This window comes from Mixophyes fleayi, chromosome 4 (assembly GCF_038048845.1).
Source record: "Mixophyes fleayi isolate aMixFle1 chromosome 4, aMixFle1.hap1, whole genome shotgun sequence".
Classification (NCBI taxonomy): Eukaryota; Metazoa; Chordata; class Amphibia; order Anura; family Limnodynastidae; genus Mixophyes; species Mixophyes fleayi.
In genome coordinates, this window is record NC_134405.1 from 256,270,503 (window position 1) to 256,376,264 (window position 105,762).

The 105,762-nt window shown below is 43.0% G+C and overlaps 1 protein-coding gene across 1 annotated transcript; it reads left to right on the forward strand.

Annotated features, from left to right (window-relative positions):
• Nucleotides 1-11,126: 11,126 nt before the first annotated feature.
• On the forward strand, nucleotides 11,127-99,343 carry LARS1 (leucyl-tRNA synthetase 1). Its single transcript, XM_075209675.1, has 32 exons — nucleotides 11,127-11,243; nucleotides 14,423-14,541; nucleotides 14,743-14,830; nucleotides 15,453-15,533; nucleotides 15,617-15,757; nucleotides 19,088-19,249; nucleotides 20,422-20,534; nucleotides 21,401-21,464; nucleotides 29,594-29,661; nucleotides 38,166-38,391; nucleotides 40,291-40,378; nucleotides 40,484-40,560; nucleotides 48,710-48,763; nucleotides 53,892-54,032; nucleotides 54,137-54,214; nucleotides 61,639-61,724; nucleotides 63,291-63,356; nucleotides 63,622-63,704; nucleotides 63,854-63,992; nucleotides 64,121-64,333; nucleotides 65,135-65,192; nucleotides 65,367-65,430; nucleotides 68,948-69,131; nucleotides 69,666-69,756; nucleotides 80,782-80,922; nucleotides 84,143-84,283; nucleotides 85,093-85,203; nucleotides 85,683-85,793; nucleotides 86,976-87,080; nucleotides 87,812-87,907; nucleotides 91,092-91,224; nucleotides 98,804-99,343. The coding sequence occupies exons 1-32, from the start codon at nucleotides 11,238-11,240 to the stop codon at nucleotides 99,007-99,009; spliced, it is 3,534 nt and encodes a 1,177-aa protein (XP_075065776.1). The 5' UTR covers nucleotides 11,127-11,237; the 3' UTR covers nucleotides 99,010-99,343.
• Nucleotides 99,344-105,762: the final 6,419 nt, after the last annotated feature.

Sequence of the window (105,762 nt, forward strand, 5' to 3'; positions counted from 1 at the left end):
GGACAGGCAACTCGGGCTGAACCGCATGGACAGGCAACTCGGGCTGAACCGCATGGACAGGCAACTCGGGCTGAACCGCATGGACAGGCAACTCGGGCTGAACCGCATGGACAGGCAACTCGGGCTGAACCGCATGGACCGGCAACTCGGGCTGAACCGCATGGACCGGCAACTCGGGCTGAACCGCATGGACCGGCAACTCGGGCTGAACCGCATGGACCGGCAACTCGGGCTGAACCGCATGGACCGGCAACTCGGGCTGAACCGCATGGACCGGCAACTCGGGCTGAACCAAATGAACCGGCAACTCTGGAGCGGACTGTAAGGGCAGCGCCCCCTCTGGAGAAGACTGTAAGGGCAGCGCCCCCTCTGAAGAAGACTGCAAGGGCAGCGCCCCCTCTGGAGAAGACTGTAAGGGCAGCGCCCCCTCTGGAGAAGACTGTAAGGGCAGCGCCCCCTCTGGAGAAGACTGTAAGGGCTGCGCCCTCCCTTGAGCAGACGGTAAGGGCAGCGCCCCCTCTGGAGATGACGGTAAGGGCAGCGCCCCCTCTGGAGAGGACTGTAAGGGCAGCGCCCCCTTTGGAGAAGTCTTTAAGGGCAGCGCCCCCTCTGGAGCAAACTTTAAGGGCAGCGCCCCCTCTGGAGCAAACTTTAAGGGCAGCGCCCCATCTGGAGCAAACTTTAAGGGCAGCGCCCCCTCTGGAGAAGACGGTAAGGGCAGCGACCCCTCTGGAGAAGACGGTAAGGGCAGCGCCCCCTCTGGAGGAGACGGTAAGGGCAGCGCCCCCTCTGGAGAAGACGGTAAGGGCAGCGCCCCCTCTGGAGAAGACTGTAAGGGCAGCGCCCCCTCTGGAGAAGTCTGTAAGGGCAGCGCCCCCTCTGGAGCAGACTGTAATGGTAGCGCCCCCTCTGAAGCAGACTTTAAGGGCAGCACCCCTTCTGGAGCAGACTGTAGCTCAGGAACAGAGACAGCGGCTGAAGACTCGGACCTGGAGACAGCAACTGAAGACTCGGAACTGGAGACAGAGGCTGAAGACTCGGAACTGGAGACAGAGGCTGAAGACTCGGAACTGGAGACAGAGGCTGAAGACTCGGAACTGGAGACAGAGGCTGAAGACTCGGAACTGGAGACAGAGGCTGAAGACTCGGAACTGGAGACAGAGGCTGAAGACTCGGAACTGGAGACAGAGGCTGAAGACTCGGAACTGGAGACAGAGGCTGAAGACTCGGAACTGGAGACAGAGGCTGAAGACTTGGAACTGGAGACAGAGGCTGAAGACTCGGAACTGGACACAGTGGCAGGAGACTTAGAACCGGACACAGTGGCAGGAGACTCAGGACCGGACACAGTGGCAGCAGGCTCAGGACCGGACACAGTGGCAGCAGGCTCCAAGCTGGAGGCAGATGATGTGACCTCAGAGCTGGAAGCAGATGATGGAACCTCAGCACAGGAGACAGAGGCTGGCACTTAGGCACAGGAGACTGAGGCTGGCACCTCCGGACAGGCGGCTGGAGCTGGCAGATTGGGTCTCTTCCCAGAGAACAGAAATGGTGGAGCATAAACAATTTTGGAATGCGGAGAGGAAATAACAGGAGATGGTTCAGTAAGCTGACGTGGTCTACGGACAGGACAGTCCTGCAAGAAATGTGCATTGCTGGCACAGTAGAGACACAACTTGTATGTTATCCTGCGCCGCCGTTCCTCTTCGGTCAGATGGGGGCGTGGACCACCTGTGTACTGGGAATTTGTTACCCCATAGTTCATAGAAAACAGCAAATTTGTAGAAGTACTTTTAAGAGGTGCTGTTTGCACAGGTTCATCAGCAGAGAAGGTGGATTGAGACAGCTCAGCAGCTTCTGAATTAAGAGAGACAGAATCTGACAGTCTCCTGAGTGGGTCCACAAGTAAAGAGGAAAAACTAGCAAGCTGAGAACGTAGCAATATAATGTCCATCTGTAAAGTTTGTAGCAGTGGCAATTCCATGATCGGTGAAACAGACATGTTGCAAAAAACAAATGAAAACTTGATTGCAGAAAAAAGGTCCCAGAATAAAACAAAACTTTCGCCTGACTCCAAAGCTGTCTTGTGGGCTGGTTATACTGTCACAGTTACAAACAGGAGTACAGCTAGGAGTCACGAATATGGTGAAAACACTCTTTTTATTTGCAGAAAAGTATAAATAGCAGGTAATCGAGAGCAGTAGTAAATACTAGGTGCAAGCTGATGCAGGAAATAATACGAATGTTCAGAAACCAGCAGGTAAACAGCTAATGCAGGAAAGCAGGAGGTATGAACAGTTTCCAAGCAGGCATGAACCAGAGGAGCAAGGCAGGAGGAAGAATCCACAGGTTGCAACAAGGATATGACATCACAGGATGGGACAATAACCAGCCATGTGTGCTGGGAGTTGACAGGTATATAAAGGGAAAACCACACCCAGGTGCATGGGATAATTGGTGAACATGAAGGTTAACCCCTAATGCACACAATAAGGCACAATAGCAGCACCTCTGGTGAATGGAGGTACTGCCAATACAAATACAATAATAAGGACAAAAAGGCAGGAACTGCCATGCAAAGCAGCATGTAATGCATAAGCTGTAGGCAGATCGTGACATCCTTCTTCGGACAAGCTTTTTTCCAGATGCCCCAATCTGAAAGGGTATTGATCAGAGAAAATTAATTCTCAGCAGACCAATCCCTGTACCTTTTGCAGAATATGAGTCTGTCCCTGATGTTTTTCCTAGAGAGAAGTGGCTTCTTTACCAGCCTTCTTGACACCAGGCCATCCTCCAAAGGTCTTTGCCTCACTGTGCGTGCAGATGCACTCACACTTGCCTGCTGCCATTCCTGAGCAAGCTCTGCAGTGGTGGTGCCCCGATCCCGCAGCTGAATCAACTTTAGGAGATGGTCCTGGCGCTTGCTGGACGTTCTTGGGCGCCCTGAAGCCTTCTTCACAACTATTGAACCTCTCTCTTTGAAATTCTTGATGATCCGATAAATGGTTGATTTAGGTGCAATCTTACTAGCAGTAATATCCTTGCCTGTGAAACCCTTTTTCTGCAAAGTAATGATGACTGCATGTGTTTCTTTGCAGATAATGATGGTCAACAGAGGAAGAACAATGATTTCAAGACCACCCTCCTTTTAAAGCTTCCAGTCTGTTATTCTAACTCAATCAGCATGACAGAGTGATCTCCAGCCTTGTCATCGTCAACACTCTCACCTGTGTTAACGAGAGAATCACTGACCTGATGTCAGCTGGTCCTTTTGTGGCAGGGCTGAAATACAGAGGATATGTTGTTTTTGGGATAAAGTTCATTGTCATGGCAAAAAGGGACTTTAAAATTAATTGCAATTCATCTCTTCATGACATTCTGGAAGATATGCAAATTGCCATCATAAAAACTGAGGAAGCAGACTTTGTGAAAAATAATATTTGTGTCATTCTCAAAACTTTTGCCCATGACTATACTATGTCCAGCACAGATAATCAGCATACAGTCAAGTCCATAAATATTGGGACATCGACACTATTCTCATATTTTTGGCTCTATACACCACCACAATATATTTGAAATGAAACTAACAAGATTTGCTTTAACTGCAGACTTTCAGCTTTAATTTGAGGGTATTTACATCCAAATCAGGTGAACAGTGTAGGAATTACAATGGTTTCTATATGTGCCTCCCACTTTTTAAGGGACCAAAAGTAATGGGACAAACTAAACAATCCTACATCAAACTTTCACGTATTAATACTTTATTGCAAATCCTTTGCAGTCAATTACAGCCTGAAGTCTGGAACGCATAGACATCACCAGACGCTGGGTTTCATCCCTGGTAATGCTCTGCCAGGCCTCTACTGCAAATGTATTCAGTTCCTGCTTGTTCTTGGGGCATTTTCCCTTCAGTTTTGTCTTCATCAAGTGAAATGCATGCTCAATCAGATTCAGGTCAGGTGATTGACATGGCCATTGCATAACATTCCACTTGTTAGCCTTAAAAAACTCTTTGGTTGCTTTTGCAGTATGCTTCGGGTCATTGTCCATCTCCACTGTGAAACGCCGTCCAATGAGTTCTGAAGCATTTGACTGAATATGAGCAGATAATATTGCCCGAAACACTTCAGAATTCATCCTGCTGCTTTTGTCAGCAGTCACATCATCAGTAAATACAAGGGAACCAGTTCCATTGGCAGCCATATATGCCCATGCCATGACACTACCACCAGCATGCTTCACTAATGAGGTGGTATGTTTTGGATCATGAGCAGTTCCTTTCCTTCTCCATACTCTTCTCTTCCCATCATTCTGGTACAAGTTGATCTTTGTCTCATCTGTCAATAGGATGTTGTTCCAGAACTGTAATGGCTTTTTTAGATGTTGTTTGCCAAACTCTAATCTGGTCTTCCTGTTTTTGTGGCTCACAAATGGTTTACATTTTGTGGTTAACCCTCTATATTCACTCTTGTGAAGTCTTCTCTTGATTGTTGACTTTGACACATATACACCTACCTCCTGGAGAGTGTTCTTGATTTGGCCAACTGTTGTAAAGGGGTTTTTCTTCACCAGGGAAAAAATTCTTCTTGTTATCCACCACAGCTGTTTTAAGTGGTCTTCCGGGTCTTTTGGTGTTGCTGAGCTCCCCAGTGCGTTCATCTGATTTGGATGTAAAAACCCTCAAATTAAAGCTGAAAGTCTGCAGTTAAAGCACATCTTGTTAGTTTCATTTCAAATACAGTATGGTGGTGTATAGAGCCCAAAATATGAGAATTGTGTAGATGTCCCAATATTTATGGACTTGACTGTACATACCCATACAAAACAATTATGGTCTGACAATGCTCTTGCTGAAACAAACAAGTAGTACACAGATGTCCAGATGTGGTTGTTTGACGACATTAAACATGCTAGAATTTACCACCCAGCTGTTAGATCTTTCCAGGTCATAACTTAAATATAGCTATTAAAACTGAATGGAAAAGTCTGCTCGTTCAAGGCCACTATAAAGCTACATTTAACATTTTACTAACCTTAGTTTCCTAGGGCTCCTCTGGTTTTTCTCACAGCCTCAAATGAAAATAGGGTGATTGTGACAGAAAGGTCCAATCACATGTTATTAGGTCTACAAAATTGCTCACAAGAAAACAAGAAATAAATTAAACAACAAAAAAACAATATATTTGGTGAAACAGTCCCTGTAGACAGTTCATCTTGGGCAACAATCAGATGTTGCACCCAGTGTTCGCATTAGTGTGCATGAAAGAGTTTATGCATACACGTTCCACAACAACCTATGCAGTCATGGGGTGACTTGCTTCACAATGCTAGCATAATATGCATTTATTTTCCAAGCATTGGTTATGTGCTTGAACAAAAAGTATAAAATGGGAGCCATAATTATTGGTTTTATCAATAATGAAATATAAATTAGAAATTGATGAGAATGAAGCATCAACACCTAATTAGGAGCACAGTTAGCTTTGGTGATGCCATGTCCTGGATCGGATTTGCAATCCTGTAGGTGAAAGTCCGATTCCCACATGTAGCTTAGCTTAGTTCTGAGAAAGCAGCTCGACAATTTCATGTGCTGGTCAGAAAGTGAACTTGTCAATCCAATTAAACATAAGGCTAAGGGTGAGTATTTCAATATGAAGGCTCAAGGAAGACAAGGCCCAAGTTTCACTGCTCCTTGATAGCTTGGAATTTGTTTCTGCTTTCCTCTGATTGTCAGATATGCTTTGGAGATGCTGAGAAAACAGTATACTAGCACTTGGTGTCCCAACTAGAAAAAGGTTTAGCACCATTTGCATACAGTCTTACATAGGTAGAGTTACTTTTCTTTCAATAATGATTTTATTAAAGATTTTCCTTTTGGTTACATGGTATACATACAAAACAGAAAAACATACATTGTGAATTGCAAGGGAGAAAATGAGGAAGGTCAAGGGGAGGGGACGGAGGGGAGGCAATACACATCAATATAAGGCAAGAGCATACAACAGTACCACTCTCCACATGCTACAGAAAATACAAGTTTTTTAAGAAACAGCATAGAAATTAGCCCTTTGGTTCTACTGGGGGGAGTTACACGGGGCAGAACTGAGGATTTAGCTATATATCGATTCCATTCAAACCAAACAATGTGGGGACAGGAGGCAGAGGAAGAGTAAGGGACACCGAGCGTTTCCATGTCACAGCTTAACTGAACCTTAGAAATTATCTTGCCTATGGAAGGCAGCGTGGCTGATTTCCAAGCTTGGGCAATCACCGCCCGGGTGGCGTAGAGTTACTTTTGAACTATTTTTGGTAGATATATCGGACTTCCGCATTGAAAATCTAAACATTTGAAATTTCACTGTTCTCTTTTGCTGTTATCATTGTGGCATTTCAACAGAAAGAAGTGACTAAGCATAATTCTTACTTCTCAACAGTCCTTCATTGGCCTAAATTCCTCATTCAATATTATTGTCCAGCACTCAAAGGTGATATCAGTCCTCACAGGTGTGCCTGTGTCCAAGTCTACCTCCGCCACAATTACATAAACCCACCTTTACTGTGCTCAGCCTACACATGCTTGTCCCTTATCACCTACTCGTAAGGAGTCATAGGTGTAAGAGACAACAAACTCTGCATACAGACTAATGCATAGTTTATTTAGTAGGGAAATTCAGAATTTACACAAATAAAACAATTACACAGCCAACTTTACATGAGCCCCTTAATATCTAAACGGTAAGCAGTCAAGCAATATTATATTAGAATAGCGCACGATAATGTGAATCTGTGTCACATGTGCTCCTTTCAGTGCCCCCACGTCCCGGCCGTCGTCATGACGACCGGGACGTCACTTCCGCATTCCGCCGCTGTGGCCTGAAAGCGTCCCGACCGTTGCCTTGGCAATGGCCGGGACGTTCTCAGACCACAGCGCCGCGTCCCGGCATCTAGGGCAGCCGGGCGCGTGCGCAAACTACGTTAAGATTATTGCCCAGCTGGGCTGATTATTCCCTCTGCTGCACAGGACATTTTCTATTGGCCCACATCAGTATATAAGGCAGGAAGGGGCAAGCCCTACCTGTCGGTTATAGTCCCTGCTTCTGTATACTTTTCCTGCTGTGCTGTTATTGCTGCATTTATAAATTTACTCTCGTCTGTTGCCGACCCCTTGTCTGGATTCTGACTTTGACTATTTGCCTGTGACCTCGACCCCTGCTTGTATTAGACGCTGCTGATTTTTTTGTGACCTTGTACCTTTTGCCTGGACTTGAACACTGCCCTCAGCTGCACTTTCAGACAGGTCTAACCAGTTAAAGAAAAATACTGGTACTTCAGTGCTTAACTTCGATTTCCACCCCTTCATGCTGACTGACTATGACTGCTTTAAGGAATCATTGAGACTACTTTATTGCAAGATTATGCTTGCAACATGAACAAACCACCCAAATAATCGTGCAAGTACAGGATCATTGATCCCAGAGCTTTGGTGCTGACTTGCCAGTTTTCTTTCAGAGCAGTTTTCTCATATTGCAATCTGTTTGAGCAAATACTTGAATGAGCCCTAACGGTCAAACCCATTCCCTTGTGTGTTAGTGATAAGGCTTTTTATATCTATTGGGCAGTGTATATATCCCACAGTATCAACCCCTGAAGAAAACTAGCAGGATCGCTAGTTTGATCAATCCTTCCAGTTCTAAACTTTTGTAGTTATACACAAACACTGATACCATTCCTTGTAAGGAAGTCATCCGACCCATATTTAAATCCTCTTAGTCATACTTGTAGCCTACTTTTGAAAAAAGCAATTCAGGTAGGTTGTGCAATTAACACCCAGGAGATGCACCGCTGAAGAGGGCGTGTCCTGGCCCACCAAAGGGGCATGTCTAGCTCCACCCATGGACATATCTAGAGTCCAGCAACACCAGTTGGAACCTGCAGTACTTTTAGCAGCATGCCACTAGAGGGGGATTGTGTATGGCTAGCATGCAGTCAAAGGCTGTATAATGTAGCAGGGCTGCAAGGAAGATTATTTTTATTTTACTGAAAAAGTTAAGGTAACGCCAGAGATAACCAAACAACGCAGCAGAGAATTACCGCTGTACTGTTTGATAAATGATAAGGTCTCCCATGCAGAAACATGGGGGCTCAATCGTTTTTGATTAACTGGGTGAATAAATAGAACAAAACAAAAACAAAAAAACAACAAAAAAAGTCCTATTGCCGAGATAAACATTGATAAATAGGCCCTAAATTCTATGAACAATCTCCTCTGTCAAACATTAACAAATACATTTTGTACTTCTATTAATTAATAAAAATATAAAAAAAACAACAAAACATTATTTGTAATACAAGTCTTGTGCTGATTCACTTGAGAATCCTTATTCTTCTTGCTGATCCATGATACATGTACTTCCGATGCTCGCGGCTCCCTGAGCAAAATTCAGTGTTAAAGATTCCCGTACTAACAATAATAATGTGCATTATTACCATTGTAACGGTGATAGCGCGCAGGCTGCCTTTCGGCAGTAACGCGGCCACTTGAATTCCCTCACAAAGTGTAGTTGTTTTAATGGGTCTATATGTCACCTCACAACAAAATCAGACTTCATCATAATACGACAAATATTGCAGCTCTACATGTCACTTTGCTACAGAGAGCAGCAATTTCAGGGCTTTGTGTGGCATCTTAATTCAGGGTTTATGTGCTTCAACCTTACCTCGCTAGAGAAAGTATAAATTGCAGTACTTCGGTGCATCAAACTCGCCTCCAGTGATAAGAAAGTAAGGGACCAATACCGAATACACTATCATGGCATATGGCATATACAGTCATGAAGGCTTCTTCAGCTTGAGCTTATGGCATTCCAACACTGTAAATGCTATTTGGTATAGGTAACTGAGGCTATGTGTAAGGTCTGGTCATCAAACAACCCATAGACCCACTGTCCAAAGTACATTTCCCATGAAGAGCAGTGAATGAATGTGCTGCAGCGATCAGACTGCACCTGCAAAGGCCTGTCATGGCAAGGCACCCGGGAGGGAGGTCAAAGAGGAAGAAGTCGGGACTGCCTGGGAAAAGTGGGATTGATAAAGCTGCACAGTGGAAATAATAGTGGAAAATCAATCTAGAACTCGACTGTACATTATCATGTGGAAATTACTATAATAATACTCTGGTTAATTTTGGGAGACAACGAAGATCCAAGAAGATAGCCTACCTCTGCGAGAGTCCAGAAAGTCTCCTGTACATTCTGGTAAAATAGGCTATTATGGTTTTAGTGAATATGATATCACCACCTTCATTGGTATAGAATGTCCTATCTGTAGGGCTGTAAGAGGAATAGGGGTTTGGGGCTTTGGATTGTGGTAGGGGTATGCAAGTAAAATCTTTAACTATGGGGTAGTGTTGCTTTAAAATCACTTGACGTGAGGGAAGAGTTTAGCGTGAGAGGTATTGAATTATTCAAAAGCTGTCACTATAATTCTGACTGTTTATTACTTTTATGTTAATCTCTGCTTTTGTTTTACCAGTGTAATACAATATGTCAGAAATTTACAACTATGCCCTCATGTTTTAGACAGGTGACCAAAACTGTATTCTATATTCATTCATACCTCCTAACCGTCTGGATTTAAGGGCTCTGTTCTGCCCTCCCGATGTGGACACTGTGTCCCGTGAGTGGAAAAGTTGGGAAGTATTGTCTATTTACTGCTGCTCTGCATGGCTGTGCATGACACCCGATGACGCAGATATCCACATCATTGGTGGGGCCGTTGCCAGGGGCGTGCAGGTCAGGTGGGCATCAATAAAGACTCTGGCTTCCCGCCCAGCCGGGGAAAAATGAGACATGTTAGCCAGGACCCGGGCAGGAGGTGGGTGGTCCCGGCTCCATAGAAAGTGAAAGGGGAGTGCGTGGCAGATGCCATGAGGCACAAGAGTTAAGCACCCCTGTAAGAGGGATACAGCTCCCCAATGGTAACAATCTGTAACATAAGGGATGTGTAACAACTATAAAATAATTATTTCCAGCTACCATAAGAGAGATGATGGGAGGTCCCCTGATAGAGGGGGAAGCACACTGTACAGCAGCAGTAGCAGCCTCCTTGGAAAGTACCCCCATCAACTTGAGGGGGGGGGGGGGCACTGTGTGGTGACGGCGTGGCTGAAAGTTGGAAAAGAGGGTCCCTGAGTTAGGGGATGGTGAGCACTAGTTAGGTGCAAGAACCTCAGGACCATGCCTAAGGTCTGCATGTATACATGAGTAGCTCTGACGGATGCTGTGAAGTACCTGTCCCTACAACGGGTGTGTGAATTATCAAAGTATTTTTATTACTGCAAGTGTCTGTTGGAGGAGTGGAAGTGGTCATACAACCTTTACATGCAACCAGTATGCTCTTTGTGCTGGAGGAGATAAATAAACTTGTTTCTATTTTAACTGACATGACCTGGCGCCTAATATTTCATTTGCACTGCACCACAGCATTAAAAGCTGCTCACATTTGACTGTGTTAAACACCTGTGTATTCCTGGGGGTGCTCCTCTGTTATTGGTTACCCATACCCATCAGCTAGCCGGAGCACAAAGTACTGACTAATTGCAATATGGGCTCCACAGTGACCCTTCACATATTACACTACTTAGTAAGATGCATGATTTAACATTAAGTAATTAACAGAACACAATAAGGGGCAGCGATTATTGTAACAGGAATTGAATGATTCAATAACTGTCACATTAAACCACATCCTTATTTAGGGTGCTACTAATTACTTTGATGGTAATTATTGTCTCTAATTAGGCAGCGTAATAAAACGTCTACATCTCCGAGTAAAACTTTCTCACCAATAATTATATTAGCCCTTACAGAAGCTGACTTTACATATCTTATAGAAATATCTACTTTCCTTAGTAGTTTCTACTGGAACCAATTACCATTCTCTCTAAGGCCTGCTCGCTATGGATCATGGGATTGTACCTCTCCGATAGGAGAAGTCAGCTAATACGTTACTTGTCAATAAAACTGATGCAATCTCCGGTTAGTTGCATGCCGGGAGTTGTGGTTCTTAGGCACCCTCTGTTGTGTACTATTCTGTAAGGTAAAAACTACGATAACCGGTATGCTCTGCATAGAAAACTGTGGCTTCCTCTTGGTAGCCGGCAACGTGTGTTTGTCATATAGTGGAGCTTAGCCTTCAAGTGTGCGAGCTGTTTGTGCCTTGACGAATTCTTTATCATGACGGTCAGTGCAATAAGCGAGGGTTTCTGTGTCACGTTATAGGGTATTGCGAGCCGGAGATAATAGAGCGGAGTGCATGGTCCAGCTGTTAGTTTCTCAGTTGTCATTTTACTGCACTACACTGTTTTCACTTGTTCTAATTCTATTACAAGAGCTTTGGGATAGGGTTAGAGTGACTTGGCTGCTGCAGCTCATCTAACATCATGAGGACGTATACTTCAAAATCACAAGTGTAATTTTTTTTTCTGCCGCACAGTAGTGACAGACACCAGATTCCTGTTCCCTAATGCTGTCAAATCATTCATAGTAATGCACTCATTACTGTTGGAGTTTTCTATTGCTGTTCTATATTCAACCTCCAGTAGAAATGTCCATATTAATACTAATAGGTTAATACTATAACGCAAATTGTTAATGCTTCAATTAAACATAAAGGGTGTATTAAATTGTATATGTTCAAGTATTGTATGTTCTTACAGGTGACAGTGATTGTAAAACACAGTGATTTTATTTGCATCTATTAAAAGTCCAATGTAATAATATCACAACCATATGCATACTTAAATGTGCTCACACATGTAACAGAGCCAGTAAAGTGATGATTTGGGAATACAGAGTGTTAACAGTTGGTAAAGATGTGCACAGACAAAACAAGTCATGACTTTGGCCTCGTACCCATCATGCTAGTAAAATACATAGAACATATATAACATGGGTAAGAAGGGTTGGGGGCATAATGTTGGACAAGTGGAAATAGGTGGGCCCTGGACTAGGAGTGCGATGGGAGGACCAAGTAAGTCTCGAACACATGTGAAACATACATAATGAGGTGCAGAGCACATGCAGCGCGTGGCTTGCCACATAATTCATGTTTCACATGTAGTCGAGATTCGTGTGTCGGTTGGGGGTTGATGGCACATGTACAGCCCAAGGTCCCAGATCATTTTAATGCTACTTCACAATAGTTTTATTTTTATTTAAACATGAAGGCAGCAGGATTGCGAAACACAGTACCAGCACTACAGTATTTTTTTTTTTAAATATTACAGTTGGAGACAGCAGTCATTCTTGCTGTAATACACAGTGGTTGAAGTGGGCTGGTAGACAGTGGTATGCCGTACTGCCACATATACTGCCTTCATTGTAAAACTATCAAAGTATAAAACTATCAAACATTCTATCAGACTATGTCAATCGCTTCCTATTTGTAAATTTCCACTTCAACCACTGGTAATACACATATAATATAATATAGACATATCCATTTAGCCACAGTTCCTGCAGAATGTAGATGTATCCCTGCACATTGCTGAAGGACGTGTTTTGAGAAGATTATGCTACATATTCTTTTCACTTTTGCATATTTTTGTTAAAGGGTTCTGACAACAAGAGAATGTATTCTCAAATTGGTACAATATTAATGCTTTTAAGCAGATTCTGTTCTCTTGGTTTCTGTGATATATTCTATTATAGAATATATTTTCAAAATTGGTACATAAAATAAACAAGACTTTCTATAAATATTTAGATGGACAAAAGGCATCAGGAGTAAAAGCATAACATATTTAGCTGTAACCTGAAATTAAACTCTTGAAATATTTTTATTTTTATTTTTAAACATCTTTTTAAAGTGAACCTCTAAAGTGGGTTAGAATTTTGAATATGTAACATTAATACTATAGCCTTAGTAAATTCTTAAATGTATTGTACATTAAAACAAAGTTGTTATAAAACTGGGCTGCTTACTCTTTCATAAATACCTTAGGCATAATTTAAATAACATTTGCGCCCCAAAATGACCATGAATGTAAAATGTATTATTTAGTGGTACCCTTACATTCTACTGCAGCTCTGTAGAAAGTAAACTATTGCCTCACAGCGCTGGGGTCATGAGTTCAATTCCCGACCATGGCCTTATCTGTGTGGAGTTTGTATGTTCTCCCTGTGTTTGCGTGGGTTTCCTCCGGGTGCTCCGGTTTCCTCCCACACTCCAAAAACATACTGGTAGGTTAATTGGCTGCTATCAAAAATTTACCCTAGTGTCTGTCTGTCTGTGTGTGAGTGTGTGCCTATATTAGGGAATTTAGACTGTGAGCTCCAATGGGGCAGGGACTGATGTGAATGGGTTCTCTGTACAGCGCTGCGGAATTAGTGGCGCTATATAAATGATTATGATGATGATAGATGAAAGGATAGATGAGTTATTAACTGTTAATTTATGGTTGCTTTTATAAGTTGCAATAGATAAAGACTGAAAGTTAAAAGAAAACTTGGTTTACATTTTGGGAGGGCAAAAATATCTGTCGGGAGGTGAAAGTGTAAACCTGCCTATCAGGTCTGACAGGCCATATAAAAAAAAAATGATATTTCATACGTTGCAGTAGATTGATTTGTCCGATACTTTCCCACAGATGTCTCTGTGTTGGTCAGTCCTGTTCTACAATTCTCTTCTACTCTCTGCTACTAGTTCTTTCATTTAGAGTGCAGACTGACAGCTCTGTAGTATCAAAATGGTTTGATGTTTAACGGCAAGAGAATCATCCATCCCATTATGCATCAGTGGTGGTGGTGGCTGCATGAGTATCGGTCAAACATTGGATTTTAAGTTGACAGGGGTATTTGGTTTTCTCCTATAATTGAGGCATTGGGAGTTCTATTTAAAAACACACAATCGCACCTAAACATTTACATTTTTTGCAAAAATTTGTTGCTATCAATTTATAGACAGCATTGTCCACTTTCAAAGTAATCCTCATGGTAGCAAACAGACTATTCAAAACTAATTAATTAAAAATGATATAAATGGTATATTATTTACACGTGTGAGTAATGTGTCTATATATATATATATATATTTATTTGTCCTTTGCTGCACCTTATGTACCATTCTTTGGTAGGTCCACCTCATGTTACTTATTGTGCAACTATTGAAATTTACAGTGAACCTGGCTGCAACGGCTTATTTGTAAGTGGTAAGTTATCTTGCAATATGCCATTCCTTAAAGAGCAAAAAATATTGAGAGATTTGGACAAGTTTCTTAATAGCCAGAAAGTGTTTTACTTCAGTGTTTTGTTATTGCTTTCTCAGTGAAACAATGAGTGTCCTAACATTGACATGTAGTATTTTTATCTAGGTTTGAATTATGTATAATATAATCATGTATCATGTGCTTCTGTTAAAGGAACGGAAGGGAACAGCTAAGGTTGACTTTCTTAAGAAAATTGAAAAGGAAATCCAAGTAAAATGGGAGGGTCAAAAGGTTTTCGAAGTCAATGCTGCAGATCATCAGAAGCAGAACAGGTTGAATATGCTTTATTACATCTTATTTCAAACTAATATTTATAAACACACCCAGTATTGTTCCCTGTTTCTACAATTTTTACCCCTTTTACATTTACTGTCCATAAGATTACATATCGGTAACTGTCTAGTATCAGATGGCTTTTGCTTCTGTAGTTCAAAGGATGATGTATAACCAGATGTGTCTTCTTACCATCATAGCAAAGGCAAGTACCTGGTGACCTTTCCCTATCCGTACATGAATGGTCGTCTTCACCTGGGTCACACATTCTCCCTCTCTAAATGTGAGGTAAGGAATCCAGCTTTCCCTACAATAAAACAGTACATGGCATGTCTTGTTACACACAAATTAACCTCAGGGGAGGATAGATTTCCCTTAGAACATTTGTCAAACTTACAGAAACTCCCTCTGTACAATTTGAATAGTCTTTATCTCTTGATAATCTTGTTATGATAGTTGCTTATATAAAGTTAATGAAATGCAGTGTTCTCCCCAGAAATTTTTGCCAGCTGGGTGGCATTAAGAAGCAGGTGGGTAGGGGCAGTGTAATACCTCGCAGTAATATTGCAAAATTGTTGGAGGTTATTGCCCACACCTGCCAGAACTGGTCAGACTGGTGGTCAGTGGTCATTATAACACACACTGCTGGCTGTAGTGCTCACATAGTGCCTGTTCTAAAAACATGCTACGTAGACTAATTATATTGGTATACAGGCCTTTGTCTCTTCCAGCTTGAACATCATGTACGACATCAAGTACAATATCTTGTATCTCTATTTTAAATGTATAGTAGAAGTGTCAGTTAATGGCAAAATGGTAATGTCACTGTTAATATAACTTACTGAGGTTTTGGCTGAATTTGTCATTCTGTACATTGTGAGATTTTAAAAACTAAAATATTTTATTTTAGTTTTCTGTAGGATTCCAGAGACTGAAAGGCAAGATCTGCTTGTTTCCCTTTGGTCTTCATTGTACTGGCATGCCCATCAAAGTAAGTTCCAGCCATGACATATGTGTTTGCAGTTCATTCTTCTTACTTTGGACTGGTCTCCTAACCTGAATCTGTTGTGTCAGGCATGTGCAGATAAACTGAAGAGGGAGATGGAGTTGTACGGCTGCCCACCTCAGTTCCCGGAAGAGGAGGAGGATGATGAAGACATTCCTGCAAAGAAAGAGGATGAGCTGATTATCAAGGATAAAGCCAAGGGGAAGAAGGTAAAATACAAAACTAAAAACTAATACTTCAGTGAATTGTAAGTTAAAAACTCACATCAATTTTACTATTTCAAAATTATTTCCAGTTTGTTTTCCATTTATGTTGTGTGTGTGTATGTGTGTGTGTGTGTGTGTATATGTGTGTATATATATATATATATATATATATATATATATATATATATATATATATATATATATAAATTCACCTTTTTATTTGAAAGAAAACATACAGCTTTACCAGGCTATATTGCAACTAAACAGTACTATTTGAGATTTGTAATATTTGTTTCTCTTTCATCCTTCTGGGGGACACTGCTACCATGGGGTTGTAGTTGGAGAGTGTGGGAGTTGACACTTGACTAGTTAATTTGGAGTTGGGTTTATGTACTTCTGACTAGTGTAGATTAGTAAGGTTTTATTTTTCCTTTCATTCTTATTTTACTTAATAATATCGCGGTTGAGAGCCGGCAGGCTCTCACAGTGTGGAGATGGAAGTGTGACAGGCGGCTTCATAAGCCATTGTCACACTTGGTGGTACCTGATGACCGGCGCTAACTTTGGGTATAGAGTGCTGCGATTCAGAGCGATGGTGCTGCATTTTTATGGCCACTACCAAGTTCCTCCCTCAGATGGGGGGGGGGGGTGTAGGTAATTCCATACATTGATTGAAATAATTGATGAACAGCAGCAAGACCCAATGGTGACCTTATATAATATAAGCGACACACATTTGGGGCTAAGAGACTGCTGAAGTACAGAGGGGATGAGCTGGATACTAGAGCTATATACCCCACCCTCCCCCACAGAAGAGGCTATGATGATATGTCCTAGGGTGCCAAGATCCATCCCAAGCTGCAAGATAATCCTGCAGCTTTACTCTCATCCTCCTCTCCTCGTGCCTACGGGAGTGGGGGGGCTTCTGCAGTTGTTCAGGGAACAGTGGATAGGATCCTCCCCAGATCGATGGATTCAGGGGATTATGAAAAGACTCTACATGATCAGTCTAGTGCAGTGGATCCCAAACTTTTTCAGTTCAAGGCACCCTTAGGGTCTCCATCATTTTTTCAAGGCACCCCTAAGCCAAAATAATTACCAAGTAGTCCCTCGCCTTGCTTACCACTGGCCCTGGCCGAGGCACCCCTGTGAGATTGCCAAGGCACCCCAGGGAGCCTAGGCACACAGTTTGGGAACCACTGGTCTAGTGGGTCAGGCCCTTTCGTCTTCTTTCCCACCTCCTTCCTGTTGGATCCCAAAAGAAGTCAGGCGATGTTGGACTGCGTTGCTTCTCTTCTTTCTGTGGGGTCTTCCAGATCTGGACCTCATGGAATCGAGGTACAACAGTCAGGTTCCCAAGTTCTGCTCAAGGGGCAGGGATCCGCTGGTGGTGGACATAGATGTCTTGACAATGCACTGGGAATTCAGGTTGGGTTACTTATTTCCCCCAATCTCAGTTCTTCCACGCGTTCTGAGGCAGGGAGGACTGCCAGTAACACTGGTGACGCCTAAATGGCCGTGCAGGGTCTGGTTCACAGACATTCTGTCCGTGGTGGTCGTTCAGGGGTTTCGGTTACCTCTTTGCGACGACCTCCTTCAGGGACCTTTTCGATATCAAGACCTGCCTCGGATGGCTTTAACGGCATGGCTGTTGAAGCCAGCCTCTGTCGGTCAAAAGGGTTCTTTTCCAGAGTGGTGAACACTTTTTTGCGGGCTAGGAAACCTGTTTCTGCTTGTATTTATCACAGGATTTGGCGAACCCACATACGGTGGTATGAGAGTAGAGACCGCCATACTGCGACTTTTAATCTGCTTCGTCTTATGGATTTTCTACAACATGGTCTTGAAATGGGCCTCCGTTTGGGTTCCCTAAAGGTTCAGGTGTCGGCCTTATCAGTCTATTTTCAGTTACGGTTGGCGGACATGTCAGACATACGGACTTTTCTACAGGGGGTGTTGCACATTGTCTCCCAATGTACCACCCACTGCTCCATGGGATCTTAATTTGGTACTTCAATGCTTAAGTCTCCTCCTTTTGAGCCTTTACAGTCAACAGACCTTAAGTTCTTGACGTGGAAGGTGGTTTTTCTATTAGCAATTGCTTCAGCTTGCAGAGTGTCAAAACTTAGGCCTCTCTCATGCAGGGAACCATACCTTATTTTTCATGATGACAGGGCGGTCCTCCGCACTGTTCCGTCCTTTCAACCCAAGGTAGTATCGGGGTTTCACTTAAACCAAGAAATTGTAGTTCCAGTTTTTCAAAAGCCTTCTACTCCTTTTGTAGATAACCAGACTGAGCTTTTGGATGTGGTCAGGGCATTAGACATATATGTTCATCGGACCGCACACATTAGACGTTCAGATTCTCTTTTTGTATTGTATGATCCCCATAAACGGGCTTGGCCTGCTTTCAAACAGAGCTTTTCGAGATGGCATATATCAACAATTAAGTATGCTTACATCAATGAGAATCAACCTGTGCCCAGTCGCATGATTACCCATGACACCAGGTCAGTGGGAGCTTCTTTTTTCTCCCCTTCCTTGGGGCTTTAGAATTACACTGAGTAGCTACAGGGGGGTTGCAGAGGGGAGGGATCTGTCAGTAGGTTACACGTAACAATTTAACTAGTTAACTACAACTCCATGGTAGCAGTGTCCCCCAGAAGGAATCGGAGAAAAGGATTTATCGTGACTTCCTTTGGCAATGTGTTTTGTAATGTAAACCCCAGTTTCTCAAAGCCTTGAGAGAGAGTGTACGATTCGCCCAAACTGAATCAGAAACTGATTGTCATTTTAACCCCTATCCTTCCCTCATTCCCAGACTAGCAGAAAGCTAGGTGGTCAGAGGTTAATGGCTAACTTTTATCCTTCAGATGCACTTTGAAGTGTACCTGTCATGCAGTCTAGCATAAACAGTACAGCCTCATAGTAATCTACCATTGTTTAAAATTGAAATGTCTCTTTTAGGCAGTGTTAAAAAAACAACAAAAAACATGAAAATATATTCTTCAACATTATTTGTATTTTGTATGTAAATCTGGCCATTTTATGATGTCACTAGTTAACATCAATTGGCATTGATTTAACAGGTGTTAAACTAAAAAAAAATAATAATAAAAAAAAATAAAATCTTTACACCACTGCCACTCGCATCATGGTGGGGGACACACTAGTAAATATGCTTTTTATGTCTATTATCTCATTGTAGTGGCACAACAGAACTGTTTCACTTTGTACTTTTGGTGATATGGGTTGTTTTTGATACACTCTGACAAAAGAAAGTTTGTTGCCCATAATTCTCTGAATTATAGCTTTTATTTTACTGTTTTACAGAGTAAAGCAGCTGCAAAGACTGGTTCATCAAAATACCAATGGGGTATTATGAAGTCTCTAGGCCTCTCAGATGAAGAGATAGTAAGCTTTTCAGAGGCTGAACACTGGCTTGGTTACTTTCCTCCTATGGCGATAGAAGACCTTAAGAGTATGGGGTTAAAGGTAAGTTAAGTACTATTTAATGTAGTGCTCCTAAATCCCTTGAATGAAAGCAGCATAGAAAAATAATAAAGGTGTTCACACTGCAGCCACAAATATAGGCTTACCTGGTACAGGCTTTGATGGGAATGAATGAGAGTACCTCCTCTTCTATGATTTATTAGAAGATAATGTCCTGTCTGAATTACCTTGTATGACCTGTATTTATACCCACTGCATTCTATTCAAGTCTATGGTAATATAACCTTTGGCCAGTAAGCAGCCCATCATTGAAATCTAATCCACTTTGCCACAGATTTATTTTACACTTGGGTCATTTATTGACAGACACGATTGTGGATTTGTCAGCCCCTCCATCACCTTAGCTGTATTGTAACTCGCTGCCTTGTCTGGCCAGATTCCCTCCTAACCTCCAATCTTTCAAGAGCTGCCTCTTCACACTTGTCTGCCTCTTCTACTTGTTTCCTACTACCCCCAATCGTCTTCAGTTGTTTCTTCACCCCTCTAAAATGTTAGCCCTGATGAGCAGCACCCTCTCTACCGCCTTGTGGTCTTCTAAAGGATTAATGATGATGTAAGTTGTCTTCTGCTATTCTTTTGTTCTTTCTCCAGTATTTGTTTGTATTATATTCTGTTTGTGTATTGCTGACTGTCCAGCGCTGTGGAATCTGTGGTGCCTCATATATTGATGATTGTGATTGTCTGTCTGATTTAAGACAGGAAATAGACATCTGCAGGATGGTGGATATTACTTGTGAATATTAATTGTTAAAACGTCAGACCTGTAGAAGACCACGTCATGTCTGTGTTAGAGACCTTACACTTACTAAAAATGTGCAGCCTCTTGAGCAGATCAAACCATATGGATTTCTATGTGACCCAGTTTATAGTTATAGTATTTTGGAACCTTCTATGCTAGGTATCACTGTTTTATAGGGGTCTGTAAAAAGACTGTCCAAAGTAATTTTAAATGTGCATCTGCTTGGCTTGATCATTTGCATATACTGTAGCCATATGCTCTTTGCACAAACAGCTGTTCCTAAACAACAGGAGCTTCACTTACTGATACAATGGGACTTATTGTGGTAATGTCCCATGTAATGTTTTACCATTAGTGATCATCCCCACCTGTTTTAAGGGTTGTTACACTCAACATAAACTTTGTTCATTTCCAGGTCGATTGGCGTCGTTCCTTCATCACCACTGATGTTAACCCATACTATGACTCTTTTGTAAAATGGCAATTCTTAACCTTGAGGGAAAGGAGCAAAATCAAATTTGGCAAGAGGTAAGATTCTGATTATTGTTATTAAATTGAGGTTTCTGAATCTCTTCAATACAATAATTTTTAGTGTATACCTTGCTTTTTCAGATGACTTAGTCTCTGACAGGATTTATAAGTTGACTAATAGAATTTTAGTAACGTACAGACACTTTCTACACAAAATAGCTTTAAAAAGATATATTTTTTTTATTTCTTTTTTTATTGAAAGTGTACTAAAAGCAAAAGTGTATTTAAAAAAAAAAATGAGAAGAAAATACTTTATGGTTCTTGCATTAATTCACTTTTCCAAAACCAGCAAATATTATGGAATGCACAAAATGTGTAGGAGTAATATGAGTAGCACATGTTTAAAACTAGGCAAACTAATGCATTAAATGAAGATACCCATGTGTTTACTGAAGCCAGGGTGGGAGAGATCTGAGCATGAGAACCCCTTAGCCCCCCCCCCACTGTCTCTGGACGTATTCTGGTGATCACCAGACAATAGTTACAAAGTGGGCACATCCCTGGACTTAATGATTTCTGTAGTTTAGGGGTTACTGTCTGCTGTTCATACAGACAATAAATTCTCAGGGGCCGCATAGTTTGAAAGGTCCAGATAATAGCTTGATATGCAATACTCCATGTTTGTCCTGGCCTGCACATAGCAAGAGCATAAAACTATGTCTAGCATATGCATCAGCACCAACGTTTCTGAGCTTTGATTGGTTTCTAAATTCATTGTGATTAGCAGTCTTTGTGCTTTGTTCAGGCAGGTGTAATGATATTGTAAAATGTTTTGTTGTTTTACTTTGTGGGTGTTCTTGAGAAAAGTTGTTGCGTTTTAGGAAATTGTCATTTTTTTAATTGCCAACTTGTGTTGTTTTCAGGTACACCATTTATTCACCACGAGATGGTCAGCCATGCATGGATCATGATCGACAGACTGGAGAGGTGATTTTCGCCTAATTTTTAGTTTAATGTTATTGCACTATTGCAGTAGTGATTATTGTCTTTACTAATCCTCAAAACACAGTCTAGCTTCAACAAGCTCTTCACTGTGCCTCAGACCTCTCTAAAAAGTTTGTATTTATGTTTAGCAGACACAGAATTGCTCCTGTAAAAATGTTAACTAGAACCTCCACATTCATCATCATCATCATCATCCATCATCATTATTATTTATATAGCGCCAGCAGATTCTGTAGTGTTTTACAATTGGAGACAAACACAATAACATAAGATACTGGGTAATGCAGACAGAGGTAAGCATGCCCTGCTCCCATGCTTACAATCAAAGGGAACATAAAGTAATGTATAGTTTGTGTAAAATTTGTGTTCTACTTGCTGCAAGCAGATCAGAAAGGTTGGTAGCCCATACCATGCTTCTCAAACTTCCCACGCACATGATGATCTTGTCACGTAACTGAGATAAATTGCCCCAAAATCAGTATTTGTTTCTGATGCATCGATCCTAGAGGAAATTGTAGGCTGTGTGGCTACCTATCAGTTTACAGAACTGATTGATCATTACCTGGTTCAATTGTTCAGCTTGACCTCTACAGTCAGATCTATTCTATGTGGTTGTTGGCAGATCCCCTTGTTTTGGTTATCGGGCCAAACACCAAGATTTTAACATTTCTGGTTGCTCATCATGTGCCATGCAAAATGCCAACACAACACTTTAGATAATGACTACTGGGTAGCTTGCAGACTGACTGGCTGGGTTCATGACAGCCTAGTGGAAGATAAGTGTTTATCTGTGGATTACAGGAACACAGCAGGATATTTACTAATGGTGATGTTTATTTGCTCAGGCACAGCAACATACAAATCTAGCCCTGGTGCGTCGCGCCACTTTGACACATACAGTAAATTATTTTGAGCAGCTGTGTAGGTGCCAGTGTGGCCTGCACAGGTGTCAAAATGTGCTTTTCAGAAACCTTGAGTGGGGTTACTGACAAGAAGTCTACTGTGTATAAAAAAAAATACTCTAAGGCACCAAGTTTTTTTTTAAAGGGGCAGACGGTGACAAAATAAAGATAATTAATTTAAAATTATCCAATTTTCTTGATGTAAGTAAATATATTAGTTTACCTTGTTGATCTAATAATGCTTACAAATTATGAAATGTCTTTTAAAGTGTGCTCAACTCCTATTTGTATAAGAGGTGAGAACCACGCAATTACAGATGCTAACTCAACAAATTGACTAGGCACACCTGTGTATGTTACTATAAATATTCATGTATGCTTGGTAGCTATGAAGTTCTTTTAGTTGTTCCTGTATAGAAATCTTGCAGCACTTGCTTAAATTATTTTTCTCTAACATCCTTTGGGGTATAGAATAGGGGCTGGGCGATCTGGCACTTTAAAAAAAAACAAAAAACCCTAGCTCCTCCCTCTCTATGCTCCTCTTCCTGTTTAGCCAGTTTAGTTTAAGTTCCCGGTGTGTGGGCTGTACTGCAGCCCTATTTATTTTATTTTCAGTTATTTTTCATTTATTTGTAAACTGGAGGCTTCTGCCTCCGATTATGTGACACCCTCTGGCTTAGAGTGGCAGCCGCGCTTGTCAGTTTCTGCTATTATGTGTAAAGTGTCAGCAGTTGCTCACAGTGCGCAGTACAAATGGCTGTGCGCCGTCTGTAGAGGGGGACGTAGGTACCGTGGAGGCGCCTCCAATACCAGTCCCCACTCTCCCATCGTGGTTTAAACCCTCCATGGAGCCTGGCACAGTTGTCGCAGGCTGTGCCTGTATTCCACTGCTGTTAAGAACGTAACAAGCTGCAGCCACTGCGTGAGGAGGGATAGCAGCCGGTAAATGCACGCTCACCCAGCACAGTTCTTGGTGAGGGGTTGGGGTAGAAAATTGCAGTGTGTCCCCTAAATAAGTGGTCTCTTACTAGAGGCAGCCTTTGAGTTATGCTTGTGGGACTAGGCCAGGCTATGGTCACTAAGATAGTGAGTCCTGCTAGGCATTGATTCGTGGAGGGGGTTGTCCTGCTGGAAGCCTACCAATCCAGTGCGGGAGAGAGTTTTTCCTCTATTGCACTTTTTCCTTGGTGGTCTCTTGCTTCTTTTTGTGCGGACACCAGAATAGGCAACCATTTTACAGCTCCAGCCTCTCTCTTTTTCTGTCCTGTACGATAATGGGTTGGGGGTGGTTGTTTCCCAAGGTTTTGTCATTTAGACTATGGGGCTGTTTGGCTGTATTGCAGGCTCACTTTCTGTTTTAGATTTGTGTGCTGCTTGTCTTATATACTGTGTTTTTGTTTTTTGTTTTTCCACTGTTTATTTGACTGTTTCATCTGTGTTTTGTCCCATCTGTTAACATATAGGATAGGGGAAAATCCATGTGGGTTATGGCTGGGGTAACTAAAATGTTGAAGTTCACCTGTGTTGCTTGTATTGTTAAATTAATGTTGAGTTACCATCTGGACAGTCAGACTCGCAGGCTTTGTGCGCAGCCTGTCAGTCTGAAGATCGCATGCCGTGTGCACCAGTAGGTGTTGGTTCTGAATCGGCGGAGCCCATTTGGGCTCGATCTCTTTCCAATACTGTGGCTGAACGTGCGCAGTTGGTGCGGTCTCAGTCTGTGGGCGGTCCTTCTTCTAATTCCCTTTCTTCCGTTGCGTGTGAAGTGGATTCTGATTAACTAAATCAAGGTCCGGCAGGTCCTGTGGAGGCGAATTCTGTAGAACCGGCCTAGGTATGGGGGCTTGCGTCCTCGGTACAAGGTTTGTTTTCGTTCTCCTCCTCTTTAAAGTGGATGTTGCAGTCTGCTACACAGTCTCCCTCACGTAAGTGCAAGCGGGTGGAGGCACCCCTGCAGAGAAAGAGTCAGATTCTGACTGTTCTGCCCAGAAGGAGGGTGAATTAGCGGTGGATTCTGACATGGATGCTTCTTCTGTGGTGGAGGAGGTTCATTGTGATCGTCGGAGTGTGGAGGAATTAATATAGGTGTGCGTCAGGTACTAGATATTCCTGAAGAGGCTGTTCCTGACGCTGCAGAGCCTTCTCTTTTTGTGCGACGGACAAAGAAATCTTTGTCTTTCCCTGCTTCTTCCCAATTGGAAGATTTGTTGGCTGAGCCTTGGGCTTTCCCAGATCAGAAGTTCCAGGTGTCTCGTCGGCTGCAGTCATGTTATTCATTTCCTCCTGAGGTTCTTGCTAAATGGGAAGCACCTCCATGTGAGGATACTCCAGTTGCAAGGATGGCCGAGGTGACTACTGTCCCTCTTTCCAACGCAGCCATTCTTAAATATGGTACAGACCGTAAACTCGAGGCTGTCCTTAAGTCTATTTTCATGGTTTCTGGTGTCTCTCTGCTGCCCGCCTTGGCATCAGTGTGGGTCAGCAAGGCTGTAGAACGCTGGTCAGAACAGCTGTTTGAAGGTTTGTTGGCAGGGAGACCGTCCTGTGAACTGCTTCCGTTAGTGGAGCAAATTCAGAGGGTGACATATTTTTTTTTAGGAGAGTTGGCTCTGGACGCGGGTCTGATTGGGGCACATATATCTGCCTCTGCGGTTTCTGCTTGTACAGAAAGTTCTAGCCAAAATGGTATTGACTTTGGAGGTGGTCCAGTTTGCTCCGTTTCACGCAAGGGAGTCCTATTTGGAACTTCTGTAGAAGTGGAACAAATCCCATCTGAATCTGTCGGGCCAGGTATTCAGCCTGTCTCCGCAGGTGCGTCACTCGCTCTTTGGTGGTTGCAGAAGCCAAATCTCTGCATGGGTCGTCCATTCTGCGTCTGGGATTGGACCTTGATCACAACGAAAGCCAGCCTTCGGGGTTGGGGGGCTGTCTGTCTTCACGCTCGCTTTCAGGGTCTTTGGACTAAAGCTTCCAATCAATGTATTGGAACTGCAGGTAGTGTTCCGTGCTCTTATAAGCGCACAACATTTGCTGCAGGGAAGGCCGGTAAAGATTCAGTCGGAGAATACCACAACGGTGGCACCAAGAGTCCCTTGGCTCACGTTCCAGCGGCCATCATTATTCCTGGAATAGAAAATTGAGATGCCGATTTCCTAAGCAGGCAGACTTTGCATCCGGGCGAATGGTCCCTTCATTTGGAGGTGTTTCACCAGTTGATGGACAGGTGGACTCAGCCGGTTGTCAACATGATGGCGTCTCGGTTGAACCACAAGGTCCACCGCTTCTGCTCTCACACAAGAGATCTTCTGGCTGTCTCAGTAGACGCCATGTCTGTTCCTTGGAGGTAATGCTTAGTGTACCTTTTCCCATCAGTAGTCATGCTTCCACGGGTGTTTAAAATAGGTAAAGAGAGAGGGTTTTCCTGTGCTTCTAGTAGCGCTGGATTGGCCTCGGAAGACCTGGTTCACCAACGTGCTCTCCATGGCAACAGGGTCAGTCGTGGTGTCTGCCACTACTCCCAGACCTATTAACTTGAGGAACCTTTTGTCGTCTAGGTTTGGAACGTCTGGCTTTAATGGTGTGGCTGTTGAAGTCATGATCTTGCCAGCTAAGGGTTTTTCCGAACGTGTGGTGCAAACCATGCTTTGGGCTCGTAAACCGGGTTCAGCAAAAATTTATCATCGAGCCTGGAAGGCATATATTGCCTGGTGTGAAAAGAAGGGGTATCCTACCTCTTTTTGTTTAATCAGGTTACTGATGTTCTTGCAGGATGGGCTGGATGTGGGTTTGCACCTTAGTTCTCTTAAAGATCAAGTGTCAGCCCTTTCAGTCTTTCAGAGAAGACTCACTGTCATGCCTGATGTGCACACTTGCAGCACCCCCTGAATGAATGTGCAGCCTCTATATGTTCTTCCGGTAGCACCATGGGATTTAAATTTGGTGTTGAATGTTTGACAGCATCTGCTTTTTGAATCCTTGAATAAGGTGTGTAAAAGGATTTCTACGTTGATTATGGGATTTTATTCTCCTTAATAATCTGCCAAATGTATGGATGACCATTTAATACCGTTATATATGACTATTACCGTCAACCAACTCCTGGCAATGGTACTTCTAAATTAGCCTAAAAAAAAATATAATTCTTATATTCCCTTAAATCCACAGGACCAATATTCATATAATAGCTTATGCTCATATCTTCAATAAAGACTATGCACAAAATATAGTTTCATTTAAAACTTGTTGTAGTGGTAACATTCTAATTGTAAAATGTATGTATATATTATAAAACAGTATACAGTGTAACAATATTTGACACCAAGTATAGATTTTGGTGCCATATATCACATTTATTGCCTGTTCTATAAATATACAAGTCATTGTGTGTGTGTTTTGACTAACTATTGTCTAAAGGTGTGTGTGTGTGTGTGTGTATAGGAGGGGGAAGGGAGCACACAGGCACACTCCATTTATCCCACACATCTCATTCAAAGTCCAACAACCATTATAACACATGGTATTTCAACCACATTATCTCAGAGATTCAGCGTTACAAACTACCCTTTAAACCAACAGTGTAACAAAATGTTATATTTAACAATCTGACCACTTCCTGAACAATCCAATCGCTTTATATGCATTTACACTAAACTGCATAAAACAAACTATTTCCATACAAAACTCCATTACAACATAAAACCAACACAGAACTACACAGGTCTATGTATAACACAAATGCTTACATTTAAACCAACCATCTATCCTAAACACAGCAGGAATTCAAGAATTATACAGCATTACAGGAGTCAACTCACTGTCAGCCATCTTAATACATGTGCTCGTAATAGCCTAATTTACTGCCAATGCAGTCTTACATATCAACAGGGCCCAGCTCTTATTAGACTACATAATCGCATGCAAATCAGACTAGCACCATGCCTTTACTTATGTTATATCTACACAGCATTGCAACATTACTACAAGGCATGCAGTTAACACTATCTATACCAAACCGAGGTCTAACCTTTTAAAACCAACACAATCTCGAAATAACTCTTGCACTAAACTCGCACAAATCCATTCACATTAATCAACTGTACCTTCAAATAAACTTCCATGTTACTAACGCCAAATGATCATTCATTCTCATGTACTCTACACATATGCGTCCAGATTCGACCATATTCCATTACAACATTTATAACATTTATGTATCCAGACTCGCTCACCTTTCATTCCATTCAAAAACTCCATCATTCCTACTAGCCAGGGCCTGTGAAGGCTGTCGGCAACTTACTTTCCTGCATGTCCACCTAGGAGCTATGGCTGCATGCCTGGTCAGGCTAGGGACATAGCATGAAGAGAGAGCTTCTTCTTTGTGTAAATATGTAAACCCCCTCTTGTGGGTGGAGACTACCTTCCACAGGAACCACTCACAGCATTCATATGCTAATTACTGACCAACTAATCAAACTTGTTCCTCAAGTATTCACAAGCCACATGTTTCCAGTGGGGGAAGGAAGAGCTTTGTGCAAAGCCAGTGTGCTCATTCAATTGTGGCTGAATTTATTATATGTTATGTTCATATATAAAATAATAGATTATTTATATACTCTTCATCACTGTGGAATTCATATTTCTGACCTGGAAGACGGTCTTCCTTTTGCCCATATCTACGACAAGAAGAGTTTCAGAGCTTGTTGCTTTATCTTGCAAGTCTCCTCTTCTTGTTTTTCATAAGGATAGGGCAGTTCTTCGAACCAAGCCATCTTTCCTCTCTAAAGTGGTATCTAGATTTGATTTAAATCAAGACATATTCATTACTGCCCTGACTTTGTCTAGGTCTTCGGAGGACGAAACTTCTATTCGCTCTCTCGATGTCCGAGCCTTGCGCATTTATGTGTGTAGGACTCTGCATGTGCGCAAGACTGAGGATCTTTTGTATCTCTATGATGCACACGAGAGGCTCGTCCGCTTCTAAGGTGCCTATTACAAGGTGGATTACGGCTGTAATGCATCAGGATTATAGTGAGGCTGGGTAGCCTGTTCCAGATAATCTTCGGCGCACTCTACAAGATCTGTGAGTACTTCCTGGGTGGCCCACCATGGTGCCTCAAGTGAACATCTGTGTCGGGCGGCCACGTGGTCTTCTGTACACACATTCACTCGGTTTTACAAGTTTAATGTGTTTGCATCTAAAAATGTGAACAGGTTAAACATTTATAGTAGAACAAAAACCTCCATAAAACAAAGAAAAATCACACTTCTGCATATTTGATAAAGAAAAGGAGGAATGCAAAAAGGGTGAGAGAAGAGATAATGGAGACCTGGCTTGGGATCCCCGGCGACCAGTGGACTATTATAGAGGGACTGAAATTAGTATCGGTCAATAATCAAATCAATCTACTGAGAGACTTAATAGAAAGAGTGCCGATACATCCTGAGAATGAGAGCATTGGAAGAGCTGGAATCAGAGGGACTATTATAAATAAACCAATCGCACCATATTTGGGAAAATATTGGGGACTTATTCAAATACGCAGACATTTTTTCCATGGATACCCGAAACCAAATCTTATTTAAAATATGCTGTCTAAAAGGGGGATCTGGGTTTTTCCAGGTCTAAGCCACCAAGCATCTGGCAGCATTAAGGATATGCACTGATAATTTCTTAGATTTTTTGTCAAGAACATCTAGTGGAGAACCTAGGAGTAAAGACCAGGAACAAATCTGAACTTGGGTAATGTCACTGATTAGAGAAGCCACATCATCCCAAATTTTTTTTGGCCAGGACCACCAGATGAAACTGAATATTTTTAATGTTCAAGTCTCTAGTAACATGGCCCATGGTATGAACTACATGACAAGTTGATACTGATCAAACCGATATTTTAATATGTCACCTTAAATGTTAAGTTTAAAGGGGGTGGTGAGAGCATCTGGATCTATTATGGATATAATTTATTGAATTGCATCTGACATTAACTGTATATGAAGTGCTAGCATTTGTTGCTATTGGCTTAGGTGTAACACTATGACCTTCTACGTCTGGTTAAAGATGTCTTCTGGAAATTGCATTGTATACATGAACGCATTACATGTATGTGTAGATCTCACTTGTTCATGCAAAAAAAAAATCTATCCTCCTTTTCGGATGTTAGATAAAATTTTATAATGTCTGTATTGGTCTTGTCATTATGTCGTGTTTAGGGTGTCGGACCTCAAGAATACACTCTTATCAAAATGAAGGTCCTTGATCCTTTTCCTGCAAAGTTGAGGTAAGTCTTAAAAAAAAAAAAAAAAAAGTGTTTTTTTTTTAATTATTATTTTTGCCAAAGTAGAATTCTACTTAAAAAGTAAAATAAAAATTAGGCTGTGACAATATATCTGTCAAATTAAGCAATAGATATTTGGTGGCAAATAAGTTTTTGAATGGAAATTAAATGTGTCCACACAGCAGTATCTGTCATGCACTAATAGCTAATTATGTTCTCAGTTGGCATGTCTCATAAGAACTTTTCTTTCAGTATTGTTGCATAATATCATAGCTGCCCAAAACTAGAATATTTGTTGACATTAACAAAGTACACAAAGAAGAGAATTAATGTAGGAAAGTCTGTACAGTTTTGAAAATTGTGACCAACAGAGTTAAGAGCTAAACTTATTGTCTAATCACTGCATTGTAATGTGAAGTGCTTTGTTGCTTCTAGAAAAAATATTGTGTTTTCTATTCTGTTAGCTCATGTAAGCAATAGCACGGTAAATTAATGTACTGGAATGATTTGTGGTCTAAACTACATACATTCATAGGTCTTGCTGCTTCAACCGAGCAGCCAGATTTTGTTCCAATTTGGCCAAAACAAATTGGGCCGAACACCCAGGTCACATGGGGCACAATTGGTGCAGTTGGATGATGACTATACAAAAGATGAAATAGCAGTCATTATTTGACCATATTCCCTTTCATCCATGGAGTGCACTGTATATGCTAGGGTATTGGGTATAGAGTGCATTGACAGGATCTTGGGCACTTTTAATATGAACTTCAAAACTCAAAGTCCTTCCTACATTCCGGAAGCCTTCCGGGAACTTTAGTTTTTGTAAAGTGGCCGCATATGGTACGACCACCTACCTACTACCAGGGTGGCGTTTCCTCCAGGGGGTACTAGACCAGGTAGTGACTGGGTTCCTGGTGCCATTGGACACTGGGAAAAGCACCAGACCTTACACATGAGGTACAACAGTGAGGTAAGTGACTCCCTTTTCTCCTGGAGCTGGCATTTATCTGTGGTCAGCCACCAGCACTAGAGGAGTAGATGCAGTGTTTCTTGTGTTATATGGGGTAGCCCGCAGTAGGAAGCGGAGGCTGTCCTTATGGGTGGCTGTTGTCCTTATGGATGGCAGCCATCCTTTTGGTGCAAGGTACTGGTGAGTTGCTTGCTTAAACAGCACCTCCTATTTGGTGAATTTCCCTAACTAGTCTAAGTACAAAAGGAAGAGAGACAGCAGCCGGAAGCCTCTTCTCCTCTCCTTCTACCCTATCCAGCTGCAGTGAGGTTTGGGTGTTTTGTCTGGGTTTTTCTGTGTCTCCTCTTGTCTGTTTTGCAGTTTCACATCCACCTTTTGATTTATGCACAGTATCTGTTTTCTCTATATTCCCTCGCCTCTGTCATGTTTGGAAAGGGGAGTACGTCCAGGGCTAATCCTGGAGCCTCAGCTAAGGTGTTTGCTTCAAGAGCCGTACTAAATTTCCTTGAGTCCAATCTAAGCTGGATGCCTTATGTACAGCTTTTTGACGCCCCTCACAAGTTGTCACAAGTTTTAAGGCACTGAGCAGAGATCCTCCCACAAGAGCCAAGCCTTTGAACGGCTATTTTCAGGACCCTCCCATGCAGCATTCGACAGCTTAGTCTGAGCAAGGTTAGTGGAGGGTCTAGTGCAGGCTGCCTCTTCCATGGAAAGGATATGATGGATTCGGCCACCTCCTTCAGACTCTGAAAGCACTAGCTTCCGGAAGCCCTTTGCTCATGGGATGGATCAGACTCTGAACTGTCCTTCCAGGAGGACAGTTCAGTGTATGTATGTGTATATATATATATATATATATGTATATATGTATGTGTGTGTGTGTCACAAACACGCTCTAATCTGCCGTGACTTTGGCCTGTTCGCTGTATGAGGTTACACACGATTCCAGCCCGCAGTCTCTTTACCTATCACAGGTTATTTACCTACTGAATCGCCCCCAAACAGCACTCACACACTTCAGGTTTGCCACCACCTATTGAATACGGGCAATAGGACCCCAATATACTGTCCCACACAAGGCTTCTAGCTGCTCACAGACTATTAAGACCCACACCAGCAAGCAAAGGGTTAACTCTTCACACCTCCAGACTGTTACACAAATGTAAATACAAGCACGCACAGCTTTTTAATTAAATGAATCAACAAATCACACACTGGCATTCAAAGGGTTAACTTGGTCGAGCTATATTCTTCTTAACAGGCTAATGGATTCATTAGAGTATCGAGGACGCCACATATTAAATTATTGATTTAATATACAAAAGTACAGGGCATTCAGATATAAAGAAAAACAATGAATAAGCAATAGAACTACATACACAAGCAAAGCAGTTTAAAATAAAAGGGGTTACATTCAGAGTAGCACTTCATGTAAGTGCTACTCTGAATGTAACCCCTTTTATTTTAAACTGCTTTGCTTGTGTATGTAGTTCTATTGCTTATTCATTGTTTTTCTTTTCTGGCCAAGGGAAATTGGCTTGGAAGATGGACTGCTTATCAATGTGAATTGATTTCCCAAAAAGTCTAACAACGTGTCCTTTCACAACACAGGTTTTTAACCAAAATGAAATGGGACGGCATTCACAGGGGCAGTGTGAATGTTAATGTGGGGGGTGAAAATGTCCCCCGGGTGTCCCCTAGGGATTGTTCAAAATGATTCCTAAAGTTTTGAACTTTGGGAGCTTCTCTCCGTTATATCCCAGAGACATAACCCCCCCCCCCCCCTCTTCAATAAACCGCACATTTAAATACATGATGGAATTATGACAATGTGACATACCTTTTCCAAAGATATGTGATTATAGCTGTTCCCAAATACCGCCAGTACCTGTCATTCACAACCCTGGTGTGATTTCTGCTCCTTGGTATGGAGTGGCACCCAGATTTCCTAAAATATGAACTATGAAAACATTTTTCCTTTTTGAAGCCCATATTTTTCTTTCATCCGGTCTGGGGGGACACTGCTTACCATGGGTTGTGGAGGGAGCATGGGGAGTTGGCACCTAACTAGTTAACTTTTAGTACTGCCGACAGACCCCTCCCCTCTACAATCACCCTGCCCCCTCTTGTTCAGTTTTTTTTAGGTGCTAAGTATTAGTACTTAGTGTAATTTTATTCTTTTATTTCATTCTTTCAGTTTTTAATCCTTTTTTTTATTTTTTATTACAGGTGTCAGTGCTGGAGTGTGTTCTACTATAGAGAACACACTCACAGCAGTAGCAGCGCAGGCACTCCCCTGTCAGTTGGGAGCCAGCGGCTCTCACTGACAGGGACAGGAGGAACGGGTGTCTGAATTGGGAGTGACAAGCGGTCTCACGGACCGCTGTCACTCCTGGAGCCTCCCCGATAACCGGCGCTGCCACTGCAGGCATAGAGCGCCGGTTATCGGATGTTTCATATGGCGGTGGCCATCTTGGATTTCGGAAGGGGCCACAGAGTCGCTGTAGACAAAAAGGGGGCTATACCTTGATACCCCTCATGCATAGGAGGGGGGATCGGGTATCTTCCGCTGCGGAGACCTCCCATGGAGGTCTCCACTACTCTGCCACAGAATACTTTTTATTTTTCTATTTGGCCACAGAGTCGCAGCAGAAGCAGCATTACTGAAGGGGGGGTAGTTAACACATAGAGCTCCCCCTCCTTCCAAAGAGAGAGAGGGTTTATCCCAGTCTTCTGGAGCCAAGGAGAAGCCCGGGAAGAGAGAACAGATCTGAGAGAGCAGGCACCAGGATACTGCTGTTGGACTTCTCCCCTGTTTGGCCTATGGGCTGAGTATCTGATTTATTTAAACACATTTTCTGTATTGCTGTGTACAAGTGGGCTAGTAGTTTCTATTATAGTTCTCCTACCTGCTTAAGTATTATTTTGTGTTTTTAATAGATTACAAATACAACTTTTATATTTAGATTAGTTGATTCTTGTAGTTTACTCTTTTCTCTCCACACATTTATATCTCTCTCTCTACTCAGAATTTTTTTTTCAATTTAAGTCTGTGTGTTTGGTGTGCCTTCCTTTATTAAGAAATGTCAGATAAGGGAAAGGGCCCTATGGCAAAATATTTCACATGTTCAAAATGTCATGTAAAATGACCTTGTGGGCAGAAGGACCCGTCTGCGCTCTGCTCTGTTTGTGAAGTGGGGGTCCCCCCTGCGCAAACCCAACAGGTTTCAGCCCCTCCATCGGAGGAACCGGCCTGGGTGGCCTCCCTGACACAGTCGGTTTCCTCTTCAGCACAGATGGTTTTTCAATCCAATCAATTGTGGTCTAATGTGGCAACTTCGGTGGCTAATAATCCTAGTACACCGTTGGGCCTCCCTGCTTCCTCTGGTTCTAGCGGTACGTCTATACCAGGACCTTCCTCATTACAGACGGACCAAGCCACTGTCCCTACAGAGCCGCCATGGTCCGCAGCATTTATAAAGGGTTTGGATAAACTGAACCAGTTGCTTGAATCCCCAAATATTCCGCCTGCTAGAAGAAAGCGGCCCAGATCTGATAATACCCTTATGGTCCTTTCAGATTCTGAGGAGTTTTCAGAGGAAGAGGGAGAAGTTAATTCTGATCCTGACCAGGTTCTTCCTTTGGGACAGGAAGAAAGCTCTAAAAGCCAGTTTATTAATGATTTGGTTTTAGCAGTGAGACAAGCGTTGGACCTCCCAGAACCGGAGGATCCTACTCCTAGAGACAGAAACCTTTTTAAGAAGGCCAAAAGAAAGGCTATCCGTTTTCCCCCTTCCGTAGGACTTAAGGATTTTGCAGAAGGAGCCTGGAAACAGCCTGATAAGAGGTTCACTGTTCCCAAAAGGTTCTCTTCCCTGTACCCATTGCAGGAAGAGGATGAGGTTCGCTGGGAGAGTGGATATTCCAATAGCCCGATTGGCCAAACACACTTTACTCCCAGCCCCAGGTTCTGCATCTCTGCAGGATCTCAATGACCGCAGAGTGGAATCCCAGCTGAAATCTATATTTGCGGCTGCGGGTTCTTCCTTTAGGCCCACATTTGCTTCAGCTTGGGTTGCTAGAGCCATGGAAGCATGGGCAGACCAGCTGGCAGAGGCATTACAGGACTCTGATTTACTTCCCCTGGCTTTGCATTTGAAGGAGGCATCGGGGTACCTTTATGAGGCGGTCCAGAACACAGCGGCTGTATCCTCTTCTATTCAGGCTCCCTCTATCTCAGCTAGAAGAACGTTATGGCTGAAATCCTGGGAAGGAGATGTGGAATCAAAAAAGTCAGTGGAAACCATTCCTTTTTCAGCAGCAGGTTTGTTCTTCCCGGAATTGGATACCCTGATCTCTCGGGCAACCGGAAGTAAAAGCACTTCCTTGCCGGTATTCCCTAGCAGGAGCCGGAAACCTTGGGTCAGCTCTTTTCGTCAGCCCTTTCGGGGAACCTCCTTACCTAGAGGACAGTCCTTTAGAGGCAGACAGCCCAATTCTGGAGGCTCCTCTGCCAGGGGGAGATCCTCGTTTGCAGCTAGGCGCCAGGCCTCCAAGACTCAGGAGAAGCCTGCGTCCTGACGACCACTCTGTTCCGGAGGGGGCGCCAGTGGGGGGACGTCTGTCTTTGTTTCAGGAACAGTGGGCAGCGTCCTCCCAAGATCCCTGGATTCGAGGTATCATATCAGAGGGGTACAGGATAGACTTGCTGGGACCAGCCCCACATCGTTTCTTCCTAACTCCGCTACCCCGAGATCCATCAAGAAGACAGGCGATACAGGATTGTGTCGCCTCTCTTCTTTCTCAAAGAGTTATCTGCAGGGTCCCAGATTACCAGAAAGGTCAGGGGTTTTATTCAAACCTGTTTCTGGTCAAGAAGCCGGACGGCTCCTTTCGTCCCATCTTAAACTTAAAGGGCCTCAATGTACACTTAAGGGTGGACAAATTTCGGATGGAATCCCTAAGGTCGGTGATAAACGGCTTAGAGAAGGGTCAGTTTATGGCGTCCATAGACATAAAAGACTAATACCTCCACATTCCCATATGGATCCACCATCAGTCTCTCCTAAGATTCTCGGTGGGATCCTTCTACTATCAGTTTCGGGCCCTCCCCTTCGGCCTCTCAACAGCTCAGAGGGTTTTCACAAAGATCATGTCAGTTATGCCAGCATGTCTTCACCTTCAAGGAATTCAGGTCGTGCCTTATTTGGTCGACCTGCTCATCAAATCCTCCACAGAAATTTGCTTACGTCATCACTTATCCCTCACCTTGGCGGTTCTCGAGGGCCATGGATGGCTAATAGATTTAAAGAAATCCCAGATGGTTCCGTGTCAGCGCATGGTTTTCCTGGGACTCATCATGGACACCAGCAAACAGAGAGTGTTTCTCCCAGTAGAGAAGATCAGCTCTATTCAGACTGTAACTACTCAGGTTTTGTCTTCTCCCAGCCCCTCAATGCACTTGTGCATGCGGCTGCTGGGAAAGATGGTGGCCTCATTCGAGACCATCCCCTTCGGTCGAGCCCATTCTCGATGTTTTCGGTGGGATCTATTAACGAAATGGTCAGGATCCCACCTACGTTTGGATCTCCAGAGGATCTCTCTATCTCCAGAGAAGAGAAAATCGCTTCAGTGGTGGCTGATTCAGAATCACATGACAGTGGGCAGATCTTTCGCTCCATGGCCATGGATCATAGCCATGACGGACGCCAGCCTGAAAGGTTGGGGGGCGGTAATCCTGCACCTCCGGCTCCAGCGACTTTGGTCGGTTCAGGAATCAACCCTATCAATAAACGTGCTGGAGTTGAAGGCTAATCTCTTGGCGCTCCGGGGGGCCCAATCCCTCCTCCAGGGCCACCCAGTCAGAATTCAGTCTGACAATGCCACGGCCGTGGCATATGTCAACAGGCAAGGAGGAACCAGGAGTGCAGCGGCAATGAATATTGCACCTCAAATTTTAATTAAAATTTAAAGCAGCAATGTAGGGACCACGCAGGTTAACTGCTTAAACGGTTAACCTGCCTGGTCCCGACGTTGCCACTTTAAATTTTAATTCTTTCAGGTCGCACTGACTTCAGACAGTGCTGCCGGAGAGCTGCCCAGTCGGAAGGAGTCGTTTTGAAGAGAAGTCTGTCAATATTCATGTAGTTTTTTCATTACATCATTATTTTTTTGCAGGTCTTCTCGCTGTTGGATTTTCCATCATCGTCCAGCCGTACCCAACCCCATTCAATAGTCTATTTGGCTATTGTAATGAAATTTACACCAAATGTCAGCAGCAACCCTTGCATTCCACACATGCAAAAAAAAAGCAAACCATAGATTTCCATAAATTAAGTTTTGTGTAATAATGTGAAATGACACATGGAAAAAGTATTGAACACCTGAAGAAAGGGAGGTACAAAAAAAGCATGGAAAGCCAAGACACCAGCTGAAATCTGTCAGTAATTAGAAAGCAATCCTGCCAGCTGGTTCAGCCACAACTGATGGCCTATAAAAAGGTGTCTCATTACAAAGGTGTCACACAAGAAACATCTCATGATGGGTAAAAGCAAAGACCTTCGCTACCTTATTCTTGCAAAATATACTGATGGCATTGGTTACAAAGGGACCTCTAAACTGCTGAATGTTCCAGTGAGCACTGTTGGGGCCAATTTGGAAGTGGAAAGAACATCATTTCAACAATAACCAGCCATGACCAGGTGCCAAGGACACACTCCATTGGTTTCAGAGAATGACTGGGCCAATCTAGCAGCTTTATTTTCAATCACCTGACTTGAATTCAATTGAAAATCTATGGAAAGAACTAAAGATCAGAGTTCAAGCCCACGGAACCTTCAATATTTGAAGACTCTTTGCATTGAAGAGTGGGGCAAAATCGCACCTGAGCAATGCATGCGTCTAGTTTCTCCATACAGGAGGCGTCTTAATGCTGTCATTACCAACAAAGACTTTTGTACAAAGTATTAAATACATTTCTGGAAGCTTGTTCAATACTTTTTCCCCTGTGTCATTTCACATTATTACACAAAACTTAATTTATGGAAATCTATGGTTTGATTTTTTTTGCATGTGTACATTGCAAGGGTTGTTGCTGACACTTGGTGTCAATTTCATTACAATAGCCACATTAATTATATATATATTTACTGAGAAACATGTTGATGTGTTCAATACTTATTTCACCGCTGTATGTGTGTGTGTGTATATATATAGGTTTATATATACAGCGGCCATTTAAAAAAAAAACAAAAAAAAAAACCATCTAAATTTCTCTGCAGGCTTCCAGGTAAAGAGGTTTAGGAGTATGAGTTTTTGTAGGTAATTTTTAAGGTGCCCAAGCTCCTGCAACTACATTCTGTACCCTGTTGTATCCAGTGACACCTATTGGACTCAGAGAAAAGGATTTAACTTAAGCACCTTTCCAGTTTATCTGACCATTGTCGATTAGATATTTACCAGGATTGGGAAACGTGCGTGTGTATAGATAGGTACCTCTTTATATATATAATTTTTTTATTTGTTTTTTCCCCAGTGGTCTGAAAGGGAGGAATGTTTTTCTAGTAGCTGCCACTCTTCGCCCAGAGACCATGTTTGGACAGACAAACTGCTGGCTCCGACCTGACATGCCTTACATTGCATTTGAGACCACCAATGGTGATATATTTGTCTGCACTCAAAGAGCAGCCAGGAACATGTCATACCAAGGTTTCACCAAAGACAATGGCGTTGTTCCAGTTGTTAAGGAACTGATGGGAGAGGTTAGCATTATACTATATATAGTAATAAGTTTAATTGAACAAAAAAAAAATAATCAACAAGGGTTACACCTCATAGTTTTGCAATCAAAGAATGCAGTGACAATTGCAATTGGCCACGTTACTGTAAAAAGTAATGCAGCCGGCACACTATTACCGATATTACGGTAATAGTGCGCATAATCACCGTTAATGCGGTAATTTCAACACTGACTTTTTCCTTATGGCTCCCTGAGCTGCGAGTAGAAATTTGTGTTAAAATGACCATGTTAATGGTAATGCACTTAGCGCGGCACTATTCTGGGGGAATTGAATTCCCCATAAGAATATTGAGATGAATTGTATTTCTGATTCCCTCCTCATCTTCCTTCGCATTACAGTTGGAGTCCTTTTTCCAGGACTAACGCGCAGCTGTCAAATTAATTTTAGTTACCAACCTGTCCACATTCAAAACTCCAGGTTGTTCCACTGGGACTAAACACTTGGCTAAGGAGCGCACTTCATCTTATATATGGGAAAATTGTAGTTTGTGCTTTGATGCATTTATTTTTCATGATTCTTTGATTTTTATTCCATCATAATAATAATGTTGACCATCTGTGTCTAAATCCGTATTAAATGGCTGTCTGTATATAAATGGCAGCTCAGATTTCATTGAAGCCTGCACTTCTGTTTATAAATGACATGAAAAGATGTGGTGCCCATTCTCCTACTAGCGATGTGGTCTAGAGTTCCAGCAATCTATTTTTTTATTTTTTTTTTCTGTGGCCAGCCGATTTATATAAGGGATAATGCACTCACTACTGATAATGACCTATGTGTAAGGCTGCAAGAAATTCATATAAAAAGCACAAGGCTGTAAGCCAAGTGTTTTTTTATACAGGTCAGATGAGTTCAAATTGGCTCTTTAATATTCATGATACGAGTAAGCAGTGCATTATTCTTTCTATTACACAAAATTTGCGGTTTATATTATTTACAAAAGTTTTCACATATATTAACAGAACGTGTGTATTCTGTGCTTTGAATTCAATATGAATGTTATGTCCCGCATGTTGGTTTTCTCCCATTATTGTTGCCAAAGATGCCCACCCTAGCCTGGGGGTGAGCCATGTCAGGGCATGGGGGAGTTTATCCAGCTCTCTTTTGTATCTCCATATTAATATATCATATAATTGATAATTGTGTTCTAATGCTCACTGGCACACCACAAGTGAACTATTGCTGCAAAGAGCTCAGGGTTCCCCAGATTCTTGAAAAATAGAATAACAAAAAGTCCCCATAGGGCCCGTCAAGCCCCCCCCCCTCTTGAATAATAACACCCAATATCCGTGACACTGATAAATTTTGGATAATTGACACAATTATACAAAAATGTATGAATGTCACACAATATGCTTGTGGTGACAAACCTACAGAAAAGGTACTTTCACCTTAATTTTTGTGGCTTTGGGAAGAATGTTTTCACCATTTTCCCTGCATAAAGCCCATAAATGAAAAATATATCAATACCAATATGCAACGTACAGAACACTCTATACAGTATGTCATTTTAGACATATTGTGGCTGATTTAGAGTTTGGAGCAAATCCAGCTGCTGGTGGCAAAATTTGCATACTGCATTGCAAGGGGAAAACTTAATAATGCACAACCTGATTCAGAGTTGCAGGGAAAACTCAATCTTCTCCAACTCTAAAATGAAGTGTAACATTTATAGCTGGCCAATATATGTGTGTTAAACATAACCAATATGCTAAATTACATTTATACTGGTTGTAAAACCTGCACTATAGGCAGCATTAATCACCTAATAAACCTGTGGAACTTATCTTTGTAATGGAGAAACAGTTGTGAAAATTGTTTGCGCCACTATTACAGTTGTTTTAATTCTTACCATTTTAGGACCTTTTAGGTGCTGCTTTGTCTGCCCCACTGACTTCCTACAAAGTGATCTATGCCCTTCCCATGTTCACCATTAAAGAAGATAAAGGTAGATTACTCAGGTTTCATTTTATCAGGTCCAATGTTCTTTCTTTTAATGTGTTGTTCAATTCAAGCTGCTGTTGTTTAAAATTATTATTGCTTTGTTTCCCAGGCACAGGGGTGGTAACCAGCGTCCCTTCTGATGCTCCAGATGATATAGCAGCCTTAAGAGACTTGAGGAAAAAACAAGTTAGTTTATTTTGTATTTCTGAAGAGAATACATCTCTGATTATTCAGTAACTATTATGCAATAAATAATATTATTTTCTCTTTCATCCGGTCTGGGGGACACTGCTTACCATGGGTTGTGGAGGGGAGCTTGGGAGTTGGCACCTAACTAGTTAAACTTAAGTACTGCTGACAGACCCCTCCCCTCTACAATCCCCCTGCCTCTTCCTGTTCAATCCAGTTTTTTTTAGGTGCCCTTGGAGTTGGGCACTGTTTTTTAGTGCTTAGTTTAAATTTAAAGTTTTATTTTATTCTTTGAACTTTTTTTCACAGATGGCAGCGCTGGAGTGTGTTCTACTATAGAGAACACACTCACAGCAGAGCAGCGCAGGCATTCCCCTGTCAGATGAGAGCCAGCGGCTCTCACTGACAGGGACAGAAGAAACGAGTGCCTGAATTGGGAGTGACAAGCGGTCTCACGGACCGCTGTCACTCCTGGAGCCTCCCCGATAACCGGCGCTGCCACTGCAGGCATAGAGCGCCGGTTATCGGACATTTCACACAGCGGCGGCCATCTTGGATTTCGGCACAGGAGTGCTGCGGTGGGCTGGAAAAGAAGGGGGCTATACCTGGATCCCCCATCATGCATAGGAGGGGGCATCAGGTATTATCTGCTGCGGAGACCTCCCCTGGAGGTCTCCACTACTCTGCCTTTAAATGCCTCTTATTTTTTATATGGAAATCGCTAACAGAGGAAGAATTACTGAAGGGGGGGAGCTAGGAAATAGAGTTCCCCCTCCTTCCAGAGAGAGAGAGATGGTCTAACCCGGTCTTCTGGCGCCAAGGAGAAGCCCGGGAAGAGAGAACTGATCTGAGGGAGCAGGCACCAGGATACTGCTGTTGGACTTCTCCCTTGTTGGGCCTATGGGCTAAGTATCAGATTTATTTAAACACATATTCTGTATTGATGTATACAAGTGAGCTAGTAGGAGTTATATTATAGTTCTCCTACTTGCTTAGGTATTATTTTGTGTTTAAAATTTTACAAGTACAACTTTTATATCTAGATTAGTTGATTACTTATAGTTTACACTTTTCTCTCCACACATTTATATCTCTCTCTCTGCTCAGCTAAATTTATCAATTTAAGTCTGTGTATTTGGTGTGCCTTCCTTTATTAAAAATGTCAGATAAGGGAAAGGGCCCTATTGCAAAATATTTTACATGTTTTAAATGTAATGTAAAATTACCTTGTGGGCAGAAGGACCCGTTGGCGCTCTGCTCTATCTGCGAGGCAGGGGTCCCCCCTGCGCAAACCCAGCATGTTTCAGCCCCACTGACGGAGGAACCGGCCTGAGTGATCTCACTGACACGGTCGGTTTCCTCTTTAGCACAGATGGTTTTTCAATCTAATCAATTGCTATCTACTGTGGCTACTTCGGTGGCTAATAATTCTAGTACTCAGTTGGGCCTCCCTGTTACCACAGGTTCTATTGGAACGTCTATACCAGGACCTTCCTCTTCTCATACAGACCTAGCCCTGTTCCCAGAGAAGCGACATGGTCTACAGCATTTATAAAGGGTTTGGATAAACTAAACCAGTTACTTTAATCCCCAAACATTCCGCCTGCTAAAAGAAGGAGGCCTAAGTCTGATAATACCCTTATGGTCTTTTCAGACTCTGAGGAGTTTTTCAGAGGAAGAGGGGGAAATTATTTCTGATCCTGACCAGGTTCAACCTTTGGGACAGGAAGAAAGCTCTAAAAGCCAATTTATTAATGATTTGGTTTTAGCAGTGAAACAAGCGTTGGACCTCCCAGAACTGGAGGATACTACTCCTAGAGACAGAAGTCTCTTTAAGAAGGCCAAAAGAAAGGCTATCCGTTTTCCCCCTTCCGTAGGACTTTAGGATTTTGTAGAAGGAGCCTGGAAACAGCCTGATAAGAGGTTCTCTGTTCCCAAAAGGTTCTCTTCCCTGTACTCATTGCAGGAGGAAGATGTCGTTCGCTGGAAGAGTATTCCAAAAGTGGATATTCCAATAACCCGATTGGCCAAGCACACTTTACTCCCAGCTCCAGGTTCTGCATCTCTGCAGGATGTCAATGACCGCAGAGTGGAATCCCAGCTGAAATCTATATTTACGGCTGCGGGTTTTTCCTTTAGGCCCACATTTGCTTCGGCTTGGGTGGCTGGAGCCATGGAAGCATGGGCAGACCAGCTGGCAGAGGCCTTGCAGGCCTCTGACTTACTTCCCCTGGCTTTGCATTTGAAGGAGGGATCGGGGTACCTTTATGAGGCGGCCCAGAATACAGCGGCTGTATCCTCTTCTATTCAGGCTGCATCTATTTCAGCAAGAAGAACGTTATGGCTGAAATCCTGGGAAGGAGATGCGGAATCAAAAAAAGTCAGTGGAAACCATTCCTCTTTCTGCAGCAGGTTTGTTCGGTCTGGAATTGGATACCCTGATCTCCCAGGCAACGGGGGGCAAAAGTACTTCCTTGCCGGTATTCCCTAGCAGGAGCCGAAACCCGCGGGTCAGCTCCTTACGTCAGCCTTTTCGGGGGACCTCCTTACTAGAGGACAGTCCTTTAGAGGCAGACAGCCCAATTCTCGAGGCCAGGGGAAGATCCTCGTTTGCAGCTAGACGCCAGGCCTCCAAGACCCAGGAGAAGCCTGCATCCTGATGACCACCCTGTACCACAGGGGGCGCCAGTGGGGGATGTCTGTCTCTGTTTTGGGATCAGTGGGCAGCGTCTTCCCAAGATCCTTGGATCCGGAGAATTATTTCAGAAGGGTACAGGATAGACCTGTTGGGCCCGGCTCCACACCGTTACTTCCAGACCCCGCTACCCCGGGATCCATTAAGAAGACAGGCTATACAGGATTGTGTCGCCTCTCTTCTTCTTCAGAAGGTTATCTACAGAGTTCCAGATTGCCAGAAAGGTCGGGGTTTCTATTCCAACCTGTTCCTAGTCAGGAAGCCGGACGGCTCCTTTCGTCCCATCCTAAACTTAAAGGGCCTCAATGTTCACTTAAGGGTCAACAGATTTCGGATGGAATCTCTAAGGTCAGTAATAAACGGCCTAGAGAAGGATCAGTATATGGCGTCTATAGATATAAAGGACGCATACCTCCACGTTCCCATTTGGATCCACCATCAGTCCCTTCTCAGATTCTCGGTGGGACCATTCCACTACCAGTTTCGGGCCCTCCCCTTCGGCCTCTCAACAGCGCCAAGGGTCTTCACGAAGATTATGTCAATAATGGCAGCATGTCTTCACCTGCAGGGAGTTCAGGTCGTTCCTTATTTGGACGACATACTCATCAAGGCTTCATCAGAGAATTGCCTACGTCATCACTTATCCCTCACCCGGGTGGTTCTCGAGGGCCACGGTTTGCTGATAAATTCAAAGAAATCCCAGATGGTTCCGTGTCAGCGCATGGTTTTCCTGGGACTCATCATGGACACCAGCAAACAGAGAGTGTTTCTCCCAGTAGAGAAGATCAGCTCTATTCAGACTGTAACTACTCAGGTTTTGTCTTCCCCAAGCCCCTCAATGCATTTATGCATGAGGCTTCTGGGAAAGATGGTGGCCTCCTTCGAGACCATCCCCTTCGGTCGAGCCCATTCTCGATGTTTCCAGTGGGATCTATTGTCAAAGTGGTCAGGATCACACCTACACCTGGAACTTCAGAAGATCTCCCTATCTCCGAGGGCGAGAGAATCTCTTCAGTGGTGGCTGTTTTGAGGAACACCTAAAAGTGGGGAGATCCTTCGCTCCATGGTCGTGGATCATAGCCATGACGGACGCCAGCCTGAAAGGTTGGGGGGCGGTAATCCTGCACCTCCGACTCCAAGGACGTTGGTCGGTTCAGGAATCAGCCCTATCAATAAATCTATTTGAATTGAAGGCCATTCTCTTGGCCCTCAGGGGAGCTCAGTCCCTTCTTCTGGGCCACCCGGTCAGAATTCAGTCCGACAATGCCAAGGCCGTTGCATATGTCAACAGGCAAGCAGGAACCAGGAGTGCAGCTGCCATGTATATTGCAGCTCAGATATTTGTTTGGGCAGAGCAATATGTTCCGGCAATATCAGCAGTCTTCATTCCAGGAATATAAACCTGGGAGGCGGACTATCTAAGTCGAATCCAGGTGACGCCGGGGGAGTGGTCACTCCACCCGGAGGTCTTTCAGTCCCTGGTTCAGAAGTGGGGTCTTCTGGACATAGATCTCACTGCCTCCAGGCACAACAGGAAAGTTCCAAGGTTTTGCGCTAGGGCAAGAGATCCCCTAGCGCTGGCAGTAGATGTCATGACTATGTCATGGGAGTTCAGGATGGGATACCTGTTTCCTCCAATTCCCATGCTTCCTCGCGTCCTCAAACGAGTAAGGCAGGGCGGTCTGCCAGTAATACTAGTAGCTCCCTCTTGGCCGCGCCGAGTGTGGTACACAGACATATTGTCTATGGCGAAAGGACCAGGGGTCCACCTTCCGTATCGAGACCTTCTTCTGCAGAGTCCATTCCAGCACCAGAATTTACCTCAGCTCAGTTTAACGGCATGGCTGTTGAAGCCAGCCTCTGGAGGTCTAGAGGTTTTTCTTCCAGTGTAGTTAACACTATGATGTTAACTAGGAAACCTGTTTCATCTCGCATCTATCACAGGATTTGGAAGGCCTACATTAGGTGGTGCGAAAACAGGACATGTAATTCGTCCGCTTTTCGTATTCCTCACTTGTTAACCTTTCTTCAGGAGGGCCTGGAAGCAGGTCTCAGATTAGGTTCCCTAAGGGTACAGGTATCGGCACTTTCAGTATTTTTTCATATGAAATTAGCTGTTTTGCCAGATATTAGAACTTTTCTTCAGGGAGTCTTGCACATACAGCCTCCTTATGTACCTCCTACAGCTCCATGGGATCTCAACATGGTACTGGATATGCTCAAGGGGCCTCCATTTGAGCCTTTGAGCGAGACAGATTTTAAGTGGTTGACCTGGAAGGTCCTCTTTCTTTTGGCTATCGCATCAGCTCGTAGGGTTTCTGAATTAGGAGCCTTGTCCTGTCGAGAACCTTATTTGGTTTTTCACGAGGACAGAGCGGTGTTAAGGACCCTTCCTTCTTTTGTCCCTAAAAGTAGTGTCGGCTTTCCATCTTAACCAGGAAATTGTAGTTCCGTTTTTTTTCATCTTCTTCTCATTCAGATAAACAATCTATGGATAAGTTAGATGTTGTTAGGGCTCTCCGCATTTATGTCTAATGAACTTCCCAGATTAGACGCACTGACTCTCTGTTTGTCCTTTATAACGCTAATAAGAGAGGCTGGCCAGCCTCAAAACAATCCATCGCAAGATGGATTACGTCTACCATCAGACAAGCATATATAAAGGCTAGCCGTCCTGTGCCGGAGAGACTTACAGCCCATTCCACCAGATCGGTAGGGCAGCAAGGAATGGAGTTTCTGCAGACCAGCTTTGCAGGGCAGCCACCTGGTCCTCTGTCCACACCTTTACAAAATTTTATCAGTTTAATGTTTTTGCATCAGCTGATGCAGATTTCGCTCGTAATGCTTTACGAGAGGGATTTTCAGAGTAGTCCCACCCTTAGGGGGCTGCTTTAGAACGTCCCCATGGTAAGCAGTGTCCCCCAGACCGGATAAAAGAGAGAAGAGGATTTATGTACTTACGTTAAATCCGTTTCTCTGATTCCGTCTGGGAGACACTGCGATCCCTCCCTTCTGTTTCTCTTCTGTGTGCTCTTGTTTGACTGCCCTTTTTATCCTTGGGCTTTTTAAAACTAACTGGATTGAACAGGAAGAGGCAGGGGGATTGTAGAGGGGAGGGGTCTGTCAGCAGTACTAAAGTTTAACTAGTTAGGTGCCAACTCCCAAGCTCCCTTCCACAACCCATGGTAAGCAGTGTCCCCCAGACGGAATCAGAGAAACGGATTTAACGTAAGTACATAAATCCTCTTATTATTATCATTTATTTGTTAGGCGCCACAAGGTTTCTGCAGCGCCTTACATAGTACAAAAAGTAGACCATACAGGGTAAAACATTACAGAACAATAAACAAGAGGTACCAATACTTCAGAAACTCCGGGCAGACATATGGAGTGAGGGCGGAGCAGAAGAGTAGGTATGGAGACAGGAGGGGAGAGGGGCCCTGCTCATGCGAGCTTACATCCTAAGGGAGGGTGGACAAAACAGGCACGGAGGGAGGCAGTGATGCAAGGGAGAAGAAGAGACCAGGGGAGAGGGGGGAGAACAAGCAGAGTGGATGAGGGGTTAGGTGGATGGTTGGTAGGCTTTCAGGAACGGGTGAGTTTTGAGTTGGAAGGAGCACAGATTGGGAGCGAGACGGATGGAGCGAGGGAGGTCATTCCAGTGCAGGGGGGCAGCTCGGGAGAAGTCTTTGACTCTCGAGTGAGAAGAGGTAATTAGAGTGGAGGAGAGGCGACGGTCATTAGCCAAGCGCAGGGAGCGGGCAGGAGTATGAATGGTAAGGAGGTTAGAGATGTAGGGGGCAGTAGACTGGGAGAGAGCTTTGTAAGTGGTAGTGAGAAGTTTAAAGAGTATTCTGTAGGGGATAGGGAGCCAGTGTAAGGCCTGGTAGAGAGGGGAGGCAGAGGAGGAGCGGCGTGAGAGAAAGATGAGTCTAGCAGCCGCATTAAGCACAGATCGGAGGGGGGCGAGATGAGAGAGGGGGAGGCCAGAGAGGAGAAGGTTGCAGTAGTCAAGGCGGGAGCTAAGTGTATGGATGATGGTTTTGGTGGCGTCTTGTGAGAGGAAGGGTCGGATGCTGGCGATGTTACGCAGTTGGAAGCGACAGGCTTGTGCAAGGGATTGGACGTGGGGGGCAAAAGAGAGAGAGGAGTCAAGGATGACACCCAGGCAACGGAGTTGGGTGACAGAGGAGATGGTTGTGTTGTTAACGATAGAGAGGTTGTGGTGGGAGGGGAGTCTGGAGGGAGGAAAGACAATGAGTTCAGTCTTAGAGATGTTAATTTTGAGAAAGCGTGAGGACATCCAGGAGGAGATGGCAGAGAGACAGTCAGATACACGAGACAGGAGGGAGGAAGAGAGATCTGGAGAGGAGATGTAGAGTTGAATGTCGTCAGCATAAAGGTAATACTGAAGACCAAAGGAGGAGATGAGTGCACCAAGGGAGGAAGTGTAGAGCGAAAAGAGAAGGGGGCCGAGGACGGAGCCCTGGGGGACACCTACTTGAAGGGGGGAGGGTGCAGAGGAAGAGCCGGATGTGGAGACAGAGAAGGTGCGATTGGCGAGGTAAGAGCAGAACCAGGCGTGGACGGAACCAGAGAGGCCGAGAGAGAGAAGAGTTTGCAGAAGGAGGGGGGTGGTCCACGGTGTCAAAGGCCGCAGAGGGGTCAAGGAGGATAAGTAAAGAGAAGTGACACCTGGATTTGGCTGATAGGAGGTCATTGGTGACTTTGGCCAGGGCAGTTTCAGTGGAGTGGAGGGGGCGGTAACCAGATTGGAGAGGGTCAAGGAGGGAATTGTCCGAGAGGTATCTGGTAAGACGACAGCAGACTAACCGCTCTAGTAGTTTGGAGGCGTAGGGGAGAAGAGAGATGGGGCGATAATTGGCGACGGAGGTGGGGTCGAGGTTAGGTTTTTTTAGAATAGGAGAGATAAGAGCGTGTTTGAATGAGGAGGGTACTACGCTAGAGGAGAGTGATAGGTTAAAGAGGTGTGCCAGGTAGGAGCAGGCAGTGGGAGAGAGAGCGCGAAGGAGGTTAGAGGGGATGGGATCAAGAGGACAAGTGGAGGGAGGAGAGGAAAGAATATACCGACAATTATAGTTTTTGTGTAACTTTTGAACATATGGTTTGTAGTATTCTAATTATTTCCCATAATGCATATTGTTTCTTTGCTTACAACAACGTTTGAGTGGCTACAGATCACACTATGCTTTGTGCTTCTCATTATTACCTTAGGTCAGAGTTGTACATGACAATACTTATGTGGCATTATGCCGATTGGTGTACTCCATGTGAAAAATGTACTAATCATCTAATTAATTTGTTCATTTCACAAACGCAAAAATAATTTGAAGGTTTTTTTCTTTACTCAATACATTTTTGTTTTGTTTTTAGGAGAAATGTAAGCAGTAGTACCATATGTTCAATACTATTTTTTTTTTCCCTCTGCAGGCACTTAGAGCCAAATATGGGATAAAAGATGAAATGGTTTTGCCTTTTGAGCCTGTGAGTATATATATTTATATATATTGAATTGTTTATAAATTATATTCACTTCTGTATAATATATGTACACAAACATGATATTCATATTATGAGTTTGACAAGATATGGTTTGACCTTTTTTCCCACACCTTTTCTTTATTATAGGAGTGTATTGAAATGGCCACATAAACGTTTAAGATAATGGCATGTCACTGAGATGTCAGTAATTAAAGAGTGTAGAGCTTTATAAAGTTTGTTGGTCATTATCGCAGTTAATGTGAAGTTAGGACCTGGGCAAGGTGGACCTCTTTCTAATACTTTTTAAAATTTTGTTTTTGAGTTTCTGTAGTAATAATAATAATAATAGTAAAAAAATTAATATAAAAAGGCATGCCATTAATATCATTGTGTAGGAAGTAAGCGCATTTGTCTTTCCTGTCTTTCGGGGACACTGCTGCAATTTAGGGTATAGTAGATGGATCTGAAGTAAAGGCGATTTAACACTCAAACATTTTGAGTGGCTATCTCCTTTCCCTACTATGCTCCTCCCATCTGGAGCCATAATCGGACTCGGCAGACTTTGTAAAGTGCCTTCTGGAGCAGGGTGTTTTTTGTTTTTTTGTCTCTAACCTTTTTTGTTTTATTTTTTTGCTATTTTTTTGTTGTTACTTTAGTTTTTTTACTTTTATCACTGAGTAGGGACGCCTCCTCAGGGGTCAAATGCCTGTCAGACGCTTTCTTCTTGGGTCCCAGATAGAGAGCTAAGCTTAACGGCTACTCTCTCTCTCTGCAGCCTGCGAGCTCCTTTCACTGTCTCGGTGATAGCTAAGGAGCAGTGTATGTTATTTGCAGCCGCCACGCCTATCCCACAGAGCTCCAGTGGCTGTCGGGCATCCCCTAGCAACGAGTGGATGCCCTTCGGAGAATTCCTTCATGAGTCACACTCGTTGCTAGAGGATGCCTGCGGAACTCCTCCATGGAGAGTACCACTCCGGCAGCCATGCAGGTGCTGCAGTACTCCACAGACCCGTCTTCCAATGGAGTGTGCAGGGGGAAGCAATGAGTCTACACAGATTTCCATGAGGGAGAGTCTGATGTCGGCGGGGACAAGTTAACAATGGGTCTTCTAAAACTTGGGGAGGGGGACATTTCCTGGCATTTAGCCAGACCAGGCAACAGAATTCTTGCAAGGGCATTGTCCTTCTCAGTTTGGTGATTCTCTTCAGTGGGGACAGCCATTTTCAGCCGCAGCATCGCTGCAGTAGTTCCCTGCTCTGGGTACTCCTCATCTGGTGTCATTGTTTTAGACTGTACCTAGTTGGCTACTTAATATATATTATTCATGTAGTCCTTCTTGCTGTGCTCTTTAGCTTTAGTGTATTTTATGTGCTCTGTACCCTGTCTTTTTCACCAATATCTGGGTTAACAGACTTTTGTATAGTGTTTAATTAATACCTTATTATACTTTTTTTATAGATTTATAATAGGTGAGGTCTTATTTTCTTACACAAATACACACCAGGATATAATGTATTATACCTCACAATTTCTGAAAAAGCGCTTTCGAAAACCAAAGGCTTGGAAAGACTGTGCAACACTATACTTGTGCCAAATGTAATCCGGTTGCTTTGTGTGCAAGATGTGAGGCGGAATTCCATGATAAGATGTTGCTTGCACCTGCATCGGCGGCCATGGAGCAACCACATTGAGCAAAGTCATTAACGTCATCCATAGACTAACTTTGCTCAGGTAATGTCTCGGAGCTTAGGTGACCCTTCTTACTTTACCCGCACCACACATTGTGCCTTCAGACTTCTCCACAATCACTAGTGGGGCTTCACCCTCCAGTGGAAAGTCGACTTCCTCCAGAAGCAGTTCCCATAGATGCTGGGTCTCTGGCAGATGCGGGGCTTCCAAGTCCTCAAACAAGCCTTTCACATGATGACTGTTGTGATTCCAGGATCAGTAGAGCGCTTTGACTTCAGATACCTGTGTTCAAGGGATTGTGACTCTGGGCTATGTTATAGACCTCGTAAGCAGATGCTTCACCACAGTTCTGCTCTCATGTATACTGAAGAGGCTGGTTGTCCAGGGGGCTTTCTGGAAGTTTCTTATCTCAGGTGTAATATCTAATTCTCAGGACCCGTCTTTGGCGTTTGGACCAGATAGAGCTTGTTGTAAAACCACCAAACCTTTCCAGTCAGCTCATTTTCACCCAATCTGAAATCTCAAAACTCTCAACTAGCAGGTTCGAGTTCTGGGGTTTGGGATGTCATTGTGATTCGTGAAAGTGAGCATGGAGCAGTGGGTGTTGCTGGCATTTTTAGGCCTGAAGAAATTTTGGGCCTAAGGATGTGCATCTCCATATGGGAAGGTCATCTGTGTCTCATTTGCTGTGCAGTCCGGTAGTTCTAGGATTTAGCTTTTGGTCTTGCCTCCACCCGAGAGACTTCACCAAAATTATGGCTGTCATGGCTGGTATTCTGTGAACTCAGGGCATCACTTTTGTGCCTTATTTGGATGATCCGTTAGAATTGCCTTCTGAATGTGTCCTCGTCTAGCACATTCAACTGACTAGTCAGCTTCTGGAATCTCATGGTTTGATTCTGAATCTATCCAAGTCGTACTTGATTCCTGCTCAATGGATGCGGTTCCTGGGCCTAGACTACGACACGGTGTGTCCAGAAGGCCTTCCACACGGAGGACAAAAGGTTCTTTCGCTTCAATACAAGACCAGGTCCCTTCTGGACAAAAAGAAAGTCTCCTTTCTCATGTGCACGAAACTGCTCTGAACCATAGTGTCTGTGGTGACTCTCTTCAACACCCATGCCGTTAAAGCCAGCCAAGGTAGTTCATGATGATAAAATGACCCATGTCTGAGAAGGTCTGCCCTGAGTGGGAAGGCCCACCCTGGTCCCTCCGCCATTTGCAGAATGTTGGCGAACCAAACCCGTCTGGGCCAGTTTGGTGCCACGAGGATCATGAGAAGACCTCCCATCTTTACGCATCTGAGCAGGCAATGAATCATCTGAATCAGTGGGAAGAGGAACCCCAAGCGAAACTCCCATCTCATGGTCATGACGTCTATTGCAACTGCCAATGGATCCCTGGTTCTTGCGCAAAACCTGGATACCTGGCTATTGTGCCGAGATGCCATTAGATCCGGAAGGCCCCATCTCTGGACCAGCTCCTGAAAGACCTGAGGATATAGGGACCATTATTCTGGGAGAATTGCATGCCTGCTGAGATAATCTGCCTCCCAGTTATGCATTCCGGGAATGAATACTGCCGAGATCACTGGGATGAAGGCCTTTACCCTGGACAAGATCTAAGTCGCCACTAGCATGGGCCTACGCTTTCTGTTCCTCGATGTATGCCATGGCCGTGGCATTGTTCGATTGTAAACGGACCATGAGCCCCCTGAAGAGCTAGATACAAGGCCTTCGGTTCTAGGACATTGGTCTAGCAGGGAGGCATCACTTCCTATCAAAGTCCTTGCAGGCGAAGATTTAACACCATCGCCTCCCAGCCGTGTAGACTGGCATCCGTTGTTACCAGGTTATATGACCACGGAACTAAGGGCCTGAACCATCGTTAAATGGCTCTGAATCAGCCACCAATGACGGGAAGTAAGATTATCTGTGGATAGATTGATTCATTGGGTGTTGAGATTGACCTGAGAACCCGACTATTGCCTTTAAAAGGTCCCACTGGAAGGTGCAAAATGAAACAGTCTGTAAGGGAGTGTTTCAAAGATCGATACCATGAGCTCCAGGCGCTTCATGCCTAAGAGCATAGAAGGCCGGGAAAGAGTGAGAATTCTTCTTACCGAAGTCTGCAGAGAGCAAGCCATTAGCTCCGGAAGGAAAACCTTCTGAAGTCTGGTGTCTTTGGCAGGGAATCAATTGGGACTTTTGATTTCTTATCCACCCATGTTGCTCCAAAATCTGGATTGTGAGGGTCAGGTGTCGACCCTGAAGTTGACTCGGCGACGCCTTGATAAGCAGATCGTCTGAGTAAGGGACAATGTTCACTCCCAGACCTCGCAGTGTGTGGTGATTACTGCCGCTATCTTTGTGAATACTCTTGCAGTGGTGGAAAGACCGAAAGTAAACGCCCTGAATTAGTATTGGGAGCTTCCCACCATAAAACAAAGGAGAGACTGGTGCCCCTCCCAAATGGGGATATGGAGATATGTGTCCTGGATATTTATGGATGCCAGAAACTTTAGAGGTTCCAACACGTTGATCACTGAGCGGACCAATTCCATAAGGAATTTATCCACCCAAAGATAGGGATTGATTCACGATTGGCCAAAAGGAACCGTCTGTTTTGGGAACTAAGAAAATATTTGAGTAGAACCCCCAGGCTTTCTGTGTCACAGGGACTTTGTAGGTAGCTCCTGCAGAAAGAGGAGAAGTGACCAAGAACTGATGAGGAGCAGGTCCTATCAGATCTATGATGTAGCCTCGACCTAATCCCCAAGACACAGCTGACTCTTGAGGACGCTGCCTGCTGCTCTTTGAACAACTGTAGGTGACCCCTACCAGTGCAGCCACGAGGAAAGGGGGTTCCCGTCATGCTGTCGGTTTTTCTGGTGGTTTGGTTGCCGAACATCTCATGGAATGAACCTCTGCCCTTTTATGGTGTGACTCTGTGTAGTAAGGGATCTGGCTTTTGGTAGCAGACTGGCATTTGGCTGCCAAATTCACCCGAAAGGGCTGGCGAAAGGATTTAACCTTGGTGTTCGTGGTCTTTGACCAGAAGAAAGGTGCTCTTGCCTCCCTTTGCCTGGCTTATCATGTTATCCAGATCTGGACCGAAAAGAAGCAATCTAGAGTGGGGAAGCGCCTCTAGGGACTTCTTAGATACCACATCCGCATTCCAGGAACAAATCCAGATGGTCCTCCCAAGTTCCAATCACAGCTGTGGACAGAGAGGATGACATGGATGCAGCATTTTGAGCAGGTCCATAAAGGTAACCAGACGCTTCCTTCAAATGTAATTGTTATAAGGTCCCCAGCTAAATGTAACTCGGTCTTTCATTTCTGACCGTAAACTGTAAATTAATTGCTGTTCTGCTTTTTCTGATATCTGTTTGTAGAATATACTTGGGTTTTTTATACCCCTCTCTTGTTCCTCTCTCCAGATACCCATCATTGAAATCCCTGGCTATGGAAACCTCTCTGCTCCCTTGGTCTGTGATGAACTGAAAATACAAAGTCAGAATGACAAAGAAAAGCTGATAGAAGCGAAGGAAAAAGTTTACCTGAAAGGATTTTATGAGGGAGTATGTATACTTTAATTTATATTTTTATCCCTCTACATAGGGGTACCTCAGTCACCAGGCTTGAATGACTATATGGTATTTGGTTTCATTTTGTTTTTTTCCAGGTTATGTTAGTTCCAGGATATGAAGGCCAGAAGGTGCAAGATGTCAAAAAACCTATCCAGAAGATGATGGTTGATAATGTAAGTTTATTTTTGAAAGATCATCTTGTTTTCTTCCCAGGTTGCTGTGAGTTGTACATTTTGTTCTTTAAAATGCCATCCAAGACTGCAGTGAGACACTTCATGAGGATGTGTTTGCTTCATTCAGGACTCATTCACACCTGCACTTTTCATGTATTAAAGAACTGTCATATTAAAGCAATAATTCAATGTTCATACCAACAGAACCAAGAAAATGAAGGATATATAAAAAGTTTTATTTGCAAAAATAGATGCATTCACCGTAATGTATGTGGGGGGGCAGACAGACAAGGGACAGGTGTGAGTGAGAGAAAGAGGGAGGGTGCAAATTAGGTGCAAATTAAGGTGCCAAAAAACAAAAACCACAGTTTGCAATAGGAAACCACTCCAGGATAACTCAGCTTGGTGCCATATCAGTGTAAAAGTTGTTACTGTGGTATGAGCGAGGATAATGCTCAAATGGGTGTAAACTCCGTTCCGATTACTGGCCGATAAATATATTTTAACAACTATGTATATTTTTTTTAGAAATCTTGTTAAAGTCAGTGTTCAAATTTTGAGTATTTAAGTTGATACACATTGGAATCATTAAATACAATTATATGAAGAGAAATGGGGTTATATAAATGGATATTATATATTTATAGAAGATAAAATGAACCCAGCTGCAGGGTGATTGTATGAATTTTATATTTGTATATAACTTTCTGTAGAAGACTGCATTAGCATAGGGGCAGTATCCTAGCAAGCAAATATACTAAAAACAAGTTTCTTCTAACTAGATTTAAGTTCACTTTTTTATTTTTGAAGGGTTACAGTTATAAAATACACACAGGGTGTATTTTACAAAAAAGAACCCTTTTTTTTATACTAATCATTTTGCTGATAGTGTTTCTCTGTCATCCACTAGGGTATAGTGGACCATTGGGCATAGAGCCTCCATTCAGACATGAAATTTTTAAATAAGTTAACAATTATAAATGTTCATTCTAACAATTATGCAGGATGGGGAGATATAGCCCTCTTATACCTCCCCCATCCTACAGGTAACTCAGTTTTCTTTAGAATGCCCTCAGGACAGGGTGCCTGTGCTGGGTTGCTTCAGCAGCCTGTTTCTTTTAGTTCGTATTTGAGTTTACCACTGTGGGGGTCACATAGAGCAGACAGTCTCGCTGGACACTCTGCAAACCAGAGCGGCTGAGGAAGTGACATGAATAGTACTACCTGCCGCAACCAACACTCTACGTGAAATGTCTCCTGGGGCACCACCTTCACTGCCGAAGTAGGTAATGATCAGATGCCCTGCGCAGATGGTGCGTCATGACAATATAAGTCCTGGCACTGGGGTTGTTTAAAGAAACATTCGGTTTCCACTGGGGCCTGCTAGGCAAGGGAGCTGCGGGAGATCCTGGGGCTCAGCTTGAGAAGCCAGGTCAGGTATGGGATAGCCTCTGCAAAGGAACTTGTGGGCAGCTTGTTCTCTGACTATCAAGAAGAGAAAACGCTTACAATAAAACGGAGTAACGTGTAAAATTTTACAGTATATATATACATGTCACATAGATTGTGCAACTAGACTAGGCATGATTAGTAGTAGCAAATGGAGTCTGTACATGATTTGTTTCTCTGTTTGTTTTCATTCATTTCTGGGTCTGTCCTACATGGCTTGGGTAGAAGAATAACGGAGTTCCCTGCAGGGTGGAAAGGTATACGATTGAGGAGCATTTAATTGTTAAAGTGCAGATGTCCTAAAGCAGGCTCTATGCCGCATGGTCCAATGTACCACGTGGATTCAGACAAAAGGATTTAATGCAATAATAAAAGTCCCGTTAACTAGCACTTAACCTCCTGCAGAGTCTCCATCTTTAGGGTTAGGACGTAGGCAGTCTTTATTTCCAAGATGTCCTCCAGCAGAGAGCACTGGTATTCGGAGCTATGGCCGCCATCTTTAATGCAATGTACCAAATACCCTCTGCAGCAAAGGAGAAGGGTATCAAGGTACATAAAAAAATTAAGCTGCAGGACGCAGTGTTATCAGTTTCTGAAAGTGGATCACATTGTTTGCGGACTTATTATTGTTTGCGGTACTGCTATATTTGTAACAGTAGACAGGGGCCTCATATACTTGTCAGTTGGAGGGGGGGGTGCTGAGCTATAGAATAAGAGCCCGCCCCTCCCCCCCCCCCCCACCTCAGACAGCAACATGGCACCTTCCTCGGGCACAAAGACTGCCCGGGAAAAAACTGCTGTCACTCCCCAGAGAACACTGGAGCTCAACTTCTGACTGGCTCCTCTCCTGCCAAGCTGTACTAGTCTTGTGGAAGGCTAGGTACCAGATTTATTAATTCATATTCCTATTTCATTGTTGTATACTGATTATTATAACTGACAGACGTATATTATTTAGTGTTTTTTTGTGCTAGTAGCATATTATATAGAATTCTACTCACAGAGAAATAACTTGTTGGGATATCAAAAAATTGCATTATATAAATATCACACATAAGGGTTATTGCGAGATACTACTTTTGACTACCAGTCATAGATTAGTTGGTATCTTGTGTGACTTTGTGCACCTGCAGTTTCTGTTCGATGGCACGATTCCCATTCAGAAAATGTCTGAACAAGTGAAGAATTTTGCTCTGGGTATCTTTCCCTTATCAAAGTGTACAATTGAGTTCCCTAGTGCACAACAGGATCTGGGGGTGCTTTATATACTCTGCGACGTGGGCAGTGCAGGCCCAAAACAAGCGCACCACCACTAGTGGAGGAATCGGTGGGGCTAGCTTTGCTAGCACAGTCGGTTGCGACACTAGTCCAGTTGCTAGCCTGGTGGAGATACCAACTGTTCCTGCGGTTCTCCCCTCCACCCCAGTAGCAGTCGACCCTTCCACAGCAGTCTGGTTACCGGTGACTGCTGATGTTGCAGATTTTGGACAGGCTGGTCTAACATCCTCCCTTGCTCTCCCAGGTCCTCCATTAGGGGAACCTGCTTGGTCCACATCCTTAGTCAGAGGCCTAGGCTGGTTAAACCGGCTATTTGACCTGCCAAATCTTCCACTGTAGAAGAATAAACATCAAAGGTGCACTCTAACCCTCTCCTTTCGCTCTCTGATGCTGAGGGTTTGTCGGAAGAGGAAGGTGAACTTTATTGATGATTCAGATTCCCCGCAGGTAACTGACCTGGACAAAACAAACGGACATCAAAGTATTGAGGAATTGATACTGGCAGTGCATCATGCCCTGGACCTTTTAAACTTAGAGACCTAAAGGAAATTGCGAAACTGGCCTGGAAACAGCTGGGATGCAAGTTCGTTATTCCACGGAGGTGGAGGACCTGGCTTGTTGGGAACAGGAACCAAAAGTTGATACATCTGTGGCACGCCTGGCTTGCCACACTGCACTCCCAGTGCCAGGATCAGCCACCCTTGAGGATGGTAACGACCACAAAGTAGAGGGATTTTTGAAAACCATCTACATAAGGACGGGCAACTTGCTTAGTCATGCTGTCATCTGCATGGGCTGCTAGAGCCATGGAAACATGGGCTGACCAGCTGGTAGATTGATTACAGGACTCTGAGATCTGCTTCCCCTTGCCCTGCACCGAAAGGAGGTGTCTGAATACCTGTATATTCTGCCCTAAATGCAAGATTTTGAAACAAAATCAGAGAAAAAATAAGCCTGCGCTTGATATATCCCATATTATATATGGTACCAGCTGTGTGGCAATAAGCTTATGCTCGATATATCCCATATTGTATTGCTATGACAATAAGGCAGTATTTTGCAACAGAACCAGACGGAAAAAAAAGATGCACACAGATATGCACTGTTAAAGATAAGGGCTGACAACTGACTTTTTTTGCTTTCTACACATATATGGGCATTTATATTGCCACGCAGCTTGTACCATATATAATATGGGATATACTGAACACAGGCTTATTGCCACACAGCTGGTACCATATATAATATGGGAGATACAGAGCGCGGGCTTATTATTTTTCTATGGTTTTGTTTCAAAATATTGCCTTATTATCATAGCAGCTGTCTATCAAGCCTATAAAGGCACATTTAGGTGTGGCTTACAAGCCAACCCTTGCTAGATGTAAATCCCTGTACCTGTAAGGTGAGTGCATCTGATTTTTAACTGCATTTTAATGGTGTTTAAAGCGTATAGGTCAGTGTATAACTGCATATAGTGAGGTGCGCATGGAATTTCTCAGATCGGTTGTTAATGGGTTAGAGACAGAAGAATTCCTAGCTTCTATAGATATTTGAGACACCTACCTTCATGTCCCCCATATGCTAGGGGCAACAGCCCCTTCTCCGATTTACGGTAATACCTTCCCACTATCAATTCGGGTGCTCCCCTTTCCCCTCTTTAGGGAGCCAAGGATGTTTACAAAAATAATGGCTGTCTTCATTCAATGGGTGGGAGAATAGTGCCCTACCTGGACGACCTTCTCATCAAAGCCACATCAGATCAGCTACTATGTCAGCACCTGGCCTCTTACATCAGGATACTGGAACTTCTTGGCTGGATTATAAATCTGCAGAAATCTCAGTTCCCCTCCAGAGGATGGTTTTCTTGGGGCTCATCATGGACACCAAAGTACAGAAAGTATACTTTCCAGCATGAGTTCTGGCCAGCGGAAGACTATCCATACTCTTTTTGCATGCGGCTCTTAGAGAAAATGGTGTCCACCTTCGAAATACTCTCTTACGGACGATTCCATTCCCGTTGCTGCGTTTGGACTCTCAACCAATCCAGTTATCACCCGAGGCACTGGTGATCCCTCCAGTGGTGGATTGTCCAGAGCAACCTGTCAGTCTGCTGTGGTCCTTCATCTCTGCTTTCAGGGCCTTTGGTTGGACCAGGAGATCTCCCTTACGATCAGCATTTTGAAATTGAAGGTCCTTCAAGGGGCCTGGTCCGTCTTTAGTCTGACAGTGCCATAGCTGTGGCTTATGTCAACAGGCAGGGCAGGAGCTCCAGGGCGATGTGGGTGGCTGCTCAGTTCTGCTCCTTGGCAGTGCTATTTGTCCCTTTAGTTTTGGCAGAGGTCATCCCAGGTGTCCAAAACTGGGAGGCAGACGCAGGAATGCCAGGGGAGTTGTCACTCCATCTGGAGGTCTTTCCATCGCTGGTCCTGAGGTGGGGTCTCCCAGACCTGGACCTTACGGTGTTGAAGCACAGTCTGCAGGTTCCCAGGTTCTGGTCACAGGCAAGGGACCTGCTGGCAGTAGCCATCAATGTCATTACCATGCATTAGGACTTTTGGTTGCTACCCCTCTTCCCTTCTGCTGCTCCCCCATGTCTTCCATCTGGTCAGATAGGAAGGACTTCCAGTAATACTGCTGGCTCCCGCTTAGCTGCATAGTGAATGGTACGCAGACATACTGTTCTTGCCTGGCCAGGGATATAGTCTGCCCCTTCGAGTCGACCTGCTCCTCTAAGGACCCTTTTGATACAAAGACCTGATTTGGTTGGCTTTAACGGTATGATTGACTGCAGCCTCTGGCGGTCTAAAGGGTTCTCTTCCAGGGTTGTGAACACTTTGCTGCGGGCTCGTAAACCAGTTTCAGTTTGCATTTACCACCGCATCTGGTGCACCTACATTAGGTAGTGTGAGCGTCGGGCCTGCCACATGGCTTCCTTTCACCTTCCCCGCTTTTCTCGCTTATCTCCAAGATGGCCTAGATGCGGGCCTCCATCTGGGTTCTCTAAAAGTTCTGGTCTCTGCCCTTTCTGCGTTTTTTTTTACCTTTGCATGGTGGATATGCCAGACATATGAACATGTATGCAGGAAGTCCTGCATGTCTAGACACCATATGTCCCGTCCACTGCACCTTGGGATCTGAACTTAGCGTTCATTATGCTTTGGGGTCCACCCTTTGAACCCGGAATTTCGCTTCTTGACTTAGAAGGTGCCATTCTTGCTGGCTATTGCATTGACTTGCAGAGTGTTGGAGCTTGGAGCCCTTTCATGTCGGGAGCCATATATTCTTTTTTGCGAAGTCTGGGCGGTACTTCTTACTGTCCCTTCTTTTCAACCAAAAGTGGTTTCGGGATTTCACATAAATCATGAAATCGTGGTTCCAGCATTCAAAGAGGTGGCAGCATCTTCAGGACCACTAACCCAACGGAGTCCCTGGATGTGGTCAGGGCTCTCCATATTTATGTCCGGCAGACATCCTAAATCCAGCGCATGGATTCTCTATTTGTTTTGTTTGATCCCCATTCACTGGGATGGCTTCAAAACAGAAAATTGCCAGATGGCTTACATCTACCTTAAAGCAGGCTTATATCTGTGCCAAACGACCTGTGCCAGATCTCATTGTTGCCCACTCCACCCGCTTGGTTGGGGCTTCATGGTCTGAACGAAATAAGGCCTTCGCGGACCAGCTTTGCAGGGCAGCCACCTGGTCCTTGGTCCATACTTTCACCAAATTTTATCAATTCAATGTTTTTGCTTCCACGGATGCCAGTTTTGGCCAAAGCACTTTACCTGCTGGGCTGTCAGAGAGGTCACTCCCTTAGGGGGGCTGCTTCAAAATGTCCCCATGGTAGCAGTATTTCCCAGATAGGATGAAAGAGAAAAGAGGATTTTTATACTTACTATAAATCGGTTTCTCTGATTCCATCTGGGGACTCCCTTCTGCTGTTTTGGTCTTTGGTTGTTGATTCCCCTTCCTTGTGGCTTTAGAGTTAAACTGCGGAGCTGCAAGTGGTTGCAGAGGGGAGGGGTCTGTCAGCATGTTGCATTAAAGAAGTTAACTAGTTAAGTGCCAACTCCACGCTTCCCTCATACAACCCCACCAGTGTTCTCCTCAGAAAAGTTTGCCAACCGGGTGGAGGCAGTGTAATATTTTGCAATAATAATATTGAATAATTGTTGGAGGTTATTGCCAACACTTATAATATTTATAAAGACTGCGGAGGTTATTGCCCACTTGCTGGCTGCACTGGACACACTTTATTGTTTTTTAAAAAAAAAAAAAAAAACAATTCATGCCTGGCAGCTGAACCTCTGCCTGACTGGACTGGCCAAACTGGTGGTCAGTGGTCAAATACATTATGCCGGCCGCAGTGCTCATACAGTGCTTATTATAATAGAATAAACAATGGTCTGTCCTATTTATAATAGGACTCCTTCGGATTCCAAGAGCCGTGTGGCATATAAAAACAGTTGGGTGGAGCACTTGGAAAATAGGTCCTGGTCCTGGGGAGATCACTGCCCATGGTAGCAGTGTCCCCACGATGGAATCAGAGAAACGGATTTATCGTAAATATAAAAATCCTATTTTCTTCATGAATTGAATAATAATTTGAGCCTCAGATTCTGAATTCGTTATTTTGCAACTGATAAATGCTCCATTGCATTGGCTTGATGCAGTCATATATCCATCTCCTCTTGCAGGGTGAAGCTATGATTTACATGGAGCCAGAGAAGCAGGTTACTTCCCGTTCAGCTGATGAATGTGTAGTAGCCCTGTGTGACCAGTGGTGAGTATATGACAAGATCTTTTTATGGGGATTCTGTAATCCTCCTATATTATATTTTACACTTTTCATTATAGCTTAGTTTTTTAATATCTAACTGCACATAGAACATCATGGTAACAAATGGGTATTTTAAAAAAAAAAATCTATTTTTATTAAAATATTGATACGATATTTTAGAATTTATTTTTTTTTGTACATCTTTAAATGACATTAAAAAGTCGCAGAATAGCTTTTATGTTAAGATATATTTTAGAATTACGAATATTATGTGTATATAACAAAGGATGGATACAATAAATTAAGGTATTTAACAAATAATGTAATTATTAACATTATACATGAATGAAAAATGAAGGGAGGGAAGGAGGTGGTAGCAATTTGTTCATATTTAGCAATATCTAACATAACTTTTTTTTAACATTTGTAGGGGCATATTCAATTGACGGCGGGATCGCCGAAAATCCCGCGCTCGAAAAATATTACCGTTAATACGGTAGTCCTGCGCATAAATACCGTTAATACTGCTGAAGCTGCGAGCTGAAATCCAGCGAGATATTATCATATTAACGGTAATATCTTTAGAGCGCTGGATTTTCGGCGATCCCGCCGTCAATTGAATACCCCCCGTAGTGTTAATATTTAACCAAGGAAGCCATACATTATTAAAAGCTTTAGAGAAATTATTAGGAAACGTGGTGCATATATACATACCAGACTCTATTAATAATAGCAGGGAGAGAAAGTGGATCAAGAGATTTCCATATAGCAGCTAACTGAGATGTTGCTGCACTGCAGATATGACAAAAATACATTTATTACAGTAATTAATTACTAGAATCGGGAGTGGGAGAAAGAAATGTCAGTAGTTACCACTTGTTATTTTTTTTTTAAATTCCTTCCAAAATTGACAAATTTAGGAAAAGTCCACAACAATTTCTTCAACATTAATCAGATGTAGTTGGGGAAATGAATGTTCGAGAGGACAAGATATAATTTGTAATAATACTTCCTGATTTTAGTGAAAATAGTGGTTTTAGTTATTTTTTTTATGCATAAAAACCCATTCTCCATTCAAAAGTGTAATCCCTCATCTCTTGTTGCCTTTATGTCTCAAAGGGGTATTTTTTTTCATTGTGAATAAAGCTAGGAATTTTGCATAAATCTATTAAATGAGACCCCTAGAAGTTGAGTGCAGCATACAAAGAGATTCAATTAATAGGTATTTCTTGTTGCAATTTATTGCCACTGTTAAATGATGTTGTAAACGATACCATATTCAGTAATTAATTTATTTATACAAATGAAAATATTCCTGATATTTCTCCCACATATCCAAACTTATAAACTAAATATATGGGCTATTTATACTTTAACAATGTTATTATCAGTTTGCTAAGCCAGTTCTACATGATCCTGCAGAGGTCTTTTCTTGTGCTTTTTGGTGTACAAGTTACACAAAAATAAAGCTGTTCTGTTAAATCAATATTTGTAATTAAACTAAGGACTCCTGTTTTACAATCCTCTGTCTTAAGCCCTCAACCAACCCCTCCTCCATATTTTGTTTAGGTACCTGGATTATGGTGAAGAGAACTGGAAGAAGCAAACTACAGAATGCTTAAAGAACCTGGAGACGTAAGCTGCATTTTAATAAGGTTAAACTGTACATGTCTCCACACAACATGCATTTTTTGGGGGCTGAACCAGTGTTCATGATAATGCAGCCTATCGTTTCACTAGAAACTGTGTCAAGTGGTACTCGTATCTGATGACGTGATGTCACCAGTTCCTGCAACATTAATTGGTTAAATATAGTGGTTCAAATCCTAAAATCTTTCCACTGGTACTCTTTGAAGTGCAACTGGTTTTAAAGACTAATATGGATTCTCATTTCTTAAAGGTTCTGTGAAGAGACCAGGAGAAACTTCGAAGCAACCTTGGGGTGGCTAAAAGAACATGCCTGCTCTAGGACATATGGATTGGGTATTTGTCACCCCTTTCTTAATCCGTATTTAGTAATGTATCCTTCTAGTTTGAGCCATTATATTATCTATGCGTTTTAGTAAAGCCACTGTCATGTGTTTTACTACTTGTAGAAACTTGTTTGTTTGTTTTTTTGTTTCTTATTTTAGGTTCTCGTTTACCTTGGGATGAACAATGGCTGATTGAGTCCCTTTCTGACTCCACAATATACATGGCCTACTACACTGTCTGCCATTTACTGCAAGGAAATGATCTTTGGGGACAAACAGACTCTCCCATAGATATCAGGTAAAGTAGTTTTGGTTGCTTTTTCGTTCTCTTATCCTGGTGTGGTTAACCAATGACGACTCACCCTTTTAGATGTTTTCTAAAAGATTTAGTTACATTACTGCTGACTTTTCCCATTTTATCCTCAGGCCAGAACAAATGACCAAGGAGGTATGGGATTACATATTTTTCAAGAGTGCTCCACTGCCTAAAACCACAATCCCCAAGGACAAACTGGTCAAGTTAAAGAATGAGTTTGAGTTTTGGTATCCAGTAGATCTGAGAGTGTCTGGAAAAGATCTTGTCCCAAATCACTTGTCTTATTACCTATACAATCATGTGGCTATGTGGCCTGAAGATAGGTGAGTTTGCTGGACAGTAACTTATTAAAGCATGTGTCTGGAAAAAAGTTAATTGTTGTAGAAATAAGATATGATTATAGTAGGGCAGAGAGTTGGTTGACACTAGGATAATTTGATTGTTTCGCCCACAGTCATAAGAGTCTGAACATTTCATCTTATTAATATTGGTGGCCACTGCCTGAGGGCGATTCCAAGAGTAATCCATGGGCGAAATTATGTTGAAAATGGTAAAATATCATAGCATCCTAGACTGCCTGCTCTTAATATACAGATGTCTGAGAACCAGTGCACTGAATCACTTGTCAAGTTTACTGACCACGCTATATACAGTGTTGGGTGAATTAGCAGTGCTAAAGCTGCATGTTCTTCATATTGTAGTTACTCCTACAATTCCATAGTGCACAGTTTGTCCCAGCCAAAGGTGATCCTTCAGTAACAAGGCATTCAATGGAAATTTATGGTTACAAAGTTTCTATTCCTTTGTTCAAAGCAGGGTAGTCAAAAACCACTGCTATCCCTTAATATTTTAAGGGCTTACATTCATATTGATTAAAAGACAGCAGGACTGAAATGCCTGCTTCATCAGGTTATAATAATGCCTTTGAACACAATAAAAGTTAGGAATGTACAATTGTTTTTTTTAGCAATTGGAATCTACCACGGCACTCCTCATTTTTCAATGCACCTAATAGCATAATAACATGTATAAGGATTGACACTGTATCTAGCAATGCAAATTATTTGTATGTAAACATTAATGTTAACCCTCTTTAATCTTCCCTCATTTTGTGATTAATTTAGTGGCAAATGGCCAGTAGCTGTCAGGGCAAATGGACACCTGCTGCTGAATTCAGAAAAGGTACTAGGATATATTTGTGTCAGTCATGTTTTATTTCATTTATGTTGCAGTTTAAAAATCTTTAATATTTTTTTATTTTTACATTTCTAGATTTGCTTAATTAGAGAAAATGTATGTTCTTAATTGGTTTTGGCAGTACTTTTAATCAATTTAGTCTCTTATATATTTTCTCAGATGTCTAAGTCCACCGGGAACTTTCTTACACTGAGTCAGGCAGTTGACAAATTCTCTGCAGACGGTAAGTACATTATATTCTCTTTGGTAAAAGTATGTACATTTTATGTGTAGTGAATGTGTTTGAATACATCAAATAAAAACTTTTTTTTTTTTTTTAAACTTTATTAAATATTTTTCTCTGAGACCAAATGGGAGACAAGCTCTCAGTGAGTTAAGTACCAGTCTCAAGAAATAGGGATTTTTGCCCAAAAAAAAGGGCCTTCCTATATCTACTTAGCACCGTTTTCTGGGGGAGCTTCGTTTTCATGTAGGAACAGGATGTAGGAAAGAAGGAAAAATCTCAAACAAGAACCGAGCAAAACAAGATTTCTCTTTCGTCCTATCTGGGGAACACTGCTACCATGAGTTTTGGCACTCACTTATTTGTTTAGCCTACAGACAGCCTTCTCCCCACTGCAACCCCCTGCATCCTCAGTGTGTAGCAGCATTTTTTCACAGACTTAAAGAAATTTTATTTTATTTTCATTTATTTTATTTTATATTTCTGTACTTTACATTAGGTGCAGGTGCTGTGCTGCTGCTTACCGGGGCTGTGTTGGAAACAGGTCACACACATAATGTATCCTAAGGTTACTTACTCAAAGTATATGCTGGGACTCAACATATATATGTATAAATATGTATGTATGTATGTATATATGAATACAATATTCTCCCCAGCACCTATTTCCTGGATGCTCCACCTGGCTGTTTTTACTTGCCACCCGGCTTTTGGAGCCTAACAGAGTCCTGTTACAATAGAATAAACCATTGTTTCTTCTATTAGAACAGGCACTATGTGAGCACTACAGGCCTCCTAGTTTAGGGTGCTGTGGTGTTACACTTGTGCCTTCAGGGGACCTGGTAGCCTCTGGAAACCTTGCTTTCGATGAAAGTCATGTTGCTAGCTCTGCAGGGGGCACAGCAAGTTTTTCAGGGTGCTCAGGTACAACTCCAGGCCGACAATGCCAAGGCCGTGGCATATGTAAATCGTCAGGGAGGTTCCAGAAGTGTGGGAGGCCTGCAAGTGGCAGCTCAGATTCTGACTTGGGCGGAAAAGTTTGTTTCGCCCATTATGGCAGTGTTCATTCCCTGGGTGGAAAACTGGGAGGCCGACTACCTAAGCAGTCACGCAATGCTGCCTGGCGAGTGGTCACTCTATTCGGAGGTTTTTCAGTGGCTGGACCGAGGTGGGGTCTGCCTGACATCGACCTGATGGCTTCTCCTCACAAAATGCAAGTGGACAAGTTCTGCTCGAGAACCAGAGATTCTCTGGTGGTATCAATGGACGTAATGACCATGCGCTGGGAGTTCCAGCTGGGATATCTGTTCCTTCCATTCCAATACTGGGTCGAGAACTCAGACGAGTGAAAAAAGGAGGATTACCTGTGATACGGCCACGTCGGGTCTGGTTCGCACACATTCTGCAACTGGCAAGTGAGCAAGGGCGGCGTTTATTGTTTTGCGATGTACTGCTACTACAGGGCCCATTTTGATTTCAGGACCTTTATCGACTGGCTTTAATGGCGTGGCTATTGAAGCCAGTCTTTGGTGAGCAAAAAGTTTATCCACCAGAGTAGTGGACACTATGTTTTGCGAGCTGGGACACCAGCTTCTGCCCGCATTTATCACAGTATGGCGTATCTACATCAGGTTGTGGGAGCGTCGCTCTTGCTGCACAGGGGATTTTTGGCTTTTTGGCTTTTTGACGCCCTAGTCTCTTGGCCTTTCTCCAAGATAGTTTGTCCACGAGTTTTAGACTCAGCTTTCTGAGAGTCTGTGTATCGGCCCTCTCTGTCTATTTCTGGAAGAAAATTGTGGAGTTGCCGGAAGTGAGGACCTTTCTTCAGGGGGTCGTGCATATTCAGCCACCTCACGTTTCGCCCACAGCTCCCTGGGATCTTAACTTTGTGGTAACTATACTTAAGAGCGCACCCTTGGAACCATTGAGCAAAGTCGAGTTCCGGTTTCTCACGGGGATGGTGGTTTTTCTTTTGGCCATAGCATCTGCACGTAGAGTGTCAGAACTTTGAGCCCTTTCTTGCCTTTGCCCATGATAGGGCTATTCTGCGGAAGTTTCTTTCTTTTCAACCTAAGGTGGTTTCAGGTTTCATCTGAATCAGGAGATCGTAGGCTTTAAGGGTATGGAATGGATTTTTGGGCTTACAATGCGAGGAGTTCTTGGATGTTGTTCGTGCCCTTCTCATATATGTCAAACTAACTTCGAACAGGTCCCCTTTTTGTGCTGTTTTCAGGCTTATAAGAGGGGACAGCCAGCTCTTAAGCAGACCATCGCCAGGTAAATCACATCCACCATTAGGCAGTCCTATGTCATGATCGATCGGATTGTGCCTAGCCATATTGCTGCCTATTCCACCCACTGAGTGGGTGCTTCTTGGGTTGTATGAAACAGTTTCAGCGGATCAGCTTTGCGGAGCGGCCGTCTGATCCTCTGTTCATACCTTTACTAAGTTTAACGTTTTTGTGTCCTCAGACGCCGGTTTTGTCCGCAGTGTTCTGCGTGCCGGGCTATCGGAGAGTTCCCTCTTTTAGGGGTCTGCTTTAGAACGTCTCTATGGTAGCAGTGCCCCCCCCCCTCCAGATGGAATGAAAGAGCGAGGAGGACTTTAATACTTACGATCCTTCTCTCCGAGTCCATCTGGGGGACACTGTGTTCCCTCCCTTCTGCTCTTCTGCCTTCTGCAGTTTTCTCTGTTTTATTACCCTTCCTTGAGGCTTTATAAATACACTGAAGATGCAGGGAGTTGCAGAGAGGAGCAGTCTGTCAGTAGGTTAAAGAAATAATTGTTTGAGTACCAACTCATAGCTCACCTCATACAACCCTATGGTAGCAGTGTCCCCCAGATGGACTCTGAGAAAAGGATTTATCGTAAATATAAAAATCCTCCTTTTCCATCTTAACTCCATTCTAAAGCTGTGGTGTTTTTTTTTATTTTTATTTTTTTTATTTTTTTTTATGGTAAGAGTTGAGTGGTTTTAATACACAACATAGCATCTGAAAATTTATCAGAAACTATTGCAAATTGGGCATATCGTGCATGATTTGCCCCAGGATATATGGCTACCTGAAGTCTTAAAGTGAGAGGACTCCTCCCCCTTAGACAGTGGATAACAACATGTTGTGCCCTGAACAGCCTAAAGCTTTGCTTCCTTTTTTTTTAATAGAGTGGAAAAAAATACTTTAACAGTAAGACTGAAAAGTGAATGTTATTTACTAATGTTAAAAAACACTTGAATTTTGGTTTCTTTGTACTTTTACAGTGTGTAAGATCTTCTTCTCTTTTTTTTTTTTTTTAAGTTTAGTATGTGGAATCATGAAGTGCTCCTTTCATAGATAAATAAAATAACATTATTGTTAAACTATTGTCTTGCACATCCACAGTAGTTTCAGTGGCCTGGTTTTGCCAATGATAGAAGCAAATAACAAACATCATTCTTAAACATTTGACTTGTTTAGCAATCTAGTATTTTACATAATATGTTAAAATTCAGAGTTTGCTGTTTATACTTTAAACCAGGCATGCGCCTCGCCCTAGCTGATGCAGGGGATACTGTGGAAGATGCCAACTTTGTTGAAGCCATGGCTGATGCTGGCATTCTGCGGTTGTACACCTGGGTGGAATGGGTTAAAGAAATGCTGGCCAACTTTGACAGCCTGAGAAGTGGTCCCAGCCATACCTTTAATGATCGGGTGTTTGCAAGGTATGTTTTTTAAAATATGTGCTCAATGCATTGTCTGTGCCAGTCATATGTTCCCTATCTAATAGGTAATATATATATTTTGCATACTTGGCTATAAGTGGAAACTGGTATATTCCAGTGATACGCTTCAGGGGCTGCATGGGTGACGATACATTGCCTATAACGTCAGTAATAAGTTAAAACAATACACTTAATCAAAGGAAGCCACAAATAATTCATTCTTGCATCCTCATTTTAGTTTTCTAAGTAGGTCAGTGACAATCGGCTGGAAGTCTTTGAACACTTAAAGAGTGGAAAGGAGGGACAATGTAAAATGTGCTGTTCTTACAGTTTGCCAATAGGACGTATTGTCCTTCACAGTTTATTCCTCCCATGTTGTACTGCTGAATCTCACTAAACCATGTTCTTTAGGTTTGGTTTCCATCCAAAATGATTTGCTGTTTTGTTCCTAGTCTTAAAGTTCCAAGTCTGATGTTTACTTAGTGTAACTTGAATCCGTTATCTTTATAATTATGAATCCCCCTTTTTTTTCAGTGAGATGAATGCAGGAATTATGAAAACCGAGCAAAACTATGATAAAATGATGTTCAAGGAAGCTCTAAAAACTGGGTTCTTTGAGTTTCAGGTGAGACCTTGGGGATATTCATTACAAGACATGTTAATTGTGGTAGAGCTCTTCTGCCCTAATTATGCATTTGCTTTTTATTTTTTTTCTTTATTTCTCTTTCATCCAGTCTGGGGGACACTGCTTACCATGGGTTGTGGAGGGAGCTGGGGGAGTTGGCACCTAACTAGTTAACTTTTAGTACTGCCGACAGACCCCTCCCCTCTACAATCCCCCTGCCCCCTCTTGTTCAGTTTTTTTTTAGGTGGCCATGTAGTTGGGCAGTGTTTTTAGTACTTAGTGTAATTTTATTTCATTTTATTTATTTCTTTTTGTTTTTTTACAGGTGGCAGTGCTGGAGTGTGTTCTACTATAGAGAACACACTCACAGCAGAACAGCGCAGGCACTCCCCTGTCAGAGGAGAGCCAGCGGCTCTCACTGACAGGGACAAGTGGAAAGGGTGCCTGAATTTGGAGTGACAAGCGGTCTCGCGGAACGCTGTCACTCCTGGAGCCTCCCCGATAACCGGCGCTGCCACTGCAGGCATAGAGCGCCGGTTATCGGACATGTCATATTACGGTGGCCATCTTGGATTCCGGAACTCGCTGGCTAAGAAGGGGGCTATACCTGGATCCCCCCTCATGCATAGGAGGGGACATCGGGTATTATCCGCTGCGGAGACCTCAAGGAGGTCTCCACTCCTCTGCCACATAACCCCTTTTTTTATACGGAGAAACAAAAAAGAATCTACTGCAGAGACAGCATTACTGAAAGGGGGGGAGCTAGGACATAGAGCTCCCCCCTCCTTCCAGAGAGAGATGGTTTGTCCCAGTCTTCTGGCGCCAAGGAGAAGCCCGGGAAGAGAGAACAGAGCTGAGGGAGCAGGCACCAGGACACTGCTGTTGGACTTCTCCCCTGTTTGACCTATGGGCTAAGTATCTGATTTACTTAAACACATACCCTGTATTGCTGTGTAAAAGTGGGCTAGTAGGGGTTATACTATAGTTCTCCTACTTGCTTAAGTATTATTTGTGTTTAAGATAATTACAAGTACAACTTTTATATCTAGATTAGTTGATTACTTGTTGTTACACTATTCTCTCCACACATTTATATCTCTCTATACTCGGCTAAATTTTACAATTTAAGTCTGTGTGTTTGCTGTGCCTTCCTTTATTAAGAAATGACAGATAAGGGAAAGGGCCCTATTGCAAAATATTTTACATGTTCTAAATGTAGTGTAAAATTACCTTGTGGGCAGAAGGACCCGTTGGTGCTTTGCTCTGTCTGCGAAACAGGGGTCCCCCCTGCGCAAACCCAGCATATTTCAGCCCCACTGAAGGAGGAATCGGCCTGGGTGGCCTCCCTGACACAGTCGGTTTCCTCTTTAGCACAGGTGGTTTTTCAATCCAATCAATTGCTATCTACTGTGGCAACTTCCGTGGCTAATAATACTAGTACACAGTTGGGCCTCCTTGTTACCACAGGTTCTATTGGAACGTCTATACCAGGACCTTCCTCTTTACATACAGACCAGGCCCCTGTTCCCACAGAACCGGCATGGTCTGCAGCATTTATAAAGGGTTTGAATAAACTAAACCAGTTACTTGAATCCCCAAACATTCCGCCTTCTAAAAGAAGGAGGCCTAGATCCGATAATCCCCTTATGGTCCTTTCAGACTCTGAGGAGTTTTCAGAGGAAGAGGGGGAAATTAATTCTGACCCTGACCAGGTTCAGCCCTTGGGACAGGAAGAGGGCTCTAAAAGCCAGTTTATTAATGATTTGGTTTTAGTAGTGAGACAGGCGTTGGACCTCCCAGAATCAGAGGATCCTACTCCTAGAGACAGAAGTCTCTTTAAGAAGGCCAAAAGAAAGGCTATTCGCTTTCCCCCTTCCGTAGAACTTAAGGATATTGCAGAAGGAGCCTGGAAACAGCCTGATAAGAGGTTCTCGGTTCCCAAAAGGTTCTCTTCCTTGTATCCATTGCAGGAGGAAAATGTGGTTCGCTGGGAGAGTGGATATTCCAATAGCCCGATTGGCCAAGCACACTTTACTCCCAGCTCCAGGTTGTGCATCTCTGCAGGACGTCAATGACCACAGAGTGGAATCCCAGCTGAAATCTATATTTGCGGCTGCGGGTTCTTCCTTTAGGCCCACATTTGCTTCAGCTTGGGTTGCTAGAGCCATGGAGGCATGGGCAGACCAGCTGGCAGAGGCATTACAGGACTCTGATTTACTTCCCCTGGCTTTGCATGTGAAGGAAGCATCAGGGTACCTTTATGAGGCAGCCCAGAACACAGCGGCTGTATCCTCTTCTATTCAGGCTGCATCTATTTCAGCAAGAAGAACGTTATGGCTGAAATCCTGGGAAGGAGATGCGTAATCAGAAAAGTCCGTGGAAACCATTCCTTTTTCTGCAGCAGGTTTGTTCGGCCCGGAATTGGATACCTTTATCTCACAGGCAACGGGGGGCAAAAGCACTTCCTTGCCGGTATTCCCTAGCAGGAGCCGAAACCCTTGGGTCAGCTCCTTTTGTCAGCCCTTTCGGGGGACCTTCTTGCCTAGAGGTCAGTCCTTTAGAGGCAGACAGCCCAATTCTCGAGGCTCCTCTGCCAGGGGGAGATCCTCGTTTGCAGCTAGGCGCCTGGCCTCCAAGACCCAGGAGAAGCCTGCGTCCTGACGACCACTCTGTTCTCCTGGAGGGGGGCGCCAGTGGGGGGACGTCTGTTTTTGTTTCAAGAACAGTGGGCAGCGTCCTCCCAAGATCCTTGGATTCGGGGAATTATATCAGAGGGGTACAGAATAGACCTGATGGGTCCGGTTCCACATCGCTTCTTCATGACTCCGCTCCCCCAAGATCCATCAAGAAGACAGGCAATACAGGCTTGTGTCGCCTCTCTTCTTTCTCAAAGAGTTATCTGCAGGGTCCCAGATTACCATAAGGGACAGGGGTTTTATTCAAACCTGTTTCTGGTCAAGAAGCCGGACGGCTCCTTTCGTCTCATCCTAAACTTAAAGGGCCTCAATGTGCACTTACGGGTGGACAAATTTCGGATGGAATCCCTAAGGTCGGTGATAAACGGCTTAGAGAAGGATCAGTTTATGGCGTCCATAGACATAAAAGACGCATACCTCCACATTCCCATTTGGATCCACCATCAGTCCCTCCTAAGATTCTCGGTGGGATCCTTCCACTATCAGTTTCGGGCCCTCCCCTTCGACCTCTCAACAGCGCCGAGGGTTTTCACGAAGATCATGTCAGTAATGGCAGCATGTCTTCACCTTCAGGGAGTTCAGGTTGTGCCTTATTTGGACGACCTGCTCATCAAATCCTCCACAGAAATTTGCTTACGTCATCACTTAACCCTCACCTTGGCGGTTCTCGAGGACCATGGATGGCTAATAAATTTAAAGAAATCCCAGATGGTTCTGTGTCAACGCATGGTTTTCCTAGGGCTCATTATGGACACCAGCCAGCAAAGGGTGTTCCTTCCTGTCGAGAAGATCAGTTCGATTCAGAGCATAACAACTCAAGTCTTGTCTTCTCCCAGCCCCTCAATGCACTCCTTCGAGACTATCCCCTTCGGTCGAGCCCATTCTCGATGTTTTCAGTGGGATCTATTGACAAAATGGTCAGGATCCCACCTACGCTTGGATCTTCAGAGGATCTCTCTATCTCCGAGGACGAGAGAATCGCTTCATTGGTGGCTGATCCAGGATCACATGACAGTGGGCAGGTCCTTCGCTCCATGGTCATGGATCATAGCCACGACGGACGCCAGCCTGAAAGGTTGGGGGGCGATAATACTGCACCTCCGGCTCCAGGGGCTTTGGTCGGTTCAGGAATCAGCACTGTCAATAAACGTGCTGGAGTTGAAGGCTATTCTTTTGGCCCTCAGGGGGGCCCAGTCCCTCCTCCGGGGCCACCCAGTCAGAGTTCAGTCCGACGATGCCATGGCCGTGGCATATGTCAACAGGCAGGGAGGAACCAGGAGTGCATTGCAGCTCAAATTTTGGTTTGGGCAGTACAATATGTTCCAGCTATATCGGCAGTATACATTCCAGAAAAAAGAAATTGGGAGGCGGACTACCTAAGTCGAAACCAGATGATGTCGGGGGAGTGGTCACTCCATCCGGAAGTTTTTCAGTCTCTGGTTCAGAGGTGGGGTCTTCCGGATATAGATCTCATGGCCTCCAGACACAACAGAAAGGTTCACAGGTTTTGCGCAAGGGCAAGAGACCCCTTAGCGGTGGCAGTGGACGTTATGATGATGTCATGGGAGTTCAGGTTGGGATACCTGTTTCCTCCGATTCCCATGCTTCCTCGTATACTCAGACGAGTAAGGCAGGGCGGTCTGCTAGTAATTCTAATAGCTCCCTCATGACCGCGCCGAGTCTGGTATGCGGACATAATCTCTATGGCGGAAGGACAGGGTTACCGTCTTCCGTCTCGAGACGACCTTCTTCTACAAGGTCCCTTCCGTCACCAGAATTGACCTCAGCTCAGTTTAACGGCATGGCTGTTGAAGCCAGCCTCTGGAGGGCTAGAGGTTTTTCCTCCAGCGTAGTGAACACTATGATGCGAGCCAGAAAGCCAGTTTCAGCTCGCATCTATCACCGGATTTGGAGAGCCTACATCAGATGGTGCGAAAATAGGACGTCACTCGTCCTCCTTTCGTCTCCCTCGCTTGTTGGCTTTACTTTAGGATGGCTTGGAAGCAGGGCTTCGGTTAGGTTCCCTAAAAGTCCAGGTATCGGCACTTTCAGTATTTTTTCACCTGAAATTAGCGGATTTACCGGATATTAGGACTTTCCTCCAGGGAGTCTTGCATATTCAGCCTCCCTATGTTCCGCCTACAGAACCATGGGATCTCAACCTCGTACTGGATATTCTTAAAGGGCCTCCTTTTGAGCCATTACTTTTGGCAGATTTGAAGTGGTTGACCTGGAAGGTCATTTTTCTTTTGGCTATTGCATCTGCACGTAGGGTTTCGGAATTAGGAGCTCTGTCTTGTCGGGAACCATACCTGGTATTCCACGAGGACAGAGCGGTGTTAAGAACCCTCCCCTCCTTCGTTCCAAAAGTAGTTTCGGCTTTCCATCTTAACCAGGAAATTGTAGTTCCGGTCTTCTCATCTACTTCCCATTCAGATCATCAGTCTATGGAAAAGTTAGATGTGGTTAGGGCTCTCCGCATTTATGTTAAAAGAACTTCTCAGATTAGACGTACGGATTCTCTGTTTGTCCTTTATGATGCTAATAAGAGAGGCTGGCCAGCCTCAAAACAGTCCATTGCAAGATGGATTACGTCAACCATCAAGCAAGCTTACATAAAGGCTAACCGTCCTGTGCCGGAGAGACTTACGGCCCATTTCACTAGATCGGTTGGGGCGTCGTGGGCAGCGAGAAATGGGGCTTCTGCAGACCAGCTTTGCAGGGCAGCCACCTGTTCCTCTGTCCACACCTTTGCAAAATTTTACCAGTTTAATGTATTTGCATCCGCGGATGCAAATTTCGCTCGTAGTGCTTTACGAGCGGGGTTTTCAGAGTAGTCCCACCCTTAGGGGGCTGCTTTAGAACGTCCCCATGGTAAGCAGTGTCCCCCAGACTGGATGAAAGAGAAAAGAGGATTTATGTACTTGCGTTAAATCCGTTATTTTGATTCCGTCTGGGGGACACTGCGATCCCTCCCTTCTGCTTTTCTTCTGTGTGCTCTTGTTTGACTGCCCTTTTTATCCTTGGGCTTTTTAATTAACTGAACAAGAGGGGGCAGGGGGATTGTAGAGGGGAGGGGTCTGTCGGCAGTACTAAAAGTTAACTAGTTAGGTGCCAACTCCCCAAGCTCCCTCCACAACCCATGGTAAGCAGTGTCCCCCAGACGGAATCAGAGAAACGGATTTAACGTAAGTACATAAATCCTCTTTTTTTACTATATTGTATCGCCCATAGCCTGCATTTCGTTATTTTAAAGGGCCACTAAACTTGAAATGTAAGTTTCTGTTCATGAAAGATCTGCTAACAGTAATTACTATTGCATTTGGAATTTTTTGTGTAGTCTGTCAGAATTGGAAATAATTTTATACATATGTTTCTGTTTGTGAACATATTGAAGCATAGCCTAAAAATAACTAGAGTATAGCTCCTACTTCTAGTTAAATGTGCAAACCGTTTCAATCAACTTTCGTTCGGTCATGGTATAAATCTTTTAACCTTCAATATTTAATTTTTAAATAATATACTATACATTTTTTTTGTTTTTAGGTATACTAACTTTTTCCACAAAGTTGTTCAGATTATCCTGGAATTCTTCCCCAATATTTTTTTTTCTTTTCTCTCTCCCCAACACTTTTCAGATAAAGTTTCAGTGAAAAAAAATCTGTTAACACATTTTGTTATAGTACCTCTTCTCCTTCAGCAGTAGGGGGCATAGACTGTGCTTTTTATCACAGGAGGCAGAGCATGGGGAAAAACAAAAACCAACTTCTCGATCTCCTTCATATATAACCCCTTGGATCTCCTTCTATTCCTTCATCAGTTCAATTTCCCGCACAGCCTAGGGATTGGACACACAGGGCTCTTGCCCTTAAATTTGTCTTGCACTTTTGAGTGACCGCTCTGGTATGAAGGTCCTCCCGGCAGCTCTTCATTCCTAGACATTTCTCCCATCCTGTTGAGGGTGGTTTGAGACATCCTTCCCTGTCTGTGTCTCCCTACTGCTAAATAAGAATTTTCTCTGCCATGCCACTGGGGGACAATGGGGTATAATAGGTGGACTTGGAGCAAGGGTACTTTAATCTGAAAATGTTAAGAGGACAGCTCCTCCCGTACTATGCTCCTACTAAATGGAACCATCCTCAGTGTTTTTGTAAGTTCCCCTTGGAGTCCCTACGTTTTTAGAGCTTTTGACCTTTATTTGTTGTTTATTCATTGTTTACTTATACTTTACTTTTTCATGCATTCATTTTTATTTTTTGTTGCTGTTGGGCTCAAGGATGCCTCCCATGGAGTATATAGCTTGTGGGCTTCCTCTACTCTGGGTCCTTGAGGTGAGTAGTCTGCGGACTGCCCTCTTCTTTAACACGCTGCATCCGTCTCCTGCTCTGATATTGCAGGCAGCTGGCGCTGACAGACATGGCTCTGAGGCAGGGGAGCAGCGGTGCTTCGGTCTGGTCCGCTTTGGCAATGGGCAGTTCTGGTAGTGCAGAGAATGCCTTGGCAGGGGGACAGCAGCCAAAGCAGGTCTCTTTTGAATCATAGAGTACAGCTGTGGCTGCGCTGCATTATACCTCGGCAAAATGTAATGCTTAATTATCTTGTGGAAGGTCTGACCCTGATACCCTGTGTGCAACATGTGGCGTAGGGATAGATCTCCCGTTGCGCAGAAAAGCAGGACCTTGAAGTTCAAAGTCCAGGGATCCTGCCGCAAGGTACACCGATGCCATGAAGAATCTGTGGCAGTTTTATCAGGTGTACAAGTACTTAGGGGATCCTCTGATCCCCATACTCCCGTGGGTGCTCAAGAAAGTAAAAACAGAAGGAGTGGCAGCCATTTTCATGCCCTGCGTGATACTTTGACATTCTCGGGATGGCAGTAGGCCCTCTCTTTTAGTTGCCACTTCATCCCGATATTTTCGTCCAAGGCCGCCTTTGTTGCCACTCTAGGTTGTCTGGCTTTGACAGCCGTGGTTACTGTGAACCTGATTCTTCAGACGAGGGGTTTCTCTTACAAGGTTGGCAGCACGGTGGCTAAGTGGTTAGCACTTCTGCCTCACAGCACTGGGGTCATGAGTTCAATTCCCGACCATGGCCTTATCTGTGAGGAGTTTGTATGTTCTCCCCCTGTTTGCGTGGGTTTCCTCCGGGTGCTCCGGTTTCCTCCCACACTCCAAAAACATACTAGTAGGTTAATTGGCTGCTAACAAATTGACCCTAGTATCTCTCTCTGTCTGTCTGTGTGTATGTTAGGAAATTAGATTGTAAGCTCCAATGGGGCAGGGACTGATGTGAGTGAGTTCTCTGTACAGTGCTGCGGAATCAGTGACGCTATATAAAGAAATGATGATGATGATAATGAAGGTTGTAAAGACCAGGGGAGGGCTGGCAAATTTCAACCCAGGGAGCAAGATTCGACTCGGCAGCCTATTTTAAAAGAAAAAAATGCAGGTGGCCCAGCCCAAGGTAGCCCATTATGGGACCGGCCTGGGGGGCAGATGCCCCTGCCCCCCAGCCCAGCCTGCCCCTGGTAAAGACCATGGTGAAGGCTAGTAAAGTCTAAGCAAATTACTACCTGGTGTGAAAGGCATATATTTTATGGTGTAAGAGTCAGAGTTTTCACAGTTTCCATTTTATCGTACTTGTTTGCTGTCCTTCCTAAAGGGAAGGGAGGTCTTGACAAAGGTGTCCGTCTCTTCCTTGAAGCTATGCTCTATCTTTTACAAGTGCAAGTTGGCAGTTATGGCGAATGTGCAGACTTGCCTACAGTGGGTTCTTCATATGCACCATGTAATTTGGTGTTCCGGGCTCTCGTGGATCTCCATTATGTCACCTGGAAGGTGGTGGTCTTACTCGCTATCTATTCATCTCTTCTGTTCATTGGTGTCCAAGTCAGGGGTGCAGCAACTGTCCCAACACCACTCCCCCCAACCCCCCCTCCCCCACCATTCTGGTGTTTCATTCGGACTGGTGGGCTAGCACTTTCACTTAAACAACGTTTCCTCCTAGGTCTCTGTCTTCTAAAAGGTCTGTAGCTTCTGGTTGTGGTCCGGGACCTAAGGTACGTGGACTGTCCCTTTTCGGTTCATAAGACTAACGACTTGTTTGTTTCAACGATGTGAACAAGAAGTGTTAGCCAGCCTTGAAGCAGTCTCTTGAAGTTAGATCACTTCAACTATTCGGTCCTCTAGAAAGCTTATTCGACCAGGACTGTTGGTGCTTTGTGGGCTGTGCCTCACAATTCTTCGGCCGAACAGTTGTGCCAGGATTCTACGAGGTTGTCTGTCCACACATTTTCCAAATTCTACAAGTTGCAGGGCTTTGCATCTCGGAATGCCAATTTTGGGCACAAGGTTTTATGCACAGCTGTTTCAGAGTATTCCCTCCGTTAGGGGCAGCTTTGTAATGTCCGCACTGTCCCCATGGCATGACAGAGAAAAGAGGTGGGTTTTTTTTCACTTGCCCTAAAATCAGTTTCTCTTAGTCCATTGTGGGACATTGTGCTCCATCCCTTTGCTCCGATTGTTTCCTTGTTGCCTGTACTATTTTGGTGTTTCTTGTTTTGCCTTGTTAGGCTCTCTTTTGAGCTTTGTTGTTAAAAAACAAACAAATAATAATAAAAAAAAACCGGATGGTTCCATCTGCGAGGGAAATAGTAGGGGAGGAGCTGTCTTCTCAACATATTCATGTTAAAGTACCCTTGCTCCAAGTCCACCTACTATAACCCATTGCCGCAGTGTCCCCTAATGGACTCTGAAAAAATGGAATTTACAGTGCGTAAAAATCTTCATTTTGTAATCCTTTTTGAAGGCGGAGTAGAGGCGGATACCAGGGCTGCCAAAAGGAATTCAGGGCCCCGGTACAACAAATTCATGGGGCTCCCCTTATAGTCTAGTAAGCTTAAAAATTTTGCACCACCTAGCGGCAACGCAAGGTTTTTCAGGGTTGTGGTCATATAATTGGGGGCGTGGCAATGCGCCATTGGGGCGTAGCTAGCACTTCAAAATTGCTAGGTCCTGAATTCACTGGAGTGTGACATATGTCCAAGCACTCCTGACTTTCAGGACATCTAGCACCACAGAGTAGTATAGAAAAAATGCAGTGTGTACAGAAAGAGTTCAGTCTTGGCCTGCACCTTACATTGGGCAAAACACTCACCAAAAATTGGCATTGTCCCTACTAGAATCACAACATTTCACACACTATGCTGCTCTCTCCTACCTGTTCTTCTCACTTTCACCACCTGTGGCTGCTGATTTCTTTAGTTGCGGCTTGTCTGGATCCTGGAATGTTGGAGGACCTATTTGTAAAAATAAATGGGTACATTTAGAAAATTACAGCCAGCCCCGGCGTTAAATCAATAGCACCCACGATAAATAATTAGGCCTTCCTCCAGCCCCAACATTAAAATAATAGTATTCACATTTAATAAATAAGCCTATTTCCCTACCTGCAAACAGCCCCAGCAATACCTATTTCCCACAACCATCACTGCCATTAAATAATTCATAGTCACATTTAATAAATAGACCTCATTCTCCCCAAACTCACCCCCACATTGAATAGCCCCCAAACCACCCCATCTTAAATGAATAGTCCCCACTATTAAATTGCCTCACCATCACCCTACAAACAAAATAGTACCCATTAATTAGCCACCACCTACCTCACACACACTACATTGCAACAAGCCCCCTGTGCCATTACACACACATTACTGTGCCCCTTCATCACAACTACACTGTGTCTCCTTATGCTCACACTGCGCCCTCCATGCTGATTCCCCCCCTTCTTTTTCACTCTGTGTCTCTCTCCCCCTTTTTGTTTCACTCTGTGCGCCTCTCCCCCTTTTTGTTTCACTCTGTGCCTTTCTCCCCCCTTTTTATAGAACTGTCCCTTTCTGTTTACCTCCCCTTGCCTCTCCGTTTGTTTACTTACCTTTTGTTAGCTTCTTTCTTTTCTTTTCTGTCTTCTCTTCTTTCTTATTGCTTGGTCCTCTCTGCGGCGCTCCTCACTGACTGTCGGACGTCACGCCCGCCAGTCAGTGTGAATGGAGCAGAGAGGATAGGAGGGACGCCGGCGCCGCAATCACGTGAGTATGTTTTTGTTTTTTTTAACTTCCAGCTCCCCCCACCAAAGAACGAGACGTTCCCTGGCATGGCCGGGCCTGGGTAAAAGAATTTGTGACTTTCTGATTTTATATTCTGAACACCTCTATACCACCTAATGTTCTTATAAATTACAGTAGGGGTACATTTTCATCCACATATTTTTATCATGCAGTCTATCAAATCACTGTGTGCCACTAATTCTGACCACTGTTGCATTACAGGCTACAAAGGATAAATACAGAGAGCTGGCCATTGAAGGAATGCACAGAGACCTAGTGTTCCGCTTTATTGAAACTCAAACACTGCTGTTGGCTCCAATCTGTCCACACTTGGGTGAATATGTATGGTCATTACTGGGGAAGGTATGTTGATTTGTATTAGCCACGTAAAGAGAATATTGCTTCAGTACTATAAAGGGACTTGTCTACATAGGAGTTAAAGGCAAAATTGGACTATTTCATGCTTGTTTACTGCTCTACAACATAATTTCTAGAACAGAAATCTGCCTTTTGGAAAAACATGAATGCTTGTATCTTCAGCTGTTTCAGTCAATTTTCCAAGAAGTAAGACTAAGGCGTCTCAGAAAAATATCTATTTGAAAAGCATTTTCCTCTCTCCAGCTATACATGATAAGAGCACTTCACGCCTGGTTCATTGGAAATGTAAATAAGGTTCCATAGAAATTCTGAGCATACCAGTATTTTAAGATGCTTTGCTTTAAATTGCAGCAAATGTCTGTAATTTTAGTCTGAAGTGGAAATACTAGCCTTTATTACGAACATCTGTTGAGGCAAACGTGATCGGCTGTACACTTCACTTTTCGTGTGATATAAACTATGTCCATTATTTGGATCATGGTTTTAACAATTCACATGGTTTAAAAAAACAGCAGCACACTATACACTAAATATAATTAAGTGTGTAATATTTTCTAAGAAAATAATATACAGCTTTATTTTGAAACCAGTTTCACCAAAAACTGAAAGTTGAGACAATTTGCTGAGATCACACTAGCATATGGTTGGCAGGGCGGTCTACTTCTCATTCATATAATTGAAATTTTATATGACACAGGCTTTATAAATCAAAACAACACCTGTCTGAGCAGGAGAAAAGGATCTTTCAAACAGTTAGATACATCGTAGGATCCTTAGCAGAAGTGAAACTAAATAGAAATTTGGTATTTTAACTTCGATAATTCCAACCAAAACTAATTTTTTGTATCCTTTAATTGTATTTCACTTGACACAATGGTTTTAGGGATGGTTTACACTGGTTATTTTCATGTGCCTCCTGTAGGGATTGTGGTGTTCCCTGCACACCATATTCATTAACCCACAATGACCAATTTTCACATTTTGCTGTGTGTCTATAAAACATTTTATTTGTAGATCATATATAGAAAATACTACAACAAGATTAATTCCATCATTGGTTATTTTCAAGCTACAATTTCTGCATCGCGAATGCCTGGCTCGTTTGTCAGTTTAGAAGAATCTATACTTTGTTTAAGGTTCGGGCTAGTGAAATGGGTATAAATAAAACATGTTTCTAGCTTGTGGCATTGTGCACAATATTATGTGGATAATGGCCCTGAAAGGATTGACAGGACATTGACTCTTTATAGGTCATACCTCATGGCAGTTTTAGCTTAAGGTATATGTGTACCCACGCCCATGCCTTCAGTATTCTTGTACACAGCTGACTGAAGATTGATAGCCAGATTAGACTGTACTATCCAATCAATTTCAAATCAGGAGGATGAAAAAATGTGATTATTCATAGTGTGCCGTACTACATTTTGAACTGTGACTACACAAACTGAGTGTGGCTTTGTGAGTTTGAGGTTTTGTTTTTTGTTTTTTATATATGACTAAGGGCCATTGCTTAGATTGCACAACATGTTATACACAACAGTAGCTTACATACAAGTGGATCCACTATAACAGCAATGTTTAAATTTTATCAGCAATGTCTCATACCAGCAGTGCTTTAACTAACTATACCAGCATTGCTTCCTTACTGTATGCCAGCAATGCCCACATAATCCCAGTAATGCTCTCATAACAACAATGCCCACATTAAACCTGTACTATCTCAGTTAATACCAACCTTTTCCACATTATGCTAGTATAGCTCAATCACTTTATGCCACCAGTATCCACGTTATACAGGCAGTGCCCACTATCCACTCTATATATTTGAACGCTGTGACCTGCACTCTGTGAGCTATGAAGCATAAACAGCAACTTGCATCACACCATGGTTTTATAGCAACGTTGATTAGTGGCAGTTGGACAAAACAGGAAAGGCTAGACAAACAGAGCATGGTAACAGGCACAGAAATTTGTGTGCTCAGATGAACCGTTAAAAATGCAAGAATGAGCCAGAAATTCTGAGACTACATGAAAATTTTTGTACTTTTGTCACATTTATTACTGATGGAATATCTGTAAAACTTGATTTTAGAGATGCCATATTTTAGAGTGTAGCACAGTCACTGAACCACTGCTGTCAATGACTGCATAGCCCTTGGTCCTCAAGATGTGCACTCCCACATTAGACCGATCGGATGCTCATTTGTACAGTCTGTGCACATACTTCCACATAAGAATGATATTTCCAATAGCCTCACAATGTGTCATCATTTGTATTACCCCTAACGGCAAGTACAGGCGAAAACATTAATTTGCTCTCTGCTTCCAGCTTGCGCTGCCAGATCCGGGTACATATGCCCCAATAGTATCTACTTTACATTGGATCTACAAATGCTAGAAAGAAAATGCAAAAATAAGATTTCTTTCTGGTCCTAGAACAACTTTAAATCTTATGTAAAGAGCATATACTCAATATCTATATACTCGGTAGAGCAAGCTAAATAAAATATAGGATTAATAAGTGTGGTGCATTAATTCAGTGAAAGCAGACTTTGGTGGGTTTTTCATAATTGGATCTTTAGCTGTTGTTGCCTGGCTTCCTGTGTACTGTGCTGTTGTGAAAATGATCTAGTTATTGAGGTACAAAATAATTCCAGACATTAAGTGGTTAAGAGATCTGTATATTAGGTGGTTTGATTTAAATCTTCTTAAACTGATTTGTATTGTATTTGAAATTTTATTTTATATTCCATAATTGCATTTAGCTCGATCATTAATAAAAACAGGTTCAGAAATTCCCACATGAAAATGATTTGCTAATGTATTATTCATAGCAAAGTATAATTCTGACATTGAATTAGTGTTGACAGTCCCCCCCCCCACCCCCCGGTCTAACGATCGAATGTGGTGTTCTGCCTTTGTTTGCACGGTACAGTGCTTTGTGGGACTTTGGTTCACTCCTGAACTATGTTTTATGATGAGAATCATGATACTGATGATTTTTATGTGAGGCTTCAAAGCTCTTATAAAATATTTAGTTAAAAGAATACATGCATTGTAATTACGGTTTATATGTTCCATAGTTGAGCAGTAATTACTATTTATGAAGCTGCTCATCTTGAAAAAGTAGAATTAGGAGATTGACCAGTGAGTACCTTGAATGAATTGTCCAATTTTTTTTATTCTTGTTTATTTATTACTACAGTCTGAATCATTAATGAGTGCCTCTTGGCCAGTTGCTGGTCCGGCAGATGAAGTGTTGATCCGCTCCTCACAATACCTAACAGAAACTGCTCATGATCTTCGACTACGATTAAAGAATTACATGGCTCCAGCTAAAGGGAAGGTGAGAAACTGTGTGTCTTGTTTCCTCATTACTAGTTTAGGTATGTATGTTTATATTGATTGTTGTCTTATGATAGTTGTAGCGTGACTACATTTTCTTAACCTTCTTTTTGTTTGCTATAAATAGACATCAATGTTGTATTGTAATATTTGTAGTAATTTATTTAATTATTTCTAATTCCCCCTATGGGAGACACTGGGGTGTATAGAGTGCAGTGATATGGAGCTAGGACACTTTAAATTTACTGACAAAAAGCTCAAGCTCCTCCGCTCTATTACCCCATTGACTGCTGAACTTGTATTCTTTTTAGTACCCGCAAGAGTAGGGCTTGTTTTTATGTGGCTGCCACAGGCAGCTTTTTCCACTCCAGAAAACTTAGGATCGCAAGCCTAAAATTGAAGTTAAAAACTGCTAATAGGACTCGGTAGTCTGAACATCTTTGGAACTATAGAGTTAAGTATTTTTGAGATTTGTGTTGGTGGGTAATAATAATACATGCTTAAGCGGGGCAAACACAAGGGTAAACATGCTTTTATTTATTTAAGATGCATGTTAGATACCTTGTCTGTAAGTGTAAAGGAGACTGCCAATAGCTATTGAGAACCTACAAATCTACTGTATATTTAATGGTAACATGTTTTGTTCAGTCATGATCTATTAAGTTTTTCTTAGATGCTTGCGAATGGGACATGACCCTTTTCAAGTAGGATTCTCTCTTTGATTTAGTGGCCCTTTAAATATTTATCCGTGTCTCACTGATTTACTGACATTTCAATATGATTTACTTTACTGAGTTTCTTCCTTTTTAGAAAGGTGACAAACTTCCACCTCAGAAGCCATCACATTGCACCATTTATGTGGCCAAGACTTATCCTACATGGCAGCACATAACTTTATCAACTCTTCGCAGGCATTATGAGGTAAATTACCTGCCTTAGTATTGAAATTCTTACTCCGTTTTCAAGAAATGACTAGCAGAGTGGAGATAATGAGTTAGGATACTTCATGGTTTTTTTTGTTTTTCTGAGAGTCTGTACTAATGGAGAACACAATACTAAACAATAGTTTAAAACTAAGCATTATTGTTTGTAGACTCTCTATGTGTATTGGGTAGAAAAGTGAGGGCAGTAGGTGTATATGTTTGTGTTGTTGCAATGGAAAAGCTTTGTGTAGAACGTCTTGCAGAGCCCACAAATTTGTATTGGTAAGATTTTGGTTAAAAGGAGCATACTATCATTTTGGTAAATATTGTGACAAGTCTGGAGGTTCATATAAGGAGGAGGCGTTAAGTTAACATTTGTCAAATTTCAGACTGAGCTTAACTATTTTAACTGTAAGGAAAAAAACATAGAGTATATCTTCTATTTTCCATGATCTGTTCCTGTGTATATTTTATTAGGCTAATGCTGGCCAGCTCCCAGATAACAAGATAATCGCAACCGAGCTAAACAGCTTGCCAGAACTAAAGAAATACATGAAGCGAGTTATGCCATTCGTTGCTATGATCAAGGTAAGCTTGTATGTAGGTGTACATCCACTGATCTGTTATTGCTGTCTGTTAACTATGTGATGGTGATTTAAACACATGAAGGGTTTGTCCACTTTTGCACAACTCCTCCTTAAATGAATGTATCCCCTCTACACCTCACTAGGTATCCTATTGCCACCCTTTACAAAGTTCACACAAGAAAACAACCCCCAGATCAACATGGCTATATGACCGTGACTGGGTCATATAGCCCACCAAGCACTTTTCACCTTTGCATTTTGGCTGGACCAATATGCAATATGTAGCACTTAACCTCATGTATCAAACGCCCCATATACATAAAAACTTAGAGCAGAGCCTTCTTATCTCTTGACAATAATAATAATAATAATAATAATATGTATTACTGTGTTTGTTCACAATTGTAAAGAGCTATGGAATTTTTAGGCGCTATATAAATGTTGCTGCTAATGATTTAAAGGTCACCTGTTATATGATGCTAAGAGCTGGTTAGCACTGCATAATAACTCAAAATGTTCCTTTGCCAATCATCCATTCTGGTTTACTAGAGCTCTTTTCAAGAGTGGCCATAAAGCTAATTTGCAGCCACAGAATAAGCCAGCAAGTTCTCTTGGCTTCAGTTAAGTTGGGTGGATAGACTTTCCTTCAACAGTGTCGCCAAGTATTTCTTAAGATGTTATTTAGCATGAATGTAATTCAGTTTTTACATTTAATTTTGACCAATCCTTGTATTATATATTATGTTGCCACTCCTTTGCTGTATATGTAGTGTAATAGGTAAATAATGATCTAGCAAGTAGTTTATTTTATGTTTGACAACAGAGTTTCTTAACCTTCTTTTAAAGTGACTTTTAAAAAAAATAAACAAAAACCCATATTGTTACCATAAGGCCAGATAATGTGACATTTTATAGTAACCTTTTAGCACACTATACTCATGGCCTCCTAGCAGTGCAGGTTTTCCAGGTGACTAGTGGAATAATAATTAGTACCACCTGTGGATCTGTTACAATGTGTCAGTAATGAATACACCTTTGCTCCAGCATTGAGATATGAAAAACCTGCAGTGTTATAGGGACCATGAGTTCTGGATTTGGGAAACCCTGGTCTAGAAAGTCTGCTATGAAGCATGTCCCCTATGCTGTACAGTAATAAAGTTATAATACATTCACTGTCTTACAGGAAAATCTAGAAAAGAAAGGACCTCGTATTCTTGATCTTCAGCTGGAATTTGATGAGCAAAGTGTTCTTCTAGAAAACATTGTCTATCTGACCAACTCTTTGGATGTTAGTACTCCCATCGCTTTCTTACCCTCCAGCTCTCTGTATTTGTTCTGGCACTTAGTGAATAATCATTATGAATTCATAAATATCCTAAACTATGATAACACAGGATACAGAAATTCATATCTTGAAAGATCTAGGTGTTGGCAGAAGCTCACAGTGTGATTTGTAAATGGCCTTTACGAAAGGGGGGACAGAATAGAGGATAATTATGATTTGAGCCTACAGTAACCTGTTGTTCTGAGTGTATCTTGCATCCTTGCACAGCATCTTCCTTACCTCTTTGACAGAAGCTAAGATGTGGTTGCAATGTAATCACTCCTGCAGCCTGTTTAATGAATCAATAAGAGTTTCAATTTAATTAGCCGCCAATGATCCTGTTGTGCACGGTAAGACTTCAATGATAACTGATAAAAAGCCACATGCATTATGAAAAGTGAAGAGAAATTGACAAGTAAGCTTTAAGTGTGGGCAACAAATTAGGAGAGCTGAACTCCGACTATTTCATAACATGTACTGTGCAGCAAGATTTGTACAGTTATTTATTAAACTCCCTCTAATCCATGAGGAAATAAATTGTTTACTGTATCATTTCATATTTATTGTCCAAAACCCTTCTGTTACTTTTCATTGTTTTTCTTCTTTCTTAATATAAGATCATACTCTAAAGTATTAAAATAAATAGGTATATGGAAAGACTCATGGCATGATCTATGTCTCTATTATTTCCCCAGTTGGATCAGATTGATGTGAAATTTGCTTCGGATGCAGATGATAAAATTAAGGAAGACTGTTGCCCTGGGAAACCGTTTTCTGTCTTTAGAACAGAGGTATGTGCAAGATGGATGCATTTTAAAATCTTACCCTGATCTCTTGTACTATAATTGTTGGCTTCATAAAGCCTTTACTTTGTTAATTTTGTTGTCCCAATTTTTTTATAGAATTCTATTACATTGTCTTTCAAAAAATTCATTTGGGACTATTGCATCTTAACATGATTCAATTACATACAATTTATGTAATACACAAGGTTTTTGAGTATTTTATTTTGTGCAATTACTGTAAACAATCCTGTAATAAAATGAAACATTTCATAAAATAAATCATAGCTGCCAAGTGTATTTGATGTGGAAGGAGTGCTTAGCTGTTAGTGGCATAATTTCCATAAATAGTCTCTGATTTAACAAGATATGTGCGCATATTGTTTGAGTTGTAAAGTCAATCTTTAAACTAGATAATCCATAATGCCTCGTTGGAGAGACATAAGAGCAATAACTTATGTTTATCCAGTAAATTAGTAACCATATCATTTTATATCAAGTCCATAAGGTGCCTTTGTCCAATCTGGCTGTTCTGCTTGAATTATCAGATATGTGGCTACAAATATATTTGCTATATCGAGCACATATCTGGTTGCTTGACAATCTGCTGAATGATTAGATCTGACATGGCTGCCGCCTGCAATATACTTCTGTTTGACAACGTACATTGGCACATGTATGGTGAGATTTGTCAATCAATTAGTCAATTGGATTTCACTTTATGCAGTAGGGAGACTCTTGCTTAGACCAGCCTAGAGGCTGGAAAATGGTTGGGAAACTTTCTCTCCTCTGTATACTTCCTGATTCACTGCTCCTCCTCCCTTTATTTTTCTTCACCCAGTGCCCTGCACATGGGTACAGTGCTATAGGGCCTAGTTTCACTTTTTATTTTCCTACAATGATTGGTAGCACCTATAGTGAGAGAGAAGATCTCGATTTTTATTTTTTTTTTGTTTGAAAAACACCTGTGGTACTATATTTTAAAGCACACCCTTAGCTATTCTCCATAGTCTTAAGACTCCCTCAACACCTTATCTGTCATTGGCTTCAGCCATGAGTCGTGTGGATCCTGCCCGCATGGGGTAATGAAGGGAATCTTTACTACTGTGGCTCCTGTAAATTCACTGGATTTATGGTCCCAGGCAATCCAGTGTGACAAGCTAAATGGAGGACTTATCCTTTCCTCGTGACCAGAAGCCTGGAGAACTTTCCAGCAGCCACATTCTGTTTCATATACCTAAGGAGAAGTATCGCTCATATTCAAGATGGTGGCCACAGGGTAACAGCAGCCAGATTTAGGAAGGGCGAGTGTACTAAGGGGATGCTTCATCTGTAAGGTGATGGGCAACTCGGGGTCCTGCACAAATAAGGTCCTTCCTATATGAGCAGTCCTATCCATGCAGATGGGGGACTCTGTAGGTGGGCAGCAAAATTACCTCACTAAAACTCTACTCCCTGTTAGTAAGCATGCTGTTCTGCAGGCAATTGTGTCTTCAGTGGTCCAGGCTACTAGCACCATCAGTGGAAGTGGGATGTACCTGGGTCCTGAGTGGGCCTGGTTTCTAGTGAAGTCCATGGCTCCGTGGAGTGAGGGGTGGGGGGTCAAAGGAGACAAGTTCTGTTTCTATTCTGGAATATTCACACGCCCATTTGTTCTCTAGTTTTGCTTGGGGCCTTATCCTTGCTCTGTAGACTCCACAGGTCACATGCTATGAGGCCCTTCATTTGGTTCCATTGTGCTGAATTCTATTCCTAGCCATCATCTCTACAAGGCCTGTCTCTGAGAAGACAAGCTTTTTTTATCAGTCCAAGCGTTTAGACGTTCATAAACGCTGTCGATCTTCTGAATTTGGACAACAGTTTTTGGCTGGCCTTTTTTGCAAATGGAGTATGGGTTTTCTCCAGATAATGACAGAGTAACTACTTGGTTGTCCACATATGTTTTCTCACGTCCTAAGGTGAAGTTTGTTGCCTGTGTGATGGGTACCTTGGGCAGGAAGATACTTCAGATTGCTCTTCTTTATTAGGCATTCCTCCTCTCGTGTTCAGAGTGGCTTTGAGACATCACAACATCTGTGGAAGGAGAAAACGGGATTGATTTGTCCATTCTGATTCCTTTTTTTGAGGCTGCAGGGGGACGCAGACCAGCTCACCTAGGAATTCTGCTCCTCCTATTAGTCTTGTCTCTTAGCTACACTATTGGTAAATTAAGGAAGAGAAGGGGAGCTTGGGCGTAACAGTAGAGGGTGCTACAGGTCCTGGAGGTAAAGTGGCCCGTTAATGCCATCCCACTCCCCTTTTTTCTGCCCTGTTTACGTAGATTTTTATCTTTTTATGATTGGAGATGGTTGTGCTTTTGGCTATATACATATTGCAGGGGACAAATGTAGGATTCCTACAGGGAGGTTTCCAAAAATAATAAAATACACTTGTGGCAATAATATTTGCGAAAGAAAGGTACAGTATATATAAATTTAATAATGTACAATGAAAAAAATGATATAAAGTGAGCTGTACATTACTGAAAAATTCCCACATTAATAACCTCTACTTTTTGACCATGTTACCAAATGTATGATATTCAAGTCTTCATAAATATAAGTAAGAGTCATACACGAGAACTAAAATATAAGTTAGAAGAATGATGGTCGCCATTTTGTTGAAGCCAGAGATAATGAAAACATAGGCAGATCCCCACAAGATGAGTTATAGAATGCTAACAATGTGCTATAATTTTTTAATGCAGGTACTAACTGGCAGGTTCCTAGATGCTTTTTATTCCTCCTTCTAAACCACAGAACATTTGTGATTGAAGTGTGAGGTTTGTGGGCAACAGGAACCCCCCCCCCCCCCCCCCCCCACCCTGCTCCACTGCTGTAGTGCTGGTTGTGGAGCACAGGTCCTGAAGAATCATAGCTATAGAGGCCACAGGAGCAAATTTAGCAAGGCTTTTTAGACCAATGTTCAAATGTAATAACCTTGGATTAAACCTTACCATCAAGGGAATTTCACATCTCCAGTTCACAAACAATGTATAAAGGTGTCGTCCTTTGTGGGTCAGGCATTATTTGTGTTTGTAGTCATTTTATATTTTTTTTTTGATGGAAGCAGAAGTATCTGTTGCACTTGCTTGACTCGTAACTGCATTTTTAAGCATACCCAGACAGTTGTTTTTGTTACTTTTTTTTTGTAGCCTGGAGTGCCTGTGTTCCTGGTGAACCCTCAGCCAGCAAATGGCCACTTTTCCACAAAGATTGAAATCCGGCAAGGAGACAGCAGAGATTCAGTAATAAGACGCCTAATGAAGTCTGATCGTGGGATCAAAGGTAACTTGCATGAATGGGGCAGTATAGTGATGAGCTGGGAAGGTTGTTCTTTATGAGTCTCTGAGGATATGAGCAAATGACTGGTGGCAAGAATGGTTTTAATGAGCAATTATTGCAGTCTGATTAGAATACAGTATTGTAAAGGCAGAATACATCGCCTTTCAGTTACCATCTTGTTACTATGCATGATGACCAAACACCCTAGAGAGCTCTGCAACTCTCTGTGTAGTGAGTAGTATGAGGTCTGGTAATTTGCAAACAGAATATGGTTAATTTTCTGCAGAAGAGTATAATTCCTTATAACAAAGACTGCCTCTCAATTACATTGAATCTCTCATTCAACAGTGGGTTGTTAAATGATGTGCAGTGGTAATGTGAAAGAAAGATTTAACTCAACATCCATTCTTCCTTGGACATAAAGTGTTCAAATAGAGAATGAGCACAATGTGTGTTACATTAAAGCAAAAAGATTTTCTTTAAAAAAAAGCTGCTTCAGTATGGAAAATAGCTTACATTGTTGTCCTGTAAACTTAATTTTGTATAGATCATAACAGATAATACATTATATTGTATCTTAACATTTTTATTCAGTTCTATTCCATGACTTATTTAGTTTAGAATGTAAAATGCTCTATTTATTTTGTATTTTTTAAAAAAGCTTTAGAATATTTGAACAAATGATTTTCAAGCTGTTAGAGCATTATTTGCTCTCATGTATTGTGAATAGCTTATTGAGATCATCTTCAGTGCTGATATTTGTGAACAAATGTAAAGTTGGTATACATTCTTCAAAGATACAAATAGACACATTTTATATTTTAAATGTGTTTTGTATTTTTTATTTTGTTCCATATCAAAGTCAGGATTTTGATCTCCTATATGCTATATAAAATGTGTATATAAAATTCACATGTCATAATAATTTATGATATGTATTCATGTGGCAGGAATGCTATAGACGACTATAAACTATAGTTCTACAGACAGTGTACGATGTGTCTACACTAATGGTGTAGCAGATCAAGAAATTATAATCCCGCCCTGTCTTTCTACTTCATTGGCAGGGTAGGGTTGACATTAGTTTCTATATATGAATCGCACCACATATGTATATAACCTGGAAAATTTGTTCCAAAGGGTAACTTCTCTTTCATCCAGTCTGGGGAACACTGCTTACCATGGGTTGTGGAGGGGAGCACGGGAGTTGGCACCTAGCTAGTTAAGTTTAGCACTGCTGACAGACCCCTCCCCTCTACAATCTCCTTGCCTCTTCCCCTCCAGTTTTTTCTAGGTGCCCAAAAGAGTTGGGCAGGTTTTTAGAAACAGCTAGTTTTTTCTTTTATTTATTTTTTAATAACTTTAATTTTTACTTTTATTTTTAGACATTAGTTAGGCTTAGGGCAGAGCTGGGAGTGTGTTCTATTATAGAGAGCACGCTCCCAGAAACAAGGCAGCATGACCGGGCTCTGTCAGTGGGAGCACACTGCTCTCAATGGCAGAGCACTAGCGGTCAGATTACAGGGTGACAAGCGGTCTCACGGACCGCTGTCACTCTCGGAGGCTCCCCTGATAACCGGCGCTGCCACTGCAGGCATAAAGCGCCGGTTATCGGAACTAACTGCCGGCGGCCATGTTGGAATTAATCATCGGTCCGCGGAGGAATACAAGGAGGAGGAGAGATTGGGGGCCATACCAAGATCCCCCCTCAGAAGAAAAGGAGGGGGCATCGGGGTATCTAACGCTGCAGGAGATCTCTTTTAAGGGGTCTCCATAACTCTGCCAAGAAGGATAAGTTCCTTTTTTAAAAAATAAAAATAAAAGAGAGACAAAAGGCTGCAAGAGGGGGAACTATCACAGAGCTCCCCCGCTCTTCAGCACAAGTGCTACAGTCCGGTCTTCTGGTGCCAGAGAAGCCCGGGAAAGAACTTATCTTGGGGGGAGCAGGCACCTGGACACTGCTGTTGGACTTCTACCCTGTGTGGCCCTTTTGGCTAAGTACCAAAACTTTTCTTTAACCATTTACAAACTGTATTTTGTGGTTTGAAGAGGGAGGCTAGTAAGGATTATATTGTATTCTCTTACTTGCACAAATTTCACACTGTCTGTTACACACATACAAGTACAACCTTTATTACAGATTAGTTGGTTACTTGTTGCTTGCTCTGTCTCTCTCAATATATCTTTATCTAGTGTGTTTGGTGTGATTTTCCTTGTAAAATGTCAGATAAGGGAAAAGGCCCTATGGCTAAATATTTTACATGTTCTAGGCTAAATTACCATGTGGGCAGAAGGACCCGTTGGCGCTCTGCTCTGACTGCGAAGGAGGGGTCCCCTATGCGCAAACCCAGCTCATTCCAACCCCACTGATGGAGGAATCGGCCTGGGTAGCTTCCCTGACACAGTCGGTTTCCTCTTTAGCACAAATGATCTCTCAATCTACTCAGTTACTGACAAGTGTGGCAGCCTCTGCGGTGTCTAACAATGCTGTTACACCCTTGGGCCTCCCTGCTGCCACAGGTTCTACTGGAACGGCTATAGCAGGACCTTCCTCCTTGCTTACGGACCAGCCCCCTGTTCCCACAGAACCGGCATGGTCCTTAGCTTTTATAAAGGGTTTGGACAGACTTAACCAGTTACTTGAATCCCCAGGCTTGCCCCCTGCTAAAAGAAAGCGGCTTAGATCCGCTAATACTTTTATGGTCCTTTCAGATTCTGAGGGATTTTCAGAAGGGGAAACAAATTTCGATACTGACCAGGTTCAGCCTTTGGAACAGGAAGAGAACACTAAATATTAATTTATTGATGATTTGGTTTTAGCGGTGAGACAGGCGTTGGACCTCCCAGAACCGGAGGATCCTAGTCCTAGAGACAGAAGTCTTTTTAAGAAGGCCAAAAGGAGGGTTATCCGGTTTCCCCCTTCTGTTGAGCTCAGAGATATTGCAGAGGGAGCCTGGAAGCAGCCTGATAAAAAGTTCTCTGTTCCCAGGAGGTTCTCTTCCCTGTATCCATTGCAGGAGGAGGACGTGGCTTGCTGGGAGGGAATCCCTAAAGTGGATATTCCAGTAGCCCGTTTGGCCCGACACACTCTCCTACCAGTCCCGGGCTCAGCAACTCTGCAGGATGCCACTGACCGCAGAGTGGAATCTCAGCTAAAATCTATATTTGTAGCTGCGGGTTCTTCCTTTAGACCCACATTTGCTTCAGCTTGGGTGGCTAAAGCCATGGAAGCATGGGCAGAACAGCTGGCAGAGGCCTTACAGGACTCTGATTTACTTCCCCAAGCTTTACATTTGAAAGAGGCATCGGGGTACCTTTATGAGGAGGCTTAGAGCACAGCGTCTGTGTCCACCTCTATTCAAGCAGCATCAATTTCAGCAAGAAGAACGTTATGACTGAAATCCTGGAAGGGGGATTCGGAATCTAAAAAGTCAGTCGAAACCATTCCCTTTTCAGCAGCAGGTTTGTTCGACCCGGAATTAGAGACTATGATTTCCCAAGCAACATGGGGCAAAAAGCACTTCTTTGCTGGTACTCTTCAATAGGGGCCGGGCCCCACGGTTTAGCTCCTTTCGTCAGCCCTTTCGGGGGACCTCCTTGCCAAGGGGGCAGTCATTTAGAGGTAGACAACCGAATGCTCGGGGCTCCTCTGTCAAAGGCAGGTCCTCGTTTGAAGCTAGGCGCCAGGTCTCCAAGACTCTTGAGAAGCCTGCGTCCTGACTGCCACTCTATTCTCCTGAAGGTGGCGCCAGTGGGGGGATGTCTGTCTCTTTTTCAGGAACAGTGGGCAGCTTCATCCCAAGACCCTTGGATTCGGGGCATTATTTCAAGGGGGTACATGATAGACCTGCTGGGTCTGGTACTACAGCGTTTCTTTGTAACCCCGCTACCCCGAGATCCACAGAGGATACAGGCCTGTGTCGCCTCTCTTCTTTCGCAAAAAGTCATTTGCAGGGTCCCAGACAACCAGAAAGGGAAGGGATTTTATTCAAATCTTTTTCTGGTCAAGAAACTGGACGGGGCCTTTCGACCCATTTTAAACCTAAAGTACCTCAATGTGCACTTACGAGTGGACAAATATCGGATGAAGTCCCTGAGGTCGGTAATAAACGGCTTAGAGAAAGATCAGTTTATGGCTTCCATAGACATAAAGGACGCATACCTCCACGTTCCCATTTGGAGCGATCATCAGTCTCTCCTAAGATTCACAGTGGGGGCCTCCCACTATCAATTTCGGGCTCTTCAATCGGCCTCTCCACAGCTCCGAGAGTCTTCACAAAGATAATGTCGGTGATGGCAGCGTGTCTTCACTCAAAGGGAGTTCAGGTCGTGCCTTATTTGGACGATCTGCTCATCAAATCCTCCTCAGAGATTTGCTTACTTCAGTACTTATCCCTCACCATGGCAGTTCTCGAAAGAGCCATGGGTGGCTGATAAACTTAAAGAAATCCCAGGTGGTCCCGTGCCAACGCATGGTCTTCCTAGGTCTCATCATGGACACCAGTCAGGAGAGGGTGTTCCTGCCTGTGGAGAAGATCAGTTCAATTCAGAGTATAACATCTCAGGTCTTGTCCTCTCCCAGCCCCTCAATTCATTTGTGCATGCGGCTGCTTGGAAAGATGGTGGCCTCCTTCGAGACGATCCCTTACGGTCGGGCTCATTCTCGAGGCTTCCAGTGGGATCTGTTGCCAAAATGGTCAGGATCCTACCTACGTTTGGATCTCCAGAGGATTTCGCTGTCTCCGGGGGCGAGAGAATCGCTTCAGTGGTGGCTGATTCAGGATTACATGTCGATGGCCAGGTCTTTCGCTCCATGGTCATGGATCGTAGCCACAACAGACGCCAGCCTGACAGTTTGGGGGGCAGTAGTCCTGCACCTCAGGCTCCAGGGGCTCTGATCAGTTCAGGAATCAGCCTTATCAATCAACACGTTGGAGTTGAAGGCAATTCTTTTAGCTCTTCGGGGGGCCCAGACTCTCCTTCAGGGCCACCCAGTCGGAGTTCAGTCCGACAATGTCACGGCTGTGGCATATGTCAACAGACAGGGAGGAACCAGGAGTGCAGCTGCAATGCGAGTTGCAGCTCAGATTTTTCTTTCGGTAGAACAGTATGTTCCAGCAATCTCAGCGGTGTTCATTCCAGGAATTAAGAATTTGGAGGCCGATTACCTCAGTCGCAATGCGATGATGCCGGGGGAGTGGTCCCGCCATCCGGAAGTATTTGAATCTCTAGTTCAGAGGTGGGGTCTTCCGGATATAGATCTCATGGCCTCCAGACACAACAAAAAGGTTCACAGGTTTTGCGCAAGGGCAAGAGACCCCTTAGCGGTAGCGGTGGACGTGATGACCATGGCATGTGGGATTTCAGGTTGGGATATCTGTTTCCCCCAATCCCTATGCTTCCTCGAGTACTCAGACGAGTGAGGCAAGGCGGTCGGTCGGTAATTTTAATAGCTCCCTCAGTTTAACGGCATGGCTGTTGAAGCCAGTCTTTGGAAGGCCAGGGGTTTCTCCCCCAGTGTAGTGAACACTATGCTGCGAGCTGGTAAACCAGATTCGGCTCGCATCTATCATCGTATTTGGCGAGCCTATATCAGATGGTGCGAAATTAAGTCCTGTCACACGCTTTTTTTCAGGATGGGCTGGAATCAGGACTCCGTTTAGATTCCTTAAGAGTTCAGGTATCAGCGCTTTCAGTTTTCTTTCACCTGAAGTTAGCGGAGTTGCCAGACGTCAAGACTTTTCTTCAGGGAGTCTTGCATATTCAGCCTCCCTACGTTCCGCCTACAGCACCATGGGATCTTAACCTGGTACTGGGTATGCTTAAAGGGCCTCCTTTTGAGCCATTACTGACGGCAAATTTTAGGTGTCTGACCTGGAAGGTCGTTTTTTTTGGCAATTGCATCTGCACGTAGGGTTTCAGAATTGGGAGCTCGGTCTTGCCGGGAACCATATCTGGTTTTTCACGAGGACAGAGTGGTATTAAGAACTCTCCCTTCTTTTGTACCAAAAGTAGTTTCGGCTTTCCATTTGAACCAGGAAATCCGACTTCTCATTCTGATCAGCAGTCTATGGAAAAGTTAGATGTGGTTAGGGCTCTCCGTATTTATGTCAAAAGAACTTCTCAGGTTAGGCGTACAGACTCTCTGTTTGTTCTTTATGATTCTAACAAAAGAGGCTGGCCAGCCTCAAAACAGTCCATTGCAAGATGGATTACGGCAACCATTAAGCAGGCTTACATAAGGGCTAACTGTCATGTGCCAGAGAGACTTACGGCCCATTCCACCAGATCGGTAGGGGCTTCGTGGGCAGCGAGAAATGGGGCTTCTGCGGACCAGCTTTGCAGGGCAGCCACCTGGTCCTCTGTCCACACCTTTACTAAATTTTATCAGTTTAATGTATTTGCATCCGCAGATACAACTTTCGCTCATAATGCTCTATGAGCAGGGCTTTCAGAGCGGTCCCACCCTTAGGGGGCTGCTTTAGAACGTCCCCATGGTAAGCAGTGTCCCCCAGACTGGATGAAAGAGAAAAGAGGATTTTTGTACTTACGTTAAATCCGTTTCTCTGATTCTGTCTGGGGGACACTGCGATCCCTCCCTTCTGCTTTTCTTCTGTGTGCTCTTGGTTGATTGGGGCTTTTTAATTAACTGAAGGGGAAGAGGAAGAGGCAGGGGGATTGTAGAGGGGAGGGGTCTGTCAGCAGTGCTAAACTTAACTAGCTAGGTGCCAACTCTCGTGCTCCCCTCCACAACCCATGGTAAGCAGTGTCCCCCAGACGGAATCAGAGAAACGGATTTAACTTAAGTACGAAAATCCTCTTTTTTGGGATCTCTTGTAGGTGTTGGAGACTTGTTTTTACGGTTAATACTAAATAATCTGCAGACACCATGGATGCCTTTTGTGGTAAAGATTTCACCCCTAACTGGCTAGAGATGCCATTAGGAACTAGAACTTTTGTGGTGTGAAACTAGCTAGAGTTTCAGCCTGGACTCCAATACTAAAGGTATCAGCATGGAGGTAAAATTGTTCAGTGCTAACCTGTAGTTACTCTGCAGCGCTGTTAAAATGTAACATCGAACCTACTCAATCCATAACAAACCGAAAAAGTACTACTATCCCAGTCCTGACATCTTTGCATTACTGCAAAGCAATTCTGCAAACCACTGTGTCTGCTGTTTAGAGAAGCTCCTCCATCCTAAAGTGGGAGCCTTCTGTAGAGGGTAAGGTGGACATATGTAGTTCAGCAAAAATACTCATATTTATATATGCAACATCAGCCTTTGACGAATAATAATTTAATAATTGTAAACAGTGTTTTAGCTAGCTCTTGGTCTAATTCTCCAGTTATTAGCACCAGTAATGAAGTTCCTTTTTACATGCTATAGATTGGTTACGAATAGCATCTATAGCCTGTGGGCAGTGGATCCTTTAGTATGCTACTAAAGATAAGTACAGACTACCTTACCAGCACCAACCACAGTGAAACCCATGTACATGGGATGTCAGCCCTACTATATGGCACTTTGTGTTAGCCTGCTATGTTTTATTTCTTAGACTTACATTGGATTCATTCTTTCTAGATGTCACAAAGGTGAAGCTCATGCGTTATGATGACCCAGTGTTGGGGCCACGTCGTGTTCCAGTTCTTGGAAAAGAAGAAAGTGGTAAAACAGTTATAACTCAGCAAGCTGCCTTTCACATTGACCTTAATGAGAAGAAAGTGCACATTGCAGACAATGGCCTGAAGACAGACATTGGAGACACATTGGTGTACATAGTGGATTGAATGGAAATGGAGGAGGCATAAAGAATGAATAAACATAGTGATTCAGGGGAACATTACAGTGCTCTGGTTCTGCCAATGACACAACTATTAAATAACACCCTGGCCAACAATATGCAGATACATTTTCATATGAATTGTCCATCCACAACATTGTGCAATATTAAAGCAGTTACTATTCCAGATATCAGTCTTCTAGAAGGGACAGGATCGCAATGCTGGTTCTACTTGTAATGCATATGTTACAAAACATTTTAAATCTTTAATGTGTTTCCCGTATTGAATATCAAGCTCTGTTGTCTAGTTTATTTAAAATAAAACCAGATCTTGTGTACAACTAGTCTGTTCTTTTATTACCATACATGCATCATTCATGCAGTTAGTCACCAGGTTAAAATCTGCATAACCTGCATTGGTGTGAAGCAAACTAAACAGTAGTCTTTTGTCTTAATTAAAACAATCACACCTAAAGAAAAAACATTGCGGTTTTATGACAAGGATAAGAATTATAAGTTTTCAACAGGTGATTTCAGGCAGATATTCTATTTCAAGTAGCAGGAATCATTACACTAAGTTGTAGTACCCACCATAGTGATTTTAATTTAAGCAAAATCATTTTTAAATAGTGTAAACTTTTTAAAGGACATTTTCAACTTTAGTTAACGTTAATATATTGGATTTTAAATACCTTTCTGTTTCATTTACTAAACACGTTCCTGTATCTTTCTGTGTTTTTTAACCATATCTATCTTCTCAATAGAGGGTTATGTTTTATACCTAGGAGGCACTCTAAAAATAAAACCAAGAACACTCTCCTCTTCACTATAATCCCTATCGCTCTGTTTTGTTTTTCCAATACTAAGCTCAGAATGTGGGCAGAGAGGAGGGCCTTTTGTCCTTACTTTGAATCATTTTATATCTTTTTGAGGGACAGTCTCAGATGGGTGTTTTTTTTTTCTTAATATTCCAACCAACCGCTACCATGACGGGAATCCTTTGCTCCTATCTTTTGCCTCCAGCCTCAGTCGTGGGTCAAGGGACATGCAACATAAAACCATTCTGTATGGCAAGCATTTCTCTAGTATAGGAAGACTGCCTTTACAATCGCTCCAGTTTTTTACTCAGACTCCAGATTTGCTTCAGCCTGTCTGAGCAGCTTGAAGAGCAACCTCATTGGTCCAGCTTTTTCCTGGTCTCCTAGAATTGCGTTCTTTTTCAGGGAAGTGTTTTTCTTTCTACTCTTGGTGGCAAGTGGGGCTCTTCAAAAAAAAATTCTGTCCCACTCTCTTTAGAGAACAGCATAGTAGTAGAGATTCAGCTATGCTCTTCAGGGGGATGGGCTTGTCTGATTCTTAGAAATATATGTCCAAGATAAGGAGTGCTAGGCTCCCAACATTAGTGGTTTACGGAGAAGTATGTGCCAAATGCCAGACTAAATATTACCAATGGAGAAAAATGGTCACCTCCTCTTCAGCAATCCCATACATACATCTGAGTACTTGGTATCTTTAATTGAATATACTGGTTTCTTCTCCCATTGGGTTCTCAGAGAATTGAAGTGTACAAATGCTTTCCATTACCTTTGCCTGTCCTCAGCACAGCAGGTCTTTACCAAGGTAATTTTTTTCCTATGGCAGTACTTCTGCATCCATAGGGAGTCATAATTGTCTCATATTTGGACAAGATGATGGTGAAGGCCTGATCCAGGGAGATGGTGATTTAATAACAGGCCCATATTTTTTGCTGACCCTTTTGACTTCTATGGTGTTCCTGGGGCACTGTTTTGATGTTTGTTGCTTTCCTAGGACAAGGTTTGTTCTCTCCAGTAGGTAATATCTCCACATTAGATCAACCCATTCACTAGCTACCAGTACTGCATGTGGGTGGTGGGATTTCTGCATTCCTGGAACAGAACAGATCTTTTGAGCATCTCTAAAGATCCATTCAGCCATCTATTTGAATGGATCTTTAGAGATGCTCAGTGTCCCCAGATGGATCACATCCATCTGGGGACAGTGAGACCCGTCTCGGTTCCTGTGTGGAAGGTAGTAACTAAAGACACCAGTCTCTTGATGGGTGGGTGTTTTTTTTTTATTCTCGCAACAGGGCCCAGAGTACATGATCTTCTTTCTTCCATCTTAGCACCCAAACCATGTGGAAAGCATCTGAGATTCTGCAATGGGCACAGCATTTTGTTCCAACTATCACAGAAACCTAGAATCTGAGGTTGGGATGCAGATATCTTGAGCAGTCGACACCTCTGGTTTCTCCATTTCTGTTGTTCAAGCTCCCCGGTGGGTGAGACTCATTTGTGTGTATTTCTGTGGCCGTTTCTTCTACCTGGTAATCCCTATTGTAGCTGATCCCTAGGTTAATAAAGAATGACATCATGGAAGGGGTGGTGGTGATGGTCATTGTTCCCTATTGGTCTAAAGCAGAGGTAGGCAACCTGCGGCTCTCCAGATGTTGTGAAACTACAAATCCCAGCATACCTTGCCACCTATCTGCTGGTTATCTACTGGCAAAGCATGCTGGGACTTGTAGTTTCACAACACCTGGAGAGCCGCAGGTTGCCTACCCCTGGTCTAGAGGAACATGGTATGCAGTTCAAGTTCTGCCCCAGTCAACCTTCACATATTCCTCTTTGTTAGGACCTCTGTCTTGGGGCCATTTGTTTTGACAGGGCCTCAAAGGACTAGCTCTTGAAGCCATGATTCTTAACAAAAGGGCCTTGGTGACCCCATTATTCAGACAGTGCTCCTCCTCCGACTCCTCTTAAAGTCAAAGTGCAGCCCCCTTCAGTCTTTTTTCCGGCAGTACTACCAGTAGTGACTTTTTTTTATTTTTTTATAAAGAGAGATCCCAGTTCGGCCTCCTTTAATCTCCATGGGAGGGTGCTTTTTTGTTCTGTTTCCTTGTGTCTTCTCACTTTTGACCTATTTTCTCCTATTTATTGTTGCAGCTACAAGATTTGTGAAAGGGTCGTTTGTTGTTTTTCCCCATAGTTCTTCATAACACGGCTCTCCCTGAGAACTAGGTGGTCTTTTGTACTCTGGAGTTGATGTGAAAATCTGGCTTGTTGTTACCCTTTGAATGTGCAAAGGAAATAATGTGTCGGGCTATAATAGAACGTGGAAACTAATGTGCAGAAGTCACGTAGTTGGACATCATTTTTTTTTACTACATGATTTACACTAAGCACTGTGCTTAGGGAAATAAGAGGGAATTATTTACCATATGCTTCGGTCTTGAACTGTGAAGGCACAACCTAGAGATGGACAAGTCAACTTAGCTCTCTGTTTGGAGTTTGCTCCTTGCAACTAAGGAACCTGTGCTTTTTTCCTTAGACTTGGTGCACTGTCCAAGATTCACGAATAGTATCATTCAGACACCATACATAGTTAAGGATGCTGTGTCTATTCCCAGATGATCACCTGCTGCTTTAGTACGGCAGTCTGGTCTGTTCTGTTCTGTTCTGTGAGGTGTACTGGTTACCTTGATAGCATAGCTTAAAAGGGATGTTGGTCCATCTTACAGTGTATGTCATGGGCCTTTACCAGACTTATTGGTCACCCCCTTTTATGCTTTTCTAAGTTTTAGAAATTTGAGAGTGACACCTTTTAGTAGGAAGGTACACCAAGTAGCTGTTCAGTCTTAGGCCTTTCCCCTATCCTGTGGGTGGCTTTGGGGCATTACTTTTCATCTACTACTGAAGGATTAAAAACTGTTAAATACCTATGTCTGAAGGGATACATAGGCCGACCCACCTGGAATTTTTTGGTCTCTGTTCTATACTGCTCCTTTTCTTGTCTCATTGCTGAATTATTTCTGAACTCTGGAGAAGCAAGGGCATCTTCAGGTTGAATCATCTGTTCTTTTACAGTGACCCCACTCTTGGGGCTGAAACATATCTGCCATGCCTGTCCCTCTAATTTTAATTCAACATATTGTACTAACATTTCCTTTTCTACAAGTGAGCAGATGGGATTATTTTTATTTTGAAAAAGCAAAGACTAGCATTGTGGTGCTAAATCAGAATCAACAAGCTGCTACTCAGGAAAACTTCTACAAAGAGTAGGAAGTTTATAGCTTATAAAATCAAATCAGCATGCATAAAAGTCTCCTTAACCTTTCTTCAATCAACTAAAATATATAGTATAGATACACAACAGCATATGATAAAACCATCAGAGCTTTTGAATTACATGTCCCGTTCACTTATAAAGCGACAGTATATGAGGAACTACAAATCTCAGCCACAGTAATGAAGTTTCTCTAAAATACAACCTGCATCAGAATGCTAGACTTTCTCAGTGTTTGTTATTGGTGCAAGCGCCCATCTCTTCCTGGACTTGGGATTCCATACTCTGTATTGAAGATGGATTAGTAGTCCTTAATTTTTTTTACATATTGGGATATTTATTATCACACAGGTTCTTGGAGCAAGGTAATGTTGCACTATAGAGTCCAAAACTTTCACTTGACTCATTTCTCCACTTTGCTAGCTGTTTCTTCTTTGAATCATAAATGGGTTGTTGGAGTCAGATATGTAAACCTTGACATACCAATAAAATTACAAGATTAACTAAAGTCTGTGTTCTGTATAAAGCCATATTCCTGAAATGAGTTACTAACATCACCATATATTCAAAGACTTAATCCATCTTAAATTTAATAGGGTCTGTGATATTACATAAATAGAATCATGCGTTATATAGAAATGCTACACTGATCTTAATTACTGGAATACAAGAGACACACTTAAAAAGGCCTGGCCAGCCTGTGGATCTCTAGCTGATTTGTTGTACTAACGAAATGACTGGAAACAGCTGCTACGTAGCCAGCAGAACAAATAAATTAATAGAAGTGGGGTGTATCCTCGCTGTTTGTTGTTGCAAAGTGTACGGAGGCGCCCTGCTCATTAGAGGCCTTACATTCTTGTTTTAAGGAAGCACAGCTAAAACAAGAGGATCGAGTGTGACTCAGAGAGGAGCTTGGGACATTTTTGAGGGTGTATTAGTGAGTATTATCAGTGGAGTAGGGTAAGCCCTAAAAGAGAGATGAGTTTTCAGAGTGTCTAAAGATTTGAAGGCTGTGAAAGTCTAATTGGGTGTGATAGAAAATTCCATAGAAATTAATGTGGATTGAAGTGAAGATAGGTGAGGTGAATACCAGATAACAGGAGGTTGCAATAGTCAAGGAGGGAGGTGATGAGAGAATAGAGAAGTGTTTTGTAGCCTCTTTGGTATGAAAACGGCGTATTACGGCAATATTACTAAGGTGAACGTGACAGGACTGGGAGAAAGAGAATTGTGGTGTTATGGTAAGGGAAGTTTGAGGGGAGGTGAATTCTGTTTTGAACATTTGCTGCACCACTTTGCAAATTCCTACACTGGCTTCCTGTGTCCTCTAAAATCTAATACAAATTACCGTTGCCTACAAAGCCCTCAACAAGAACTCTTCATACATCTCAAATATCATATCAAAATACTATTCCTCCCGCCCTCTTATATTTTCCTCTGACCTGCTCCTTGTCTTGTCTCTGGCAACCTACTCTCATACAGGTCTACATGACTTCTGTGCTGCTCCCAACTTATGGAATTCCCCACCACGACCAATCGGGCTTTCCCACAGCCTTCAAATCTTTAGACGTTCTCTAAAAACTCATCTCCCTTTTAAAGCTTACACCTTATCCCTGATGATACTGTTCACACTAATAAACCCTCACAGCTGCTAAGTCACACTGACTTCTTTTATGTATGTCCTGTTTTCCCTACTGTATGGCGCTGCGGAGCACTGTGGCGCCTTGCAAATCTACGATAATAATAACGTTGAACTTTATGGTAGTTTGGGGACATCCTTGTGGAGATAGCAGACAGTTACACAAGAAGGGGAGAGGTCAAGAGAAGAGATGTAAATTTGGGTGGCATCAGTGTAACACTTTTGCTGGGGGCCAAATAAGTGAATTGGTTCCCCAAGAGGTGTAAAGTGAGAAAAGTAGAGACCAATAACAGCTTTGTGGGCCTCCAACAGATAGTGGGCGTGGAGCGGAGTATGTGCCAGAGATAAGAACACTAAAAGAGCTCTTTGATAGGAAGTGAACCAGGAAAGAACTGGGTCTGAAGGCCAGTGCAGTCAATGGTGTGTAAGAGAAGAGGGTGGCGATCAACAGTGTCAATAGCAGCAAAGAGGTCCAGGAGGATAAGTGTGGAGAACTGTATAGTTTTAGTAGTGTTGTACTATACAGGTGAAAGTGCCTTGCTTCATGATCCTTTGTAATATATTGTTCACATATTGAGATATTTATTAATAACTACTAAATCATCTTAAACAGGAATTCTGGAATCCCAAGTTCAAGATCAGATGGGCACATGTAGCAACATTGAATGGTGAGATCGAGACCAGCATTGGTATGCAGGTTGTTTATTAAAGATTGTTGTGATCCATGGGAGACGTTGTCTGTTGTAGCTGAGACTTTGATATTCAGATTGCAAGTTTTTTTTGTTTTTTTTTTCCTTAAGTTGACTGGCGGGTATATTTACTAAATTGGGTTTGAAAAAGTGGAGATGGTGCCTATAGCAACCAATCAGATTCTAGTTATTTAGTACATTCTACAAAATGACAGTTTGAATTTTATTGGTTGCTATAAGCAACATCTCCACTTTTTCAAACCTGCAGTTTAGTAAATATACCCCTTTGTGTTCAAATGTGTTCTATACATTGCTTAAGAATCTTCATTACTATGGATGGGACTTG

Excerpts from the sequence above, each read along its gene's own strand:
- LARS1 (XM_075209675.1), top strand. Across the intron at positions 19,250-20,421 it reads TTAAGAGTATGGGGTTAAAG|GTCGATTGGCGTCGTTCCTT; the intron begins GTAAGTTAAGTA and ends GTTCATTTCCAG. Across the intron at positions 63,993-64,120 it reads GACTCTCCCATAGATATCAG|GCCAGAACAAATGACCAAGG; the intron begins GTAAAGTAGTTT and ends TTTTATCCTCAG.